General features: G+C 40.7%; 5 protein-coding genes across 18 annotated transcripts in view; 4 read left to right on the top strand and 1 right to left on the bottom strand.

Annotated features, from left to right (window-relative positions):
• gpsm2 (G protein signaling modulator 2) overlaps positions 1-8,796 on the top strand; it is a 17,465-nt gene extending 8,669 nt beyond the window's left edge. For both annotated transcript variants that reach the window (XM_072668685.1, XM_072668684.1), the window contains 12 exons: positions 395-530; positions 759-898; positions 1,094-1,217; positions 2,086-2,201; positions 2,757-2,912; positions 3,298-3,406; positions 3,686-3,815; positions 3,961-4,037; positions 4,677-4,856; positions 5,890-6,070; positions 6,237-6,469; positions 7,206-8,796. In XM_072668685.1, the coding sequence (XP_072524786.1) occupies positions 395-530; positions 759-898; positions 1,094-1,217; positions 2,086-2,201; positions 2,757-2,912; positions 3,298-3,406; positions 3,686-3,815; positions 3,961-4,037; positions 4,677-4,856; positions 5,890-6,070; positions 6,237-6,469; positions 7,206-7,352 (1,729 nt within the window). In that variant the 3' untranslated portion in view covers positions 7,353-8,796. The remainder of the gene's footprint in view (positions 1-394; positions 531-758; positions 899-1,093; positions 1,218-2,085; positions 2,202-2,756; positions 2,913-3,297; positions 3,407-3,685; positions 3,816-3,960; positions 4,038-4,676; positions 4,857-5,889; positions 6,071-6,236; positions 6,470-7,205) is intronic.
• A 6,082-nt stretch (positions 8,797-14,878) lies between these two features.
• Positions 14,879-43,809, top strand: zeb1a (zinc finger E-box binding homeobox 1a). 2 transcript variants are annotated; one of them, XM_072668695.1, is made up of 10 exons: positions 14,879-14,956; positions 32,423-32,584; positions 32,674-32,721; positions 33,094-33,222; positions 33,389-33,591; positions 34,825-34,930; positions 35,181-37,042; positions 37,271-37,897; positions 39,966-40,140; positions 40,490-43,809. In XM_072668695.1, the coding sequence occupies exons 1-10, from the start codon at positions 14,899-14,901 to the stop codon at positions 41,140-41,142; spliced, it is 4,023 nt and encodes a 1,340-aa protein (XP_072524796.1). In that variant the 5' UTR covers positions 14,879-14,898; the 3' UTR covers positions 41,143-43,809. The 2 variants fall into 2 exon arrangements, with proteins under 2 accessions (XP_072524796.1, XP_072524797.1); XM_072668696.1 differs by lacking the exon at positions 14,879-14,956 and adding an exon at positions 15,922-16,152.
• Positions 43,810-47,037: 3,228 nt separating this feature from the next.
• On the bottom strand, positions 47,038-98,476 carry arhgap12a (Rho GTPase activating protein 12a). Of its 11 annotated transcripts, none has more exons than XM_072668376.1 (20): positions 98,273-98,476; positions 89,275-90,282; positions 69,477-69,716; positions 67,769-67,900; positions 65,116-65,214; positions 63,566-63,697; positions 62,399-62,437; positions 61,983-62,057; positions 58,720-58,788; positions 56,921-56,985; positions 56,723-56,804; positions 55,113-55,214; positions 54,867-54,965; positions 53,547-53,649; positions 52,821-52,940; positions 52,623-52,721; positions 52,172-52,249; positions 50,212-50,346; positions 50,009-50,114; positions 47,038-48,758 (listed from the first exon to the last, which is right to left on the bottom strand). In XM_072668376.1, the coding sequence occupies exons 2-20, from the start codon at positions 90,166-90,168 to the stop codon at positions 48,584-48,586; spliced, it is 2,844 nt and encodes a 947-aa protein (XP_072524477.1). In that variant the 5' UTR covers positions 90,169-90,282; positions 98,273-98,476; the 3' UTR covers positions 47,038-48,583. The 11 variants fall into 11 exon arrangements, with proteins under 11 accessions (XP_072524477.1, XP_072524478.1, XP_072524480.1 ...); XM_072668377.1 differs by having other exon boundaries at positions 69,477-69,680; XM_072668379.1 differs by lacking the exon at positions 61,983-62,057.
• A 13,029-nt stretch (positions 98,477-111,505) lies between these two features.
• kif5ba (kinesin family member 5B, a) lies at positions 111,506-132,836 on the top strand. Of its 2 annotated transcripts, none has more exons than XM_072668373.1 (26): positions 111,506-111,856; positions 119,089-119,176; positions 119,315-119,388; positions 119,731-119,835; positions 119,962-120,010; positions 120,140-120,195; positions 120,976-121,063; positions 121,831-121,955; positions 122,131-122,235; positions 122,433-122,578; positions 122,802-122,950; positions 123,039-123,247; positions 123,351-123,419; positions 123,556-123,762; positions 123,867-124,010; positions 124,312-124,497; positions 125,229-125,346; positions 125,479-125,534; positions 126,637-126,746; positions 126,992-127,093; positions 127,241-127,301; positions 127,408-127,479; positions 127,652-127,756; positions 128,582-128,798; positions 129,187-129,328; positions 130,956-132,836. In XM_072668373.1, exons 1-26 carry the CDS (start codon positions 111,731-111,733, stop codon positions 130,957-130,959), a joined length of 2,913 nt encoding a protein of 970 aa, XP_072524474.1. In that variant the 5' UTR covers positions 111,506-111,730; the 3' UTR covers positions 130,960-132,836. The 2 variants fall into 2 exon arrangements, with proteins under 2 accessions (XP_072524474.1, XP_072524473.1); XM_072668372.1 differs by having other exon boundaries at positions 124,309-124,497.
• A 5,173-nt stretch (positions 132,837-138,009) lies between these two features.
• On the top strand, positions 138,010-138,679 carry LOC140545990 (dual specificity protein phosphatase 14). Its single transcript, XM_072669092.1, has one exon. It carries the CDS (start codon positions 138,010-138,012, stop codon positions 138,520-138,522), a length of 513 nt encoding a protein of 170 aa, XP_072525193.1. The 3' UTR covers positions 138,523-138,679.
• Positions 138,680-141,861: the final 3,182 nt, after the last annotated feature.

Below are 141,861 nucleotides of genomic sequence, written 5' to 3'. Positions count from 1 at the left end.
AAGCTTATGTATCTTCCAGAGGCAGTTTAGTACTCATAAATGCGTTTTGCAACCAAAGACAATTTTAAACATTTCAACACTAAATGTTTCTGTTCTGTGGGCTTATGTGAACTAACACTGAGCTGTAGTTGTTCCTTGATGTTTTTACTTCATAATAGAAGCCCTTGCAGTTGACAAGGGCAACACTGGCAGATCAAGGCAATTTAATGAACTGACCTGAAGGTGCCATCATGTGTCTGAAAAGGTGCCATCATGTGTCTGTGTCACACTGAAGGTCCCTGACCTTTTCAGTAGGTCCCATTCTGCTGCTGTTCTTTTCTGCTTTTCAGTAAAAGTCCAAATCTTTTACTTGTAAAAGACTAATGTTCATGTGTCCTGTTGTGTGGCTTTTCAGAACAATGGGGGACCTGCTAGGCGAGGCAAAAGCCAGTGGTAACCTGGGGAACACACTGAAGGCATTAGGGCGCTTTGATGAAGCTGTTGTCTTCTGTCAGAGGCACCTGGACATTAGCAAAGATGCTGGGGACAAGGTCAGCACATTACACACAGTGCAACGGAGCACATGTATTTATTTTTAACAGTAAAAGATTGAAATGTTGCCCTTTGTGCATTCCTGAAAACTTTTAACTACTTACTTTACACTTGTTAATGTTTGCTTGTATCCATGTTTGTATACATAGCTTAACTGCAAACATGCCTATTACTGGTGACAAAATGCAAAAAGGACTGTGTATGTATTGTCCTTATTGTTGTGGCAGATGGGGCAGGCCAGAGCTCTGTATAACTTTGGGAATGTGTACCACGCCAAAGGAAAGAGCACCTGCAGCAATGATTCAGAACCTGGAAACTTCCCAGAGGAGGTCAGCGCTGCGCTTACAAAGGCTGCAGAGTACTACGAGTAAGTTTGTGTGTATGTGCGCGTTTTAGTACTAATGACAGTCATGGGGGGCAAATTTTTGAATAACCAATGGGACACAAATTTTGTATTTTGTTGTTGATTGTGTTAATGTTTGTAGAAAATCTGAGCTTTAGGGTCACATAAGAATAGTGAAATATCACTGTATTATACCTGACGGGCAGTGTGCTGTTGCAGGGCAAATCTGTGCATCGTGAAGGAACTTGGAGACCGAGCAGCTCAGGGGCGCACTTGCGGGAACCTGGGGAACACTCATTACCTGCTTGGCAACTTCCGCAATGCTGTGTCTTCCCACCAACAGGTAAAGCTTTCTCCCAACTGATATGAAAATGGGGACTGAAACATTGTAAGGTGCTAAAAGTTCCAATAGCTGCTATAATGTCCAGTGCAATTAAATGGGGCTAACTATATAACAATACATGTTCTAAAATATAAAGTACAGTGTGTAAATGTTTTGTCTTACAAATTGATTAGTTCTGATAAAGTCAGTTCACTTTTTAAAGATTAGAATATGAATATGCAACCTGGTCCGCAGAATTAGACAGCAATTACCATGGTATGTCAATATGGACCATTATCAGATGTTAAGAAATTATAAGTAGGCTGATAAAAACAAGGATTGGAGAGTGAATGTTTCTGCTGTTGCATTGAAAGTGTTAGTACTAATATTAAGTGTTCATCAATTCTTCAAGCCTAAATAATGCTAGGTTCTGTAATAGCATTCAGCTACACAAGCATAGTCCAGTTGGAAAATAAGCGGTGTTTGAATACGTGGGTGGTAATAGAGATGCCACTTTTTCTTTGAAGGCTGATACCAATGTGAGTTGTCTTCTTTAAAAACCACTAAGCCTTAAAATGTACATTTTAATTAAAGTGTTCAGATTAAGATGAACGCCTACAAGTAGCCTGTCATGCTTAAATTGCTTAACCTACTCACTGTCCACTACCCCATAGAAAGAAATGCACAGCTAATGCGATCGCCTCACAGTGTTCTATTTTAGGCTAGATTTGTTACAGGGTTGATCATATTTATTTTTTTATGTCCTTTGACACTGATCCCCATCGGTACCGATATGTGGTACTAAATACTTATAGATGCTGGAATATGAGAGGTAATAAATGGAAATTTGCATTTAATTTATTTATATATATATTATATATTTTTTTAGCGACTCCTCATTGCTAAAGAGTTTGGTGATCGGCCAGCTGAAAGGCGGGCCTATTGTAACCTAGGAAACGCCTACATCTTCCTGGGGGAGTTTGAGAAAGCTGCTGAGCACTACAAGTGAGTCACCAGTTCACTTATTTTTCCGTTGACCTGTTTATAATACAGTCCATTTATATCCATCATCTTGTTCTCCTAAATTTTCGTTTGTTGGCCTACTGACCCCATCTAAATAAACTTAGCTACTGCTAACTGTGCCCCTCACCAGTACCACCTTATTGGCCAGTGTGTACTCTAGCAGGTCCAGTGGCAGTTAGTACTTTATTTATTACTGTGGTGAATAATTAAGTGGTCATATTTAGCTGGTAGTATTTTTTTTTTTTTTTTTACTATTACCATTTACTATTAAAGCTACCCCCCATCAGCTTACTGGCATTTGTGTACTCAATTCTTTCAGTCTAAATAATGGTAGGTTCTGTTATAGCATTCAGCTACACAAGCATGGTACAGCTGGTAAATAGGCAGTGTTTGAATACATGGGTAATAATAGAGATGCCACTCTTCTTTTTAATGCTGATACCTCAAGAGTCTTCCTTTTTAAAAAACTTAACTAAGCCTTAAACCATATTATGTTTGTATGGTAATATCTTTCTGTGTGTTTGTGGCTGCTACCAGGAGAGCTCTGCAGTTGGCGAGGCAGCTAAAGGATCGGGCAGTGGAGGCTCAGACCTGCTACAGCCTGGGCAACACCTACACACTACTGCAGGACTATGAAAGAGCCATCGACTATCACCTCAAACATCTCATCATTGCTCAGGACCTCAACGACAGGTACATGGTACAAAAAGTCTCTCTGTTTACCTACTAGTGAGTATTATTAAAACTACAACAAGGGTTTAATAGCTAGCCTATTAAGGGTTTAATAGCTAGCTAGTTTCCTAAATGTAAGTAAGGCTCTGAATATGGCTGTCAACATGTTTTAATACTGTAAATGATAACTGAGCAAAAGTTAGTAAGTTATTTGACTGTTTGCAATGAGGAAATGGCGGCTATATTGCAATACCTTTGCCTAGATGCTTTAAAAATCTACAAAAAGCCCAAAAGTTTTACCCCAGCCCAATTAACATGTGAACGGTTTCTAACACGTTCTAACACACCAAGATTCATTCATCTCAATTAAAAAAAACCCACCAAAACACACTGTGTGCGTTTACAGGATCGGTGAAGGCCGTGCCTGCTGGAGTTTAGGTAATGCTCACACAGCACTGGGGAATCACGATCAGGCCATGCACTTTGCTGAGAGACATTTGGAAATCTCTAAAGAGGTAAACAATTTCAACTCTTGCTTTAAAAACATTTTCTAGGGCAGCTTTAATTTTTGAATAGTGGAAAGAAAAGTATTGGAACCCTTTCTTAGAGTGTTGGTGAAGTTCATGTGATGCAGCATGTAGAAAACACAGTCCTAATTGGGTTTTTGTTTTTAAACTAGAAACCTCTGACAAAATTCTTACATTTTAATGCATTTAATACACCACAACACTAACATTTAATCAAATAAAGCTGAATGTTATGTAATGAAATGCACTGTTCGTATTTGTATTTAGACCGGAGACCGCAGTGGTGAGCTGACTGCCCGTATGAATGTGTCTGACCTCCAGATGGTCCTTGGCCTCAGCTACAGCACCAACAATTCTGTCTTATCAGAGAACAAAGAAATTGACTACAATCTGCATGGTAAGATGCTAAACTGTATAATAACAGTTTTTTAAAAACAGCAAAAAACTTGTCCTTTAAGACGAAATGTGCAGTGAAAGCCGTTTAAACCTGTTCATATGATAAATGTGGCACCATAAATAAATAGGGCTGTTTGTTTGCCCAGGAGCAAGACCTAGGACAGGCAGACGGCATAGCATGGAAAACCTGGAGCTGATGAAACTTACGCCAGACAAGCTCAACGTGAGTACTTTAGCTTTGACCAACCCTACGTCTGCAAACACTAATTTGAACCTCAATTTGACCTTGGTTTGAAACTATATCGACTGCAAGCACACTCTGACACTTGCACTCAAACTCTGAGATCTCTGCCAATAATTACACGGAACATAAAGTCCAACATTTCTACTGCATAGTAGTAGTGAGGCAAGGCAAATAAGCTTTTGATTTATTGAGAGATTGAATTAATTAGGGTAAGATTACACCCAGGGCACAGTGACCTGGGTGATTGAAATCTTTCACAGACAGACTGAAAACCCCAGCAGTCAGACCATGGCAAATCCTGGTCCATGATTCATCACATCACATTACTAACTTCAAACCGTTGCACATCATTGCCACACACCTGCTACCACTGTTCTCAAACCTCCAGACTCTCCTAACTTTGCTGAAGACCCCCCCCCACCCCACACACACAAACAGTTCAGCGAATAAAGGACTTGACAACTGAGCAACATTGTTTAGACCACAGAAAATAACAATTTGTGCAGGGCTGAAAATAGTAAGAACTGACGTGCTATTGAGTATATAGGAGCGTATAACTGTATAACTGGTGCAGCAGAGTTTATGCATTAAGTCTTTGTCTCTATTGTCCCTGTGCAGGGTCAGAAGTGGGGCAGTGAAGTTTTCGGTAAGCAATCGAAGCCCACGCTGTCAAAGTCCTCTTCTAAGCTGTTCTTCATGAACCGTCTGCGAGGGAAGAAGACCAAGAACAGCTCCACTAAAGTTCTTCAGGACACCAGCAACACTCTGGAGACCCCTCAGAACCAGCCTGCACAAAAGGTGAGTGTCTTAATGCTGTCTGAAGAATAGAGAGAATAGATATGTATATATATATATATATATATATATAGATATAGATATATATAGATATAGATAGATATGTATGTATGTATGTATATATATAGATATAGATATGTATGTGTGTATATATATATATATATATATATATATATATATATATATATATATATATATATAGATATGTATGTGTGTATATATATATATAGATATGTATGTATATATATAGATATATATATATATATGTTCAGTTGTTCATAGATGGGCCATTTGATTGGCACATATGGAGAATGTCAGAATGCTCTATACAGTTACGATAAGGAATTGTGCTAATATTACACATCTAGTGTTTGGTGTAGAATAGTTGTAGTATCAACATCACCTTCTCCATGGCAGACTAGGGTTCAATTCCCTGTCTTAAGCAAGTGCTTGAGCAAGACTTTGTAACGCTCCGTTTTCCTACCTGTGTAACATGATTTGAATCTCTTACAAAATCTCTAACAGGACAACTTTACAGTAAAAGTGTTCACGCTTGTATTCCGAAGCCCGCGCCCAGGCCGATTCTGGGCTTGTTTAGGGTAGGGGCTTAATATCGCTGGTTTGCTTTCACACAAAAGGAGTTTTTCACTTTCACTTTTACTGGCATTTTTGCAAAGTAGTAGGTCTTGGGTTCATCCGTTTATTGCTTTTCATTGTTGTCCTTGGATACAAACACTCAAACAGCACAACCGGTGCTTCTCTGTAGTCATGGCATTTTATTGCAAACAAGTAGTTGTTCTCATAGTAGGAGAGTGTTAGCTATGCAAGCGATATGTTACTGCAGTTCATGTGGTGCCAGGAGGTCTGAACCGAGCGTCTGTGTGTGGTAGATGCTGAATAATGCGTAATTCTGCACTTTGAATTCTCAAATATTGAATAGGGAAATTCTGACATCTGTTTGTTTGACATTTATTGTATGTATGTATCGGTGTGAGCGAGCTAGATTTGTGACTTTTTGACCTTTGACTTCCTGCAGCGTGCCAGTGCAGATATGTTGGGCGATGAAGGCTTCTTTGACCTGCTGAGCCGTTTCCAGGGCAACAGGATGGATGACCAGCGTTGCTCTATTCAGACGGGGCGGGGCCGCCAGGCCAGCGCTGCCTCCAGTTCCTCCTCCTCTTCTGCGTCTTCCAGTCCACCGACAAGCATGAAGAAATGTAAGTGCTAGTTACAAAGGCACTCATACAACATAACATCCTATTTCTATGTGATTCTGGCTATTTCAGTTTTCCATGTACTGTTAAAGTTCTTCTATTCCAACCTTACAAATTTAAATTTATCTCCAAGTTGGCCTTGCTCTTCCCCTGCCTATTCTCCCACCAGCTTTCTCAGAGTCAGCAGTGTCGCCAGGGCAGGAGGCATTTTTCGGCACTCTGGCAAATGCTCAGGGCCGAAGGCTAGAAGACCAGAGGGCCATAGGGAGTCTACCTGGTCTGCGGAGCCTGCAACCCAGCCAAAGCTGCAGCAACAGACAGGCCGTTCTCAACCAACTGATGGCCAGTGACGATGCTTCAGAACCAGACGACAAGTTCTTTGACATGCTGGTGAAGTGCCAGGTAAGAGAAAGCGTTGCAGAGTCCTGTTACACAAACGTGTTGAATGTCAGTGTAGCTATTATTGTTTGGTGTTTATTTGTTTTTATTTATTTATTTATAGGTTTAAGAACTTACTTGTACCAAATCAGTTGGAAATGTAATGTGAAGGAGTGTAAAAGTGACACTTGCTGACCACATTTAGTCATGTCTCCTGCTGTTATGCTTGCCTATCATTATTTATCAATAGGGGTGTAACTATACACTGGCTTCCATCCAACAAATTTGAATGATGAAAATTCATTTAAATACTGGAGGAGGGGCATAAAAAAAATGTGTTCTGCTGTTTCTAAATTTCGTGAGCAGACCAATATAAATGCTCCATTGTGACTTTTTAAATTGTTGTTTCTGAGAAGAGGACATTCCTTGAACAACAGTGGACACAAATGTTTAATATAAACCATCAAGCAGCTCCATATAGTACTCTATATAAACACTGCATGTTCAAGCCTTTTCTCACATGTTTGCTGAAATGTCAGCTTTACGGGTGCTTGTTCTAGTTCTCAGCAGAAAGCTATAAGTGTATTTCTGCATACCTGTGAAACCAGTCTTTATGTCCTATGTTGGTGTAACGGGAACTAACAGAGTGGGTGCTGCAGTCCTAAAAGCATAGTGACAAAATGCTGTGGCAGAGTTTACAAAATTCTCCTTTGCTCCCTTCTCTTTCCTCTTTGTCTCTGTTCCACTAATTCTCCATTAGGGCTCTCGGTTAAATGATCAGAGATGTGCTCCTCCTGCCCCAGCCCGTGGCCCCACCGTCCCTGATGAGGACTTTTTCAGTCTCATCCTCCGCTCACAGGCCAAGAGAATGGACGAGCAGAGAGTCACGTTACCGTCTGTGCACTGAACACCCGCACTGTGCAGAGTAAATCTATATACAGGGCGAGTCTCAGGTCAGGAATCACCCAAGCATCTGGAAGAGGCTTAATTCTATTCTCAAAATGGCAGCTATCAATGCAATGGAGGTTACCGTGGTAGGATAACCTACGTCTTGTGTACATTTATTGATCAAATACATATTCAGTTGATCATTATTAACATTTGCAGATAAATTTGTCTTGCAGATAAATGGTTTCTGATTTCTGACTCCTCCTGCAGTCAATAACACAAATGGAAAGCAACTCCATGCACGTAGAGTGAACAAGATGTGCATGCAGAAACACATCTATAGGTTTAACGCTCTGCTTGGGTCCATTGTTTCCCAGTCTTGGTTCTGAAGTGCTTCTGCATAGCATATCTTAGTCCTCTACTCACTCCCAGCACAACTGCCTCAACTCAGGAGATAATTAACAAAGCAAAGGTCAGGCATTTAAAGTGAGTTAAACTTGACATCACTAGAACATGCAATGCAAGAGCACTTGGGGGCATAACTGTGAAACAGGGTCAATCACTGGTGTCCTGATGTGACATCAGAATCCAGTCATGGTTTAATGATGCCCAGCTGGTAGTAGTTTTCTGATTCTGAGGCACTTTTGAAATCCACTCAAACGGTCCAGCATTGTAGACCACTGCAATTTGACTGCAAACGCGTGTGTGTGTTGTAAAATCAAATAAACACCACCCCACACACACACACACACACACATACACACACACACACACACAATCCAGCACAGTGACCTTGCTAATATTCTCTCACCCCTACCCCCCACCCCCCCCCCACCCCTGTTTAGTCCACTACTGACCAAAACTACATTTCCTGTTCTGTGTTTTATTATATTTATCCCCAACAGTACTTAGGACTGGAGTTTAGCTCCTGGTATTCTGGAAATGCGTTTACTTCATATTCTAATGAAGTGTTACTTATATTGCAGAAAGTAATGCACACTTACAGCTGCGTTTTGGAATATGATGCCAGTTCTGAGCGATGGCATTATATATTTTTTAATTTGTAAAAAAAAAAGGTTTTTTTTTTCCTTTTTTTTATGTATAAAGCTTATTTAGTATGAATGTTTATGACAGTAGCAATGGATTATCTCTACAGGCATTTTTTTTTACAGTTTTATTTGTATTTATGTTTTTGTTTCTTTTATCATGAAGATTGTGTATAAAAAGGAATGCCTTGCAGCTGTAGGAACTAGCATTGATTTTGCATTAGCTATTTTAGTTAGCACAGGTACAATGGAGTATGTATAACTGTTTTTGTAATTATGAGCATTTGAATGTCTGGATTCTGTACACAGGGGGGGGGGAAGTTATTGTTTGTTTTAAGAAAACTTTGGGCTCATGCAATTTTGGGGAATACTAATTGCAGTTATTTTAAATAATGTCCTTTATTGTGATTTGTACATTTCAATACAACAGCACTGTACAGACTACATGATCAGTGTGATTTTTATCTCTGCCCTCGCCCTGCAGCCATTACAGCACTGATTCATTAGCACTCTTTTTAGAACTGCTATGGTTCCAGTCAAGTTCAAAGTGTGCATCCTCACTGTAGATGAATTAACTTCATCAGGCCTTCAGTAGCTTAAACATGTGTATGTATCTATGTATTCCAAACAACTGGTTTGGGCAGTCCTGATTTGGTCAATTGACACATTTTGTCTATTTTCATCTAAATGAAACAATTATGTATAGTGCTTTTTACAACTGCCATTATCACAAAGCAGCTTTACAGGAATTAGTAAATATCAACAAAGCATTAAAACCACCAGTGAGCAAGTCAAAGGCAACCGTGGCAAGGAAAAACTCCTTCAGAGCTTGAGGAAGAAACCTTGTAAGGAACCCAGACTCACAAGGGGGACCCATCCTCCTCTGGTTACTTATGAATTACAAGTCCAACAGGAAAGGTATGAACAATCTAAAGGCTACAAGTCAATCTCCAGAGAGCTTAATGTTGTGCACTGTGGACACAGGAACGTCACTAAGCAGCCTGCAGCCTATGGCACTGTAGCCAACCCTGCTGGATGTGGATGGAAGAGACCATTTGTTTGCCTATTAAGCATTGTAGTGTTGAGGCTACAATTTAAGCTGATCTGCAGACACAAGGCATGCAACAGCATCAGCTTTCACCGTCAGTTTTGGGGTTGTTTTGCTGCTTCTGGCATTAGATAACCGGGTGCATGTCATTATGAAATCTAAAGAGGTCATGCAACAGGACAATGACCCAAAGCATACTTCAAAAAGCACCCAGAAATTGTTTAACATATTGTGGAGAGTTCTGAAGTGGCCAGCAGTAAATCCAGGTCTAAATCCTATAGAATTAGAAAAAAAAACTAGAAAGCCTTTATCCCTGGACAGTAGAGATAGTTACCAACAAAATATTTTTTTTTAATATATATAAATACCTTAAAAGGAAACCAAGGATGAGCAGGTGTCAATACGTATACCATGTAGTATATACAAATGGAGTGTGTTATAAAAAATCAGCAGTTAAAACAAAAGCTCTACTCTTTAGTGGTCGAACATGCTATGCACAAGCCACACTAACCACAAGCTAAAATGATTGCTACACTGCGATACGTGGTAATTTACATCCCTATAATGAACATATGCTTTGCTGTTAATGTAAATGTAATTTAAATTCTCACAAATAATAATAGGTGGGGTAAACTCTTCATGTCATGTTGCCATGTTGGACTCCTTAAAGAAAAGTGTGCCGCCAACTTGCAATACCTCATTAGATTTAAAAAGTGCTATACAAATAAATTTGGATTGAAAATTGCAAACCAATATGCCCTTAAAATCTATTCAGAATTTATTATTTGGCTGAAACCAAAGTCATTGTTTGTCTGATGTTCTTTGATGCATGAAACCAATTATCACTTTAAATGAATACATAGATAGATTGATTGATCTATAAAAATATGACCGCATGGTGTATCATTGTAATCCAGACAGGTCTGAAGAATTTTATAGGGGTTGCAGACTCGCAAAACATTGTACACTAGTGAGCCAAAACATCATGCTCATATAATAATATTACATATCCTGTAACATCGGTGCAGGTCTGGGATGTACACTATATGGACAAAAGTATTAGGACACCCCCCTTATTCATAGTTTTTTCCAAAGTCAAGGTTATTAATGTTTATCCTGCTTTTGCTGGAGTAACTTTCTACTACATTCTACATTGCTGTAAGAATTTGGTTGCATTCAACAACGACACCACTAGTTGGGTGTTGGACGATCCCCACCCCACCCCACCTCATCCCTAACTCATCAAGTATTGAATGGAGCACCATCATTCCTGAGAACACCGTTCCACCGCTCCTCAGTTTATAGCCCTCTAACAGTTGATTCTTATAGTCTACATGTTGAATACATGAGTAGACCAGTATGAAGACCTGAGTGACTGTGATGTGCCAAATCATGGCCAGAGCATCTCCATAACAGGTGGTCTTGTGGGGTGCTCACGATCAGCCTACAATGGTCCAAGGAAGGGCAAATCAAACTGGCAGCAGGGTGTTGGGTGCCTAAGGCGTGGCGACGTGTGAAGGCTGCATCCCTTGCATTGCCACCTGTGTTGTTCACCTGTGGGATGCGCTGGATGTTGGAAACGTACATGTAGAGAGGAATATGAGGTAGGAGCTACATTAAACGAACATCAAAAGCACGTGTCAGTTATTCCTTTTATATACATTCAGTGCATAACAGTTTGTGTTACTGAAACTGGATAAAACTGCATAAGCTCACTGCATAGACATACAAAGTGGGTGTATAGGAAGAATGACTATTAAGCAATATTGTAAAGCAGCTTTATGCAAGAATTGAAATTCCCTGCTCCTGGGCTCTCCCTACAGTCTGGAAGTGGAACTTTTTGAGCCACCCCTGCAGGACTCAAGGACTGGGAGATACAGGGCCAGTATCTTAAGTGAAAGAAGCACATGGACTGACATGGTACGGTAATATTCACACAGTGTTAAGGTTCTCTTTTCCTATGAAAACGAACATGTCAGTTTCAAATGTTGTAACCATCACTGCCCGCCAACTTCCTTGCGTCCTTTATGCTGGCATGATGTGAAGCATGGGGTTAACAGAGCAGTAACAAATACGGACAGAGTTAATGGCAAGTAGGGACAGAAGGCTACATCCGTTTTAGCGTTGAGCATAAATCTGTTTTTACTCTGGTCTCGTGAGCAATTTTCTGCTTGCATCACCAGAGTTACATAGTGAAGTATCTGGTGTGCTGAGTACAGAGTAGCAGCGATAGTGGCACTACGCTCCTTATTACGGGTCAGTGGAGCGTCAACGTGATTTTGAAGCTGTTATTTCGTGGTAAAAATGTTACATAATGCTGCTTTAATGCTTTTTTTTTTGTTTTGTTTTTAGGTTTTCCTTATTTAGCATTTTTAAATGACTCATTTCACACGTTAGTGTGTGCAGCTGCATCATTTCAGGAAAAAAACAAACCAAAAAAAACCCCAAAAAAAATCCTAAGTAAACTCTTTCCCTCTCCATATGGATGACTCCAAAGGCTATACCTGAATGAAGGTGCATCTCGTTTTGTGTGTAGATATTCACACTACATTATTCTTTAGTGCCAACGCACCACCTTGAGAGCTCAGGATGGATTTGTTCCCTTACAAAGAAAACACAGTACACTTCTCTAGGGGAGCATAATACCATCATTCAGCTTGCACAGCTAGCAGGACTGATGTTTAACATTAGAAAAGAAAGAAGTAGAGAAGTATAAGAAGACACCAGCACCAGCAAACAAAACCCACTGTTATCACTTACTGTGAACCCCTGGTGATGGCTTTATTGTGTGGTAATGCTTTGTCCCTGTGGTTGCTTCACACATTCATTCTTGTGTGGGAAGTTTTCTTTCCAATTATTCTCAAAGCCTGACTGAGGGAAGTGTCTGTCCGCTTACTTTTCTCATCTTTTATTTTCCACTTTTGGATTTGAGTGAGAATTAATGGTTTCAATTCAGACAGAGAAGAAGCACGGCAGCTGTAATTGTGCTGAGCCTGTATTTGTCATTTTTAATCTGCTAACAATATTAAAGTGTGATTGCGGGAGGGCTGTTCAATTTAACACTTCATCACTGTTCTGTCAGGACGAAAAAGGGTCTGGACATTTTCTTATATCCTGCTCTCTCTGCAGGGTCGCTGCCAGCACTTTTGGGTCCCTTGAAAAGACATTGCAATGAGCTCCACAACTCTAACAATTTTGAACGATACTCAGTTAACAACCCCCCCTTTGCAGTACCCCTGTCTCTTTGCAATACAAAGCCCACATCTCTGTATCTACAGTAATTATCAGGGTTGTTTCTTACTATTAGCTGTGCAGTACCCCAAATGACCACGGTCTCAGCAAGGGCATGCATATTTTACCATATTTTTCAAATATTTTAAGCATGATTCCCCACTGGCAAGTATCACATTTTGTCAATGTTTTTTGTAGCAGCTAAAACACTTTTTGGGGACTTTTGCCCATCAGATCTTTTCATCCTTCAGCTTTTTTTCCCCCATCGTACAGATGATGGTAATTGCTGGTATTCAATTCAATTTCTTCTTGTCTGAAATGTCCACTGACTGCGAGGCTTAAGCATGACCACATACCCCATGCTTAACAGGTGCAGAGGTGTCTTTTTTCTGAAATTCTGCACCATGTTTCCCCTAGTTCTATTTTAAGGGGACTTCAAATAAAAAAGGGGACCACAATGCACCAGGCATATATATATATATATATATATATATATATATATATATATATATATATATATATACATATATATATATATATATACAGTTAAGCTTATTATAAATATATTACATTTAATATAAAATAATAAATGAAAAACCTTTAAACAATTAAATGAACTTATGTAGTTATAAATAAATACATGTATGACCTCAATAATATGGTGTCAATAAAAATTAATAGTACAATAAAAGTTAATTTAAACAATGAAGTAAACATTTCAATTGAATTATTATGTATCTTCATTCACCAGCAACATGGAAAATCCTTAGGCTATAGACGCTTTCCCATCTAAGCACAGACTCTATGAATAGAGGAAAGCACCAACCCTGGTAATGTCTGGAACAGGGACATGACCAGCTAACTTGCTAGCTAATTACAACTTAATAAAATCAAAAGAACTGGATGTGTTTAAGCTGTAAATGTGAGATAAGGTTCATCAGTTCAGTTTTCTAAGTTTTCTCTCTGTGTGTAACATTCAGACATGATCAATACAGTGTTCACTACATATGGGCTAATGTATCGAGGCTAACGCTGTGGCCTAGCTGTTGACTAACTGTAAACAGTGACATTCTGTCCTTCAACACAACACACACACATATTGACAGGAGGATTTGTGGGAAGGTAAAGGTTGAAGTTGAAGCAGCTTTGCCTTGTTAAACACCTGATAATAAAGGTGTTCCTTAACACTCAGCAAATCACTGAGAGTGACTGTGTATTTTTTATAATTATAAAATAATTATCATTATGAGGTTATGTGTTATTACACATTTATTGAATATGTGGTGTCATTTTTACTTATTTATATTCACTATATATAATATAAATATGTTAATATTATGTATGTATTGCCACGTTACACCATGCGTTTATTTCATTTTCAGACCCAGACACTGACACGCTGATATAGCCCCATGGCTCTGATCTGCGGAGGCTCGGCCAACAGGGTCAGTAGGACACAGTCACTGCTTTTAACTAACAAAACGGTGTGTTTAGACATTTTTACTACGCTTTAAACACACACACGAGCCTCCGTCGAGAACGAGAGAGAGAGACCAGCTAAAGACCACCCGGGCGAGGTGGTCCAGAAAGGTGATGTCGTAAAGCAGAGTGTCGTAAACCAGGTGCGGTGAGGCGGGAATGCGCGCGGCTTCCTCACAACGAGTGATCGGTCCAGTTCGATTGAGTTCACCGAATCGATTCTTCCCACTGTTCTGCTGCAATGAGCGCTTGATTCAGTGATTCATTGCTTCACAAATTCCCCTCCTGAGGTGAGACTCGGTTTAGAGAGTCGGTCTGAGGTTGCAACTTCTCTTTACCTTTTTCACTTTTTCATGAATTAAAATGGATTACCAGTGATATGTAAAAAAAACCCCTCTAATTTCCAAAATGGCAAGTTTATAATAGGAGAAAAAAAAAACGTTCTCCACAGAGTGGGAATATTGTATTCCAAGTCATTTTGCCACAATGTGGAGGACAACGGCCCAAATTGAGAGGTTTGGCAATAGCAAATTCAGTTGTTAGCCCTAATGTGTTAATGAGTGTTTTTTATTTAAATGATTGTATGATCTGAAGAATGATACTCGTGTAAACAGCATGCACGAATACGTGTTGTAGCTGCAGGAGCTACAGAAAGATTCATTTGCACTCGTGAATCGGCTCGACTTGCTTACTAAAGAGAGCCGGTTCACCGGAGTGATTCACTCACGAGTCGGACCTCGCTACGACACAGCGCGAGAGTCATGGCGGACGGCCCCAGGTGCCAGCGCAGAAAGCAGGCGAAGCCGAGGAGGAACAACGGTGAGTGACCGCGGGTGTGGTGGAGGGCGAAACAGCCTCGGGTTCACTTGTCCGCTGGCTTTCTGCCACTTTGGGGGACTTTAGCGGTCCGTTAGCTGAGTTTGTTTTTATAGAGAGGGGAAAGTACGGAGACTCGACTGTGCCCAGACTGGTAGCCGAGCTGTACCGTTATATACCTGAGTCACCAAACTTCAGCGCCCTGCCCCGGACCGCTACACAGTCCGCCCCACTCTGTTCTGCTGTTTCCCGTCGTTTTTACAACACTCTGTAAAATCCCAAACACTTTTAAGCCCAGTTTGTCCTCGCTAAGCCTGGGTATGGCGTGGAGCGAGGCGAGGCTGCCCTCAGACCGTCCAACAACAGATGAACCTGTGTGACTCAGACTGAGACAGAGAGGTGTTCAGATTTCTGCAGCTAAGCGGGCGGTGTTGACTTTTCTCTCGGGTTTCTTCAGTTCGCCGGGGGATGCACGTTTATCTTTCTTCGCGATTACTTGGGCGAAGTATCCCGAGCTGGCCGTGTAGTGTGGTGGGCTCCCCTTTAAACAAAACAAAAAAAGGGGGCTGTGCTGTTCAGAGGTGCGGACCACCACTGAGCTACTACCGTTAGCTGTAGCTCTGGTTAGCTAACCTGAGGGGGGGGGGGGGGGGTGAACAGCTGGCGTGGATTTGTTGATCCACAGTTCACAGCGACGCTGAATTATATAATAAAAAATAAAAGTTGAAGAAATGGCTTCAGCCGCCGATCTGAGGCATGTTTTGGGTTCTGTGAGGAACTCTTGTCAGACCTGAGGTGGTTAAACGTGGGAAGTGACCCTCAGAAGCGGGTCTGGACCCTCTCGTTAGCTCCTCCAGCTAACGGTTCTCAGTGCTGCGCTTCCTTTAAATAGCCTCGCGCTCAGGACCGTTATACCTTTTTCCTGCCCCGCGTGCGTGCATGTGACGCGGCTCGCCCCGTCCGCCCCGCCCCGCGCAGGAGCCATCAGCGTGTTTACCTGAACGTCGAGCGGAGGAAGGAGAGAAGGAGGACTGGGGGGAAAACGGAGCAAACCAATGCCATCTTCACCGCCTAACCGAGCGCCTCTCATCTCCGGAGCTGCTCTCACACGACGGGCGAGGAGCAAGGACGGCCGCGCGGACACCGAGCAGGTCGCGAGGAGGAGCGAGAGGAACCGCGGCAAATGGCAACTTGTGCAGGTAGAGTGGGTCGGATCTCTGTTTATGTTCGGCTTTTTACGGGTTATTTACGGGTTATTTCCGCGCTCTGAAGGGTCGAGGCAGACCGAAAGTCGACTACTCAACGTTTCTGTTGTGTTTTAGCGCCCAGGCAGCTCCTCCTCCTCCTCCTCCTCCTCTTCTTCTTCTCTGAGGTGATTTTTTTTGGCTCGAGCCGGAATGGCGGCGTCGGTGGACCGTTAGCTGGTGCAGAGAGGGGTGGGGCGGCTCGAGCTAACGGCGGAGGGAGAGGGACAGGTGGGATAGGTGATGCAACACCTTCTTTGTAGGTGACTCGGCTCCGGACTCTCGGCTCCGCTGTATTATCAGACCGACGGAGACATGTTGGGGGGGCTGACCTGAGACAGGAAACACAAAAACCCACTATTTGTAACGCACGTGCTCCCTCGGATGCCTCGTTTTGGCGGACGGTGTGCGCGCGTGAGGACGGGAGCTCGTGGGACTTGTTTGTGTTTTCATTCAGAGACTCGGGTTTCCGTTATCTGTTCACATAACCACTGAACGGAGCTTCTGGCTTGTGTGGTGGTGTGGCGCGTGCGTGCAGGTGCGGCTGCTGAACTACGTCGTTACCCCCCACCCATCCCCTACCCACCCCCCCTTTATCAACCCACCCTTCCACCGTTCAGTCCACGCGACTGTTTTTTTTTTTGGGCTCCTTTAATGGTATGTGTGTGTGTGTGTGTGTGTGTGTGTCTCGCGCGACGGAGGTGGCAGCTGATGAGCACTGCGCACGCTCGGAGCGAGCGGAGGAGAAAACGTGGACGAGCGGAGGGGTCGTGTTTTGACTGAGTCCGCTTATCATTGGTCTGGAGCTTTATGGCAGGGGTGGAGAGACTGGTGATGCCTATCTAGGGGGTGTCCGTGTGTGTCTGAGGTATTTTAAAATAGCAGAGATTAAAATCAGTGATGCAACGATTCGTGAGAAATATTGCCAGTGACGTCATCGCCTCTATATTAGGCTACTTATGTAAAGCGCGTCAGGGCTGAAAGTGCAGTAGAAAAGGATCATTTGTTTACACCTCAGTAGATCCAGACTGAGATCCCGGAGCGCTTGAACACCTGCCGCTGTAAATATTACAATTTTCAACAAAGTTGGATTTCTGAATTTCATCTGAGCCCTTTAATGTTAATGTTTGACATCATTCCTTGTCTGAACACCACGACAGTGGATTAAAACGATATATTTATATGAAACTATGTAATGTCTTTAGACCCACTCCTGATCCGGGAGTACCCCTACTCTGCGACTGTGGGTGATTTCCAACTGATCACAGGAATGTAACGATTCACAACATTAGTATTTCAGTTCGGTTTGATGCAGTGGTGTGATTTTATACAACCTTACAGTAGAATCAAGCACTAACACATGCGCACTTACACTAGCAACACACTAGCATTTACCGTACTAGCCGCAAGCTAACATACTAGCCTTAACCGCACCAGCCACAAGATGACACACAAACACACAAACCACAGGCTAACACACTCATGCTGTGTTCGAGTGCTCCAGATATGTACCAGATGGTTAACTAGTAAATACAGCTTTCACTCTGTTTTGGGTGCTTGTTGGAAGAGCCACCCACGAATCACCCAATGCTCAGGATATTGGCCCCTCTTTTGGAGTCTTTTTCAAATCAAAATTAAATAGCATTAGCCAGCTAAATGTTTACATTTACATTTACATTTACGGCATTTAGCAGACGCTCTTATTCAGAGCGACTTACAAAAGTGCTTTGCTATTTACCCAAGAAAACCTCAGCTAGTTAGAATAGACTAATAGTTCAAAGATACCTCTAAGCTTTAGACATTACTGAGCACAAGTCAATAAGGCGACCATAGTACTCTGCTATTCGTCCAAGTATTCTCTGAAGAGGTGGGTCTTCAGTCTGCATTTGAAGACAGCGAGCGACTCGGCCGTACGGACACCCAGCGGAAGCTCGTTCCACCACTTCGGAGCCAGGACAGAAAAAAGCCTGGACGCTTGTTGGAGTGTAATATCAAAAACAACTGAATTCAAGAACATACACACAGAGAGGATTTACGAGTACAGTGTTCTCAGACAGAAAGGTAAAATTCTCCACTTCATTGGCTGTGTGAGTGCAGTAAGTGGTACAAACAGGACTTCCTAGTTTCTGCCGCGAATGTAGCATCAAATGGAGCTAGCTACAGGCAAAGACATTAACCATATGCTAACACACCAGTGCTGTGTTCCATGCTAGTTGAAAGATCCTACCTCCCACTGGTGAAGACTGGAATTACGAGCATGTCACATGGTGCTTTAGCTGCCAGAACAACATAAAAAATTGTGGACTGTTCACTACTTCTGTCTTCTTCTCCAAAGAGGTCAATTCACCTCGGGAACTCGGGGATCAAAATTATTGATCCCCTATCTGCTCCTGCATGGGTTGTGTTATTGGTTCATTTTGTCAAGTGACTGCTTTGACTTATTGCATACATGGCTAAAAACCTCCTCCTATGAGAACGGCTCCTTGTTTGCAGGTATTCCTGCAGGGTGAAGTTCCATGACTTTACACAGCTAACATCACATCACACAGGGTGAGTGTGTGGTGCTTCACATTCAATTTCTTACAGAATCTTACTTTCTGTTATTCTGTTATGTAGATTCATTCTGTTATTCCCTCAAAATATGATCCTGCATTTACTGCTGATATGTAGTAAATCCAACACACAGAGCACTCTCTGGCATCCTCTAGATACCATTAATGGACATTATTCACAGTCCGCAGCAGTGAGGGGCGTTCTCAGAAAAACAGTTTATCATCTGCAGTGTGGAACTGTTTTACAGTGGATGTAATATCTGTGGTTCTCGTGCTTCGACCGTGTTTGAGGTGGGTTTGTCTATTTTCTGCTGTTTTAGCCCATCGTGTGTAACCAGTAGTTTGGTGGGTGGGTGTAATGACACAGATATTCAATTCTGTTGTATCTATGGTGGGAAACACACCCCCACCAAATCTTATATTGAACTGAATTGAGGCCGGTTAGGTCAAATAAACTGTCATAGATACTTTTCTACCCGCATGAGGGCCACAAGCTTTTCTGAACAGCACTAATGCACACGCTGTAGAAAACTAAATCATAGCATATTCACTGCACTATATTCACACACAAAGTGATTTCACTCCAGTGTTTCAGTGTTTCAGACGTTTTTACATCCACACTTTTTAATCCAGTTAAATCAGACACTGGTTTGTTTTCACCCTTGGTGCAGGTGTAAATATAGTACTCACACTTTGATGAGGACCAAAGCGATCGTACTAAGACTCTTGAGAAGAGGTAGTCTCAGTTCGGTCCCAAACAAACTCTGGAGCGATTTGTTTGTGGTGAAAACTTGATCTGACCTCGATCCGACCCAACTGGGAGCAGACTGACCCAGGTGCTAACCTGGTATACTGCCCAGATAATCATGCTTCTAAAGCTATGCACAATCACCATCTCTGCTGTTGCTCCATGTTAAACTGCAGAGAAATATGCACTAGTCTAGAACACAGGATCTTCTTCCTGTATTTACTTACTAGACATATCTGGGAGAAGATCAGAGAGAATGTTCTCACGGAGTGTGTTGTGACGCATTTTGGTGCGCTTGGACTTTTTCCTTGTGTGAAAACAAACCAAAGCAAGAGGAAAACGCTCTTTTACAAACTAACTGCTTCGGACCCGAGCAGACGAGTAGCTCTCATCAGTCTGAACAATTTCTGAAAATTCACATGTTGCAGTTATTTGTTCAACAAAATTCCTAATTTCCTGGGGTAAGAAATGACACCTGTAGGTTTATCCTCCCCTAAGACAACAGTAATTTGCATCAGCTGCACTGAAACAGGTGCAGATGATTAGCAAATTATTAGGGGCTTCCAGGGAAGAGTTTTCTGTTTCCAGATAGCCTGTGTGTATTTTTGTATTCCTGCAAGCTCATTTGACATCATCTTCAAATGCCTAGCACTGTTCCAATGCCAAAGAATGAATGTGCCGAGGACGGCTGGAAAATGGTGAAAAATAGCAGCGGTGACTCAGTTGTATATTTTGGGTGTGTGTATGTCAGGTGTGCACATGGTGTGGATTGTATTTATCCATGAGTAGTACAGCTCGGGATATGTTTGTGTGTGTGTCTGTGTAAGTAAGTGCACAGGTGGTCCAGCTGCGGTAGTCGACAGGATTTACAGGTGTAAAACGTCTACTAGGTTTGATTTGTCAGTTCTCGATTCAACTCGTCCCGCTTGCTGTTTGATTTATCTGTTTTTCTCAGTCCTCTGTCTGGGTCTGACTCTGCTGCAGCTCTGTCTGTAATCTGTGGAATGCAGTGATGTGCACAGAAATGAGTTAAAAGTGAGATAGCAAGATGTAAATACACTGATTTAATGTGCCACCAGCACACCGTGTGAGCTGTGATTGCAGACTGTCTTTACCATAAATTAATATTTGTAACATCGTTTTTCAATAACCCCTTTCAGCACTGCAGGTAAAGAGAAACTGCTTAAAATTGAGAAAACAAAACGCTTTTTAAGTTAGCTAACCGGCGACTGTTATTGTAGTCTAATGTTTTGAGGCTATTAGGCTGGGATATATTAAACAGTCTTTATTTCAGAATTGTTGAAACCTTGGTTCATGTTCTGTAAAATTGTAAGGGAACGTTATATTGTCCTAACTTTTTTGTCTTTGTCTCTCTTTTTTTTTAAACGAACCACATAGATTATTCAGTTCTCTAGTAAAGCGGTTATAGACTCAGTAATGAAGTAGTAGAGCATTTACAATGCTTTGTAGTGGCAGTTTTCTGTGAGAAGTGCCGAATAGTTGTGTGGTGCCTGATGCATGAAACATTTGTTTTGCTTATGAAATATTCCTCTACCTACAATTGATGGAGAATAATAAGTACATGCATTCATTTTGCAAGTCCCTCTACCATTTGCCCAACTATATTGGACATATCAGAAATTATAAAGGATCATTTAATGATGTTTTGACCCCTATGGATCATGTGCAAAACACAGACTTGTCCATCAGACTGGCAGATAGAGAAGCGTAAGTCGTTACTCCACAGAACCCATTTCCACTGCTCCAGAGTGCAGTGGCAGCGTGCTCACACCACTCCATCCAGCACTTGGCATTGTCCTTAGTGATGTAAGGCTTGTATGCAGCTGCTCAGCACTTGACAACCTATGTTGTGAAGCTCAAGGAAGCAGTTTCTATGCTGATGTTAAAGCTTCATTGCATTAATAATAATAATAATAATAATAATAACTGCATTCATTGACTGTACCTTTACGTGAGTTGCTGTGGTTCCTAAACGTTTGAAAACGCTTCCACTTTTCAAACATACCACTCACAGTTGATGGTGAAATATCTAAGGGAAGAAATTTCTAATGTAGGTTAACGCAGACTGCATGACTAGGAGCTTGATTTCATACATCTGTGGCAGTGGGACTGAATGAAACACTTGAATGATTCAATGATTAAGAGGTGTGTCCCCGTAATTGTGTCCATATAGTGTAATTGCAGGTGGAGAGAGAAGATGAAATAGAGAATTGTAAGAGATTGTGTAGCTATTGTAAAAGCATTCACACACACAGACTGTGTCAAGTTTGGAGTGGTGTACGTAGTGCGCTGAGGAGGTGTCTTTGCAGTGAGCATTCCTCAAAGAGTAGGAGTGTAAAAACCAAACACTATAACCGTTTTTCTCTGCATTTTATGTGCACCATAGTACCCCTGAGTGTGAACATCTCCTCTTTATCTCTTTTATGTTCTTGTTCATTCTTTGGGCCTCTCTACATTTATTTCTGTCTCTGCTTCGCCTATACCTCTTCTGCTGTAAGTAAAACTGGGAAAGATCATGGCAAATACTAAAAGCAAATACAACAAATGGTTGTTTTAAGGTAAATTAGCAGTAAACACATTGGTGTGATTTGTGTCACAGAACGGATCCAGTCCACGTGTTTTGTCATCTTTGGAACACAGTTTGTAGATGTTTGATACACCAGATGTCCAAAAGCTCTGCGCTCTAGTGCTGCTGTAACAGCCTCTGCTCTATTTGGAAGGCTTTAGACTAGCTGTTGAATTGACTGCATTCAGCCACAAGCTCCAGTGAGCTCCAGTACTGATGTTGGATGATTAGTTGGGTCACAAACGGCGCTCCAACTCATCCTAAAGGTATCGGATGGAGTTCCATCATTTCAGGGAACGCTATCTATTCAGTTCAGTATCCAGACCTGTCTGTTGGCTAAAAGATTTTTGCACTGGGCAGGGTTTATATTGTTTATATTATATTATACAGGGCTGACCTGTGGACCATCTCAGATTTGCTGTCGGGATTTATAACAGTCTAGGTTTGTAACTTTAATGGTGCATTGAAAACCATGTTGTCACATTTTCGATTTCCATTTAGTTTGCTTAAACCCAGATTCAGTGTTGTACACTTCATGTACATCTGCACCACATTGGCTTGTGATTTCTCCGCTCTAGCAAACATCATTGAACTTAAGAAGGACTGTTCATTAGTTAATGATATGACTCAGGGGCAAGGAAAACACAAACTGCAGTGAAGGTGAGCCTCTAGGACCTGAGCTGGGAAACACTGCTGTAGTTAATTTTATGATTTATAGCCACCTAGTGACATTGCTGCCTACTTCAGCTACTCACTACACTAATGGAATTCAGCTCGTCCCAAAGCGGGTGTGAAATTATGGTGAATGTCCCTAAGTTGAAGCTCTAATTGGAGTAAACATGAGAGAGAATATGTTGTACTGCCATACTCATGTATTCTGTGTATGTGTTCCACCCTTTTCCAACCATTTTACTGGAAGGCATCTGCACTAATGCAGATATCTGATTTCTGGTGGATGGTGACAAGCAGGACAAGCAGTATTGGAAGGAAGGGAAGCCCTGAAAGAAGGTGTATTTCTGATGTTTTTTCTGAAGTATAATACAGTAAGTTGAGTATTGATATATGTTGGGCAATCTGAAGATATTTTTGCTCTAGCTTTTTTATACGGAATGTGAATTCAAGCATCTTTCCCCTGCAAGTTACCTAGCTGGAAGCCATTAAAGGAACTGGTGGAACACTACCACACTAGTAATATTGGTTAATATCACTGAGATTCAGACTTTTGGCCTTCTAAAAATAAGGTGAAACTTTACTAACGACGATAACTATTTTATTTGGAAAATATAATAAATAAGTCCAAGGAACCTTTGATAAATAAGTATATTATGACATTGGAATTGGAATCTAAAATGTTTAAATATCATGTATAAATAAAACAAAAATGAAATGAAACCCACAGATCTCGTTTTTTGAACCATGAGGTCAGGCGCAGTGTGCAGGGTGGCCCAGAACCTTTCTCCTGTGCCTTTTTTTTTTTACAACACATCACAAGATAAAAACGGTCTTGCATTGGAATACAAGCTACAAATGCTACAAGCTACACTTTGGCAGTTAACCTACAATTCATTTACATTTATGGCATTTAGCAGACGTTCTTGTCCAGAGCGACTTACAGGGTTACTCGAATTACAGAGTCTGGCCCAAGGACTTGGGTTGGTGTAGTGCAGCATAGTCACCCAGGCCAGGAATCGAACCCCAGTCTCCCACATGGTGTGGTAGCGCGGTGCCAGTGACTAGTGGTGTTATCTGTTGCGCCACACCAACCATCAACTCACGTGCGAAATATCCGTACCTGTCACAGTTACCTCTGTAAGGGTGCTCCCACAGAGACATGTTGGGTTCCAGCCCACTGACGGTGTTAATACACTTTTTAAAATATGTGTCAGGGACTCATTGTTTATGTCATTTATGTTCAGCTGTATCACAACAGTTCAAGTTGAACTGGTGGATTTTAAGACAAAACCACCATCATGGTCAAAATACCACAGACATATAAAATTTTTATGAAGAGATCTGGTAAAAAAAATTAATAACTAAAGGTAATAAACAGAAATTTCAAAAGTATGACTCCACCCAGTGCCAAATCGTTTCTGATACATGACTGTTTAACTAAAACTAATGGAAGGTAAAGTTTATATTTATATGTAAAATATGAAATTATATCAGGCATTTTTATCAGTTATCAGAATTTTAACCTCCTCCAGATTGCATTTTGTATTGACCACACAGTTTTCCCATCAGTCAGGCCCCTAATTTAAACACGAAACCTGTTCCTAGCCTTCTGTCTGCTGAGATAGTGGCCAGTACAATGAACAGGCTAAGTGCATACCTGTCTCCAATTATAGGTTAATCTTAACGGTAAAAAGGATCATTTTAAGCTTTTTTAAGGCTCCCCTTTCAAGTTTTAATCTAGAGCAGAGTACAAGCCAAAAATAACATACTTTGTTTTCTTTATCCTCAAATTCACCTCTCGCCGTCTCTCTCCTGTCTGCACCACCCGCCTTCTGTCCTCTTTACTGAACTTAAAACTTTCCTCCATCATTCCTACTTCTTACTGACGCTAATAGGATTCCTGATAACTGGGAGTCGGTTACTGACTTCAGTGGCCCTTTTTTAAGTATTAAATTGGCTTGAAAAAATTAAACCATCAAACCTTCCCCTAAAAGTGCGTAACTGCAGTTCATATAGTACTCCTCCGTCCACAGCTGCTGCCCAGTCATTCATCTCTGCATCCCCAGTTTAAAATATATACATGCACCATAGGGTTGCACAAACTAATTGACTTACTGCTCATCTGTAATGCTTATGCTGACAGGCTTGATGTTGATTAGGTGCTGATCATGTCACTAACAACAAGACTCACAAGCATCCCTGAAGAAAACCATCAGCAGTGCATAGAAATATTTCACTAAAGATGAAGCTTGTACTACTGTCCCTTGCACTTGTGATGTCTGAGCAAGTGTTTGCATGCTTGTTTACTAAATGTTGACAGTGGTTACGTTCTGATTGAGAGACTCTTATTCTTAAGGGCAGGGCCAGGTACAGAGTGCTGTGTTGTGATGTCTCAGCTAGCTTTAGCAGCAAGTCTGAGTTTGCCAAGCAGCTAGAAGGTGTTGCTGTGAGCTGTGGTATAGTGTAGCAGTGTGCAGTTTTCCCCCACGGCTTCACTGTGTTCTTAGTAAAGCTTAGTGATGGACCATCTTTGAGCTTCTCCTGAGAACCTCCTACTGTAAATATCTGTTATATAAATATATATTCTAATAAAGTTGATAATCTGTTATATATCCTACATCATAAGCTTGTAAAAGATTTATCTGTGATCTGTCTGTTGTCTGCTGTGTTTTAACTGTGGTTTTATTCATGGTGTCATCATCGATTCGTCAGTGTTGACTTTAAATGTTGTCCAATCACACAACATAACAAGCCTAAACACACCAAAAAAATACCTGAAACCTTTCTGTTTGTATCCATGTATCCATAATAGGTGAATATACTGTATACATGGCAAGCTGGCTGCGTTGGGTCTCCTGGAACAGAATTTACAGTTTGGTTGTTTGGTTTAAAAAAAAAAAAAAGGACACACAGCCCACACAACATTTATATTTCTAGTCTTTTAATAAGCGGTGATTAATAGCAAGAATGCCAACACAGAGAGGTGGTACATAGTTTGACCAAACTCCAGCTGTCACACCACATTCAGCTCTTCAAGGGTGTGGGGTGGACATTTGTATTCTGCGCTCATTTTCTAGTGTTCTTTAGTCCTTGAGATTTGAGAGTCCGCGTGTGGTTGAGTGGAGAAATAATGGTAGATATTAATGGTAGAATGAAAGAAAGACTGAATGAGCTGTCTGACATGTGGACAAAATATTTGACATCATAATTTGACACATTATTAAATGAGATTTTACAGACTTTTCTAAGCTAAAATATTAGTATTACTTACATATATAAGGGAGAGGAGTCATAGCGTGTGCATATGTCTGTGTAAGCAGTGTCTCAGGGGCTCTCAGTGTAATAGCAGGGCACACATGCTATTAAGCAGGACCCCTGAGACCCCTCAGAGCTACATCATTAGACAGAGACCCATCTCAGGTGACTGCTCCTAAGTAGTTTGTAATCAATTTATGTGCTCAGTATCCTATAACACAATGTGCCTGAAACATCATTAATCCAATTGATTTAACCTGGAATTAATTATAGCATCCAGTTCATTTGTCTCTAGCAGAGATTATTTTTGGCATTTATTTATTATTTTGATTAGCGCATTAAGTTTAGTGATATTTTGGTTTAAAGAAATTAGCAAACTACATGGAATAACTCTAGTTGATTGTGCTGCACTAATGTGGTATTTGTAGTCTGATAACAATATCTGATAATTAACACCTTGATGGGATCAATACCAATAACTGACTGTTTTTATTGGTTCTCATCCCTGCCTTAATTGTTCTGAGACCTCCACCTGACTGATCATCATTTACTTGTTTGTTCTGAGACCCTCCCCTTAAACACTACTTTATTTGTTATAGGCCCTCCCCCTGACTGCAGGTGGTCCTAATTACCACTTTGTGTATTCTGAGACCTCCTCAAAACTCTGATTGGTTCTTATCACTGCCTTGTTTGTTTGGAGACCTTCCCCTGACTATGATTGGTCCTGCTTGCCACAATGTTTGGTGTAGGACCTCCCCCTGGATACAATTGTCCAAATCATCTGTATTTTGATTAGTCCTAATCACCACAATGTTTTCACTGGAAGACCTTTTTCTGACTGAGATTGTTCCTTAACTATATATTTATCCACAGATTGAATGTAAACCTTAAGCGTATTATGACTGATTGATAGTACTAGTATAAGTACTAGTACTCAGTACGTATTTTTAGTTCAGTATATTGCAGAGGGATATTGTAGTGACTAAACAATATGTAGTACCATTATGCCAAATTATGGCATATAATAATTAAGGCAGCATTATCAAGTTTGAATAAAACAGGAGAAAGTGAGCGGAATGGAACATGCTGTAGGCATCTTGACATTTTCAGTTGAAGGGTGGCTTTGTACATAAGGTGCTTTTCCTCTGCTTGTAAGATAACCCTGCTTGTACGAGATCAGCTGTTCCTACAGAAATAGTCAACAGAGAATAGCATTTTGAGTGACTCTGTTTCTCGCGTTCCTTTATACAGTTGATTTTTAATATAGCCTTTTTAGTATTAATTTAATAGAAATTTAATACATTTAATTAGTTCTGCAACTGCGAAGAGGCACTATACTACTGACAGGCAAACTATAAAAAAGGCAGTGGTGTCTCAAGTAATTAGAGCACTGGGTCATTGATGACAGGGTTGTAGGTTCGCTGCAACTGGTGTGCTAATTTTAGGATCTTATATACTTCTGATGCCTTGGATCTTTGGAAACTTTAAAAAACGTATTTCACAACCGAGTCAGACTTGATTTTTAGAACTGTAGCCAGAAACGAATGTTCTCATGGAGTAGTTATGTAGTGGTAATGAGTAAAAGCATTTATTATTTGAACTGAAAGTTACGAATAAAAGAAAAATCTAAATATTGTTAACACAATGCATCTGCTTAAAATATTAATGTTGACGCCTTTTCAAATGAAGTGATACTGACGTTTTAACTAAACAAATACATTCATACCTGATACAGGTGTTTGTGTAGTGCCTTTGTGTGAATTGGGTGTATATTGGGTGCACTGAGTGTTTGGGGGGGTGGGGTGGGCGAGAGAGAGAGGCAGCAGGTGCGCTCCATAATGAGCCAAATCACCTCATCTCAGGAAGCGCCACAGGAAATGTGGGTTACCATAGAAACATGACTGTGTTGATTATGAGGTCATAGTGGATTGGCTGTACCTGCCAAGTCTGTCTTCTTTTCAGGTGCTTCAGTACAAACACACACAGGAGAGCTGCAGACGAGTGCATGTGTTGATTCTTGAGCTCTTTGAGACTTTGATTTTCGTGAATAGAAATAAAAGGCTTCTCACAGACCACTGATCCTCAGACTGTAAAAGGACAAAAAGACCACACACAGGAGCAATCAGAGATGTACTGGTCATGTAATGGCTTCTCCTAATCTCTGACCAGACTGTTAGAAAGAAGGTGTGTGAGTGTAGCACACTTTCTCATTCACTCTCAGTGAGTCTACACACACTTTTAGCATTCTCAAACAAAAACACTTTACAAAGCTACAAAAATGAACCAGTTGGAATGGGCGAGAACATTGTAGGGCAAAGTAAAAGGGTGAGGGAACATTGTAGGAGGGATTGAGGGGGTGAGGAAATGTTGTAAGAGGGATTGAGGGGGTGAGTGGGGGTGAGGGAACATTGTAAGAGGGATTGGGGGGACGAGTGGGTGAGGAAACGTTGTAGGACATTGTGAATGGTAAAGGGAACGTAGGACAGAAGATGGTAGATGGGTGAGGGAACTGTTCTTGATCTTAGGGGTTTCTTGGAGAATGCAGGTCCGTGGACTCTCAGGAAGTCTATAATAGGTCTGTGTGAAGAGTTTTTGTGTGCATGAACAAACACACAGAGACACTGAAAACGGTGTGGTAAGGAAAGTGAGATTGCGGGAAACAGGAACCTAAAAAGCCTCTTTACTTTTACATCACTTCCTGTTGACAATTTCAAGTTTCAACAACAGTCTATTGGATAATGTCAGGTCTTAAAGTCTAAAATCCATATTTCACCACTCTACTGTAACAGGCCTGGTCAAAATTGTTCATCTTATTGTAAGTTATTAAATTCATGGCTGTGTTAGTTACTATTATGAAGTGCAGAGAGCACACCAGAACGTGTCTTCTAGTATGTATTCCTCAGCATGTCCAAATATGAGTAGCATGAAAACCACACACATTTGTATGTGTTTGTCAGTCTCCCATTACCTACATAACAACCAGTGGACACCAGGGGGGGTAGTTCACAAAGGTGAAAGGGTGCAGGGTGTAAAGCGGTTGGTTATACTTCTTTATATCACAAAGTATGATGTGTTGTATGGTTATGAATGGGTGTAAATGTTGAAAAACTCCATCTGAAGCGTGGTAATAAGCAGAGGTATTGTATAGCTGTGCTTTAGAAGAAGATTCTTGAAAGAAAGGTAAATTATATAGTTACACAGTATCAACAATATACTAGTGCTGTGATTATATTGCGTTGCATCTTGAAGTATATTAAACGCATTGGTGAATGAATAATATGATCTGTTTAAAGATTTATCTAAATTATTCTGACCCAGTCATTTACTTTTGTTGGATTATATGAATGTTTTGATTCATTAAACACCCACAGCAACACTCATCTGGGACTTGTGATTGGTCACAACACAATGAAAATGTGAATTACAGACGTCTGTTATATGAGTGTTGCCAAAACCAATATCACAGTAACGATTAACAAACAGTATATCAAGCAGCCCTAATCAACAGCGTTGTTGATGTCATCCATAAATGTGCAGAAGTGCCCCGATATTTGGCTCAGAATCCATGTTAATCACCCAAGCCAGAGAAACGAGGAAAGACAGGGGTGTGGGGGGAGGATGTCTGGAAATGGGCTGAGTTAAGGTATGAGGTAAGACTTGCTTACACAGAATTGAGATGGGAGGTTCAGTGTCATCTGTTCTGCACATTACTGTGTGTGTGTGTGTGTGTTTTCTGCCTGTCTCCTTTTCTGGGGCTCAAATGTCATGCACTGCTCTCTGTGGACAACAATACACAAAAATATCTTTCATTAAAAGCCCAAAATAGAGAACAGATTTAATTTTAGTTATTGAAACAAAATGTTAAGGTTTAGGCACTGTAATGTTTACCCAAGTGAAGTCTTAAATGGTAGCGATATAAAATAAGACGGTTGTATTCAAGGGCTATGCAGCGTAATGTCATGATGAATTCCTCAAAACGTCAGCAGTAATTTATGTAATGCCCTGAGGACTGTTACCGCTACTGCTGACTCCCCATAGAGACTGAGTCACACAGCACTGCACTAATTCAGTAGAGTACATGGGGAGTGTACACACGTGTATACACATACACACACACACACACAATACTACTGCTAGGTCTTGCAGTCTGACCGTGACACGTTTGATTCCTGCTGGGAAAGATCAAACGAGAGAAGAAAGGCAAGGATAGTCTTGAGTCGACTGATGGTAGTATCCTGCATCGCCAGTAGTTTGCACATCTGTTAGGACTGACAACTTAAATGATTTAAATATCAGAAACGTGTCTTCTGCAACTTTAAGTAAGCATATTTGTAACACATTCTGCTTTCTTTTTGTGTAGGCCATGTCCTTATCACTTAAAATATGTTGCTCGGCTTCAGAACATTCTGTAGCTCAGAGCAGCACCTTGTCAAGCTGTGTTGTGCTTATTAAACAGTTTCCAAGCACCCACAAACGCCTTCCCTTAGCAAACAAGAGCAAGAGCGGAGATTTTGCCATTAAAAGTTGCATCAGAGTTAGTAAAAGTAAACCAGTGGCCAGCTCAATGGCGCTGCAGGTAGTATGGGTGTTGCACAGCTTCAGGGACCTCAGGTTGTGGGTTTGATCCTCGCTCTGGTCATGAGTCTGCATATTAAAGGCACTGTTTACCATTTCAGTCCAATACACTTTTTGTAAAATTAAGCAAATGGTTCACTAGCTCTCCGGTCTGTCTGCATGCTGGAAAACAGTCTGTTGTTTCTACTCAGTCCTGGCTCTGTAAATAGGAAATAAACAAAGGTGCTCGTGCTCATGCAGAGGGTGGCTAGAATAGAAGGGGCATGTGTAATCTTTGGTAAGGCATTTGGAGAGCCATCCAAATGTTAAAAAAGTAAGGAAAAGCGATGAGGCTGTTCCTCTATTCCTGCTCAATAGGTGGGTTATGTTGACTAGTATGGGTTTGTCCCTTTGTGAATGTTTGTAAAAGATAATAGTATTAGATCACTACTGGTTTGCTTAGCAGCAACAATTGTAGCAAAAGTTTGATTACCCAGAACCAGTGCATGAACACACATGAGTGTGTTTTTTTTTTTTTTTTTTTACTGTTCGATTATCAACAGTGTTTCTTCAGAATCGTATAAAACACCTTTAGCAGAAATATTTTTTAAACAGAAATAGATTTTAAATTGAATTTTGATTCTGATTTGAAAAAAAAAGTCAGTTTGTGAAGCAGACACCTTCTCTGGTACATACATCTGCTGAAAGCAGGAGAGGTAGAAATTGATAGACATTGATATGTCTACTCTTAGAGCATGTACTAGGGCACATTCCAGCCATTCTCCTCTCTCTTCTCCATCTTTCTCCACCTCACTGGGTCTGCACAGGAAGCAGCTGTAGGAATGAGATTATATTTGCTAATGACACACACACACACACACACACACACACTCAGACAAAAGAAAGCAGTTTTGGACAGAATCCAACTGTGCAGGCCTCCAGTGATGAATTTTCCAGCAAGCTTACCGGTCTGCAAGACAAGAAAATTCTGCTCCATCTTTAAAATGTTGAACTTCCAAGCTTTTACATGTCAATGTTTGTTATTCTTGGTCAAACCATCATTATTATACTCTTTAGAAAACCTGTGAATTTAGACTTCACCTGCAGTGATTCTTGGTCTTAAACACACTAATTTCTTGCCCATACTCCAGCACACCTGAATCAACACAGCATCTAATTACCAAGCTGTCTGCAAGATTAATTTTAGTTCATCTTGGTCCCAGGTGCCTCGAGTTCCATGAGGTGACTGGAAATGTTAACCTTTGAATCTAACAGTGGTATCTGATGGTGTGTGACAGCTCCAATCACTTTTCTGTCAGCAGTACACCCTGTTTTTATGACCATCTAGAGGCTGTATTCCAAAGCAACTACTGTAGCATTGTCTTTAGCTAGCTCTCTACTTTCCTAGCTTGCAAAGTTTCTTGGACCCAGCATGGATATCAAATGGGAATGAGGAACCATTAAGTGTATGTCATAAATTCTCTATGATTTGCTTTCACACTGAACACAGAAAACTCTCTGCTAAGCGGTGAAACATTATGCACGGTGCAGATGCGCATTTCCGCAAACAGTGTCCTTTGCGTCAGATGTGCTGGGTCATATAAAGTTCAAATGTTAAAAAAATAATTTATTACATACAAATGGTCTCAAACCTGGATGCTTTAATGCAGCCCAGAAGCATCATAGTGGACAGATCATGTTAAGTATTCTATGTAAACTCAAGAGAAAGTAATGCTTGTCTTGTGAGGTACTTTATTTTAAAATACTGTGGGGAAATGTGGCCTGGTTCATTTCAATGCTGTTTAAACTTATTCAAAGTAATAATCAGAACACACGCTCTGCATCCTTCTCATGCAGTGAGGAGTTTCTCCAATGTGTCAGAAGCAGCGTCAGATTCCGATGATGAAGACAAACTCCACATCGTGGAGGAGGACAGTATTTCAGATGCTCCAGAAGAAAAGCCGACAGTATTCCAGCTCAGTGCAGCGCAGCAGCTACACAATGGACACAGAGAGGACGGTCAGCAAACAAACAACTAAGTATATCTTTTTTTGTATTGTACCGTTAAAGCCTGCAATCATTTAATCAACTGTCTGGAATTTGTGCAGATGGCAACCTGGGGCCGGACGCTTTGATACAGGAAATTAGAGTCAAAGGTAAGACAAGTGCATACTCTCACACACTTGCACACACAAAGGTGGATCCCAGGAAAATAATAGTAAACCAGGTTAAAGGAGGATTTTAGTCCGTGGAAAATCTCTCTCACAATGAAAGTTCAAATGAGCAGTGTTTACATTTGTGTGTTTCTTGGCTGGTTTGAAGGAACAGATGTGTATCATTTGAAACCGTAAGTGGGAGCAGGTGTGTGTGTGTGCTCATTTCTCACTCTGTTTTACAAGTATGTTTCTCTGTGCTAATCTTTCTTTTTTCCCCTCCACGTAGGAGCTTTTCCTAGAAGGCTTGTGTAGCACAATGGTCTTTCTAGAACCTAGAGTTAATCTGCTATACTATCTGTATTTCCACAAAAGAGGAGTGTGTAACCGACGAAGAGGATGAGGAAGGTCAGGCACATGAAACACCACAGCAGGGGACTAAAGGGGCCGTTTACCCAGAGGAGGAACAGAGCACGCCAGAGAGAGGAGGCCATGATGAGAACGGTACTAATTACTGTTCAAGTTTTCTACACTCATTTGTCTTCTGTATTTCCCCCTCTCTTGACACTGTTTTTTGACATTTACAGTCACAGTTCAGCAGCAGAAACAAGTAAAACAAATTTCTCAGTGTTTTTTTGTTCCTATATGTCTTCCTGACTGCCACCATCAGGTACACCAGACGAGTTCTCTCAGCTACACACGTGTCCTTACTGCTCCCGAGGGTACAAGCGGCACACATCACTGAAGGAGCACATCAAGCTTCGTCATGAGAAGAGCGAAGACGACTTCAGCTGCTCCCTCTGCAGCTACACCTTCAGCTACCGCACGCAGCTCGACCGGCACATGACTGCTCACAAAAATGGACGAGAGCAGGTACCTAGATTAGACCAAGTGACAGATAATCCAATTTAAGCATTTTCCGACTTCCACCAACAAATGTCGTTGATCGGTCAAGACATGATTGGTGTCCAAATTGTATAAACTCTAGTTTATGATTATGAAGTATACTCATATGTATTAGTTGTGTATATCCAAATATCTATGCATGATGCATACCTAAGAACTGATCGGTTTTTAAATGTGTGGTTATGATGGACACTGTTACAAAATGGAAATGGAGAAGCTACTTCCAAAAATTATTAGAAAAATAAAAAAGTGGACAATGCAAGTGCAGCGACAACGGTGGTTGGAGAACTTATGTAGACATATGTTATCGTAGCAACTCACTTCGTGTTACTACAAAAGGGGTTAGTACGTTAATATTTCTGCACTGGCCTTCCAGACTCCAATATAAAATCTCTTAATCAGTGCAATACGCAGTTGGGATGCAGCCTTTGATTCTTCAGTTTAGCTCTGGAGCGACAAGGCTAACGCTGCTTGCTCTGTAAATACATGCACACACTTCTCAACTCAAAACCAGGTCTTCAGAAATGCAGCACAAATCTGTTGTACAGTACAAAATTATGTACTCAACAAAAACTGTAGCTAAACACTGAGGACAGCTATTTTAAACCACAGGTGTCGTAGTGAATTTGGGCACTTCAACAGAATCCATAGAAACAATAAAATAAAATTTGGGCCTTAGGCAATGTCCCGGTAATTGTTGTAATAACATAGTAAAGACTGAGTGCGACCATGCAACAAATCTCCTAAACGTTCTGCACATGTCTTGTAAGTGTGCACACGAGTGGGAAGTCAGAAGCCACCAAAAATGTCTGTCCCCATTCTTTAGATACACTAGGAAGTATTGTTCATTTCATCTGCATCCTCAGACACATCAGGTGTGTGCGTGTGTGACCTTTTTAAATACCTGAATGTGTTGCGTAAGAAGGCATGTATTTATGGAAAGGATTTTAGATGGGTGTTGACTCCTAGTGTTTGTTAGAAACACTAGCTTTGTAGCCGCTGGAAAAATTGGGACATCAGAGTTGTGTTGGCAGATAAGCGTCTGACGTAAGACAAATTGTGTACATTTTTTTCCTGAAATATCCCTGTTAAGGTATATTAGACATCTGTATTTGCATATATGCTATCTAAGATATAGTCTTTAGCTAAATGTTAAATGTTCTCTGTCTTTCTCTCTGTCTCTCTCATTGTCTTTCTCAGCGGGCTGTGCCACAATCAGGAGGAAACAGGAAGTTTAAGTGTACAGAGTGTTCCAAAGCCTTTAAATATAAACATCACCTGAAGGAACACCTGCGTATCCACAGCGGTTAGTCGCCACAGCAACACTGGCATGTTATTTTGTTTGTGGACTGTGTACCTGACTGCAAGTTCAATCAACAACATCATCTTCTTTTGTGATGAAGTTGTTTCACCACTTAAGTTTACTTTTTGTTTTTGTCTTGTTCTGTTCCTGAGTTTAGTTGCTTTGTGTGGAAGGCTAGATTGAATTACTATGAACTGCTCTGTAATTGAAGAATGAAGGACTATAAATGCGTTATCCACTCTCCTCTCTCTAGGCGAGAAGCCGTATGAGTGCTCTAACTGCAAGAAGCGTTTCTCTCACTCCGGTTCCTACAGCTCTCACATCAGCAGTAAGAAGTGTGTAGGATCACCCCCTGTTGTCAATGGCCTGTCTCGCACCCCAGGGGTCAAAGCTGCACTCACCCTTTCCAGGCCCACACGCATTCTCTTACGGGAGAAAGTGGACATTAGTAACAAACCTTTACAAGAACAGCTCCCACCCAAACAGATAAAACAAGAACCTGTAAACCACGAACTTAAGCCAGTCACAACTACACCAGTTGTTACCACAACCACTACCACCACCACAGCCACCACAAATAACGTGGGTGGAATTCCTGTTCAGACTGCCACCCCTCAGGGTGTGGTACAGACTTTGGTTGTACCCACTGTGGGACTAGTCCAGCCAATTAGTATTAACCTGAGTGACTTGCAGAACGCGCTAAAAGCAGCAATGGATGGAAACGTCATCCGACAGGTAGTGGCTACATCGAACGCTAATGGAACTACCGCTAAGGTTGTTGGTCAGCTGCAACCACAAACACAAGCAGTGGTTGTCCAGGCTTCTCAACCTCAGGCACAGATGATCTCCGCCATCTCTCTGCCAGTGCTTGATCAAGATGGGAATGCGAAAATAATCATCAACTACAATATGGACCCACAAATCAGCACATCAAAGATCAACACATTGCAGCCTGTTATTGCGCAGCCAGCTGTGGCACAGGCAAAAGTTCTGCAGCCAAATGTGGTATCACCAAAGGTGGTACAGGTTAACTCTACGCAACCTCCAAAGCTGGTGCAGGTTAACTCAACCCAGTCTGCAAAGCTGGTACAGGTTAACTCAGCCCAGCCTCCAAAGCTGGTGCAGGTTAACTCAGCCCAGCCTCCGAAGGTGGTGCAGGTTAACACAACCCAGTCATCACAGGTGGTACAAGTTACCTCAACACAACCAAACATCACTCTAACTCAAATGCCAAGTACCCCTAAGCCTGCACCTACACAGATAAACATCCTTAAACCTATCCAAACTAACCCCAATAAAGCACCATCCATCATCAAGGTAACAAAGCTGGTCCAATCACACCCTGCACAGACAAAACTTACACAGCCAACAGTGCTGCTTTTGAGAAGAGCAGATGGGTCACAAGGTTTGGTAGTCAGACAGTTAACAACTGTACATGCAAACACACAGGTAACTCCAACCATAGAGTCCATATCGGCAGAGCAGAGGTCAAGCCCTGAAAAGACTACAATGCCAGAAGAGCAAACGCCTCCTCCTGTTGAGGTAAACCAGGCTGTTGAAGAGACCAGTACTTCTGAGGAGAACTGTCAGCCTGAAGACCTGAGCGGCACTCTGCTACAGGAGGTTCAGATCAAAACTGAGCCCATGTCTCCAGCCGAGATTCAATCTGAGAATCAGACAGACGGCAGAAGGGCTTTACAAACCGAGAGGGAGACAGAGGTTGAAATGGCGGCAGCGAAGAGTGCAGGCTCCGAGTCGGCAACAGTTCACTGTGGCGTTGCTTGTGGTGATGGATTCCATAACTATGCCACGTGTCTCTTCTGTGACAACAGTCCCAGCAGTGTGGACATCCTTAACTGTCTCAACAGTAATGAACAAGGATCTGCCATGTCTCTCTCCACTCTGTTGGGAGAGGAGGGCTCTGGACCTCCAGTGGAGAGCCTCCTGCCCCTCCTCAAAGCTTACAGTAAAGACTCAGATCCCAGTGAGGAGCAGCTGTCTCGAGTCGCCGAATCAGTCAGTCTGCCTGTGGATGTGGTCACTCGGTGGTTCCAAAGAATGCGCTCCAAGAAGATATCACTCCGACCACCTGGTCATCCCAAAAACATACAGCAAGTAAGTAAGCAGTTTTACACCAGATGACAATTGTTTAAGATGACTGCTTTTACAGTCAGTGTTTACGTCACATTAATTATTCATAAGTAAATTTTCACATTTAGACAAAGATGAAACACTCATCTATTTTGTGAGTGAAACACTCAGATTAGAGTTAGAGGGAATGAGAGACTAGCTATGTTAGCTGTGGTAAAATCAAAGCCTCACACAGTTTGTGTTCACTTGCAGACTGTTGAAAGCACTCCATCAGACTCAAGTATCGACGCCGAACCCCAAATCCTCAACACTTTAAGCAAACCCCATGAAGACACATCAGTAGACCAGAACAGTGCCCCTTCTTCTCCACTCAACCTCTCCACAAACGATCTCATCATAGTAAAGACAGAAGACTCAGAGGAGGAAGGACAAGCTGAACCTCTGGACCTCTCTCTCCCAAAGTCCTCCTGTAACAGCGCTAACACCTCAGTTACCACGTCAGTGTCCACCACCAAGTCATCCCTTCCTGCCCAAGAGGAGCCGCTCAACCTCACTTGCATCAAAAAAGATGCATTGCCTGGCAACACCATTTATGTGACACAACCTACTACAGGTCCGATAAATATTGTAGCGACACCCTTGCCAACACTGGTTGCCATAGCGGAGCCAGGTGGAGTTCCCTGCCTCCGAGCCGCCTTCTCCACCAACAAACGCACCATCCTCATCCCCCAGCTGTCTTACACCTATGCTACACCCTCAACAAACAGCACGACTAACATCACCAACTCCTCCAGCAAAGCAGTCACCACCACTACCACCACCTCCACCACTCCACCATCCACAGAGACACTGGGAACAACTGTACCGAATAGCAGTCAGGTAAGAAAACAGACATAGTGTTGCAAGAAAAAAGTAAGTGAACCCTTCAGATGTACCTGGAGTTCTGTACTGATTACTAATAAACTGTGGTGTGATTATGGAAGTATAGATAAACCAGTCTAACTAAACTAAAATCACACAAACAAAATGTTTCATGTCTTAGTTTAGTTCAGTCATGTAACTCTTCTGCTGCATTTTCTTCACTGGCTTCCTGTAGCTGCCCGCGTCAGACTCAAAACCCTGATGCTGGCCTACAAAGCCAAGAATGGACCAGCCCCTCCGTACCTGATGGCAATGGGCAAAAGCTGATCAGTACCAAGAGCCCTTCGAGCTTCAAGCATGGCTCGGGTTTACTTACCTTCCTTTTGAGATCAATAGAAAACAAGCAAACAGACTTTTTTCTGTCCTGGCATCGAATTAGTAGAACAAACTTCCCCTGGCTGTCCGAACGGCAGAGTCGCTCGCTGTCTTCAAACCTCAACTAAAGACCCACCTCTTCCAAGAGTACTTGGGTGAAGTGTAGTGTCGATTATTGTGGTCTCCATACTGACTTTTGTATTTAGTAGTATCTAAGCTTAGAGGTATCTTTTGGATTCTAGCCTTCGCAAACTAGTTTCTAAAAGTGAAGCACTTTTGTTAGTCGCTCTGGAGAAGAACATCTTTTAAATGCCTTAAATGTAAATGCATCTTTAGCACAAATGCGCAACGCTATGTTAATAGAATAAAGAACCTTTTCTGACCTTAAGCTTTTTGAGGTCTGTGTATGCAAGCCATCCCAGAAATACTGATGAACCGAAACACATTTGCGGAGAGAAATGGTTTAAAATTCATAGGATTTGTGCAAATCACAAATCCTACTGTGCTTATTTACAGCCTCAGAAAATGTTTGGAGGAGGTGATTTCTGCTAAAGGGGTACCTACAGGTTGTTAAATTCACTTAGTTTAGTCAATGTGCTCAATAAAAGACATACATTGTACTGTTCGTGTGTTATTAGTTTTGTTTGATTTTTTGACTTCGTTAACAATCAGTAGTCAAGTTTAGTAATCAATGCAGAAATCCAGGACCTGAACTAAATTAGTGATTTGAATTTATTGTGATTAAAAAAAACATTTTGTTGAAAAAACTGCAATGAACTAATACATATAAAAAACCCTTTGTAAACCATGTTGTACTGTGGTCTACAAGTGCTTCAGGGTTTCTTCTCTATGTTCCTTCATCAGTGTTGAAATCTGTCCAGATCAAAAAGCAGTGAAAGACCACGTGCTGGCATGGTTTTGCTGCAATGCCAAGTGGGGTGAAACCATCAAGAACACATGCCCCCAAGTGAATTAGTGCTTTTAAAAACAGCAAAATGGTGTATAGTGCATTAATGCATAATATAATTTGTGTGTGTGTGTGTGTGTGTGTGTGTGTGTGTGTGTGTGTGTGTGTATATATATATATATATCAACTATTGTATAATAGATTTCAACACATTCAGCCTCCTTTAAGAAAAGCAACTATAAGCCTTCTATAAGTACTGATTCATGAACATATGGTAAACAATTTGCCGAAACAGCAGCAGAAACATATGTTTTGCAGGTCTGCAAAAAGGTGTTTATCTGTTTGACTGTTCAGATCTTTGGTCCACACGTTACATGCACTTATTCATTAAATCTCACCAATGTTTGTTTGGAAGCAGAATGAGTTCATGCAGTCTGTCTGCTTAATTCAGAATGCTTTTACGGTTTGCATAGCAGCCTTTTCGCTTGTTCTGTCAAACCGCACCAACAGAGGCTCTGAGCAATAGCACCAACTTGTGTATTTTAAACAGATCTTGCAAATATGATGAGGCACCCAGCTCTGCAGTGCACTACAGTTTGTTATTCATCAATAACCAGTATACCAGTACCTGCCTTGAGACATGTTTGTTTGTTCCATGTTCACTTACACACCCTTCTTTGATTTCTTCTGTCCTGTCTACTGTACTTTTTCCTAATGTATCCCTACCTCTCTCACTCTTTGTACTCTCAATTTACATTTTTGCCTTCATACTGACCATCTTCATTTTTCTCTCTCTCTTTTTAGGAGAAGGCCAGCGCTGGTGTTGATAGCTCGTCAACGTGGGATGGGCAGACTGAAAGCGACCTCTCTCCCAGTAGAAAGCGGAGGAAGTTGCATGGCGGCCAATACGCATGTGACCTGTGTGACAAAATCTTCCAGAAGAGCAGCTCATTGCTGCGACACAAATACGAACACACAGGTACATTAAAACACACACAGGTGCAGGTACTCTGTGTTGGATCTTAAAGTTAAACATATATGGACATCTGGCTGTTAATGAGTGAACACCACTAGATGTGGGCAGGTGGTTGACCAGAACTGATTCATATCATGCGTGCATTATCTTATATCATTTTATATTGTTTACTCTAAACTACTGCTATTTCTATTCTTCCTAATATTGTTATAGACAAAGGTACTGTTTGGAAATAGCTAGTTTTCATGGGGAGATGCGCTAGTGTGTAATTATCAGAATACCAGCCCTGTCCAAATCTGGTCAGATTTTATCAGCTCTTATGTTTGTAATGTGTTTCGACATCACCATCCAGGTAAGCGTCCTCACGAGTGTGGCGTCTGCAAGAAGGCTTTTAAACACAAGCACCACCTGATTGAGCACACCCGTCTTCACTCCGGAGAGAAGCCCTATCAGTGTGACAAATGCGGCAAACGCTTCTCACACTCCGGCTCCTACTCCCAGCACATGAACCATCGCTATTCCTACTGCAAGAAGGAGGCTCATGACCATCCAGAGCCGACCAACACTTCCTCGCAGCTCGACTCAGACGAACGTGAGAGCGAGGCAGAGGAGGAGGAAGACGATGAAGAGCAAGAGGGAGAGAGAGATGGGAACGAGGACGTAGAGTTTGCTGACTTTGACATGAGCGAAATACGAGTGGTCAGAGTTGGGGAGGAATATGACGAGGACGAAGTGGAGGAGGAGGAGGAGGAGGAGGAGGAAGAGGAGGAGGGTGGAGGTGGAGAGGAAGAAGAAGCAATGGAGGAAGAGGAAGCAATGGAGCTGCAATCTGAGGAAATCAATGCTCTGGAGGAAGAAGTGGTGGAAACTTTGGACACGGGGGACCACACGGAGGAAGACAAAACAGAGGAGACGCAGAAGCTCTCGGAAGACATAGAGGCTACTGACTGTGTGGAAAGCACGAGCATGAGGAGAAAAACTACAGAGGAGGGAAAAAACGACTGAAAAAAGGAACATTTGTTTGCTCTATTAACTGACAACTGATGAAAGAGTAAGACTCAGAGTCCCTTGTTGAGTCTTGACGATCGTGGGTTACTTTAGAAGCTGTGTCTCAGTAATTTACTGTGTATGAAGCCCAGGTGTGCCTGATCCTCAAACTTATCTTTTTTTCCAATGAAGAAGAAGAAAAAAAACCAACAAAAACAACAACAACAACAACAATACATCCGTTTGTAAACTAGTTCAATCAAACCTGAAAATTTAAAGCTTAGTCGACCAGTTTCAGTTCAAATGTGTTACTGGACCACAACCTCCAGGTATGTTTTGTCAGTGTTACTAAATGTTTTTCCTTTGAAACTTTCCGTCTGTACAGTCAGGTGAGATTTCTATACATTTTTATTGCCAATGAAGTTTACTAAAAAAAAAAAAAAAAAAAATCAGTATTTTATCAGTATGTCACTATGTTTTGAGAGATAAAACTAAAATGCACTGCAGGTACATTTATGGATTGTTTATTTATGGATACATAATGCCTCAAGTTTTAGATACCGTTCAGTATTCTTATTTTAAGTAGGCCAGCCAGTGTTAGCGTAGCATTTTATTTTGCCATCAGCCTGTCCGCCTTATGAAGGAAACGTGTTTGCACTTCGGTACCATGGGATCATCTATAAAGATTCAGAATTCAAACGATAAAAGTAATCTGCAGGTGACCTTGACAGTGTAAATATCATTGTTACGCACCATGAATGAACCTAAATTGGGAGTAGCAGGTAAATGAACAGCTAACTGACTTCAGTACCACCATCAAAGTGAGTCTGGTACAAATTTTTGCACATTTTCAATTAAGCACTCCTTAAACCCAGTAGGACAAATGCCTAAAAAATACTTAACAGTATTCTGTATGCTCACAAACAAGGTCAGAAAACGCCAGGTTCTGCTGTGTTGGCGATTCTTTATAGATGGTACTATGAAGTGCACTTTTCTGTGGTATAGTATGTAGGAAAACGGCACCATTTAACTAAAAAAGAAAAAAAAGAACTTCAGTCAGGGAATTGTGTGTCAACCTCAAAGCCAGTGTTGTGTCCTTTTTAGTTTTTGTGTTTTTTTTGTTTACTAAAACTATTTTGTTTCAGTGAGGGGTGCACTGAATTTTACAAAGCATGATACTCAGAGGTGTGCAATAGAGTACCTTTACAACTAATTGTGTTAATTTTTTTCAGTGTCAGTGTTCCATTTTCTACCTTCCCTTTCAAAAATAAGAGTTTACAGATTGCAGTTACTGAATATATCGTCATGGTCATGCAAAAACCTTGTTTCTCCATTTTTGCCATTTGTCACTTTTTGACATAATGTGAATGTGGCAGTTGTCCTTTATGTTATTTCGAAGTTTATGACGTATTTAGTTTAATGACTTGAAATAAAAGTACAAATATTTTTTTACATGGACATCCACTGAAAGTTACGCCCCCCCCTCCCCCCTTTAAAGTTGACAGTTTGGAGATACAGTAGTTTTGCATGATCATGACAGATCTACAAACTTTGGGATGGTTGTAGTATGTCACCTTGTTTCTTCCTTGTGAAATGACAGACTCAGTACTACATACAAGTACTTCAATTCTTTCAACTAATCCAATTTCTCTTATCATGCCATGCTGGTGCGCCCCTAAGTTTTGTCTCGTCTTAATGTGTGGTTTTGTGTCAATGTTAGATTACCTATGAAGTGTTTATAAGGAACCCCACACCCCCAGCCTTATGCAAGACCGCCAAGCTGTAAGTGCCATTCATTCCTGTTAACCCTGTACTCCACAACCAAATGAAATCATTTTAAACTCCTAACAGCCAATTTATCAGCAAGGTATTTCCAAACTTGCACACTCACATCAAGTGTAGTATTTGGCCAAAGAGCCAAGACCTCAAATTTGGTTACATTTCGATTTGTTTGGTGTAACATTGAAGCGCCATTCAAGCAGTCTCGTCACACTCCTTTCATGACTTTTCGGCTGTGAATAAATGGTCAAATCTCATTCATTTTAAAGAAGTGAATCATGAAGTAGATGTTGGGCTGTTACCATATATTATAGTTTTGGTATTTGCTCAGCTGCACCAGTGTGAATTTGTCAGGGGTGGCCTTGTGAATACATACTGGAGCTCACTCTGTGCAGAACACACATGCCTCAGTTTTGCGTTTGTACTCAAACAGTATTTTTTTATGATGGTGTTCAGAACCTTAGCATCAAAGGGCCACTGTGGATCAAAACTGTTTCCCCTCAGTGAAGGTATACTAGACTTTAAGCTTTTTCACATTTTGCCTAACAGTTACTTGGCAAGTGTATTACTCTTTAGTTGGAACTGAAGGCTGAGGCCCACCTTGGTCCTTTGGAGGTAAGGGCCGGTTGTTGGATTTAAGGAATAGTAACAGTAGGAAGAAACTGCATAAAAAGTTGAAGTGAAGTAAAGGAATGAATACACTAGTGAATTAGCTGAATGAAGAGTGCACTTGATGTAAGAGGCACTTGAAAGAAGAGAAATGGGTGAATGTGATTTTAATGTTAATTTTACCATAACATTACAGTATTATTCATTGTGATGTATTATTTTAAATGTTCATGTTTATATTAATGCACGTGTATATTGTGTATGTTTTTACCATCAGTATTAAAAAGCTGTCATTCAGTTTTTGTTGTGTTTGTTGATTTTGTGCATCATTCAATCAAAAACACACATAAAGGTTTTGTATTATTAAATATGTATTATTAAATAAGGTATAATAGTACACTTTGTGCCAAGACAGAAATCTGTTTGTGGCAAAGTCGGTGGCATAAAAGAAATAAGGTCCACAGGATGTTACTCAGTTACACAACAATGTAAATAACAAAATAGATGAACTGCAAGCATCCCTTCAACATAAAACAACTGAATCTGTGGTTAAAAAGCATGATTCCATGTAGTGCTGGGCAGCAGGACCTTAAATCAGTGTCATGATGAATCAGACAGTTTATCTTAATCACGGTTAATGAACCATTAGAGAAGCTGCTCAAGTTGCTCAGGTGGCTTAGTGGTTGAATTCTCCTTCGTGTTGCTTCCATGTCAAACCACACACAGACACACACAGTATCTCACAAATCTGAGTACACCCCTCACATTCCTGCAAATGTTTTATACAACACTATAGAAATGAAACTTTGGAGTAGTCAGTGAACAGCGTATAGATTTACTGTCTTCTGAAAATTACTCAATACGGCCAATCAGTGTCCAAACACCTGGCAGCACCAGTGAATACACCTCAGTGCCCAATTGTCCCTCCCTGGTGACATGTGAATGGTTGCAGTTCCAGGTGTAAATGGGGAGCAGGGCGGTTAAGTTTGGTGTTTTGGGTTCAGTTCTCTCATAGTGGCCATTCAACATGTCACCTCACAGCAAATAGCTCATTTTTTTGCCAGTTGTCACTTTACATTGTATTAAAGTTTATGACTTATTTAGTTTAATGGCTTGGTAATAAAAGTACAAATATATATTTTTTCATGGACATCCACTGAGATTAAGAAGGTTTTTCCCCTCCTTTAAAGCTGCCATTTTGGAGATACAGTATTTTTGCATGCCTATGACAGATCTACAAACTTCGGAATGGTTGTTGTATGTCATAACATTGTATGTTATATTTCTTCCTCTTAAAATAACACACATTACTACATACAAGTGGCATCTCAAAGCAAAGAACTCTTTGAGGTTGTGAGAAATAGAGTTGTTGCTCTCCACAAAGATGGTCCAAGCTATAAGAAGATCGCCAGCACCCTGAAACTGAGCTACAGTACGGTGACCAAGATCGACCAAAGAAGTGGAGCGTTCAGTGTCGTATCCGGAGGCTGAGGTTGAAGAAGTGGGTGGTCCGCCTCTCAGTGCTCAAACCATACGCTGCACACTGCATGTTCTTCTAAAGCAGACGCTGAAGACAGCCTGCAAATAGTTTGCTGAAGACAAGCAGTTCATCAGCATGGATTACTGGAACCATGTCCTGTGGTCTGAGGAGACCAGAATCGTTTGGCCCTGGTGAGAAGTACCAGGATAACGGTGTCATACCTACATGTCAGACATGGTGGTGGTAGCATCACGCTCAGGAAGGTTAAGGTAGTGCTAGATAATAATGGTGGTCACACAAAATATTGGCACTATACATTAATGAATTTGTGAATTAATACGAAAATGGCCAAAATAACATTGTCCAAATATTAAAAAAAATAAAAATCCTTAAATGAATAAATTTCTTAATTTATGTAAATGGGTAAAAATGTGTCTTACATGAGCACATTGTTTATGTTTTAATTTGAGTATTAGTATATAATTAAGTAATATAACGAAACTTGTACTTTAGAGTCTTAATCTACTGTTCTGTGCACAAGCTTACATTAACAAAAATATACAATAAGCTACTAAATATGATTAGATGTTATTCTGGTCAGGATTTTGCTGGTATTTCTGCATAAAGCTGCAGAAAAGCCCAAATCAGCCAGTCATTCACTGCAGAGTCACGTGATCATCCCTTTATTATTCAGCCTTCAAAGTAAGAAAGGCGGGCACAGCTGCTGTTTTCATGAATGGGTGAACTTATGAGAAATTCACATTGTAAGCCTCTGCACCTGCAGGGCTTTCTTTACGAGGACTTAATAGAGAAAAGCAAGAACAAAAAGAGAACTGTGAAGTGGTCCGGCACTCCATCACTTTCCAGTAACACACAGCACAGTGTTCATGAAGATTACAACAGCAAAAATACTCACTTAAACAGAAGATGAAAATATTCTAATGGACTTACCAACAGCCAAACCCTGTTACTCTCCAACTGTGTTACAGCAATTATGTTTAATGTGGCCTTTTCTGCCCTCTGGTGGACAAACTAAAGTTCAGTTGGTCAGTGTCAGGAATACACAGCTACACACCTATTACACACATTGAGGATGTGTGTGTAAACTTGGAGAAAAGCACCAATACTTCATCCTGTAAAAAAGCACTTCCATGTAAACATTGGTAGAATCAAGTCTGCACACCATTACCTGGATGATTTTGGCAGATGTGGCTGTTGCCTGTTAGATGCTGGAAAAGCCTAAAAAACGAAACAAAAAAAATAGTATTCCTGTAAGTGATTAGGGACTCACCAAAACGTGATTCAGAGAGCTCTGATCTCAAATGGTGCATCACAGAGAAATCAACTGACTGATTTTGTTACAGTAGGAAGAGATCTGCAAGAGGTCGCAATGTCAACGACAAATAAAGCTGTTTAATTCAGTGAATCTACAAGTGTCCATGTACGAATGATGGCAAAAACAGTGGCAAATCAAGAGCTTTTCAAGAACACAGGAATCTCAGGAATCAGACAATGTAATGTAAGCATTAAAAGCTTCAGACATTCCTATATTTCCAATCCTTCTTACCTGAATTTGCTCTGCAGTGAAGCGTTTCACATCAAAAACACTTCTGAGCTCCTTTAAATCAAACAATTTTCCTTGGCATAGTTAAATAATGAGAGTTCAGTACATGGAAGTGACAGACCATGAACCTCAAACACTGTTGTCTCTTCAATCAAAAGAAAATCCAGGAGACCCAAAACAGAGCTGGATAACAGTCCCCTAACAGTCTTGTCCCACACACTCCCCTAAAAGCCCCCCCCACCCAAAGCCCATCATAATAAGACAATCAGCATGTTTTATTTCACAGCAAAATAACAGGGTGGTAAATATATATAAATATATATATTTGGCCACAGATTCCACCATCATTAAGAACATGATGGAAAGCTGTTATGTCCAGCTATGACATTTACCCTCTAGCTTACACACACACACACACACACACACACACACACACACACACACACACGACAGAACCAACAAAATGAACTGTAACGATAGGTGAGTGGTATATCAATTTATTATATTATTATTATGGCATTTAAACAAAATGGTGACCCCTCAGACAAAGCAACATCATGTACAGCACTAAAGAATTGAATAGCATCTCTTTAAGTAGTCCATTTCCAGTTTCTTCAGTAGTTACCAGTTTTCCAAATTCTTGGTTAAGGAATGTGGTTGGTCACAATGGAATATGATGGAGGAAGGGGGGGGTCCTATTTTGATCTTTTAATGGCTTTAAAAAAAAAAAAAAAAAAGTATTACCTTTTTTTTGGTCACATTTATTCCAAATCAGACAAAGTAACCAAGGAAAATTACATTCAACAAATCTCCGTTTGCAGTTTCTTGATCATCATCAGTAGCAATTGTGGCCCGGTTTTGTTGATCACATACCGCAGTCCGTCAACACCTTCAGACGTGTCTGTACAGCACAAATCCGGTTTCTCAAGTACCAACAAACGCTCACAACAGAAGAAGTTCGTTCTCTTGTAATCCCATTAGCACAGCATTTCCAGAACCTGGCTTTTATGTGTGGTATGTTTTTGATAAGCTTTGTGACTAGAGGACTTGAGGTTTGGATTGATCTGTGCAAACTCAGCACTCTGGGGTAATGAGGAGTGCTTTTTGGTCCCCCAGTGTGTTCCTCAGAAGCAGCCACACAAACATACACACATCTGTAACACTCACATACTGAAGGGTCCTCTAAAATCAGACGCCTGAAACTCAACCCAGCCAAGTCTGCATGTGTTGTATGGATTGTACAGCAACAGTTTGTGTCTGAGAGAAAATACCTGGTCATCGTCTGTCCACATAGTCCAGTGTAAGAGTCCAGTGGTCATCTTCCCTGTCTTACCTTCCACAGTACACACATTGGAGAATACAGTAGACATCGCCACAGTGATCGCAGATCAATGGTTCATTCTAGATTCAATTGTATAACTCGTATGGAAGCTATTGGTCAATGGACTGGCTATTCTAAAATACAGCAGGCTATATTCTATAGCATGGCAAAATAAAGCAAATTGCATTACAGTAATAGACATTATTACCAGTCCAGTGTGCAGTTCAGCCTTTTTTTGGCTCAAAGTAAACTCAGATTCTCAGTTCAAGCCAAGAGAAAAGTTTCATCATTCGAGCAGGTAAACTGGCACCATGGTGCCAAGGAAAGCCTTGCCGGTCCAGTTATAGAATGTAGTTGATCCAAATGTGGGTGAATATACAATCCAGTCCCGGAAAAGTCATCGAAAAAAAAAGTAAGGAGGGAATATCCAGAAAGGAGTGAATTCCAATCAAGACAAGCAATCTGCGAACACACTGATTTTTGTCCAATCAAAAAAAAAAAGGACTTTTTTTTCATTTAAGTCAAAGAAAGGGTCACTCCTCCTTCCCCAGAATCAGCTGGGCTTGTTTTAAACAGAACCTTTGTATCTACATGTTAACAAGTGTGGAGTGTTTTTCAGCAGTCATCCTTTCAAAAAGCCTCATTAGTCTTCGTCGGCGATTGGTTCTTTGTTGTTGGCCAGCTGGTCGGTTGCTGGGGGTGTTGCTTACCTGCTGAACATGGTCTCATACTCCAGTAGAATGAGCTCAACGATTTGGTTCTGGTACACCATGTGTACCGCCATGTTCAATGTCTCAATCTCCGGACGCAAAAGAGTTGGGCCGAACACGATTGCGACGCTCTGCGTGGTCATCCTGTTCTTCTCACTATGGTCTATCACTCTACACACAAACACACACATACATACATACATATATATATATTATTTCATACACCATCACTGCTCAGAACTTCACTATCAGCATTTCCAATAATCTTAGATCACTTCAGACAATTTTTATCTTTTAAAGTTCATTCTGAAAGCTCATTTTAGTAGTCATTTGTAACAGGGATGAACAATGAATTTGGGAATCATACCGGATAAGACTGATAAAATACACCACAAAAAATGATCAGCACTTGACAGGTGTTTAGATTTGATTGATAATTTAAACAAATACTGAATGATTTATTTAATAACCTACAGAAAAGCAGAATGTTTAGCAGATACTGGACTAAAATGCACCAAAATATCAGAATTTGATTCATTTTATTTAATTTACCTCTACAAACAAATGCTATATTCTTCCATAAAACTGATTTCGGTCAATATAGTTAAAGTTTGTATGATTTAGATTAAAAATATATTAAACTCATATTTATGACATATGAGTACATATTTTTTTGTTGATTATCTCCTTAGAATCACTGGTTGTTCCCGTGTGTTTTGTGTTTCCTTTGTTTTTTCTGCATTGCTTTGCATGTAGTTACTGATCAGTAATCCTTAGCGTGTAATTAAATAAGTCATAGAGCATAAGGGGTTAATAACTTCTTGTTGTTCCAAAAACCCTTTGGTTTTGATAGCTACACTGTTAAAGTTACCATTTTTATTTGTGTGATGTTGCGTAGCAGCCAAAACATTTTGACCACTAATGGATGAAGAATACTGCTGATTGTCTGGATGCATAAACAATGATCAGGCATGAACCCTGTATGACTTTGACAAGGGACTAAAAGTCCTGGCCAGATGTCGACACATCTCCTAAACGACCAAGCAACAGAGGTGAGTAACTACCTTGAAGCAATATAAAAAGACCATCTGAGTCCTGCTTCCCTTTACATCACATGGACAGACCTCTAACTGTGGGGTGCGCTGAAACAAGTCTGCAGCAGCTTCTTCTCACAACTTACAGAACTTACAGGATCTGCTGTAACAACAGCAGTGCCAGATACCACAGAACGGCATTATAGATTGAGCCGTTTTAGTGGCATGTAGAGTCATCAGGCAGGGGAACATGATGTTTTGGCTCAGTGGAGTATTTGTGTGAACACGTGCTTGTATAGATTGTACATACAGTGTGTACAACTTCCACACATATGTGTCTGCATTAGCTAGATGTGTGTATGTATGTTTCTCAAAGAATTCCCTCACTTCCTCAGGTGTTTAAAGAGCGCCTGCATGGTGTCATGATTGGGTCGAGGCAGCTGCTTCACTTTATCTTTCACAGCCTGCACTTTCTGCTTGTAGTCCGGGTTTTCTAGACAAACGTGTAGACACAAAGAATTCAGTCATGTAGGCAGTTCAGTGAGTCTCTTATTCCACATGACACAATCTACACACTGTTAGATACTCACTGATGGCACTGACGAAGTCATTGAAAAGTGCATAGGTGAAGAGTGGTTCTGGAAGCTCCCGGAAAAACATTTTCAGCGCTCCAGTGGTTACATGGATGTCCTCCCATTTACTATCCTCCAAGTTTATCTTCTCATCTGAGAGAGATATAGAGTCAGTCTAACGTATCTTCTTACTGGAGCAGTTTTGTATTAAATGCTTTACTTCAGAGCCCCCACAGAGCCGCTGTCAACTGGGATAAAACTCATGAAATCTTACAGAATATTCAGTGAAAATGTGGTCATGTTCATCTCAATACTAATCAAAACGAAATGTGTTTACTTTAACAATGCTTCCTGTTATAGATTACTGATTACCTGTTTAAAATGTGAATTGAAATGTAATCCAAAGGATTGCTATATTAATTAAACGTAATCTGATTACCCTCTGTTTCCTTGGGAATTACTTGTCTATTCACAACCTCATATTTAAACGAAAACTCAATGTATTTAGTCACATGAAACGGTCCAGTGTTTTTACACCAAATACCAATCACGTCCAATTGAAATGTACACATTGTCAGGCCCTCGTTATTGCGTCCTCCTCACGTGCCGCCGCCCAAATAATACTTCCGCCTCACTTCCTGGTTGTTTGAGTTCATTCCGGTTGATTTCTGTTCACTCATTGTTCATGTGTTGCACCTGGGACTGGGAGCATTTAAGGAGCTTCAAGACGGCAACACATTGCTGTGAACTGAATCTCCAGGAATCTCCTTGACGCTCCGTGATTCCTCGCGCGGTGTCGGCGTGTTCAGGTTGACGAGAGTTCCGTTCATTGTCTGGAGGATTCACAGTTTGATTCTAGAGGCAATGCGAGGCACGTTCTCTTCCTGCTCAGGTTCCAAGGCGACCCAGTTCTAGGCAGTTCTCTGATTACTCAGGTTAGGTTGGCCTTGCTTTCTAGTCAGGCAGCTGGTTCCCCAGCTACCCCTGTTTAAATACAGAGCGCGGCCTCAGTTCATTATTGCCCCCCATTGCCCAAGCGAGGCTTGTGGCTTTCTGTTTAGTCCCTTCTTTTGTTCACCCCCCTCGTTATTCTCTTGTTCAGCTCCCTGCTCCTCCCAGTCCCAGGTTTTTGTTCTCCATCTTGTTCTCCACATTGTGGTTCTGTTCACTGTTTTGCCCTCGTTTGCTGCACCTCACTTTTGTATTCCTTTGTTTTGTATTTGATCTTAGTTAATAAAGTATCTTGCTTTGATTCCATCTCTGCGAGTGTTCATCCCTTCTTGTCTGGCCGTACACGCCATGACACCCAAGAAGTCTCTGTCTACTAATACTACTTCTGGAATCAGTTTGTACCTCCAAAATAAAACTTTATAGAAAAAGAAAAAAAAATCTTAACTGTGAAAAGTTCCACCACGTGATTTGGTATGTATACAGTTATATAGGTAATGTGTAAAAATAAGTGCTGTCAAAAATAAAGCATAATGACTCTCCTTTTAACCTGTTCTTCAATGGTCAGGACCCCACAGGACCACCACGAAGCAGGTAATATCAGGGTGTTGGGTCATTCTTAGAACTGCAGTGAAACTGGACACAGTGACACAGTGGTTAAAAACTCAGCTCTGCTGTGTCTGACCCACTTGTACCAGCGAGACACAACACATTGTCAGTGTCACCACAGTGCTGAGAATGACCCACCACCCAAATAATACCTGCTCTGTGGTGGTCCTGAGGGTTCCTGACCATTGAAGAACAGGTCCTGAAGAACAGGTTAGAAGGAGGCTAACATAGTATGCAGAGAAACAGATGGACTACAGCCTGTTATTTCAGAACTACAGAGTGCTCCTATATGGTACGTGGAGCAGACAGAATGGTCCGAGTTCATTCCAAACCAGAGGTGGTCATAGAATCTGTATATATAAAGTCTCTTCATTACTAAAAGAAATGCTGTGTGTTATAGGCATGTGTAGGAAGAAATTACCATGATTAACAGCAAATCTTAGCTTTTGTATGACAGCAAGATTTCCACTGACTCTATACAGACCGTCCAAATTCAGACCTACATGGAGAAGGGAAGAGAGAAAAGGGGAGGGAGAGAGAGAGAGAATGAGGAAAAAGTAATGGTATTAAAAAAAAATATTCTGGTTTCTGACATTACAGATTTTAAACACTCTCTACATAAATTTCACCTGAACTGTGATTAGAAGTCTTAAAACTAGACAAAAAAGCAAAAAAAACTACATTTTTACATTCATTTGTTGAGCAAAAATATATCACAATAAATATCTGTCAGAATAAAGATGTTAAGCAATAAAATCACGATTGGATATAGACACAGCTAAATAGCTAGCTGACATTAGCCTATATAAGACCTTGCTATCTTACTAGCCGGCATTATCCTTGTTCATCAATTTTTTGACTTTGTACTGTACCGTTATTCTCCACGTGGTCAATACACATCTTGACAAACTGAGGGACAGTAGTGTTTTCCCTCTGACAGAGACTGATCAAATTGCAGCCAAACACCTGATCTACACACAGAAAAGAGCAGTGTGAATAAACAGCCTTATTTCAGCACCCTTCATAATCCATCAAAAAGCGCTTTATATGAATGAGTATGTTTGTAGTACCTTTAATGTAACCCTTATCTCTGACAGCCTGCAGAGTGGGTCTACGGATGAGAAATTTCTTCAGCTTGGTCTTAGTTTTCTTCTGTTCTGTCGAGTCCATGCTGGTGGAGTTCTTCATAGCTACAGAATCATGGGAAATTATGTTTATTTAAAGTGTGATGGAGAGATGTGGGGGAAATAAATAAATGCAAGGAATACATCCCCCCCTCCCCCTCACTAAATCCCTGCCACTCTATGGCACTCGCCTTCTTAGCCTTAAGCAACTACAGTTCTCTAAAAGCACATCTACATTTGTACGGCAGTTTTGTACATAGTACACTGAACTCTCTGAGGCCCTATTTAAACAGATCAATATAAACACATATATTTCTTTAAAACGTAGATTTTTCTCTGCGTTTTGGCCTCCAGGGTGGAGGTATTTGAGCACACTGTTTTCAGTGTTGAAACGCCAAACAGCTTTTTAAAAGCACTGACATCATGCAGTTAACTTGTTCATGGTTGTTGCCAATTAACAATGAAGTTCACTTTTTGATTACACTGGAAAAGAACGTCTTGTGCTCAGATTTGGAAATGGAAAAACTCCACTCCTCTTTCTGTTCAACAGTGTGTGGGTGATTCAGAGATAGCAACATCACCATGGCAACATAAAAAAACTATGGTAGATTTTTATTTTCGTGTGGATCGATCTTTGCCTTTTTGAAGCTGTGGTCTAGGTACTACTCTCACCTCTGAGTTTTTTGGAATCTCTGTGCTCTTTCTCTTTGTCATGTTTCTCTGCTCCAGGAGACTCTGGCATGTCCTCTTCAATAGCCTCATCAGACTCCCAGGCCTGAAAAAACCCCACCAAAAAAAACAAAAACACAATTATAAACATAAAAGTGCATGCACCCACACCCAAGAAAGTACCGTGTGCATGTGTGCATGCACTGGGCACCCTATTAAACCACTATACTAATACAGGGTAAGGCCTCATTTTGCTTCTTTAGGAGCACTTTTCATGCTGCAAATGTTTCGTTCTACCACATCCCAAAGCTGCTCTACTGAATTCAGATCTGGTGACTGGGAAGGCCACTGTAAAACGCTTAACTCATCATCATGTTTGTGGAACCTCTTTGAGATGAGGTCAACTGTGGTCATGAAGTGATGCACATGGTCAGCAAAAATACTCAAACAGGCTGTGGCATTTGAGTGATGGTTGATTTAAATTAAGTGGCCCAAAAAGTTTGCCAAAAAAAAAAGTCCCCACACCACCTCCTTACACCACCCTCCTCCACCAGCATGGACTGTTGACACAAGGCAGGTTGGGCCAACAGATTCAACACGTTTTGACCCTACCATCTGTGTGCATCAGCAGAAATCGAGATTCATCAGACCAGGCCACGTTTTTCCAGTCTGTCCAGTTTTGGTGAGCCTGTGCCCACTGCAGCCCACCTCAGCTTTCTGTTCTTAGCTGAAAGGCGTGGAACTCTATGTGCTCTTGTAGTCCATTATCCTTAGGGTTGATGTGTTGTGCATTCTGGGATGCTTTTCTGCTCACCACAATTGCACAGAGTGGTTATCTGAATTACTGAATTACTTGTTGATCTCTCACCAACAGGTCATTTCTGTCTTTAAATCCTCCAAACAAACTGTCTGACTCCAACAATCATACCACACTCAAAATCATTGAGATCACATCAGTCGCCATTCTGATGGTTGATGTAAACATTACCTGAAGCTGCAGGCCTGTATTTTCATGTTTGTTTTTCCACTGCACCACTGCCACATGATTGACTAATTAGGAAATTGCAGTGTCCAGATGCTCCCAACAAAGTGCTTGATGAGCTTATGTACTGTAAACACTATGCTACCCACCATATTATCTACTATGCTTATCATTTAAAAGAACAGAGGTTTCCACTACTGCATCAATGCACCCAAGCCAAAAAATGCCATAATCTTAAACTTTTTACATCACTGAATAAAAAAAAATAGCTCCATATTGTCTACATACAGTATATCATGCAGCGAAAATACATAAACATGTCTGTATGCAACTGTTCTTACATGTGTGTTTATGGCTTCCATCAGTGCTTTGAACCACTCATTGATGGTAGTTTCGCTGTCTGATTGGATGAGGAGCTCCGTTCCTTGTCGGGTCTTCACCTAACAAAGAAGCACACGAGATAAATCATCTCAAAAAAGAAACTAAGAAGAAATTGGGGTTAGAAATAACAGCTAACAGCTCAAAGTAATTAAGCGAGCAAGTCATTTATTCAGCTTACAGTCATTCATCTGGTCAACAACAGTTACCTCTAGAACATGCTTCTTGCTGGATTTGTCCTTAGATGCTCGCTCTACAGATGCTCCTTTCAGATCAACACTGAATTCTGGCTTTGACTGGTGGCTCCCAAACTAGAAAAAAAATGGAAACGGACGGACACAGAAGCGGACATACACACAGACAGAGGCACCACATGAATTAGACAAATACAAATCAGAGTCACAGCAGAAGCACACACACCTGCTCATAGTAAGGTAACAGTGGAGTCTGTTGTGGGATGTCCTTGGACAAGACATATTTATTGCCATTGTCAGGCTTTTTATCCTAGTCTTGGTCACTGGTCTCTTAACTGGCATCCAGTGACGCTGACTCCAGCAACATAGAACCAAATTGCCACATTTGTGTTTTTAGAGACAAATGTGAGATATTTTTAAATAAAGCACGTGACCCTGGTTTTAGCTTTCCTCCACTGGCTCCCAGTTTATGTATTTAATGACCTTAATGGAACTGCACCCTCCTATCTCTCAGAGTTTCTAAAACCTCATTCCTCTTCTATGTCCCTAAGGTCTACAGATCAGTTGCTCTTGGCCGTCTTGTGCTAAAGTTAACCTAGCTTATGCAGTTGCAGTGCCAAGACTCTAAATACAGCATACCACTGAACATTAGGTCTGCCCCCTATGTTTCAGTTTTTAGAATAAGACTATAAACTTACTTTTACTGGTAAAGACAAAATTATTGGGACACCTACACGTTACACCTACTCACAAGCTTTTATGACATCCCATTTTAAAACCATAGGCATCAATATTAAGTTGATTCCTCTTTGCAGCTCTAACAGCAGGTTTGGCTCTGCGGTTATTAAGTCAGCAGTGTTCAGCACTCAGTGATCCTCTCTGTAGCTTCATGGCGGAGTTGCTGTGATTCCTAAATGCCTCCGCTTTGTTGCGAATTTGTTGCAACAGTGGCATCCTATTCCAGGACCACGCTGGAATCCAGTGAGCTCTTTAGAATCCCCATTATTTTACTAATGTGTGTAAAGACAGACTGCATGGCTAGGTGCTTGATTTTATGGGACTGAATGAAACAACTGAATTTAATGATTAAGGTGTGCGACCCAATACTTTAGTCCATATAATGGACTTTGTGTATTGGTGAAAATGGTGTTTTACATGTTTACATGTTTGTTTATATGATCATGTGTGTAGAGCCCTTTGGTTATAAATATGCTATTTAAATAAATCACTTATTATCTGAAATACATTTTTGAGGAAGAATTTCACATTTTGTTACCATGTTAGTGTCTATTCATTGCACTGACAAAAATGTAAGACATAAATCATAAGTGCAGACTTGTTAGTATGTAAACTGAATTGATAATTAACTAATTATATAACTATGTAATTACTTATGTGGTTATGAAATTTTAGTTAAGCAGTTCAGCAAAATTAAATACAAAACTCTATAGAGCTGTTCATTTGTAGGGGTGGAGCTCACTTGGTTTTGGTCTCTGCCCCCTTTAGGCTCAGTCTCGACTGCTCATAGTTCGGACTTGTCTTGAAAAGTGGTCTTGGTCATGGTGAATCATGGTGAATCATGGTAAGATTTCAAGATCTAACTTAATCGCCAAGTTAATACACACCCAGCTGGTGGCTGTGCCCTGGTTCTTGGCAAATATAAGAGAGGATCCCTGTAGAACCGTCAAGGATGAGGTCCAGTTCTTTCTGTAAGTGAGACACAAAGTAAGGCATATAAGCAATTGCATTATGATCATTAATGATCTTTAAGTTGATCTTTCCATCTATTCCAAAACCTCAGTGTTGGATTACTCCAAGCTTACCGAACTTTCTTGCCATGTTCAGTGATCTTGGTCACGTTCAGGGGTCCACATTTCTCAGCGCTTGGCTAAAGAGAACGAAGAGAAAAAAAGTAAATGAGGGTAAGGAAAGGGGTGGAATTTTTTTATTGAGAGCAGGAGATAGACTGTAATAAGCACCAGGCAGGAAAAACAGGCTGAAAAGGGAGAGTTTAAAGTAGGTATGGGGACCCGAGGGGCAGAGTCCAGCAACATTTATTGTCCCATTCTAGAAAATACAGCAGGTCATATCTACACATACATCCGACAGACAGAGGGGTATAAAGTCCTGCAGCTCTGGGCTGTGGAGCAGTGGAGCGGACATCTCTAGAGTGCTGGAGCTCTAACCAATAATGCTGGGATAAGTCTGAGTGGCGTTTTTGATCTATGACTAATCATCCATTATCAGTACCTGGCCTCACTAATGCACTCACTAAACTCTGTTATAACCCTGTTAATACCCTTGATTTCAATGTCAACATCAAGGGTGATGGTCAGTAGGAAAGTCCATGATACAACATCATGATTATGATGCCACATTCATTCATGTGCTTCTCGGTGGGACCTGAGCCTATCCAGAATCATCTGGAGCAAGACCAGAATACCCCATGGACAGGGTGCCAGTCTATCAAAGGGCACCACATACACCCCCAGGCGCAATCTAGCATAGGCAATTGCATTTTTGGGAGGTTGGAGGACACCGGAGTACCTGGAGGAAACCCACATGGACACGGCAAGGAGGACTAATCCCACAACCCCAAGAAGCTGGGCAGCACACACACTACCCGCTGTGCCACAGTGACTGCCATTAAAGCCACAATATAGGTGTATGTACAGCAGTACAACGTACAGCAGTATACTGTGATGTACTACCTATTCTGACTACAAATTATGTCTGTGAAAGAAGATTTCCGCTGATTTTGCTTTACTTGGATGCTCCATTGTAGAAGCCTGGTAGATGTTCAGCTAACATTCAACTGAATATGTATTAAATGCAACTGAGCTCCAAGTTGAATGTAAATGACTGTCTACTGAATGTTACCCTGCACCTAACTCTAACCTTACCCTAAAATCTAGGGCTGGGCGATATGGTAAAAACACTATATCACGATGTGTAAAGACATTTTTCACCATATACAATATTTATCACAATACATGTGATAACATGTGACTAAATACATCAGTACTGACAGATTCCTAAAAACTACTGTTCAGATACTCTCCTGTATTGAATACAGTGATTTTCATTCAACATCTGCTGCTCTTTATCTAATTAAACCAGTTTAATTACACTGTTGGCAATGAAACGTGCAGTTGATCAGTGTATATTAAGCACTAATGATATCCTCGATATGCTTAGAAAAACATATTGTGCATCACTATGACACAATTTATCATGATACGATAAAATATTGTCATATTGCCCAGCCATACTCTAACCCTAAAAGGGTAAGGTTAAGGTAAGGGTTAGGGTCAGGTTACATTCAACATGATTCTATTTCAGCCTTACTACATCAATACAGTATTGTGGTACACCATATATTCCCCCTAATCTACAAGTGTAAACCTGGCTGCCTTATGAAACAACAGCATACAGAATGACAGGTATATAGTTTATTACACACCACCATAACCTGTGTGCTCCTTCTTCAGAATATATATTTTTAGTAAATACTGAAAGAAGAAATACAGGTTGATTAGCTTAGCAGAGGAAAGGCAGAAGGAATGGAAGGAGGATGAGGAAAATAAAGAGAAACAATGGGAGATAATCATGCGATACTAACGGAATGGGGGTGTTTGGGAGAGGAAGGGTCAGAGCAGTCAGAATCTGGAGTGCCAGGTTTTGGTGGCTCCTGGTAAGGAGAACAGCGATCACAAGATCAATGAATACACACATCTAATGATAATCTAACTACTATCTACAAAGCTGTTAGCACACTGCTGTTCAGGCATACTCTGTTAATTGTACTCCTGTTCAGTTCTCATTCAGGACTACTACTCACTGGAGTTCTGTCAACATATAAATACAGCTCTCTGCAAAAGTTTGGGCACCCTGGACATAATGCACATTTTGTTGATTTCTGAGTGAAAAGAAGTAAACAAGAACCTTGCTCCCTACCAAGTCTGTACAGCTGTAATGCAGCCTTCAGTTTCTTGACAGACATGCTGCATTTACACCTGGCTTCAACATACGTCCTGGGTGATCCGATCATAATGTGGCCAGCACAACGTGCAAGTGTGAAAGGCGTCTTCAACCACATTTGGAGGTGGTCAGGGATGCATAGGATCACATTATGCTTGTTGTGTGAACACCAAAGCACCTTGACAGAAAAGCACCGCCCTCATCTGTCTTCACAGCCAGGAAAAATGTAATAACTGCAAGACCACACCGTCCACCGAAATAGCTGAGAATACTACAATAACAAACGAACTAATGGATAAAGGTGATACTCATGCCAGGTGCACAAGCGAAACTAGGTACACCTCCTTCCCATCTTCAGTGAAAATGATGTGAGGAATCCAATCACACACGGTCACAGGAGATGCGTTTATAATGCCAGGTGTGAACGGCTATGAGATTTGGCAACCATTTGTGATCAGATCGCCCGAGACGCATGTTGATGCCAGGTGTGAACAGGGACACTGGGTCACATTTGCTTGTAGAATTTGCTGATATTCAGTAGAATCCATGCATGTTTCCTATGAGAGCAGCAGCACAACCCCAAAACATAACAGATCCACCCCCATGCTTCACAGCTGGCTACTAAATTAAGATTCTCAGTCAGCTGCTTACAGGAGCCCAAAGTCGTTGAGTGTTCTTTTATGTTTTCTTTTTTTTTTTATGTAGTTCTATAAACTACATAATCGATAATATTTTTTAATCCTTCTCTTTTTACAAGTACTTATAAAGTAACCGTGCTTTAACATTTGCAGACAAAAATATTTTAATTATTTTGCTACAGGCTATGTTTTTTTGTTGTTTGTTTACAACAAAAATCTAAAAAAAAAAATAAATTAAAAAAAAAAAGTTATGTAATTCTTTTTTTTTTTTAGATTTGTCTTACACATTCTTACAAACTAACCGCTGTATAATTTTTGCAGCAATGTTTAAACAAATATTTCTCTGCAGATATTTTTTTTGCAGAGGTTGTGTGGTTTTTACACTTAAATACAATTAAAATTTAAAAATATTTTTTTTTACAATAAAATTTTTTACAATGAATTTATTTCACAATAAAATATAGTTTTTTTTTGCCCAGGGGTGCTCAAAAGTTTGCATTCAATTGCAATAACAAATAACTACTTACTATGAACAAAATACACACTACATTATAATACATCACATTTATCTTAAATAAGCACAGACATAGAAAAGATGCATGTTAATGGATTACTGTAATCAAAATGTATAATCAGTAAGTGCATAATTAGTCTAATATACAAAAGCAACATGTAACTAATGCCACAAGATGAAATCTAATCAACTTTAAGACACACTCTGTGTTTCAAAAGCACTCTTAATGCAAGCTTAATTTCAAAATCAGTTTTCCTCAAGGGCAATTTTATGTAAATGCTTCAAGCCCTCAGATTGGGGGGCTCCATCCTGGTCCTGGTGACTCTGAAAATGTCAGATCAAACACACCTGGCTCTGATATTTATTCGCCTCTGTATTAGATTAGATTTGGGGGTAAACTCTGCAGTGTGACAGAATCAGGACCAGGACTACATGCCCCAGCTTCAGAGAAACTTTCCTTACCTCTTCTTAAAACAACTGTATGGATATTTGCGACTTTACTCATTCATAATAAGGCAGTTACTATATGAACATCTTATCACATTTGAAAGAGGCATCTTATCCTCAACATTTGCTTCACAGTAAATAAACATTCATGGTTTGTATTTTATTCTGATATCACAGAGTGTATCTTTAAAGTTGGACAACAGTGTGTCAATCAGGAAAGAAACGATCAATCAATCAATCAATCAATTAGATTAATACTTTTTTTTTTTTACATGAAAAGTTCTCATGCATTGTTTAGAAAAGGACAATACATACGAATGGAGCAAACAGCAAAAATATTCTATCATGATAACTAGTGGTGTAACGGATCACGGTACACACGTAACCGCAGCTTAATCGTCAAGGTTTAACCATAACAGTGTGGAATACGGTTTTATTGCTGCCGAGTGTAAAAAGGACTGTCAAAATAAAAAGTACTAAAACAAACAGACCATGTTTAAATAAAAGTCGCCAACACCGAAAAACAAACCATGTCAAATAATCACTAATGCAAACGAAGCAGCAACACAAAATAATTTAAAACTTATGGTTAAAATCACTGTTGCACATTTGTCTCCCTTTTTGCTGATGCAAAACTTACCTTAATTGAGATTTACATTGTTTTAATTGCGATGCAATTAATTGAAAGTACTGTGATCCGTTACATTAATTATGATAACTAAAGATATTTTATATGTATCATAATATTGCGACACATGTATAATATTATGACAAAATGCACTAGACACCATAATACAAAAATAAATAAATAAATAAATTTAATATATAACCTCTATAATTTGCAAAACTACATCCACGCACAAAGGACTAATTATACTCTTTGAAATAAAACATGCAGTCAGTCTGACCATATAGACCACAACAGATCTAAAAAAATAAAGAAAAATCTATTTACTACAATAACAACATTTCCCAAAAATATCGCAATATCAATAGTATACTGCCCTCCTCTGCTTACACCTACCCTAGAGTGAAAATAAACAAGAAAAGGTATGATTGTATGAACGAAAAATAAATAAACAAAAACATTTACAGACTCAGATTTGATTTAAGAGTGAATGCAATAAAGAAAAGATCATGTTCGAGGGATGTGAGACCACTACAAAGTCAACAAGCAAAGTCATGAGCTGTCAGAACAAGTATCTTCAGTTTCTGCATTTGGAATGCATAGTGATTAGTCAGAGAGATTGAGAGCTGTGATTGCTGTGGGATTTGATTAGCTGCTATAGGACGGGGGACACTGACTTGTGGCCTATAGGGATGAGAGCGGATGGAGACTTTGCTGCGCAGGGAGAAGATTCGCCGTTTTTTGATGGACGTCTGTTTTAAATTCGGTCAAACATAAGCAAACGTGTACACTGCATTAGAACTACATTCAGCGTTAGAACAGTTCATTAGAAGACAGCTAAAGCTTCAGGCTTTCTAAGAGTAGGTCATTCCATGTGATCACTCACTGATATAAATGCAGATTTGAAAGCTACAAATCTCTGAACTTTTGTGAAAGAGTTATTTGTAGAGAGAAGAAGTAAACAAAAAAGATCAAATCCCAGCTAATGTACTGGTTCGGAAATGCTCTGTGATCTTACATGGAATGACCCAAGCATGAATACTCTGGTTCTCTAGTACATATTAGGTCACTACGATGGTATACGCATACATACTGTATGTGCCTTGTCATTGTGAGGTTTGGGCCGAGAGATCTGCAGGAAGAAGGTGAAGTGATTGATGAATGAGATAAGAGAAATGTTCATTGTTGAAGGCCTCCAACAGCATAGTAGGCAAACAGGTACGTACAGTACTGTACAGAGGTTTTCGGCACCTAAGCACATAGGTTAAATGTCTTTACCTCAGCGATAAGAGTTTTTGCTTGTAAAAACACCAGATCACATTAGAATAGATGTAAGTAAACACATACAGTAAAAACAAACAAGAATTTCCCATTTTTAGGAAAGCAGTTGAGATCTTGTGAGCTAGTTTGAAAAACAAAGCCCCCCCAACCCAGCCAACGCAGCGTGGATTTGTTCAGTTCCATCACCTGATTTAACATCATTAAGCACTGATTTACCAAACCAAGTGTTAGATTATAGCTCTAAATAATACTAGACTCCCATGAGGAGAGCTTTGGAGACGTTTTAATGAACACAGCGATGGAAAACCATTACTATTAGTATTAATGCTATCTTTATTTATTCTAATATCAGTGTTTTACTGAGTAAATAAACATTAACTAGATAAGGATAAAGATAAGGAGCTTTTTATTTCTAACAGGTGCCTAAAATGTTTGCACAGTACATTGTATATTGTACAAGTTTGCATTAGCTAACTAACAGGAAAATTGGTAGCCATGTTTTGATTATTTAGCCCATGGGGTGCACACCTCCAGTCCTGGATGGCCGGTCTCCAGCAAAGTTTGGTAGCTGCCCTCCTCAAACGCTCAAACCACTTTGTCTGGTAAATAGCTAACGAGTTGAATCAGGTGTGCTTGAGTAAGGCAAGTATAAAACGTTGCTCGAGATCGTCACTCTAGGACTGGAGTTATGCACCCTTGATTTAGTCATTAGTAAGAGTCCAGCATGTTTACTGGAGCTTTTCCAGCTGCATGGCTAAAACTGCATTTACGTTTTATGGTTACGATGATTAAAGGTATTAACAGCAAGAACCCCATTTTCCTAGACTGTCATTCTGTTTCCCATTAAAACACTCCTCAATAGACCCATTAGTCAAACGCGATCTCTTATCTGCCGGTACTTCCATTCACTAAATCTGCTCTATGTCCTCATTCTAATCACTGAAGGTGTAATTGAATGAGCATATGCAGTAGTTTGTACCTTGTCATTAGCCTCCAAAACACACGTGCTACGCCTCCATTCGGTCAGCACTATAGGGGCTGGCTGTCTCCGATCCAGACTGCGCGTTTTAGGCGTATCTACACTCTTTGGCATCAAGGCAGTTGGAGTCAACTAAAACAGCGTAGGGCAGAAAGAGAACATGAACATACACGGCCACGTATTTTTAAACAGCCATGCTAATTCTTAAAAGATCAATTCTACTTTGTGCTTGTGCTGTCAATTCTTTTTGACTAAAATCGTGTCAAAAGTAATCATGCCACTGATCTATCACAGCCGAGAACTGCACCTAACGATTACTTTTTAAATGAATTGAACAATTATTTATTTTTGATAAATCGATTATTAAAACAGCTCATTTAGTGACCATTCTTAATGGATTTTAGGTGTGTGCTTGATTAAAATAATGTAATAATAATAATGTATAAAATAATGAGGAAAATTAATATTTCTCATATTTCTTTTTTATAGTATTCTCTTAAAAACATATAATATGCACTTCAGGGCATTATTATGCCACAAAACAAACCTCAGTGTTAGTAGGTAACCACAGTTTTATATCATGGGAACCCTTTATCTGAAATTGAGTATCAATATTTTTACTTAAATACTAGACTGCAAATTTTTATAACTTGGAATGATTTCATCACTGGGGTAACACGTAGTTAAGTTAATCACTGAAAATGTATTTTTGTATGAATGCAGTGCAAGGAAAATAATAAAAAGGATTGACAAAAAGGCTGTAGAAGCAGGCAGTAATGTTAGTTTAAGGTTAAGTAAGCTATTCTCTTACTCTCAACACAACCATCAAAGTAAAAAGAAAAAGAAAAAACAACAAATGATAGATAACACACGGTATAGTGTTAAGTTACCCATTACAGCAGCGGTGTAGAAGTTACTTTTAACATTAGGTCACTACATTGTTAGACCTCAGTCCAAAACTGTCCAATACTTCTACGCTTTACTTATAGCTTATAAGCCGCAGCTTGCTCTCCGGAGAAATGCATGTTTTCAGCAAGTGCGTCAGCTTTGCAACGCATCAAGGTAAGTTATGCAAATCGACTTATTTCTGTAATCGATTGCGTTGGCGAGTCACCCCAGCCCTAGTACAGACCACTTGTATTTTTTCACTTGTATGTTCCTACTGACACGGCTGCATTTATTAGATATGCCACCAAATATTAGTGTTTGCTAACAGCAGAAGTAAATAAAAGATTTAATTTGATAATGATGACATGTAGCCACATGTAGGCTATCGCTAGCATTATAAGGAGTAAACAGTAGAGTTAAAAGTAGAGTAAACCAATTATTTCAATTTGCAGAATAAGAATACATGGATGTTTCTGGGGTTTCTTTTACAAAAGAGAGATATGCATTTCTTCTTGCAGTAAAAAGGGGTGTGTTTTGGGTAATGTTTCAATTAAAACAGCTAGTATAAAATTCTTAGTATTTGGTCAGAAATAAAAGATACACATTCACTCTGCTTCAATTCAGTTTCAGGCTAACACAAAACATTGCTGGTACACACTTACCTGTGTTCTAAGATTCACCTTTGGAAGTTCCCACTCAGATCTGGAGCCGTCTGCACTGTAGTAATACGCGCGGCCCTGCTCATCCATGTGCTTAATCCACTACACACACACACACACACACACACACACACACACACACACACACACACACACACACACACACACACACACACAAAATCAATGGTCTGCCAAGCACATTACAGCATTATAGCTATAGCACACATATATCCTCATGACTAGAACTGTATCCAGCTCATGGACACATTTTGACAAATTTGGTCAGATATTACACCATTTTTACAATATCCATAAGTCTGTGTTTCTCAACTATGGTCCTTGAGGCACCCTGCCCCACACATTTTAGTGCTTTCCCTGCTTCCAACACACCCACTTCAACTAATCAGCTCATGAACAAGCCCATTCAGAGTAGCAGAGGGTGTGTCAAAACAGGGAATTCACTAAAACGTGCAGGACAGAATGCCTCCAGGACCAGGGTTGAGAAACACTGCTATAAATAACCTCGGAGTAATTTTTGAGTTATTATATATACTTAGCGCTGGTTGATATCGTTAAGGCATTACCAACAGATAAAAAAGAAATAATTTGATGGGTAAATATAAATTAAAAAAAAAATTTCCATAAGGATAATAAGCTAACCGGACAAAAAATTGTCACCTTGCATGTTTAAGGTGGTAGTAACTTCAGGCTCTTGCAGATGGCGTTGCAAAAGGATGATCGGGCTATAATGCAATGGGGTTCACAGACTGAGAAGAGGTGTTGAAGTAAGTAGCTGAAATCGCAGGTGTATCGAAGTGTACAGTCATACGGGTCTACCAGCAGTGGCAAAAATCTCAGTCTACAGGAAATTCTCGTCATTCTTGAGCAGAAGTGAGCAAAGGCCTCTTGTAGCATGCAGTTCCCTGTGGAGTGTTCTTGGTGCTGAAGGACCTGCGTTGACTTCTAAAAGCAGTTCTTACCTGAAAGTGAAGCAATTTTCATCAACAAGCTGCATAACCTGCCGGTAGCCCCTTTTCGTCAGTTTCGTCTTTCGGACCCAACTGAGAAGAATTTCCTGCAGACTGGGATTTTTGCCACTGCTGGTAGACCCAACTGACCAGGCAGACATTTACTGGACAGTGTATTACTTCTCCTCAATCAATGAATCCCGCCGCACACGTGCAGTGCAATCGGCAAGAGCCTGAAGATACTACCACTTTAAACACGCAAGGTGACTATTTTCTATCATTCTGGGAGCTTATATATGTAAGGTCCTCTCTGATCACATTAAGAGAAGCAGAACTGAAAAACATTCAATTAAAATAGGCTATGGCAGGTTAGTATAGAGCAGCAGCAAAGCAAAATCTTAAATATTACTCTGAAACAGGTATTTGAAACATATCAGAGTCATATATCAAATAATTTTATTAACACTGTCCAACACTTAAGAATAAAGAATTTATTTCAGCCACTGGTGTGATATATCAGAGAGAAGAGTATGTCCCAATGGTACAAAAGCTAAACTGTTTGTTTCTTGCAAATACATACATCACCCAATGATCATTTAGCATGTAATTTTATTGCTCAATGAAAAACATCCACAATATTAGAGCATGTGAGTGTGTGCATGCCTCTGCCCTCATTTACATTAGCTATTACACTGTATCTCCTAGTAGTACACTATATTTATTAAATGTTTCTAGACACCCCTTTGACCAAACACGTTTAGTTACCTTAGGTTGCACTCACTGCTGACATAGATGTGCAAATGCACACATACAGCTTGTCTAGTCCCTGTAGAGAAGCACTGCCAATAGAATAGAACACCCAGAGAATTTAACCTATTGGGCTAGATGTGGGTCTAAGGCTCTGAGCAGTGGAGCAGTGGAACTGTGTTCTTTGAAATGATAGTGCTCCATCCAATACCTTTAAGATGAGGTGGGATGGTGATCATCCAACATCCTGACCTTACTAATGCTCTTGTGGCTGAATGCAATCAAATCTTAACAACAATGTTCTAAAATCTAGTAAAAAGCCTTCCCTAGACAGTAGAGACAGTTACCCCCCCCCCCCCAAAAAAACAGGATACACTTCTTTTAATACTCTTGATTTCATAAGAAACAATAAATGTGCAGGGGTCCCAATACTTTTGTCCATATAGTGTATATTAGTATAGCCACACACAAAGAGCATGTGAGTTTTATGTGCGAGACTCTACAGTGGGGTCTAAAGGTCTAATAATTATTATAATAAATATATTAAATCTGGAAATATACAACAGAACATTTTAGATTTTTAAGAGAAAAGAAAAAGCAAAATTATGAGAAGCAAAAAAAGGGCCATCATTAAAATGTAAGCAAATTTACGACACTGATCAGGTTAAGGCCTTTGTTTATAAAAGTCAGTTTTAGTTCTTTTAAAGAATTTTCCATTAATGTAACATGTAAAAATGTATAAATGAACGAGTAGGGAAAAATACTGTCAGAATTACTAAGTAATTAATATTTCTTTTCTATTAATTTATTTAAACATTGTAACTTAAAAACCAAACACATTTTTATCTGGACCTTTGGAGCCCACTGCATATATATTTGTTTGGGAATAAACAAATATTTTATTTGTTAGTGTTAGTGTATCTGCATCTGTGAGTGTATACCTTCTCATTAGTATAGTCACACACATACAGTGTATGTCCATATTCATCAAGCTCCTCTGACCAGCCTCTAGGGGGCGAGCCATACTGGCTATCGGATTGGCTACTCAGATAGTTCTCCTCCGACGACAAAACCTTCACCCAGGCAATCACAGACCGGCAGGAAGAACAAGGAAGAAAGAAGGGGAGGAAAAAAGAAAGGATGAAGGAAATGGGGGGGTACAGGAGGAGGAAGTCATTAAAATGAAATGATCTGTTCCATCACCAACAGCAACGTATTAGTGTACAACAGCCAAACTAGTAGACTACAGCCAACCTGATGAACATGCATACTCTACGACAAGATTCAGAGAAAGAGTAAGCTTGAGACCCGATGTGATTTAAGATCAGTATGCTATCCCATCATGCATTTCACTGAGCGACCATTTAGGAGGCTGAGAGACCCTAGAAACTGTGTGTGGTGGGCATTTATGGGCATGTGTGAGTGTTTATGAAGCCCAGAACTGTGTTGGACCCCAGGGGGTAAAGAAGAGGTCTAGGTAATAGTGAGATACAAAGTATGTAGTAATTATTTACTTTAAAGTATTTACTTACTTAAATAATTACATACGTTTAAAGTTATTAAAACTTTTTAAAATAAAGCAGAACGGATTTCTTGGGGGCATTTAAGATTTAAGGCAGGGCTACGCATCATACTGTAAGCAGCCAGCAGAGGTGCTAGACCTGTGGTTGCTTCACTTTTGAGAGATATTGCACTGTCCATGCTTTTCTACAGTCATTGGTCTAAACAAAAAAGCACTTTAATCTCAGAGTAGTAGGTAGTTATATAGAGTAAACAGGCAATACAGAGACACTTAATAATCATATTTGGTACAGTCTGACCTACTAAATTTGAATCTGGGCTGTAAAATAAAAAAATATATATGATTCTTACTATAGCTTTACTTGGTCTTTTCCATTTTTGATTCATGTCGCTGTTTTAAAATCTGGCATTACTGTGAAATTTAGTGCTAGTATGTTTGTGCTTACCACCCTGTTACTCCAAATAATTATCCAATGATAAAAAATTTGGTGTTGGTTGGTGTGATTCCCAGTCTGGGTGACTAGGCTGCACTACACCAATAAGAGTCCTTGGGCAAGACTCCTAACGCTACATTGGCCCACCTCTGTAATACGAGTAACCTTATAAGTCGCTCTGGATCAGAGCGTCTGTCAAATACCATAAATGTAATGTTAATATTTTATCAAAAGCTAGCACCAATTTTTGTGTAATTAATGTTTTACATTGTTTGGACCACTTCCTTGGTTAATCACTGAAATAAGTGGTAGACTAGGTACCAGGTGTGAAATAGGAAATAAAAATTAATTAGTCTAAATATGGATATTTATCAGCACCAATTCTGTAAACAGTTCATCTGGTCACACTTGAGCATTAAGTAAAGTAAATAATTTTTTTTTCTATAATTATACCAAATTATGAAGGTTCGAGATTCTCATTCATTACTAATGTATTTGACTGTGGTTCTATATATTACATATATATTATATACATTAAATAATGCATTTTTGATCCAACTCTGACCTACCACACTTGATTTAGCTCATTACTGCCTTCAGAAATCCCTGATTGGTTGAATGGTGTGTGTTAGATTCAGGCTGGAGCTGATTCATGTAGGAAGGTAGGGTAGGCGATCACTGCTATATACACTACCTCAGCCTCTGTGCTTGTGTTGTCATGTCTTTCCTTGGTGATGCAGTCACGCGCCCGCGGGGGTTTCCATGCCCTCTCCTGGGTGGCACGGTTGTAGTAGAAGGGTCGGCCATTTGGATCTTTGTGTGTCTCCCAGTCTCCATGTGTGCTCAGCGGAGAGGACGAGGGCAGCGGGGGCTGAGATGAATGAGAGATCTTCAAGTCCTGCAGGTTAGTGTAGACAGGTGAGTCAGGTCTCCCCTGACCCCAGAGACAAGGAGCCCCCACACACAGACACAGACACACAGACAAAATCTTAAACTCGGCACCATTTGAATCAACAAGAATGCATTTCACCAAAAACAATTAGAGGTGTAGCAGTAACTGCATTAGTACTGAACTAACAGAGTATGGACATCATGGTTTGGAGTATATACGCATACAAAGAATACACAGTATGTGGAAGCTTCCACAGAGTGGATGAAGACTGATGAAGTTAATGTGGTTTAATGTGCTACCACTATGACCCAGGTGTCGCAATTTTGAACCCTGAGCTGTGTCGGCTTCATCAGCAGCCAGCAAGCACAAATTGGCCATGTTCTCTCCAGGTCCCCTCATCACTCACAGGCGTCTGTTAGCTGGTTCGGATGTATCGCATGCATCAGAGGAGACGTGTTAAGTCCTTATCTATATCTATATCTATATATCTATATTAATGTTTATTAATTGTTATTAAGGTAAGATGTTCAATTAACCAAATAAATTGATTTGAGGTCATATTGCCCAGCACTAGCTTAACACACAGGCTGTCCCGACTACCTCTGGGGGATTATACGACACTAACGAGAACAAACTATAACCTGGGTTAGTGCTGTGCATTTGGGAGTTTCTGTATCTTTTCCCCCCCATTGTACCAAACTCTCACCAAACCGTGAGGTCCAACCCACGGAATCGTTACTTTTGTGTACTGTTACACCCCTAAAAGAAAAGAGAAAAAAAACAGGAAATGGAAAAAGAGAAGTTTTATACACAAGAGGTCAAAAGAGAACTTAAATGATTTTGAAAACCCTTAGTGGGCATGGGTGTGCCACTCCTAACGGCAGCGTGAGAAAGTGTGTGGTGCGTTTGTGCACGTGTGCGCGTGTGCGCGTGTGTGTGTGTGTGTGTGTGTGTGTGTAGTATTGAGTACAAGCAGTTTGAACGGTAATTGCACAACCTCACCGCAAGGATATTCAAGTTCCTAAAATTCAGTCACTTCCGTACAAAAACTCACTCTTACACAGATGCACAAATCAGATAAACAGTGTGAAACCACAGCGTTTCCGACTTACTTTCTCTCTGACTTTCTTTTACTTTTAACTTCTGATTGAGTTCCCAATATCGCAACTAAGCTTCAGAGAGCGCATTACCTTCAAATTTAAAATAACGTTGCTAATATTTATTCTTCAGAATGAACAGAAATGCCAGTTAAATGGCAGTTTTGCAGCAACTTTAAGAAGAAAGGCCTAGTTTGAAAGATATTAACTGTAAAAAACTAAAAAGGCAGAATTTTAGAAGTTTATCTGACAACATAAGCCAAGAGCAGTGGAGCTCTCAATGAGAAATGGTATCCATTGATTTCATATTTTGCACAGTTAAGAGTTATCCGACACACAAAATCACATGAATATACTGGAACCTTAATAGCAAAGGTTTGCATATACAATAGTAAATCCCTATTTTTTTTTATTAAAAACATAATACAAATAAAAGAGATTCCCGACCAGATTCTGTGTTTTAGAGACGCGAGTTTCTCTTAATTTCCTTAAGCAACATCAAGTCATTTAAGGTCACATAAGGTTTTTAGGCAGACAAACACACATCCGCACACGTATACACACACAGAGTACCTGCGCCGTGGTGTTGTAGGTGAAAACTTCATCATCTTCAGAATGAGGAGACAGGGACAAGCTGAGTCTAAAATGCCTCCACATTGCTCTAGCGTGAGGGACAATGTGTTTGTTCCTGCACTGACAGAAAAGGGCTCGTCTTACTGCTTAATCTACTTCCCCATCAAACGTGTGCGGTTGTGTGCATCAGGGTGAGCGCGTGTGTGTGTAAGAGTGTGTGTAAGAGATAAAGACAGTGTGGAAGAAAACATCTCTGTGTACTACGGACACATCGCCCTCTTGTGTTTAGAACAGAGGTGGGAACGATAATCAGCTCTAAGATGCAATGTCATACCTGAACAGACAAAAGTATTGGGACATCTACACATTACGCCTGCAGGGGCTTTCATGACATCCCATTCTAAATCCATAGGTATTAATATGGAGTTAGTGTAGAGTAACTCTCACATTGCACTCTTCTGGGAAGCCGTTCTACAACATTTGAGGTAAGGCTGTGGGAAGTTTGTGACGTTGGACATAAAGGTTCATCCCAAAGATGTTGGATGAGGCTGAGGTCAGGGCTCTGTGCGGGCCGATCAGATTCTTCTTCAAACTGTTTCTACAAAGTTGAAAGTGTCTTGGAATGCTGAAGATTTCCCTTCACTGGAACCAAGGGGCCTATAAGCCAATCCCTAAAAAACAACCCCATCTCCACGATACTAGCAGCCATTTTGCAATGGTGGGGTAAACCTAATAGGGGGCCCTAAACAAACGTCCCAAGCAATTATTTTCTTTCTATGAGTAAGAGATGCGTTTTCCGTTCTAAAGCTCTAAAAGAACCTTCAAGTGACGTAAAAGGTTATTTTAATTAAATTTTTCCCGGACTGCCATTGGCTACATAGAATTATTAATGGCGTTTCAACAATGGGGAGTCTGGGACCAAAATACCTGCTCTTTATGTTGAAAACGGTTCACTGGCATAAAATGACCCCTATCATCTTTCATGTGCCATGTTATGTGACCCTGTCTGGTAAAGGACTCAAGCCTTGTCCTTACAGTCTTAAGATGTAGACCACATATTTACTAGTGTTGTAGATGTGAAGGGCCCGGGACCTCATGAACACTGCTTCAGATTAACGCTTGTGATAGAGTTTACTTAAAATCTGCTTTAAAAAAAAAAGAAAGAAATCATAGTATTGCAATATCGCTACATACTGAACTGTAACCTCTGGATGGTGATACATATTGTAAGGTTTTCAAGTTTCAAGTTTCAGGTTTATTTGTCATTTGCATAACATGTCAGGACATTTATGCATTGAAATGCTTGTGGTGAGGCTCAGGTTGATACTCTACAGGAAGACAAAACTATATACATACTAAAAATATTAAAATAAAGTTATATGAACAAATTATATTAAATAAATACAAAATACACACAAAATATACATCTGTAGAAATTCTCTGATAAGGTTTTTACAACACAGAACTATTAAAGGCCTCACTGTGAGGCACTGTCGTGTTTTTGTAGTTCTGAAAGTGAGCAAAACCATCCTCTAGCACATCCACACGTACATACGTTCTCAATGCTGTTATGTCTTTCGTTATGCAGAATCGACTAACAGGGTCTCTGTGGGCTACTGATTAGCTGTATGGTTTAAAGGTTACCATTGTGTAAAACAGCACAGGGTGATTACGTTTCCCCTGACTTGCTGAGCGTGGTTGTGACTGTGATTGTGTGCTTGTGTTTCTGCTAAAGGTTAAGGGAACAGTACACAGCTCATTGTGTAAAGGTCTACATCATCAGTGCAAGAGAGAAACAAAAGGCTTCATGACATCATCCAAACAGCCTTTTCCTTTTTGTGCCCAAAACATCGGAGCTGGGATTTGGGCTGTACATTATATTGTTTTAGCATCACCATCGTAATGTACGCATGCGCAACAGTCACACTCCAGGACGTGCAAAGTCATTTAAGGCCAATTTAATTAAATGTACGATTTGGCATTTTTCATGCCCCACCTACCAGAGGTACCAGCCAAACTATATTACCAATGTTCCAGCTAGGGCAATGACATTGAAATGGGCAGTGCTTCATTACTGCTGAAGGCACATCTAGCTCCTTTAGCATTCACAGTGGTTATGTGCTCATGTGTTATGTGCTCATATGCAGCCCTGACATCCTCTAAAGATGGTTGGACACTACAACTTGTTTCCCCCCATAAACAGCCTGCTTTCTCTTATCCAATCACTGTAGAAAACATAGACCAACGAAATGAAGCCAAAACTGTCCACAATGTTGTCAATGTTGTGCACAGTAGAGACCAGAAGCAGAGCCAGACTGGCCCACTCATTTGGTTTAATTAGATGTAAGATTTTTTTTGCTTGATGCAAAAGAAAAAAACTGTTATAATTTTCCTACCAGACACAGATTATACTTTTTGTAACATCCAGTGAAAATTTCAGTAGGTTTTTTGTATAGTTTCTATAACATCTACTAGGGGTCGATTGATATATACTTTTTTTGATACTCACTGCGGAAGCTTTTTACATTTGTGTGAACATTTCTAGGAATTCAAGCACAAACCATTATTAATAGATCCTGTTTTATAAAATACTAAAACTAAATGTTTGAACATTTAAAAAATAAAAGGTCAAAAAACTTCAACAGTACAAATTCTGAAAATTAATTGCTACAGTTTATTAAATACACTAAAACTAAACTATTTAATTGCTTTATAAAATAATACACATGAAAAAATATGTATGAAATAAAGAAATAGAGCACATGTATTTAGCTGACACCCACACTAAAATGTTTCATTAATTATTATTAGCTTTGTTTTGTTTTGTTTAGCCCTTTCGTCTCATACCATACATACCTCGTTTAGCCCTGTGTCTTTACCAGTATCAGCTTACAAGCACTGAAGCTACACTAGGGCCCTTTTCACTCCTGGCACTAACATGCGTCTTGGGTGCTCCGATCACTGCTACACTGCATAGCACCTGGCATTTTGAATGAGTCTCCAGTGACCACTTGTGATTGGATTTTCACTGGAGGAGGAGGAGGAGCTCCAGCATTTTACTTCTGAATAAACAGAGGACATGCAGAAGAAAAGCAGCTGAATTCGCCCCTGCTCTGCCCCGCCACAAAGATCCCACAGATTTGCACGTTAAAAGTGCAGATAGTGGGAACAGATTGTTCCTGGGACGTTTACTGATGGGCGATGTAGATTTTTGCATGTGATGTTGCATGTTTGATATGGCCGAACGCAGTTAAAACATACATCTAAACACCAGACATCTTAAAAAAAAAGAGCTGCAGTCGCTATTTGGACACTAGTTGGAACTGTAGACAGCACAGAACCAGTAGTCTTCCAATCATCTTCGCAGTCTTTAACCCAGACAGAGCTGAGGCATCTTGTTTCATTGCTGCACCAGCCACAAGAATCACCTTTATCCATTATCCTAGCTTCAAAAAGCAGGCGATTTCCAGCTCCAACTGGTTTCTCCCAAAAACAGCCTGCTTTCTCTAATCCAATCACTGTAAAAAACAGAGACCATAGAAATGAAGCCAAAACTGTCCACAAAGTTGTCAAATTTACAACCAGACTTGCCTATTCATTTGCTAGACCCTCCCCTTCGCTGTCTGAGGCAGAGTACAAATACTCCAGCACGTACTACAATAGCAGCTAATTAGAATAATTACACTGGCCATTTTACGCAAACATCAGACATACTGCAAATACCTTTGAACAGTGTCTGTTAATGTACCCATGTTAAAGCACATCACATCATTAATAACAATATAATTAACTAGCTAGCTGCCTGACAGCTTGACTAAAACTCTGCTACTCCATATAATGAACTGTTCCAGCCAAGGCTGTCAGTTACTTCATTAGGGGTTTTAAAAACTGGGTCAATGTTAGCACAGGAAATAATAGGTAGAATTAGAGATGGAAACGGGCTGTTTAGTCACTGAAACATACAGGAATGGGTAGAGCTACGTGTCATATAACTAGCCAGCAGAGGCGGTAGACCTGTGGTTGCCTCACTTTTGAGACGCTGTGCTGCCCATGCTTTTCTACGGTCATTGCTTTCAACAAATACCTGTGCTGTTTCTGCTGAAACTGAATTTGGCTTTTATTCGCCAACTTTTTATTACAATTTTCTGCTTTCTTACATGGTGGAAATGGTTTTGGGCAGGGATTGTGCTTGTTTTGGTTTGGCTACAGTGGAATTGTGTGCAACACCGGCTATTCAGACTGTACAAATTGCCCACGGAGCTGTGTATGGGAGAGTAATCGAGTGAAGTTCTGTTGCCATGCAAGTTCAGCTTCCTGCCAATTGACTGCACTTGATTACCCTCGGCATGTGTTTATCTCTCCACTTAGCTTGTAAACCATGGCACAGAGGTGCCAAATCGGAGTTTGATTGGTTTCACTTAGCATGTGGTCCAGGTTCCAATCAATCCTGTAGCTCTGTAGTAGAACAATGAGACAGGAGAGTGTCTGCCGGTCATTGTTGTGTTACAGATGTGCTTATATCACATTTTATGTCTAATTTTACCCCACATTCTACCCAATCCTCCATCATGTAAGCTCACCCAATCACTAGCAATGCTCCCAACACTAGGAAGATGAAGACTAGCATATGTCTCCTCCGACACATGTGAAGCCAGCCACTGCCTCTTTTCAAAGTGTTGCTGATGAGGGAGGAGGTGCCATCAACCCACTCCTGAGAGAGCAAGGCCAATTGTGCTCTCTCTGACACTGACTGCTGATGGCAAGCACCATGATCCGGGAACCAGCGTTCCTTGGATCGTAGTGGCAGCACCAGTGGACTACTTTTTTTCTGTAAGATTTAAGGCCAAATTATTGCACTGGTTATTAGCAAACCCTCAATGGCCAACTATAATTTATAGTAATAAACAACGGGTTTCCTCTAAAGTGTAAAGAGTCTTTTTTGCTGCTGCAATACAATGAATGAATGTTAATGGAAATAAAGAAACATTTTATAAACAAAACATTGACAGTAAAAAAAGTACTTCTTCCTAAATCTAACTTACTAAGCAAAATTTATGGTTCATTGCTAATACTAAGGCAAAACTATGTTCATGCATGTAGACACACAGCAAAAACTGTAAGTGAAAGACGCAAAAGCAGCAGTAGCAGAGTCACACAAACAAGAGCTAAAGCTTTTTTGCGCACAGGGCTAACTGCTAATGATAATCGTGCCAGCCGCTAATCCGTGCAGTAATCCTGTGGTGAGATTTGTTCTCGTTAATTACTCTAATTCACCCTCCCTCAGAGGACCTCGGAATGACAATGATTATGTAATGTAAGAGAGGTACGGAGTGCAAGAGAAAGAGGGACGCTGCTGGTTTACCCTTCTCACAGTTGTTGTAGTTAGCATGTGTACAGTGATCACAACTGAGGCTCTTAGGGATAACGAGGTTTCTAAAACCAGGCCTCACTGTCATGCTTCCTTACTGATGGCCTGTAAGGATAAGGGCTGACAAAAAACAGTGGGGAATTCTAATATTTACTGAATTCAAGGATCAAAAAAGCACAATTGAATGCAGAAAATGTACAGTTAAATGTTTCAAATGTTTGTATGTAAACATCTGACCGCAACATGTAAATCAATATAGCTGCAGCATGTTAACAGCATACCTTCAAATAAAGAAAACTAGAAGTACTGGAAAGGAGACGAGGAAAACGCAACGCAGAATGTGTGTGTTTGAATGAGAAAGTATGAGCGAGAGAGCCGTGGCAGCGTGGCATGTTGGAACAGCGTCCTCCTAAAACAGTCAGTGGGGAATGCGAGCAGTCAGCACATGTTAATACAGTAACACTCTTCACATATATTATCTGGTTCATTCTTTCTTTGCTACATCCTGAACACTGTCCCTCACAGGCACACAAGCAAACCCACAAAAGCTCTCTCTGACCAATTTCTCATTCCATAAGCTGTCCCTCTCTCACCAACCATTTCTTCACTCCTTTTTCATCCACCCCTCCCTCTACCCTCCTCTCCTTGTTCTCCGACTACATGCAGTGTTGTAACCTGCTCTGCAGACAGGAGGCAGCGGCCACACACCCTCCAGAACACACTGTGCCAATGTTCCTTCCAGACATTAGTTTTTGTACTTGTGTGTGTGTGTGTGTGTGTGTGTGTGTGTGTGTGTGTCCTTGGCTTCAGGTTACGCAAGTCTGAAAAGACGCTCTGGGAGACCACTTCAGAGTGGCCTTCTCAGTCTCCAGCGCTGGGCAAAGATTCCACAAAATAGGTGTCAGGAGCTTGTCTGCACTTACGGAAATTGCTTATTAGAAGGAATCGAGGCAAAAAGATGCTTTAGCAAGTACTGAGGTTGGGGGTTGTGTAACCGTGCACATGGACGTTTGTCAAGAGAACTAGAGGTTTTCTGGCAGTGACCGTTCTCCTCCAAGCGCGTTCAGCCGTCCAAAGACAGCGTGGCATTACACAAGTGGTTGGCTGGCTTCATGTTCATGAGTGAACCACATGCTAGCCTCCCAGTGCTGGTACCTGCTAGCTTTTCTAAATTATTCAAAAGCTCAATTTGTCTCCTCCCACAGGATCAGATCAGAATATTAAAAATAAAAATGATTGATATATTTATATTTTGCAATACAAAAATATATATAAAAAAAAGGTCACATGAATTCTACAAACTGGCCGCACCATCATCAGGCAGCTCTTGGGGTTCTTCTACATTCTCCGTAATTTGCTCCAACAGCATGCAAATGGAGCATGAAAAATTGCAACTGTCATAAGAGAGGGACATGAAGGGAAGAAAAGAGCAAGGAAAGGAAGAGGAAGTCTGGTAATCAAGTAATCAAATTATCCTAAAGCAAATCATCTCTGCTGAGAGTGAGTGTCTTTCTCTTTTTACTCTCGCTCTCCCACAGTCTCAGTAAATCACACTCAAGTCACAACAGGGTCAACAAACGGGATACTTTGTTACTAAAGCAGCTTTATCGAGAGAGAGAGAGAGAGAGAGAGAGAGCGCATTTAAGCAATGACCACAATCAATCAATCCTAAGCATAGAAACACCGGTAACTGCAGCTACTACACATTAGAGGTGGGTGAAATTTAGGGGTGTAACGGTTCACCTATTTTCCCAGTTTGGTTCAACCACACCATAGTTCAGTTTGGGTTTAGCTTTGGAATTTGGGGACAAAATTGTAAAAAAAACAAAAAACAATTATCAAGAGCTCCTTTATCACACGATGCTACCGGTTCTGGGTGGGTGAAGGGTCACATAAAGCCAATCTTAAAACTGCCGCTATCGTAACATCATTGTGCAGCTGAGATCACTGAACTATGCCTGCACTGCCTAGCATCACCCCGAGTAATGGGAGCGAAGCAGGGCCAATCTATAGAAAATGAGGCCAATTGTGCTCTATGGGACTCCTGGCTGCAGATAGCTATGAAATCCCTGGGGATCCCACCAGCAACTTCCCAGTGACGAGGCAAAAACTAAATCCCAGAGTTGAGTTTAAAAGCACTTCAGGAAAATGAATCGAAATGAATAGTAAGTATCCGGAATGTTTTTTTTTTTTATGTGTGGGATCGTAGTTTGCACTGCTTTAAACCCACAGAACAAACATCAACAACGCTCCATTTGTAACGCAACATGTAGTCTGCCAGAGTTTTAGAAGTTCTGATTAGTGCTGTAGTACTCGAGACCAGTCTGGAGACCTAAACGAGCAGTCTCTGTCTCATCAGTCTTGTCTCGGCCTTGTGGACTCGGTCAGTTGGACTCGGAGTCTAGTGCATCTGTATACAAAATTGTCTATTAGCAACAGAATTTTTCATATGGTTATTGAATAATAGTCACCTTTAACAGTGTACAAAACTAACTTTCTCCATTAAAGTCACCGGACATCGGACACACTGTACTATGCAGTTTAGCGTCCCTAAACTGCACAGAACGCACTGATGAGCGTGATGAGCGTGCCAATAAACACCAGGTTTAAGCTGACACACATGTTTGGTATGAGTTTAGTTTCTGAAGCTTATTGTGTTCAAAGCTCACCGTGTTTTGGAGAACACAGAATCATCACCATTACTGCGTCCGCTAGTTACATTGCAAGACTGAATTTAATAATATTTTATAATAATTTTTAGGTTTAGGCTATATATTACTTGAATTGTTACATTTTACATTACAAACTAATTTACTTTTTATTTTCTTATTTTTATTTTTATGTAATGAAAAAATATGGATCTGGTCTTTGTGCTGACTCGGACACGACTACTAAAAGTCTCTCGACTCTAACTCGACGTGTCCTGGTCTGGGTCTTGACTCTAGCGGTCTTGGCAACAACACTAGTCATGACGATATCAAGTATAAATATTGTCATATTGCTCACCCCTCGTATACATCATAACCCAAAATCGTGGTCCCACTGAACTGATTTTACGCTCATGGTAGGAGACTGACTGACTGTTTTGTGGTTATGGGGGGCGCTGGGTGGGTGTAGAGGCTACTGCTGTGGAAGAGGAAATGTGCTGTTCTTTATAAGCTTACAAAGCAAACAACAGTGAACTGTAACTTCTTCTACTGAGGATTTAAAACCACAATCAGACATTGCAGAAGACCAGTGTGGCAGCAACCCACCACTTAATTCTACAAAGAAACTGAAGAACATAGGTGACTGAAGGAAAGACCCAAGTGAACTGTACGTAGGATTGACAGGAAGACAAATCAGAACCTCTGAAGTAAAACACCATCAGGAAGTTATGGCAGAGGAATACATTTGCTGTGTCCTCAGCACAAAATTCAAAATTCAAAGAAGTCACTGCTGTCAAATGATCATCGAACCATAACAAAAAAAAAAAAGCTGAAGATGAAAAGAGGACGGCTTTCACAGCAGGACAATCCTAAACACCTCAAAATCCACACTACACCAACTCAAGCAGTACTTAAGCTAAAGATTTTGTCAAAGCTCTCATAGTCCCCTGACCAAAACATCATAAAACAAATCTGTGGATAGACCTCAAAGGAGCAGTGCAGCAAGAAGGCCCAAGAATCTCACAGACCTAAAAGACTTTGGTAATGAAGAACAGGTAAAAATCCCCCAAACGAGAACTGAAAGACTCAGAGCTGCTACAAAAAGCATTATACAAGCTGGAATACTTGCCAACTGGAAAGTGCCAAGTACCTATAATGCTGGGTGCCCAGATTTTGCTAATTGGTCTTGCAACTGTAAAGATAAAAATAAAAAAAAGAGGTAATCTTGAATCGGCTTTTTAACTCACAATAAATCATAATAAAAAAAAGGTCCAAAAACTTTCTTTCTGTCAAAATTGAGAACGACAGTCTGAACTGACACCAGGCACAGCTGAAAGGCTGAAAGGCAAACTTTAGCCACAGGGCAAACTTCTGCACCACATTAATAAACCGGCAAAGTTTCCCTCTGGGAAAGCACTTTTACAAAATCCACTGATGACTCACCATTCAGAAATTCTCCACACACAAAAAAAAGACATGCTGTTACAAAACTGCATAAATCACATTTACACGCTACACATGAACACCTCATGCACACTCAGCCTGATGCAAACCCATCTCTAACGCGCCATGATCCATCGTCCACGTGAGATTACTCACTGTGATGCGAACGCTTTTGTCTCTCCCACCCAAGCCTCACAGACAACCGCTTCGACGATGAAAAAGCTAATGGGAGGCCATGTTGGTGGAAGCAGAACTGTGAGCACTTTCAGGGCGGGGTTTATCAGCTGGGGAATACTGTATTTTAAGAGCAGCAGTTGCAACAGAATTCAGTCATCAAACAGAAGGTCCAGGTCTTAATTGAGAAAGGCCTACAACACCTTTAACTGCTGTTGCTGATCTGAAAGCACTGGGTTTTTGCGTGGCCTCCTGTCCTGCTGATTCAGGAGTCATGTCCAGGTGGCGGTGGGCGACACCGCTAAAAACCATTCACATTACCCATTAAATTACAGTACTACTGTAATGACTACAGGAATGATCTATGAAATGCCATGTTGGAGGAATCATCCTTTCTTGATCTCAATGAAACAGAGTGGAGAACCAACGGGTGCGTATGCAGCAAGCTGTGTCACTCATTATCACTGTGAGGGTGTGTGCATTACCAAGACAGAGTCAGTATGTGAGTGTGTGCGCAGATGTGTAAACACTTGTGTGTCTATGCACACAACAGTGTGTCAGAGTGTGTGCATCTATATATACACATATACACACACACACACACACACACACACACACGTGTCTCTCTAAGACCAGATGTCCACTCTGCTGTTATGTAGCAGAGCTTATGTAACAGAGCTCAGCACATCCTCTTACCTTCTCTATCACTATCTCTCGCTCTCTCTTTCTCTCTCACACACAAACACACACACACACACACACCCTCTAAAGACTGCAAAGATCACCATAATGCCATGATGCCATATTTATTAGTTTATATTTATAAGTCATATTTCTAAAAAGTCACTCCAAGTCATTAGTGTTTCGAACATCAGGACAATGCTATGTATGCGTGAGGTTAGATCCAGCTGTAGCTATGGGAACAAAATACCAACGTGAACAGCACTGCAGCAAATCAAAAGACCTATATGAGGACATAAAGCTTAACAGTAAGTGCTCTGCTATGTAAAAGAAAAGACCTACACAATGACATAATGCTTCACTGTTTCTGAGAAAGGACCTATATGATGTCATAATGCTCAGCAGTAAATACTCTTGTGTTAGGTTAAAAAAAGACCTATATGATGTCAAAAAGCTCATCAGTATATGTCTCCTTGGTTTAGGTAAAAGCCTATTTAATGTCATAATGCTCCTCATACGTCTCAACAGTTTATACAAAGAGACCTATATGATGTCATAATGCTCAGCAGTAAATACTTTACTGTTTCAGATATGATAGACCTATATGATGTCAAAGCTTTCCAGTGAAAGCTCTGCTATCTTAGGTAAAAGACCTATATGATGTCATAAAGCTCAGCAGTAAATGCGTCCCTGGTTTAGGTAAAAGCCTATTTAATATCATAATGCTCCTCATACGTCTCAACAGTTTATACAAAGAGACCTATATGATGTCATAATGCTCAGCAGTAAAAACTTTGCTCTTTCAGATACGATAGACCTATATGATGTCAAAGCTTAACAGCAAATACTCCACTATTTCAGATACAATACCTATATGATGTCCTAATGCTCAGAAGTAAATACTTTGTTGTCTAAGTTTTAAAAAAAGAACTATGAGGTCATAAAGCTTAACAATAAAGGCTATACTATTTCAGATACAATACCAATATGATGTCATAATGCTCAGCAATAAATACTCTTGTGTAAGTTTAAAGAACAAAAGACCTCCATAATGTCAAAAAGCTTACGAGTGAATGCGCTACTATTTCAGATTAAAGACCTATGTGATGTCATAATGCTCAGCAGTAAATACTCTGTTGTTTCAGAAAAAAAAAAAGATCTATATGATGTCATAAATCTCAGCAGTATACGTCCCGCTGGTTAAAATAAATAGACCTATATGATGTCAAAATGCTCATCAGTAAATGTTTTGCTATTCAGACTAAATACCTATATGATGTCATAATGGCTATTAGTATTGCCCCACTGGTTTAAATAAAAAGACCTATGTGATGTCATAATGCTTACCACTGAACGCTCTGCTATTTCAGATAAAAGACCTATACGACAGCATAATGCTGAGCAGTATACGCCCCACGGGTTAAGGTAACGGCTCCTTTGCTTAGGTGAATGCTAACAGCAGGTCTTAAGAACAACCGTGACTAGTTTAAACACTCCGAGTCACGCAGTCACGTCTGTCCAGAGTCTGTCAGAGTAAGTTTTTGTCTCAGTGCGTCTAGGTGTCCCAGTGCGCATTCCTAGCAATAGCGTTTAGCAGCCTCTGGATCGCAATCCTGGAGCAGAGTGTGCATGATTGCAGCGTGTGTGTGTGTGTGTGGGTGGGTGTGTGTGTGTGTGTGTCTTACCAGTTCCTCCGGGTACATGCTGCTACTGCAGTGCTGTTCTGTGCAGTATATCCAATACAGAAGAGCAGCCTCCACTGACTCTGCTCAAATACTGAATACACAGCTCTATATACAGCCGTGCTTCTCTCTCGCTCTCTCTCTCCCTCCCTCCCTCTCTTCCCAACACACACACACACACGCATATATATGCACATTCTGCGTGACACTTGCTCATTACCCCTCCCCTTCAACTGTCAAATCATCCTTAATATTCTCACCCAAACACTCACTCACACACACACTCTAGTGCATACACCCCCCCCCCCCTCTTTCAGGGGGATTAAACAAATCTTCACAAAACAGTAGGCACTATTCTACTATTCCCGAAAGAATAGTACACAAACACACAAACGCAGATTGAGAAGACAAAGACGAAGTCAAAAAAGAATATAGGAAGAGGATGAAGAAGATGACAATAAGATGGGTGGAGGAGAGGGGAGGACAGTCTCTGATTCCTACCATCGTTAATATAATGAACGTTCACCCGAGGTGATGCTATTGTTCTTTTATGATTGTCTGTGTGTGTGAGAGAGAGAGAGACAAAGTGTTCTCAGGGTGAGAGAGAGAGAGAGAGAGAGAGAGAGAGAGAGAGAGAGAGAGAGAGAGAGAGAGAGAGAGAGAGAGAAAGAAAGGGAACTGGAAAGAAATAGAGGAAGTAGGAGAACGGAGAAAAGAATAGAGAACGGGAGAAAGGGAGAGACAGAGAGGACAGAGAAGGAAGGAGGGACAGAGAGAGGTAGGGAGGGAAGACTGCAGTCCACACACCAACTGCTCCTTTGTGACCAACCTTTGATCTCCCACTGTGCGATCACATGTGTGTACACACACACAGACAGGACACACCTTGTACCTTGTTAGCTAATGATATGAGTGTAGGGAGAGGGTAAGAGCAGGAAATCATTCAAGGACGACCAGCATTACATTTCCCTTTTAAAAAGCCACAGAAACTCTCTGACAAGTTCGGTGATGGTTCACCACCATAAACTTGCTGACCAGAATAAGCTGGATTAGTCCTTACCTGCCCTTTCCAACATTAGCTTCAGATCACATACAGTTGTAGTAGGAAGTTTACTTGCACTCATCATGGCAATAAGATGAGTTCCGGATTTTGGAATTTGGATCTCGGAATTGGGAATTTGCACCGGGCGGGAGAATGAGTGACAACATAGGACTTCAATAGACAAAACAATCAGACTTCTACATACAGACCACCTAACATCTGGTTAAATGTTCCCTAGCAAGTTGCACTATGACAAGATGCTTTTAAAAGCCATCAGCAAAATACTGGTTGGAGATTTTACCTCTCTGATTAACTGGAGAGTTCATAGACCAGCATTTCAGACTGGCCTTGACTTGAAAAGCTTAATGTTAACCTAACCTTATCCATTCCATGACCACCTTTGCTTGTGCCTCACCGGTTCTTGGGTTGTTCAAACCGTTCGAAGTTAGAGCTTGTGTCTTCTTCCAGTGCCTATGACTCTCAAAAACTTGAGACTTGTACTTGCGTACTGTTGTTTGAACCTCCAATGCAGCACAGGTGCCGATGTGGTGTAACAAGAGTCTAGTACTCTTCTATGGTAAACTCTAAGTTTGTCTTGAAATGCACAATGGATAAAATCATAACCTGCCCACAATGATTTCCCCCTTGCTTTTACTCAAAGCCGCCAGTTAAAGGAAAAATGCCTTCTGATCTCCGATTGACAACTCTGTCTAGGTCTCAACCCACTCGTTTTGCCCTCAATTCGATCCAAGTACCTTAAGAGCTGATCCAAATTTTTATCTCCAGGTCAGATCAATATTATCTTTCCTTGCAGGTGAATATGTTGTTATTTTAACATAGGATGGCACAGAATAGCATCCGTTTAAGGTGCCTTGAGGACGCCAGAGTGTTGTGGTAAAACCAGGATTGAAACTCGATCAGGCTTAAGACAGCTAAGACCCGAACGATTACAACATGCCTGGATGGACCCTGATCCCGATACACTAGATCAGATCAGGACAGTCCTAAGCTTAAGCTCTTCCCCAGGAAGGCCAGTATTTACAGTTTCCATTCAACACGTTGTTTATCTAATCAGTTCTTCATTAAAGTAATCCAGGTGAGCTGCTGATGGAACTGCACACTGTTTTCATCTAACCTACAGTAACTTTCAAACCCATCAACAACTTTACAGATAAACAAAATACGCTGATTAGTGACCACTGGATGTGTTTTATGCATATATTGTTGTACACTTACTGCTGAGCAAAAACAATTACCCTGGCTGCCTAATACAGAAAATATGATACTACCAAGAGGACCAATCACAGTTGTTCACAGCACCAAGTGCACACCAGGGTACGGTGTAAGGTTCAGCACAGGGCCTTTAATATGGACCTGCTGCACAAGTACTCAACCAGACTATTCCTTTGGCTATATTGAATCGTGCATGCAATGTAGAACTGAGCAATATGACAATATTTTATCATAAATGTGATTAAAATGAACATAATAACATGCTTTCCTGAGCATACTGTAGATATCATTCTTTCATTAGAGAGAATGTAATTAGTTAGTTTAATTAGATGAAGTGCAGCAGTTTATCCTGCTTCTGTTGGAATGACTATCATACAAGGCTTTCTCTTAGATCTTGAAGCAATGTTGAGAGGATTTGATTGCATTTGAAACAAGAGCATTAGTGATTTGGATGATCATCCCCCCACCTCATGCCCAACTCATCCCAAAGGTACTGGATGGAGCACCATCAATCATTCCAGAGAACACCGTTCCACTGCTCCACAGCTCCATGCTGGGGGGCTTTATACCCCTCTACCAACAGGTTCACGTTCATCTGCTGCAGAGCGTCCTATTCTATTGGCAACTCTCAAATCACTTTTCAATGCAAGAATGAGGTTTAGCTTCTGCCTTGTTCTCCTCAAGCCCCATGGTAATTAAATGTTGAACACAATCAGGTTGTGTAGTTAAATAAAGTAAGCAAAAGCGAAAAGCAGCAGCAGCACTTGAACAGGTCTTGAGGGCTGTAAATTCCTGTCAGCACCTCTGCCCACACACAGCATAATTAAAAGGAAAGAAAAGAAAGCTAACCGTTGCTGCTTTGAGAACAGAAAAAAAAGCACAGAGGCACAGAGGTTGAACACGACCTGCAGTCTAAAACACTACCACTATGGAGCACGAGAGAGCACAATTGGCCATGCGCTCTCCAGGCAGGTAGATGGCGATCTCTCATTTCCCTCTTTACACTTAAGGGATGTTGGCCAGCACAGCACAGGTGTCTGTTTGCTGGTGCGGTGGAGCTGAGGACCTGGTACTTTCCTCCGAGCATGTTGGCCGCCCGGCTAGGAGTTCGAACAGAGGTGGTGGCTGGCTTTGAAGGAGATGTGTTAGGTCTTTACCCTCCTAGCTTCAGGAGCATTGCTAGTGCTATGGGAGTTGCAACAAGTGGGTTAACAGACAGTTAATGGGGTTAATTTACCACAATGGGAGAACAAGGTAAAAATCTCATTGGATCTCATTTCTGGATAACGTCCAAATTTATTTACATTCCATTCACACAGGCTAACTTCAAAATCTTTGTTGTGTGCAATTCCAAGAAATCGTCTTCCGCAATCTTGTAAGATGACACCAGGAATTCTGTTCTATGCTGTTCAGCATTTCTTAAGAAATGAAGGAAGAAACAAGTTCCAGCTTTTAGGATTATTACTGTGTAAAATATGAAAATATATACCAGTGTTTTTCTACAAAAGAAAGAAAACTAGAAATCCAGACATCAAATTATGTCACTAGATGCTGCTGCCCTTAAACACCATCACACAGTTGTGAAGAGAGATGCTGGCTTTGTACGCCTTACCAACCAAGCATCATCTCAAATAGGCGAACAGAAACAGAGCAAGGTTTAAGGTGATCTACAGTGGATTCACCTGGGCACAGCCGAATAATGAGTTATTTGGTACGCTGAAATGACATACAGACCTCAAACACTGTTGTGCCTTCTTTTAAAAGCCATCTTCATATAAAACACATGAAACAAGGCTGTAAAACGGGTCAATTTCAAAACCCTAAAGCCGGACCAGTCTTGATTTTAATCAACACCTCCAAAACGTATATACATCCAGCCCACTAAGGAAAGCTCTGAGGCTAAACGCAACAGCTACTCATGGAAATATGGAATATGCAAGAGAGTCTAAAAAAGCTATAGGTTAATGCAAGCTGACCCAACCAAGGATCAATGTGGTTATCCTGAGCCTCTGGAGCAACTAAACGCTAACACTAGGCTGGTGGCTTCAAACATAGAACCCACAGACTACATTCACAATTTCTGTTTATTACTGTTTCCATTTATGAACAGAAACATTCTCCAAATACTGAAGTTTTTTTAGAACCATCTAGTTATTGTCCACATACACAATAAGGCAGATAATGCTTACTTTACTCACAGGCAGAACACAATAATCAGACTCTAGATCCCTAGATCCCATCCACTCGTCACATCTTTGGCATACAAAAAAAAAATACGGTAGTATACCTGAATTGTAACCTAGTATAAATCTTTAGGCTACAATTCAACAGTTTTAATAGTTGCTTGTCCAATGTTTGTTTACAGAACCGGGACAACTAAACTAATCATTTGGATGCTTAAGTGTTTTTATTTATTTATTTTTGCCTGGTGTGCATTGTTAGAAACCTTTTGAATGGATCTTTTTATAAAAGGGAAAAAAAGGATTCCATTATCATCACAAGTCAAAGAACAGGTAAAATGAATACATGACCATTTGACAAAGTACGTTGGTGAATTTGGATCACACTAGTTGTAGAATTTTGCAATCAATAATTGTTAGTCTGATAATGGCCTAAGGTTAAAACTGTTAAAACTGGAAAACACCTAGAGGAAACCCACACTAGCCCTAATACCATCATGCTGCTCTAAACCAATAATTTAACTGCACTGTTAGATCATTACAAATTTAGCTCACTGCAGACCACTGGCATTTTATGTATTTATATGAATATATTCTTATATAGCTGTTCTGCAAAGTGCTGCAAAACTGAATGAATATATATTCATTCATGAGTGTGAGAAAGAACTTTTTTTCAGTGAAGTCTTCTGTTTCTGCACAGACACACGAACAAAGGCAAAACCAGAAAACACTCGGGAGAGAAAGAAAGAAACAAAGAACGAGAGAGAGAGAGAGAGAGAGAGAGAGAGAGAGAGAGAGAGAGTGAGTGTGTTACACCCTGTCCCAAAACAAGTCCTGTGGAGGACTAATCTGCCATGTAGACATACATAGCAGCACTCACTTATTACAGGAACAGTTCTGGGAAAATCTAATTTACAGAATTTGGTTCACGCCCCAGACGTAGTTGATCGGTAAAGACATTTTTGAAGTTACAATTTTGCTTTTGTAGTTTTAAACTGGAGCTTTGAGGCCAACATAGCTACCAAACACTAGAAGCCCACAACCATCTTAACCAGCTCAAACTGCAGGGCAATGGTTCTCAACCCCTCAAGTCCTGTAGACTCTCATTAGACATTCTCTACCCTGAACACCTCTGAAGCTTACAACAGGCTTGATCATTTGCAGGTGAGCTGGATAAGGAGTGCTGGGCCTATGCAGGGCTCTGGTTTAAGGCACGTTATTAATTACAACAGAATGTCACTGGGAACATCTTAATACTGGGAACAACAGGTTTTTTGGGGTATATGGAAGACTGTGTACATTTGGTTTGCCAACAAAACATTCCTTGAAATAGCTGAAGGCCACTAAAAGTTGTCGCTTAAACTTTTAGTTTAACCCGGAAAAACGTGAGTGAAATGCAGAACAACGTGACTCCTGCATAGAAGTTGAAAAGCGTGGGGTTAAAAAGACTTGTTAAAAAAAAAAAAAAAGACCCCCTACCTGTAACTGTTCCGTAGAACTGCTGCTGAGCTCGTCCCCGGATTCAGAGTCATTCCGATTTCTCTCAGGTGCCTCTCGGGAAAATTCTACACTAGCAGCATTCCTGTCCCGTACTCCGTCCCGCTTTTTCTCCCTCTCTCCATCCGTCGCCCTCTCGCCTTCTCTCTTTTTCTCCTTGTCTCCATCCCCTGTCCTCTCTCCATCTTTCCTCTTCTCCTTGTCCCCGTCCTCCACCCGCTCTCCTTCTTTCCTCTTCTCCCTCTCTCCATTCCCGGCCCTTTCTTCATTTCTATCCCGCCCTCCTTCTCTCCTTCTCTCCTTCTCACCCTCCCCTGTTTTCTCTGCCTCTCTATCACTCTCTCCATCCAAATCCAAAGGTGCTCTGAGTCCCAGGGGGGACTCAGGCCGAGGGATTCGAGGCAGAGAGCTGTATTTTGCGTTTGGGGAAACGTGCTGCCCCGGACGGACAGGGCTTTTTGGGCTGTCCTTACCCTCTTTGGGTGGCTGCAGTGCCACCAGTTGTCCAGTAGTGGGCAAAAGAGCAGGAGGTCGTTTGTTCAAATTCTCATCAGACTGTTTGAACTCTAGGACAGATGGACGGCTCTTTAAGGATCCCCCTCTGGTGCCCACCCCCACGCCACTGTGTGGGAGAGGTTTGGGGGGTGGCATGAGTGCCCGCCGCACTTCGCGAACATACTGGGCAGGGACGTAAAAGGCCTTGCTGCCCTCCTCCTTGCGCACCTGCCACCAGTCTTCATTGGTCTTTTTCACCAGCTGGTAACGCTCTCCCTGCTTGATGGCGATCATGCGATCTTTGAACTTGTACTCGTAGTCATACTCCACCTCAATGTACAGCTGACCCGGAGCGACCGCAAGGTCACAGCGGTCTGCCATCGCTGCCTTGGAGATCTGACTGTCAGAGGTTGATGTCAGCAAGACGAAGGCGAGCAGAAGGTGAGAAGCTTCGGAAGCATTCTTGGGACAAAACAGGGATCAATACAAATGCATCTGCAAAGGAGAGAGAGAGGCTGTTAGTCTGATCGGCAGAACCCCTGCTGTTATTTATACAACAGTCAAACCTAATGAATACAGTCATTTCACAGAATGCAGCACATTCCAGTTAAGCTGCATACGGTTCCTGAGTTTCCCTGATGTTAATCATATGTATCAAACCAAAAGGGCTCTAATCAAAATGTATTAGACCCCCTTCAAAAAGTTATTTCCACTTTAAAATGAACAGCCTGTCACGCGGTAAGTGCAAAGAACACTTCCTGTAATCTGAAATCTTCACCTTTCACACTGTCAGAAAGAAATCTGAGCTCACCATTCTTTGCTGAACTACGTTAATTAAGATATGTACGGGTAGATTTCCTGTTTGTTTGAGGTCATGCCACAGTTTTTCCACTGGTTTCAAGTCAGGACTTTAATTAGTCCACTTGGGGAAAAAATTGTTTCTTTACAGCCTTTCAGACATACAAACGTTTCCTTCTCTATTTTGGATCATCGTCTTGCAGCATAACCCGTTTCAGCTTCAGCTCACAGACAGAATTCTCTGGTACAGAACAGAATCCATGGTTCCCTCAGACAGCATATCATCAACACTACTCTGTAAAATGCAGTGTTCGCCTAAAAGATATAAAGGAATTGGTCATAATGTCAAACTTCTGGCTATTTTCCCCAAAGGATAATAAGCAATGACGTTTCTTTTGGTAAGCAGTGTTCTTTGCCTCTCTGCCGTACAATGTGAGCTACCTTTGCACATAAACGTTGACCTTATGTGAGGCTAGAGAGAACCGACGTACATTCAATGTTCTTCTGGAACTATTGGCGCCCTCACAGATAATCTTCTGCTGTGCTACCGGGACATTGTGGCACTCCTAAGAGATTCACCAAATGTTCACAATGTTCTAGATAATGGACATCACTCTAGAGATCACCCTGGAGAGTTCAGAAGGTCCCTGGATCACGTGCCTTAGATCAAGGTTAGAGCTAAATGCTGCAGGAACAGAACTAGGGATTAACTCCTGTTCCAGAACCTCAGAGCTGTGCTTTCATCTCTACCTGGACTGATGCGTTTCAACATGTTTTTTTTCCAGCTCTTCTGCATTTTCTTTCAATTATGGTCTTCTTGTAAAAACTTTGTGGTGACTACATTACATTACTCTACATTCCACAGGGCAGACCGCCTCAAAGACTGGCTGGTGTTCAATTAGCTGAATATCATTATTTATTACATTTGGTTCATGTTTTAGTAATTAAAGGGACAATTATTTTTTGTCGATACCAGTGATTTAAAAATTGTACAGATTTACACCTTAATTATTATTATTTTTGGCTTGGTTAGGTTCTCTTTGTTTAGTCTTGCATCTTGTTTTATGTGTCTGGACCACACAAAGCTGTACTTCCTGGCTCAATCAAAAAAATCACTATTCCATCAGCACATTTTTTAACATAAGATACCCAATATTTATGTTTAGTTCATTTAATAAATTCTAATAATAATAAAATTATAATGAACAGATGCATCCATAGTGCATGTTTTGAGGGAATGGATTAAACATTTTGATGATAAAATAAATAAATAATAATAATAATACAAAAATCCCAATTCTTTACGACGACAGATCTGAAAGGACAAATACAGTCATTTTATTCAACATCTGCTGCACTTCATCTAATTAAACCAGTGTAATTATACTTTTGGTAATAAAAAACTTGCAGCTGATCTGTATTCTTCCTTGATATCTATAAAGCATATTGTATACAATAAAGTATCGCCATATTGCCAAGCTCTAATATCAATACACCTTCTAGTGAAGTAGGTTTATAACCTTCATAATCTTACAATGACTTATAGAGTTATTAATAATTATGTGAAAGAAGGGAATGCATTTAAACTAAAAACAATGTATAAAAAGTAATAATAAACAAAACTATGAAAAAAAGGCCACACACTTTAACCCACTGCCCAGGTTACTTTTGACTGTGCTTTTAGATGACTGGATTTGTTGAAATTCTAACTGATTATTTCACCATACTAAAAATAACCATGTGTTGCAACCCTAATTAAGCCGTAGTCTTAATGCAAGCCAACTAAAATATTGCACTACCTAATTCACTCAGAAACATTAGCATAATGTGTCCAGCACATAACAGGAGAGAAACGTCCAACACAATGACTCAAACGTACGCTCCCGTCATCCCTCAGGAGGAGAATTAGTCATCAGATTTTTTTAGATCTGATTTCGCTCTCCTCCTGAATCACCCGACAGATAAGCAATGGATGACATTCTCATATCTCATCAACAGCAGCAATACTGCATCAGAACAGACTCCCAAAGCACTCGTGTTCTCGAAGTGTTACGAAGAGACAAACGTAGTTCAGTTAGAGTTAAAATATCAATACTAACAAAAAGCCATGACCCACCTCCACACCACTACGCAACACCATAGCAACCATCTAGCAACACCATTGCACCCATGTACCAACACCATAGCAACCCACAGCTACCATTTGCTAGTTTTAACCCTAGTGACCATGTAGCAACAGGCCAGCAAGTGCCTGGAAATGGGAACCACTTAAGCCGGTCAACCATTCTGTGCTTCCTTCAGGAAATGCACTGTTCTAGGTATTGACTGTTTATTTCAAATAAAGTGGTTTGATGCGTTCAGGCTCACGGTGAGACATATAGAGATTGTCTATTTCTGTGGATTCAAAAATGCTATTGAATCCAGACACGGATCAGCCATAACATTAATACCACCTGCCTAATACGGAGTAGGTCCCACTTGTGCCGCCGCAACAGATCTGGCCACTCGAGGCATGGACTCTGAAGACGTCCTGTAGTATCTGGAACCCCAGATCCTATAAGTCCTAAAAAAAAGGCCCTTTCACACTAAGTTCAATGCCACTTTGTCTAAACACTCTGACATCTCTGGGAATAAGAGATGGGTTCCTCGAGTAGCAGCAGCAGCATCAGCAGCAATGGTTGGTCAGCCAGATCTGATTGGTCAGCCAGATTTTTAGTCTCAGACACCGTCCATATACATGCGCTCGTTTTTATAACTTAGGTGGATGGCATCAGTGAGCCTTAAGTGGACTTGACCCGGTCACTGGTTCACTAGCCATCCTTTCGTGGTGTTCTGACCCAGTCTTCTAGTCATCACACTTGAGTCCTTGTCGAAGTGGGTCTGATTCTTATGCTTTCCCTTTTGTCCTGCTTTTAACACATCATCTTCAAGACCTGACTGTTCACTTTCTGCCTAATATATCCTACCCCTTGACAGATGCTGCTGTAGATGAAGCTAATCAATGTTTTTCGTCACCCATCAGTGGTACTAATGTTATGGCTGATCGGCGTATATACTTTTTTAGATTACTGTATTGAAACTGGAAATTCCAATATTGTGACAACACCAGTACCAGTGTACATGAGTACCTGTACACACTCTGCCTCTCTGCCCTGTTCTGCAAGTCCTCACAGAACAAATACACTTTGGTCTCTTTATTTCCACCTCTCTCTCTCTCTCTCTCTCTCTCACATACACACACTCATTGCTCTCATATTTCTTTGATGTCGTAGTACATTCTTTCTGACAGGATTCTGTTAGGAGTTCATTGCACAATAAGCACTTGTGTCAGGTCGGTGATTTGTCCATAAATGACACATCTGAAACACACACACACACACATCTTTCTCGACTTGCTGTGATCATTCCTCCCACACTATCAGCCTTTCTAGTCCCCTTCACACTCACTCTCTCTCACACATGCACACAAAACAACCAAAAAGACTGTCAGATATTTTGGCACCATCACACACACACACACACACACACACACACACACTTACACACACACACACACACACACACACACACTTAAGCTTGTAAGTAGGCATGGGAACAGTCAGGCACCTGTAGATACTGGGGTATATACACACTTCAGTCTATTCAGTTTCTTAACATTCAACACCTGATGACTTTATTACAATGTTATCACTTATTTTGGACAAAGTAGACCATTACCACTAGAGATGGCCCATCTGTATGGAATGGAATTTTGGTATTAGGGGGATATCAGAGTGGGGAAGAAGAAATCTAGGCTGAAGAAGCCACCCACTTGCTCTGTGAGATGTGGGGATGTTAGCTGTGCATTTCTTCCTGTGGGGTAAGGAGGGTTCTGGTAATTTGAGCATTATAGCCTGCTGTTATGGGACATTTCTACATTTACCTGTACATATTAATAGAAAATGTTTCTGGATGTCCCAGTCTAGTTTCTTATTCGCTCTGGTTTGTCATATTTTTTCATTTTTCCCCCCAAATTGGTATTGCCCACTTTGCTATTAACCCACCCGTACAGAACTCTCTCCCATCAGTAGGAGGGTAAAGACTTAACACATGCCTCCTCCGATTTATGCAAAGCAAGCCTCCACCTCTTTTCAACCATTGCCGGACATGCTCGGAGGAAAGCGCTGGGTCCCCAGCTCCACCGAACCAGCTAACAGATGCCAGTCAACCGGCCAGCTTAAGAGTGATGAGGGGGAGAGAGTGCCGAGAGAAAATGGAGAGACTCTGGCTGCTGACGGCAAAGCGCCACGTCTCGGGATTCGAACTCACAACCTCGGATCATAGTGACAGAGCCTCCGGTAGCCAGCTTCTTTGATGACCATTTTATAGTGTGTTTAATGTCTCATAATAATGAGTGTTTAACACCTCCCCGATCATTCACCTCCCAGCTCCACCTTTTTCGACTACTGGTGTTAAACAGCTATTTTATAGTGTAGCGAATGTGCCACGATCTGTTTTTTGCAGAGTGTGTGGATTAGCCTATTAGAATGTGATGTCCAGTGCTATTTTAAAACCAAAGCAAGCTGCATTTCTGCCGACAGGTCGTTTCTGCACTTGTTTCATTTCTAACCAGCCATAACTCAAGAGCGAAAATGTGGCAGGAGTGTATTCCCTGCATGGATTTGGTGCCATGGGCAAAAACAGCAGAAATCAGACAAACATCCAGAGGCTAATCCAAGTGGTTTTAAAGAAGTAAAATCACAGGTGCACCTGAATCACAGGTGTTAACAGAATATCACTGTGTATAAACCTGAAGCAAAAGTTGTGCAAAGCAGGCGTCTTCATTAAAAACTGCTAAAACACTTGTGAAAGTGCTCCATTTCAGATATCACCATTGAAGAGCCCAAGGAAGACTTATGAAATGGTTGACTGAAAAATCTAAACTAATGCGTCCTCTTAACCAAAACATAATCGATCTGCCAATCGAGTGCACCCCAACTTTTAGGAGAGCCAAAACCTTTACTGCCCCACTTCTTAATCAAATACTGAGATTCAGTGTAAACAACTGTGTGAACTCAAGTTTCACAAAATCACAAAGTGACACGCAGAACATCATCACCGTCCTCACTAATGGAAGCTCATTCCGGTCATGTAGAGAATTAACATTTTATTCTCAAAACAATGACTAACTTTCTCAAAATGTGGACATTTTGCATGAAAAGAATGACTACGTTTCTTAAGATTTTAATTTACTATGTGAGAATACTGACTCACTGTCTCCTGACCTATTTTGGTGAGTTACTTTCCTTAGGATTTGAACATTCAAATTAATAACTGTAATTTTACCTGACTCTATTCTGTAGATTGTAAGGTATTTTGGACAAATAATTACATTTATATTACATCGAAGTAGGGCTGGGCGATCTGGTAAAAAACAAACAAACACTTTATCACGATATTTAAAGCCTTCTTTCACGATAAACAATATTTATCACAATACATGTGATGACAGACTAAATACATCAGTAGCGACAGATTCTTATAAACTACTATTCAGATCCTCTCCTGTACTGAATACAGTGATTTTATTCAACGTCTGCTGCTCTTCGTCTAATTAAACCAGTCTAATTACACTGTTAGTAACGAAACCTGCAGCTGATCAGTGTTTATTAAGCACTAACACTATCCTCCAAGCAGATTGTGTATCACGATAACTAAATTTATCACAATATGATAAAATATCATCATATTGCCCAGCTCTACATTTAAGGCATTCAGCAGACACCTTTATCCAGAGCGACTTACAACAGTGCTTCACTGTTTACTCAGAAAAACACCCTTAGCTAGTCTGCGAAGGCTAGGATCCAAAAGTTACCTCTAAGCTTAGACACTACTAAACCCAAAAGTCAGTATGGAGACCACAATACTCGACACTACACTTCACCCAGGTCCTCTTAGAAGAGGTGGGTCTTCAGTCTGCGTTTGAAGACGGCGAGGGACTCTCAGGAGAAGTTCGTCCCACCACTTCTGTGCCAGGACAGAAAAAAAAAACGCCTGGACGCTTGTCTTTTGTGGATCTTAAAGGCCGGCGGGTCAAGCAGAGCCATTCTTGGAGCTCGAAGGGCTCTTGGTACTGATCAGCTTTTGACCTCTGCCATCAAGTACGGAGGGGCTGGGTCATTCTGGGCTTTGTAGGCTGGCGTCAGGGTGTTGAACACAGTGAGGAAAACACAGCAGAGGAGTTTATTCATAGATAATACTTAAGGCCTTGTTCTTGTTATCTACAGTAGCTTTGCAGCTCCAGCGCAGAAACAAATAAGCAAGCTTTAGACACCACACACCACACTCATGAACCGCATGGGCAAACTAAAGGGACATTTGTGTAAATTTGAATTTTCAGTCAACCATCCCATTCACTTGAACCACTGTTATTAAAACCAACACTACAGCTATCCTGACTCCATTTACAGAGCCAAAACATTAGACTCTTCGTTCCTCTGACCTCTTAAAACGTCTACAGGACACTTAAAAAACAAATAACTTTTTATAAATCATTATTGTGTCCAGCTATTCCTCAGATAAGCTGGCCTTGGCTGCTCACTTCCAGAATAAACAAGACTAAGTGGCTCGCTAAAGGGTGTGTAAATCATGGACTGGGGTCCAAGCTAGGTAGCTAGCTAGCTATAGCTAGCTAGCCAGCTGTTACGTCCAAAATCCAAGGGTTAGGGTTGAACTTCCTCCAAAAGCCATTTGTTTTTGCCATGGGAAAGAAAACGAGTGTTTAAACTGTACTGCAAAAATGATTTCCTGCTCGTAATCTGAGCCAGGAAGGGATTTCGTCTTGGAGAAGTTATAGCTAGCACTAGCTAAGCTAACTTACTTTACCTTACCTAGCACTAGCAATACCTACCTAGCTACTACCTTACCTGTCCAGCTCACTCAGTGCTAGCTGGCTGGCTAACCTGGCCAAAAGTTTGGTCTGACACTTCTGACAGGCTTTCTGGTGAGGAGAAACGCAAACGAGCTGCTTAGTTTAGTGGTTGTGATTCTTTTAAAGGAGAAAATATTAACAAAATGACTAAATTAGCTACCTGGGAGCAACGGTGGCGAATCCAGGTCCAGAAAGTCCGGAATCCAACTCCGGGATTTTGTTCCAACTGCCTGGGCAGCGCTGCTGCAGCTGAGCTGCAGCAGCGCTGCCCAGGCAGTTGGAACAAAATCCCGGAGTGGATTTCGACTTCCAGGTCAGGTTTTGTGGATTAGATCTGGTGGATCTGTACTCTCAGAGAAGATCTTGTGTATAGAGTATTTTTTTTAATCAACTCTCAATGGATTAAGCTACAGCTCAGGTGCCCAGGCAGTTGGAGCGCAATCCTGGACTGGATTACTAGATGTAGACTTTCTGGACCTGGATTCGCCACCTCTGCCTGCAAGACATGAAGCTAATACGTCCTCAGCTCAGCTCAGCTCAGCTCTGCTCAGCTCAGCTCGGACATGATGGAACAGGTTCTCTCTCATTCCTCCGGGAGAGAAACCAGAGTTGCATTACCGCTAACGTTACGAGTTTCGACCCAGAACACACTAACTAACCTTTTCTCCCGCAATCCCACCTGGCTGGCTGGCCTGCGTGTGTCCCTTTATTTTTTTAAAGGGACGTAGCTGCGACATTCCTAATCTGGAGCTGAACTTCCAGGAGCTCGTAACTTACCTGAACTTTCCCTTCCTCCCAGCCAGGAGAGGATATCCAGCCAATAACAACAACAACAAAGGCAAAGACTACGGCCGCTCGTCCCGTTAACAGGTTGTTTCTTGAACGGCAGGTCGACAGATTATCCTAATTATAAGCCCCCAGTTTCCGCAGTCCCGCAGCAGTCACTCCTCCGTCGCTCCACGCACGGCCTTTCCCGAGCGCGGTCCCGCAGCGGCGCGCTCCCGCTCGACCGGAATGTAGAGTAGCCAGTGATCCAGTTTTGACGTTTGAGCGCCATCGTATGCTGACTGAGGGGAAAGACCACGCTGAGAGACCCTAGGATGACAAGATATTATGTGGAGGCCACACATTAAGTTTTAAGTGGCCACATTTTAAATATATGGAGGCCACAATATATAATAATATAATATAATATAATAATAATATATATTCATAATTTATACACAAACATTTTGGGGGGAGTGTTGGAGTTTTTCTATTGGTCCATTCTTACTGCTGTCATGTTCACATCATGCCAAAAATGTTAACATTACACTTAAAAAAAAATGCTATGACTTAAATATAATATTTCATGGCTTTAACATATTATCTTATTTCTTTAATATATTATTTTATACAATATAAAGTATCTTGAGGCTCCTATGTAGTATTTTGTTTGTTTGCTTCAGTATATTAACTTGTTGCCTCAATATATTAATTATAATATATCATTATTTTGTGCCATCAATATACATTATCTCATGGCCTTATTATATTATTTTGTAGCCTGAAAATCTTATCTTATCTTATTTATTATCACATGGCCTCAACATATTATTTTGTGGCCTCCGCATATTATCCAAGGGCTTCAATTTATTATTTTATGGTCTCAATATATTATCATGTGGCTTCAGTATATTATTTTTTGGCTTCAAAATATTTATAGATAAATATATATGTATCATATTTTATCAGTATTTTATTTTGCAGCTCAATAATTATAATAATTATGCTGTGGCCTCGACCTTAGTGATTTAGCTGCCTTGTTACCATAATATATTATGTCATGGCTTCAGTTAATTTGTGGATTCAGTATTAGTCATATTAGTTGTTTTCTCAATATTTGACTGATATCAATTTTGACTGATTAATTAATGACATCTCAAAACAATGACATATAAATGCTAGTAACGCAATCTCAATTCATCAATAATAATAATACTTCTCAAAAATCACATTTTATCTTACAATGACTTAGTATCACATAAATAATGACTCATTACCTTAAAATGGCTTAATGTAGAACAGGTATACAATACTAGTTTTTATTTACTGTCCAATTACACAATATTAGCCAGGTGAAGTTTAATTTTATGGCTGATTTGCGTAAATCCCATGGACAACTTATTTTTCCCCCAGATCTCAAAATTATATAAATATATACAGTCATGCCCGAAAGTATTCATACCCCTGGCAAAGTTTGACTTAAATTTACTTTTATTTAACCAGAAGTTATATTTTTGCCTTGAAACGACACAGGCATCTCCCAGGAGATAACACTATGATGTACAAGAGGCATCATTGTGGGAAAAAGTATTTCTCAGCTTTTATACACATTTGAACAAAAAGTGGCATGTCCAAAATTATTCATACCCTTTGAAAACTGTCACAGTATATGGGAAAATCCAAAGTTCTATACCATTCCAAATAGTCCAAGCTGTTTTAAAGCATCCTAATTACCCTGATTCATTGGGAACAGCTGTTTTAATCAACTCAACAGGAGAAAAACAGCAGCTCTCTGCAGTTGGTTTGTGGACAGTCATGGCTAAGACAAAGGAGCTCACTAAGGACCTGCGGCTGTGCATTGTGGCCGCTCACAAGTCAGGAAAGGGCTATAAAGCCATATCAAAATGTTTTCAAGTTCCAGTGGCTACAGTGCAAAGTATTATTAAAAAATACAAGAAGTTCCGCACTGTGGAAAATCTCAGAAGATGTGGTCGGAAGCCAAAAGTGACACCTGTGCTGGCCAGGAGAATAGTGAGAGAGGTGAAGAAAAATCCAAGGATCACCACCAAGGCCATCCTGGTGAATCTGGACTCTGCTGGTGGCGACATCTCAAGGCAGACAGTTCAACGGACACTGCACACTGCTGGGTTCCACGGACGCAGGCCAAGGAGGACACCACTTCTCCAGAAAAGGCACACAAAAGCCCGCTTGACCTTTGCAAATGCTCATCTGGACAAAGAAGAAGACTTCTGGTGTTCTGTTTTATGGTCAGATGAAACAAAAATTGAATTGTTTGGCCACAATGATGTGTGCACCATTTGGTGTAAAAAAGGAGAAGCCTTCAACCCTAAGAACACCATCCCCACTGTCAAACATGGTGGTGGGAACCTAATGTTTTGGGGGTGTTTTTCAGCCAATGGACCAGGGAACTTGATCGCAGTAAATGGCACCATGAAAAAAGAGCAATACATCAAGATTCTCAACAACAACATCAGGCAGTCTGCAGAGAAACTTGGCCTTGGGAACCGGTGGACATTTCAGCACGACAACGACCCAAAACACACAGCCAAAGTGGTGAAGAAATGGTTAGCAGACAAAAACATTAATGTTTTGCAGTGGCCCAGCCAGAGTCCTGACTTGAATCCAATTGAGAATCTGTGGAGGGAGCTAAGGATCAGGGTGATGGCAAGGAGACCCTCGAACCTCAAAGAGTTGGAGCTCATCACTAAAGATGAATGGGCAAAAATACCAGTGGAGACATGCAAAAAGCTGGTCAGCAATTACAGGAAGCGTTTGATTGCTGTAATAGCCAATAAAGGCTTTTCTATTAATTATTGAGAAGGGTATGAATAATTTTGGACATGCCACTTTTTGTTCAAATGTGTATAAAAGCTGAGAAATATTTTTTCCCACAATGATGCCTCTTGTACATCATCGTGTTATCTCCTGGGAGATGCCTGTGTCATTTCCAGGCAAAAATATAATTTCTGGTTAAATAAAAGTAAATTTAAGTCAAACTTTGACAGGGGTATGAATACTTTCGGGCATGACTGTATCCATCACTCATTTGCTGTACATACAGTAAATTATCTAATGAAATTAAATATTATTAATATAATATATTAATTTAGTGAAATCACAGAATTTCATTGCAAAACAAACCTGAATACATCCTGAATGTATTCCAAACCTGAAAACATGAATACATAAAAAAAGCAGCTTCATGGTCTTAACAAACTACTTAACTAATGCCCTTATGTTGTTTGCCAGTAGATGGTGCTCAAGTCAAATCTCTCACACCAGTGCTCTTACTCAGGGGCTGTTCTCACAAACCATCTCAGGAGTAGAAGTGCTATTCCTGAACAGGATGACCATATTTTGGTTTTCGAAAATAAGACACTAGGTAGTGACACACACAGTGTGTGTGTGTGTGTGTGTGTGTGTGTGTGTGTGTGTGTTTGTTAGGGTAGAAGGGAGTTAAATATATCTGTAAATACAAAAAATAGTTGGTAGTGAATATTAATACATTACCATTCACTCATTTATCAAAACTGATAAATAGTCTTTACTAGCCTATATGATCGAATAATCTATTTTCAGTTCACTTGAATGTCTCACAAATTAAATAATGATAATAAAATGCTTTACTTTTTCCACGGGACGTAAGCACTTTGACCAATCGTTGATGTAGATGTAGGTACATGTAGACAAATAGTGGAGGTGAGAAGGTGGGGCGTAAGCACTTTGACCAATCGTTGATGTAGATACCGGTACATTTAGGCCATCAGTGGTGGTGAGAAGGTGGGAGTTAAGCAGTTGACCAGTGGCTGCATGTAGATGCAGGTACATGTAGACAGATAGTGGTGGTGAGAAGGTGGGACTTAAACAGGCCTGTTTAAAGTTGTATAAATCCACACACATCATTTGTGGCAACTGTAGAAACAAACACGGACGTGAAATCAAAGCGAAGTCTCATTTAGCTCTCATTTAACCAGTTTCGAAATCGAGACGCATTTTTTACATCCTAAAATGAGAATGTCAGCTCACCCTATTCCTGAATCACCATGGCTGTTATAAACACAAAAGGACCAGAGATTAGACTTCCAACTCTTTGTGGAGGCACAGGCTGCATAAGAGACAGCACAAAGGGCCCTCATGAGAGAACCTGGTTGCCTTAAAATGTTGCATTCGTTAAATTTCTCATCATTTAAATGTAGAGGTAGGTTTTGGTCTCCTTTATGACCCTAAGTTCATGAAGAAGGCACATTATCACTGCAGACTTATGAGAACGAGCACCGGAGGTCTAGAGCCTGGCTAATCTATCTGAAGCACACTTTTCCATGCTACAACTTTCTTTGCTGGGCTGACGCTCGGTCACTTCATGCCAGGTTCAAATCTCCTCACCGCTCACCCTGTCCTACATCTTCCAACAGTATCAGTGAACCTGTCCAACCAGCTTCTCTTCTTCCTGCTTCCTGCTGCCTGCTCACTCTCTCTCTCTTTCTCTACAAACCCCACCATCATCTTCCTCTGTCTTTCCAGAAGCGCCCTCTCAACGACTCCTGTCCTTCCCTCACTCTCTTTCTTTTCTCTCTGTCACTCCCTCATGTGCTGCCCTCCCTCATTCTGTTCTTTACTGCTTTCGGTTCCTCCCTGATGCCTCTCTCTCTCTCTCTCTCTCTCTCTCTCTCTCTTAAATTAGTTCAGCCTCTTTCCTGAGCTCTTTATTTGTTGTGTTCCTCATCGTCCAGCTGTTCAGCTCTTTGTCCTCTCTACACCCAGGTGTTGGACCTGAGCTAAGCTAGGTCTTCAGCTCGCTCTGCTAAACCTCTTCCTCACTGTCTTTCCTCACTATCTCTCTAATGGAAAGGTTCTCTTCTTTTCCCCCTCGGTTCCTCCTGCTCAAATTAAATAACGATAATAAAATGCTTTACTTTTTTCACGGGACGTAAGCACTTTAACCAATCGTTGATGTAGATGTAGGTACATGTAGACAAACAGTGGTGGTGAGAAGGCGGGACTTAAGCACTTTGACCAATAGTTCGCTCTGCTGATCCTCCTCCTCACTGTATTTCCTCACTATCTCTCTAGTGAAAAGGTTCTCTCCTTTTCCCCTCGGTTCCTCCCGCTCTCTGCCCTTGGGTTCTTCTAGAGGTACCTTCTTAGCTTAAGCCCCACCTCCTGCTTCTGATTCAGCACCCACACTGACTAAAACCCAGCCAGCGTGCACTCTTTCTCCTCTCCACATGCTCATGTATACGAGTGCTTTACTTTTGACCAGTGTAGCTGGTAGCTATCCAGTATCTCAAGTATCTCAGTATCTCTTAGTCTATTCCAGCACATGTGACCCCAATCATGGGGAAGACTGCTGACTTTACAGTTTTTCAGAAGACGATCACTGACACAAGACAGTCTCGGGAGGTCATTGCTGAAATGGCAGTGTTGTCTGGAAAGCTGAAAGATTGTCTGGAAGGGGAAGATGTGGTAGGATAAGGTGCACAGGCCACAGAGGGACTGAGGGGATTGTCCAGAAAAGTTTCAAGATTCAAGAGCACTGGATGAAGCATTCCAGAAAACACAGCTCCACAGTTCAGTGCTGGGGGGGCTTTATACCCTACCCCACGCTGGGCATTAGGCATGGTGCCAATAGGTTCATGTTTATCTGCTCCAGGAAGTCCTTTTCAATTGGCAGTACGTCTCTAAAGGGGGTGGGTGTGCTCATGTGCACATCTGTAATAGCTGAATGCATTCATTAGAAGGGGAGTCCACAAGTATTTGGACATGTAGTTTTATATATAAATTAGTTTAGATTTAGACATCTCAACTGTTTCAAAGTATTCTGATTGAGGGCTAATTTGTGGCCCTGCTTGGCATAGTTCCCTACATGTTGAGAGAGAGAGAGAGAGCGAGAGAGAGAGAGAGAGAGAAAGAGAGAGAGAGAGAGAGAGCACCTAATGTACTTGGCTCATAAAGACACCATTATGTTTGAAATAGCACACAATAAAGTCCCATCAGCTGACCCTCATCACACTGTTCACTTATGATCTTGATTAATCTGAATGGTCTCTGCAGACACTACAAGTCTTTAATTCTTTAGCATCACCAGATACATGCTGTTTTGGAAGTATGCAAATCTTAACTCTTAACTCTTATGCTCATAAATAACAATTTGCCTGTTGCTGCTTTTATTAATGCCCCATGATCACCCACACTTCAGGTTGTAATTTGAAGCCCAGGGTGGGTCAACAATTTCGGGGGATTGCGCTGTGGATGTTAATCAGCATGCATCCAAAAGGGGGCATCTGTGTTGTTTAAAACATGACTTGAATGGGGGCAGCTGTGGTCTAATGCTCGGAGAAGTGGGCTTGGGGCCTGAGGGGTTTCAGTTCAATCCCATGGACCTTCAGAAAGTAGTGGGTGCACCTTCCTCTACCTCTACGTTCATGGCTGAGGTGCTGTTGAGCAAGGCATCTAACCCTCAACCCTCAACCCTCACACGGCACTGAGGTGCTGTGTGCTCTCACTGCCCTTCTTCACTAGTGTCTATGACTGGTTAAATGTTGCCAGGTTGAAATCCACTGTACTGCAGTGGAATGGCTGTAAAGTGTGTTTCTAATTCTTAATTTCTTAAAGACAACATAAAATACTTTACCTGCTTCTCAGAAGTCATTAAGGCCAAATCTCAAAGGTCAGTAAGAAATGACGCCCGTCGCCGACATTCCTCTTGATAAAGGTGTAACATCACCATCATGCTCCGGTAAACATCCAAGACCCTTGTTAAAACTCTGTGACTGTGTAGATGAGTTGAGATGCACATTAAAGGTGATAGGTCGACAGCTGCACAGTGCATTATGCAGTTCATTGGCTGTTGGCAACAAGCTCTTAGGTCCGCTCACCTATGCAGAGGATAAACATGTCCATGATTATTAAAGAATCATGTTTGATCAGCTTGCACTTTGTTTAATATTAATAAACTGAGAACTCTAAACTGTATAATAGCATCATATATGGTGGGAAAAGGCGATATTCTGAATATCATGACTCTTATTGTAATCCAATAGTTTTTACATTGGTAAGGAAATAATTGGCTTTATGACCTTTAATCAGCTCATTTGGAGACTTAATGTTATCCCAACCAAATAATACCTAATAGAGGCGGTGTTCAATAGCTTAGTGAGCAATCCTGGTCCTGGTGATGTAGCACTCTGCAGAGTTTATCTACAACCATAATCAACAAGAAATTGCAAGAAAAGTAAGTGAAGCCTTTGGACTAGACTGGATGTCTTGTCACTAATAAAATGTAGTCTCCTTATAATCTAAGTCCCACATACAGTCTAACCAAACTAAGTTGTATTATTTACTCAGTGTCTTTTTGTGCACTCTGATTAAACGTCCGCAGTTCAGGCTTTAAAAAAATGACAATTCCTGTAGTGACAGAGATTCACTTACTTTTTCTAGCCTGCACTGCTTTTATTGATACTCAGTGCAGAAATCCAGGTAATTGCAAAGGATTGATCCAGGCAAAGGTGGCCTTGAGTAGACGACAGAACAACTCCAAAACATCAGGCAGGTCCTGTTGGGTATTCCTGGTATGCAGTGGTCAGTACCTAACAAAAATGGTCCAAGAAAGGACAAACAGTGAACCGACGCCAGGGTCAGGGGCACCTAAGGCTCACTGATGCGATCCATGGGGGCTCCACCACACAACTTACAGGGCTTAAAGGATTTTCTGCTACTGTCTTGGAGCCAGACACCGCAGGATGCATTCAGACATCTTGTAAAGTCCATACCGCGAAAGGTCAGATCTGCTGTGGTGACACAAAGGAGACCTACTCAAATTAGGCAGGTAGTACTAATGTTATGGCTGATTGGTGTTAATGTGATTTTTATGCCAATGTGATTATTGTCATGTTGTTTAGCTTGATTGTTCATGAACTATGTCTGCATGTATGTAGAAAATGTATAAACAGTGACAGTGGGTAAATCAGCCAAGTGCAGGTCTTTATAGAGTAATATAGGTACAGTAATGCAGACGTACAGTCGGCTACTTTGTTCTTTCCCACCACTGCTTCCTTATTGGACGTAGCATTTGTCCAAAGTTTAAAGTGGGTAAAGGTGACTGTGAGTTAGAACTTGATACTAAACTAAACGGAAGTATATACAGTTTCAGCTCTGGATTATTTTCACAAGTATTGTATAAGAATAAATCTCCCTTTCTTCTCAACCTGGGTGGCAAAAGTGTTCTTCTTTCTACCACAGACACAATCAGTACTACTGATTTGTAGATAATACATTCATTTATATGGCTTGGATTGAGATGATACATTGATTTACTCAAAGCAAAAGTGCTGTAATAACTACACAGACTGTGGGGTACACTACTAAATATTCCCGACTGAAATGCGTACATGAGTTCCAGAACAGTTGGAAAGTTCAATATGGGTGTCTGTATCACAAAAACAGGCTTGCAGCTGCAGGGATTTTCTATATGACTGCCTTTTTCTTTATTATATTGAGCATTATTATGTCAATTAATAAATGAATAACTTTAGTGGTGCAAGACGATGTCTTTGTATTTGAATAAGCATACTGAAAGGCTTCTTAATTCATAAAAACCTTTATAATTCTCTAATACAATAATTAAATGACTAATGCCTGCTTCTAACTCAACATCACTAAAACTACATTTTCCAGCAGTCCATATAGGTAAACCAATATATTCTCAATTACAAAGCATACTAAACAGAAAATCATTGGAGCCATAACATTTAGCACGTATTTGAGCTTTGATATTAATTTCTAGTCATTTTAGTGATAGTGATTTACAGTGGTGAACCATGACTACTACATTTAGTTAGTGACATAAATTAAAACCCCCTTTCCGCTGCTGTTTTCCAACTCTACGAACTGCTTAGTATAATGCTCTACAGCTGGAACATCTGCTAGGGGACCCAGAGTGACGTATTTCTTCTTAAATTGAAAATCAGAATGTTATCTGTTAATTTTATTTCCAGTATTGATTATTATAGAAGTTAATGTGACGCTTTAGGCCTTCAGTTCAGCTCCTAACGCCCTGGACAATGTGAGAGCTTTCTTGACTGTATCTACCCAGATGGGAAAAAAAATGGAAAAAAAATCCTGGCAATTTTTGTTTGCTGGTTCAAAAATATGCAGAAACCCTCCTAAAAGGCTCTGATGGTTCCTCACTTTGGCACCAACCTACTTACAGCAGTTTACACCAATCAGCCATAGCATTAGAACTGCCTGTCTATGGGTCTTCCTTGTGCCCCAATGAGTAGTGTACAACCATGATGAGGTCCATGTTTAATCCCTCCTGGTCCCATCACTGAGCCTGATGGACAGTCTTATGTGGGGCCAACATGGAACCCATGGACAAAATCTTCTGGTCTGTTGGGTTACCTATACAGGCCTCACATGGGCATGTTATCTGTGGTATATAGTATGGACTCTGCGAGACCTCTGAAAGTGTACTGGGTATCTGTCATTAAAACATTAGAAGCAAATCATTTGAGTCCTGTAAGTTGTGAATTGGGGCCTCCATGGATCACAACATTGAGCTGTGGGTGCCCATGGCCCTGTTGTCAGTTCGCTGGTGTCCCCTTTTAAATGGTTCCCTCAATTTAAAAATGTTCTCTCAGTTTAATAAATTGTTTCTTCAATTCAGAGAGTGCTTTAGTTAAAACTAAGGAAACGATTTGTTAAATGGATTGTTAAGGGAATTAATTAAGAAAGTGATTTATTAGAAAATTAGAAAATGGATTGTTAAGTTGTGGGAATGATTTATTTAATTGAGGGAATGATTTATTAAATTGAGGGAATGATTTATTAAATTGAGGGAATGATTTATTAAATTGAGGGAATTATTTATTAAACTGAGGGAATGATTTATTAAACTGAGGGAATGATTTATTAAATTGAGGGAATTATTTATTAAACTGAGGGAATGATTTATTAAACTGAGGGAATGATTTATTAAATTGAGGGAATGGTTTATTAAACTGAGGTGATGATTTATTAAACTGAGGGGATGATTTATTAAATTGAGGGAATGATTTATTAAACTGAGGGAATTATTTATTAAATTGAGGGAATGATTTATTAAACTGAGGTGATGATTTATTAAACTGAGGGGATGATTTATTAAATTGAGGGAATGATTTATTAAACTGTGGGGATGATTTATTAAATTGAGGGAATGATTTATTAAACTGAGGGAATTATTTATTAAATTGAGGGAATGATTTATTAAACTGAGGGAATGATTTATTAAATTGAGGGAATTATTTATTAAACTGAGGGAATTATTTATTAAATTGAGGGAATGATTTATTAAACTGAGGGAATGATTTATTAAACTGAGGGGATGATTTATTAAATTGAGGGAATGATTTATTAAACTGAGGGAATTATTTATTAAATTGAGGGAATGATTTATTAAACTGAGGGAATTATTTATTAAATTGAGGGAATGATTTATTAAACTGAGGGAATGATTTATTAAATTGAGGGAATTATTTATTAAACTGAGGGAATGATTTATTAAATTGAGGGAATGATTTATTAAACTGAGGGAATGATTTATTAAACTGAGGGTATGATTTATTAAACTGAGGGAATGATTTATTAAACTGAGGGAATGATTTATTAAACTGAGGGTATGATTTATTAAACTGAGGGAATGATTTATTAAATTGAGGGAATTATTTATTAAACTGAGGGTATGATTTATTAAATTGAGGGAATTATTTATTAAACTGAAGGGATGATTTATTAAACTGAGGGAATGATTTATTAAACTGAGGGTATGATTTATTAAACTGAGGGAATGATTTATTAAACTGAGGGAATGATTTATTAAACTGAAGGGATGATTTATTAAACTGAGGGAATGATTTATTAAACTGAGGGTATGATTTATTAAACTGAGGGAATGATTTATTAAACTGAGGGAATGATTTATTAAATTGAGGGAATTATTTATTAAATTGAGGGAATGATTTATTAAACTGAGGGAATGATTTATTAAACTGAGGGGATGATTTATTAAATTGAGGGAATGATTTATTAAACTGAGGGAATTATTTATTAAACTGAGGGAATTATTTATTAAATTGAGGGAATGATTTATTAAACTGAGGGAATGATTTATTAAATTGAGGGAATTATTTATTAAACTGAGGGTATGATTTATTAAATTGAGGGAATTATTTATTAAACTGAGGGTATGATTTATTAAATTGAGGGAATTATTTATTAAACTGAGGGAATGATTTATTAAACTGAGGGAATGATTTATTAAACTGAAGGGATGATTTATTAAACTGAGGGAATGATTTATTAAACTGAGGGTATGATTTATTAAACTGAGGGAATGATTTATTAAACTGAGGGAATGATTTATTAAATTGAGGGAATTATTTATTAAACTGAGGGTATGATTTATTAAATTGAGGGAATTATTTATTAAACTGAAGGGATGATTTATTAAACTGAGGGAATGATTTATTAAACTGAGGGAATGATTTATTAAACTGAAGGGATGATTTATTAAACTGAGGGAATGATTTATTAAATTGAGGGAATTATTTATTAAACTGAGGGTATGATTTATTAAATTGAGGGAATTATTTATTAAACTGAGGGTATGATTTATTAAATTGAGGGAATTATTTATTAAACTGAGGGAATGATTTATTAAACTGAGGGAATGATTTATTAAACTGAGGGAATGATTTATTAAATTGAGGGAATTATTTATTAAACTGAAGGGATGATTTATTAAACTGAGGGAATGATTTATTAAACTGAGGGAATGATTTATTAAACTGAGGGAATGATTTATTAAACTGAGGGAATTATTTATTAAACTGAGGTAATGATTTATTAAACTGAAGGGATGATTTATTAAACTGAGGGAATGATTTATTAAACTGAGGGAATTATTTATTAAATTGAGGGAATTATTTATTAAACTGAAGGGATGATTTATTAAATTGAGGGAATTATTTATTAAACTGAAGGAATTATTTATTAAATTGAGGGAATGATTTATTAAACTGAGGGAATGATTTATTAAACTGAGGGGATGATTTATTAAATTGAGGGAATGATTTATTAAACTGAGGGAATGATTTATTAAACTGAGGGAATGATTTATTAAATTGAGGGAATGATTTATTAAACTGAGGGAATGATTTATTAAACTGAGGGGATGATTTATTAAATTGAGGGAATGATTTATTAAACTGAGGGAATTATTTATTAAATTGAGGGAATGATTTATTAAACTGAGGGAATTATTTATTAAATTGAGGGAATGATTTATTAAACTGAGGGAATGATTTATTAAACTGAGGGAATTATTTATTAAACTGAAGGGATGATTTATTAAATTGAGGGAATTATTTATTAAACTGAAGGGATGATTTATTGAATTGAGGGAATGATTTATTAAACTGAGGGAATTATTTATTAAACTGAAGGAATTATTTATTAAACTGAGGGAATGATTTATTAAACTGAGGGAATTATTTATTAAACTGAGGGAATTATTTATTAAACTGAAGGAATTATTTATTAAACTGAGGGAATGATTTATTAAACTGAGGGAATTATTTATTAAACTGAGGGAATTATTTATTAAATTGAGGGAATGATTTATTAAACTGAAGGGATGATTTATTAAATTGAGGGAATGATTTATTAAACTGAGGGAATGATTTATTAAACTGAGGTAATGATTTATTAAATTGAGGGAATGATTTATTAAACTGAGGGGGTGATTTATTAAATTGAGGGAATGATTTATTAAACTGAGGGAATGATTTATTAAATTGAGGGAATGATTTATTAAACTGAGGGGGTGATTTATTAAACTGAAGGGATGATTTATTAAATTGAGGGAATGATTTATTAAACTGAGGGAATTATTTATTAAATTGAGGGAATGATTTATTAAACTGAGGGAATTATTTATTAAATTGAGGGAATGATTTATTAAACTGAGGGGGTGATTTATTAAATTGAGGGGATGTTTGGAAGGGTTATTTAATTTTGTGTTATTTTTATTTATCTGGGTACTTTAGGGACTCTGGGGTTTCTGGGGTGTTATATATGGGGTTTTTCTTCATGATAAACGTGTTGGGTGTATTTTGGTCTCGGTCTGTCCTGCTCTCCAACCCTCGGCCTGTGTTCGTTGGGCGGGTGACGTCAGTGCGTGTTTAATAACTGCCCCACTGACGGGGCAGACCGAGCCGGCACCATGGCTGCCATGTTGCGGGGGAAGTGATCGTCTTCCGCCGGCCAAAGCGGCTTTCTTTCTGCAAAACACCTGGTCGAGGAGTCCCTGTTGTCGCCCAGTTTTGTCGGGCAGGTTGCCCTCAGGGTGGTCGTTCGCCGTCGGCTCGGGTCTCTGTTGTGGTTTGGTTCTCCGTTCCGTAATCGTGGAAGATGGCGGACCCGGCGGAGTGCACCATCAAAGTAATGTGCCGTTTTAGGCCACTGAACAATTCGGAGGTGGAAAGAGGAGACCGATACATCCCTAAGTTTCAGGGCGAGGACACGGTGGTCATTGCAGTGAGTATTTCTCTGCGGTAGTCTGTTCCAGTGTCGGCTCTGGCTCTGGCTCAGTATCGTTCCCTTCCTATGTGGATAAAATGACGGGCAGTGTCCACCCAGAGAAAGCCTGCCTGCCTGCCTGCCTGCCTGTCTGCTAGCTAACTCCTCCACTGAGCTCGCTGTTGATGGAGACAAACACAAACCATACAACCAATAAAGACTAACGATCTGACTAACTTACTGGGTAGATCAACAGTAGACAGCTCAGATCTCACTCAAATCTGTGGCTTATTTAGCACTAGCTAGCTAGCACTAGTCCGTTAGCTAGCTGGCTGGCTGGCTAGCTATTCCGTTTAGCCAGCTAGCTTACAGCGCTATCTGCGTTGTCCCCGGGTCTGACAGTCGGATTTCCGAGAGTGAACTACAATAAAAACAGTGTACAGTTTTCCAGCTGTCCATATTCAGTAACCTTTAAGATGTCAGTGAGCAAATCAGTTAGACTCCGAGTAAACAAACGGCCGGGTTCACTTCAGGAGCCAGCAGTAGCTAATGCTAGCTAGCTAGTTAGCCAGCTAGCTTCGGCCCGCAGTCTCGCTAACCTTAAGCTCATCGGTCCAGCTTGATTTATTTATCATCTGATTTCATGAGGGTTTGTTCTTTCCCCGTTTCCACTTCATTTAGATTCATTTAGAAACGTGTAAAGTCCTCAAATATATAGCTAGCTAGCTACAATTGCAGTGCGTTATAACAGTTGTACTCGCCCTCAGGTTGTGCCCACCCTTAAACGCACAGCTAGCTACGTGTCAAGCTGGGAGCTGTTCATGTAGCTGCTCCGAACCGAGTGGGAGAGAAAGTCGTTTTTGGGAATAGTTAAGAAATATTGTTATATTATATAGCTATAATTAAGTGCTTCCTCATTATGATTTGACCACACATCACTGAAGTAATGGTCATAAGTGGTCTCAGTTTCAGAGCTCTGCGAGGCTGCAGTGAATGTTTACATGTATGTTTGCTAAAAAGTCATGCTGGAAGTTTGCTTCACCAGTTTTGCTGTTTTTACATTTCTTTTTGACATGGTGTGAAGCTGTAAAGTTGTCCTTAACATTGTGTCAACGTTGATCACGATGACTGGACCGGTCATCAAAACGGTCCTAGGTTACATTGGCGTTGTGATCTGTGAGGTTGACATTTTGGAAATTGCAATGTTTTTTGCATGACAGTGACAATGTCTGCAAGTCCAGCCTGTGCAGTAAACCTGGCCTGCTACCAGAGTACTGATCAGCATGTGGATCGGACACAAGAACGTCACAATCACAAAGTTTGATTATTTGAATGTATTTAAAGCTTCAGCTTTTCTAAGTGAAGACCTACACAGTTAGTCACCTTCGTGGTTGGAGCTGCTACCAGTCAGAAACCCATTTCCTCCTCTTTAATGATCCCCTCTGTTTCTGTGCAGCTGTTGCAGTGCTGAATGTTTAGTCATGGTGGTTGTAGTGTTAAAGTCAAGACCGTTAGAGGTATATCTCCCCTCTCGTCACCTTGGTCGTGGCTCAAGATCTATACACACACACATCTCGTCTCAGTCAAGGCCCAGACTTTGTAGTTGTGATCGAATGTGTGCATTGACTGAATGCTGGGGAGCAGCTGTGTTTCTCCAGCATTTCCTCCACGTCTAAGCGTGTCATCATTCGATATTAGTCATGTCTATTGCATATGCAAACTTCCAGCACAGCAGTGTTTCTGTACTGCTGTTGCCAGGCCCACACTATGCTATCTTTAGCCAGGTTTGCCTTTCCGACAGAGTTTCACACTGTGGAGTGATTTTCCAGATCAGGAGCTCAATCAGAGTTGGTTGACTGCGCAGATGGTCTGGTACTGAGTGTGTAGAAACGACTCGGTCGTTAGCCTTCCAGTTGAGAATGTCCATGAGTCCTCTAGTATGAGACTGTCAGCAGCGTCATCGAACAAGTCATTCAGGCTGTGTAGGCTAATATGGGAGCTTTGGTGGGAGGGGTGGCAGGAAGACTGCAGGGGACAGCACATGCCCAGTGAACCACAGAGGTGGATGAAGTGCCAAATTTCCACAAAAAAAAACCCTACCTCAACTGAGAATGTTAACATGCTTGCTTTTATGGTTTTAGGTCCGTTTTGGTTCCTAGAAATCTGCATCTGACCAGCGCTCACTGTAGAATATGCAGTGAATGATGTCAGCCTCAACCAGATGTTGGGTTATATTGTGGGATTTATCTTTTTCACGTCCAGTTTGGGCAAACAAGACCTGTGTAGTGCTGATACTTATTGTGTGTTGATGCTACATCTGTCTAATCATCGAAGTTGAAGATGGTGAAGAACTGTTGTGAAGTGTGAGATGCTTTCCGTTTCAAAGGATGTTTAGTGGAAGCCCAGCTTATTATATGAGAGCTGTTAAAAGAGCCATATATGTTTTGCGTTACACCCTGGTGCGCTTACTGTGCGGCATTCCCTAAACGAATCACGAAGCACAGCAGTGCAGTGGAGTGGAGTGGTGGGCAGTATGTTGATATTTTATCCAAAACTGATACAAGCGAGCATGACTATCTGCACATTTCATTAGAGTGTAATTAGTGCGAAGTATAGGAGAGTATTTGAAAAGCCTTAGGATGGATTATGTTTGCATGTCAAAATAAAATAACATATAATTTGCATCATGATGTTTTATCTTTAAATATCTTGATAATATTAATAATATTCTGACCCACCCCTGGCGGAGGGTTTCTTTTTTTGCAGTCATTCACTTAAGTCGCTACAGTAGAGGGTATGCCATGACGTTACGTTCCCACTGTAATACTCCCCCTTCAGTCGGACCGAGTGGCAAACCTTCTGCAGCACAGCTGCAGAACGAAACAATCCATTATCTGCTCAAGTTTGAATAGTCAGCGACCCATCCAAATTGCTACAGTGGTTCATGTACGTCGATGTGTCCACAGGAACGTCCAGTTAACAAGCTCAAGTCCCACACATATAGAGGATAAAGCCTCACCAGGGAGTCGAGTGAGTGGTCTTGGAAGTTTTCGACTGTTCTCTGGTCCATTTAGTAGACTGGTTCATCCAGGTTTGCTTGCGTTCCCTTTTAATCAAACATAGCATGTCACCGAGTTAGCAACTACAGCAGGCTTTTTCTTTTTCAGAGGTTAACTGCACCTAACCGTGAGCTCCACATGTTTTGGTGCCTAGGTTCCTGCTCTTAATTCCTGAGGAATCTGTTTGTGCAGTCAATCACCCAACAGCTCTTCCCTGTTTTTGTGTTTTAGCCGCATTGGCGCTGAACCCAGGCGCTGCCACTCGGTTGGCGTGGTCTGTGAATTCCTGTGCATATCCTGAAGAGTCTGTATCTTCTACACAGAAGCTGTCACTGTCAGATTTGTCAATTTTGTGTTCTTGAATATTTTTGAGCCCTCATTCCTCAAAATAATTTCAAGACTGAGGCAAGACCAGGGCCATTCATTTGGATCTGAAATCTGGACTCTAGTACTAACACTGTTGTGCATGTGTGATTGGGGCAGCTGCAGAGAATTCCCATTCCAGGAGAGGCTGCCCTATATGGGAGCTTTTGATTTGATATGTAGTTATCCAGGAAGACAGGGCAGCCGTAGAGCACTCTCCATGGGGGAGGAATCCCATTCAGCACTAAACCTTGTGCTATTTTATATGCTGTACACACTTGATGATCAACATTGAAAGTTGTGTTGTATTTATTGGATTGTTATAAATTGGTGAAACACAAATAGGGTTACCGGCTAGATCTATATTTAAACCTTAATCTGCTTGCTTATTGTTTGGTTATTAATTGAATCTGTTAGCTGTAATAATATTCTTTTGGCTTTTTTAAGGATGGATTAAGTTAGCAAGTTTGACCTGTGTCTGCATTTCTGCCTTTGACCGTTTCTGCTGTAAAACTTTTCCCACAGAGGTTACGTCATGTTTCGTGCCATGTCATTTTTTCCCTTCCCAAAGTGTAGTGGGAACTGCCCAACATATTCCTATAGTACCACCCTGTTTCACTGTTTGATGGTGGGGAAAGTTTGTTTTTGTTCAAATACGTCTTCAAAATCCAACCAAAAGAATGATGACAGACTCATTTCCTATATATTAACTATATAGTAGTGTTGGCGTTCTTCTCCAAGCATGTTTAGCTCTTCAAGGACATGCGTTAACAATGGTCCAAAAAGATCTGGTTGCTTTGTGTGCCTCTGAGAAAGCATGTTGTGTAACCTTTAACCATTGTGAGCGTGTGGGGAGTCCTGGCTAATGTTTGGGAATTGCCTCGTACAGGTCTCTGCATAGTGGTATTCTTTGCACTTCTGTTTGACCCCGTTTACACCTGGCCACGGCATGATCCTGTTCACACCTGCCCGTTTACACGCTGTGACCCTTGACCATCAGGGTTATATGTAATCAACAACAAGCAAATTTGCATATTCTGTCCCACACACCAATCAGATTTCAGTCTGACTTACCAGTCTTACCAGGATACAATCCAGATACAAGTCCCCTGAATTGACTAGATATCAGTTGGGTCATAGATAAGTCTAGCTCTCTGTCTAGCTATAAGAATTGTCCTGTTGAGAAAGACGAGACCTAATGGATTGAGCTTGACGTGCCCAGGGACATGAACTAACTAGGTTTACTTCACGTTGCTGTGTCACGAGACGCCCATTTCTCAGAGTTTCATGATTTTTATGGTGGTCGTTCATGCTAGGGAAGAACTCCTGCCTTTTGGACACCGCCCACTTCATGATTTTATGAATTATGAAGTTGTTAATGGTCTCATCACGCTGCACAGTACATAGGCTGCACCACCACATTTGTTAAAGGTGTCCTACGTCGTTCACCTAATTGTCACTGGCCTGCATCTTAAAGACTTCCTTATTGAGTAGCTATGATGAGTTATTCAGTAACTGTTATGAAGCTAATGAAATGTTGCTTAGCTGAGAGCCTGGGCCCACATACTATGTGCAGACTCTTGCAGTGTGAAGAGGTTAATGGGGTTTAAAGGTTCTTTAAAGGTTTGAGAAGAAGGGGGGAAAAGATGAGCAAGAGACACAGGGCTGTATGCAGTCAGCCAAAAACACTCACTGGTGTGAGTGTGTGAATAAACCCAGTCTTTTTATTGGTCATGGGTTTGTTTGTTCCTTCACACCATGTCAGCTGAGCCCCTTCGTTTCAGATCAACAACCAATGAAAGCCTGCGGGCTGTTTCATGTAACCAATCAGCCTTGCCCAGAAGGCAGAACAGGAAAGTTCAGTGGTGGAAGCGGCTACAGTGTGAAAGTAAAGCCTTGTCCGGGGCTACTCTAAGTGGGGGAGGAGAAAACAAAGCCTTATGATTCCTCTCACAATAGAAGATGGATCTAATGCAAAAATAGAAACCATGTTTTCGCCTGGAGTGGTGGTTCGTCATGTCGGAACTGGTTATTTTATACACCGCACTGCTATGTTTGTTTTCAAGGCGGTGCAGTTGTGACCGCAAAGGGGGGTTAATTTAATCAGTTTCATTAACGAAGCTAAAACGCATTCAGCTTTAGTAGGCTGCTGTTGGTGCACTGAAGAACATTGTATGTTAACCCACTTTCTCTTGAGTGACTCGGATTTAACAGATAAATGTAAAAGTGGGTTACAGCTGCACCTAACAATGGTTGTTGCTTGTTAAAGTAAAGCATGAATAATCGCAAGAAATTAATCAACTTTTAAAATAGACCTAAAGCCACATATTGTATCATCCTTTCCCCATTTTTGCCACCAGTTATGAACCTGTATATTTCTATGTTTATGCCCAATAGTAACTTATACCTATGCCTGGCATGTTTGTGCATTTGTATAACTGCATATCTTACAGAATCCTAAAACTGTAGAGCAACAAAATATTGCAATGTCAGTTTTGTCCAATATAGCATAGCCCTTGATTAAAGATCACATGTTCTGCTCAGAATGACAGGGGTGTGGTTTGTTCCCCTGATGTTGTATAGTCCCACCCTAGGTAGTTGGTACAGCCTGTAGTGTGTAAACGTTGTAATGTGTTCGTTGTAGGGTCATGCTAACATGCTGTCCTCATCCAGTCCACTTTAATTTGGGGATTTGAAATAAGTTAAGAATAATAATTAAGTAATTGTACATTTTCAGTCATTTCACTTGCAAACCGAACTGTGATCAAGGCAAGGGGGGCTATGTGTGGTGGAGGGGGACAACAAAACTACAGTTACCTCCCATGCATGTCCAAACTTGGTTCAGCATTGCCTGTCTTCATCCATGTCTCCATGTAAACGATTTCGTGACCTCATTTCTGTGAACGTTACACCCTTAAAAAAAGATCTAGCTATATGCCTGTATCAGAATTGTGGGTTCTGGGCACTCGGTAGCTATTCTTCTCCATCACACAATGCTGTCAAGCTAGGAAAATGAAGACGCATGAAGACCTGCCACTAAAACTGCAGTGTCACATTCTTGAAGATTGCTAGCAGCCAGTTCTGTTACATCAGTAACAATACACACAATATCAGATTCCTACATTGACTAGCAGGCTAGCTAGAGTGTTGGGGCCACGTCCTGAAAGATGGTGACCCCAGATGTGCTCTCTTGGACTTCTCTTGGGTGTATGATCATACCATCCCGTTCTGATATTACTTGTACTTGGTTTTTGGTTTGAGATTTTCCAAATGTTATTGGAGGAATCGTGAAGTTCAGAAACCAGAGAAGGCATAAGAGAATGTAAATGTGAATGACTCTTTAATCTTTTGAGCAAAAAGCCAACTTTTAGTCAAGCATGCTAACCTGCTAAGGCAATAAGGCAATAACTCCAGCTAATACTGACTAACCCCACTCTGGTTTAATTCAGACTTGCAATGGCTACATCTAGCTAAGGTTTAATTCAGACTAGCACAGGCTAACCTCAACTAGCCAGTTTAATCCAGGGTAACACATGCTAATCTTAGCTTGCTGGTTTAATTTGGGCTCACCTTAGGTAAAATGTATTAGTTAAGTGGTAGAGTTTGCCATTTCTGCCTGAGGGTCCTTGGGGAATGAAATTGGTACAGGTACAGTCCAATCTCTGAACCCGCCCTCTCCTTCCGATCAGGCCAACACTCCACCTGAGAAATAGTGAGCAGTAAAACAAATGACTGTATGAAACTGTTTCATGCTGATGTGTCCAGAGGAGAATCTGTTTGTTCATGTTCTGCTCTGAACTCATTGTGGGTGTATGTCTTCTCTTCTAGAGTAAACCATACGTATTTGATAGAGTTCTTCAGTCCAACACGAGCCAAGAGCAAGTATATAATACTTGTGCCCAGAAGATTGTCAAAGGTATGTATTTCCACCATGGCTTTCAGCACAGTACAGTACAGTGCAGTCCGCTGAAACCTATCACATCTTCTTCCATTCAGTCTCAATCAAGAGGCACAAGAATGTAATTATGATCGGTCATAATCTGTCTGTTCACAGATGTTTTGGATGGCTATAATGGAACCATTTTTGCCTATGGGCAAACCTCTTCAGGCAAAACGCACACAATGGAGGTAAGAGGTGGAGGCTTCAAAGATTTATAATAAAAAAATAAAAAAAAACGTTGGACGGGTCTGTAACTACAAACACTCTGGTTGGAGTGCATGCGACATCTGCATGAAACGGGCTTTATGTGAGATACACATTTAAGGGCAGTTTCAGTGCCTGTGCTTTTGCATATGTTATGAAGTCCTACCTCGGTAGCTTTCCAGATATCATTCTTGTTTTTCCAAGGCGTAGATAATGGGAATGTTGTCTAATTTGCAAATATCTTCTTTCCTTTGAATTCAATGTAATTGTTCTACCAAGGGAAGATTTGTTTTATATAGATATATAATATTTCTGCTTTCTTCCAGGGTAATCTCCATGACACAGACGCAATGGGAATCATTCCCAGAATAGTGCAGGACATTTTTAACTACATTTACTCCATGGATGAAAACTTGGAGTTTCATATCAAAGTACGTTTTCGCTTCTCTACTTTTTTTAATTTTTGGATCGTCTTTCTTGTCTTTCTCTTTTTTTTGTTCTGTTTTTAATATAAAAATCTCTGTTTGGTGTGATCACGTTTTTTATCATGTCTGCAGGTTTCATATTTTGAGATTTATTTGGATAAGATTCGGGACCTTTTGGATGGTGAGTCTTATGTTCTTTGCCTTCCCTTTCCTTTGAAATATGGCAGGTTCAAGATAATTGTATTAAAAATCAATATAATATTTAATGTTTTTTTTTTTTTCTCCGTCTCACCTGTTTTTGTTTTCTCAGTGTCGAAGACTAACCTGTCTGTACATGAAGACAAAAACAGAGTTCCCTATGTAAAGGTAAGTTATAGAGTTTTCACTTCCAAAGGACAGCATCACAGCCCAAATGCAAAGTTTGGCTGTGTACACACAGCGGATAAAAGAGGCCCAAATACGATTTTCTGTCATGTGAGACACAGATGTGTTCTCTGTGTCTGTGTGAACGGCAAAGATGCACTAAATCTGACATTTTCAGGTCCGATTTGGGACAAAAAAAAGCAGCTTAAACATTTGTTTTTAAAGAAACCAAAGACGCAAACTGAAAAAAATGCCCGTGGCATTAATGCAGAGTATGGGCTGAGTATGGGTTCGTCCATATCTGGATCCAAATTTAACATTGGGCAAAAAATGAGCCTATAAACAAGGCGCAACACAGGACAGCCAGTCTGAACAGAGCTTTTTTCTTTTGTCTTAAAAGTGAAGCGTCAGAAACAGCCTGTATAAATAAAGAAAAAAGAGAGGTTGGGAAATCTTAAAAAGAACTGTTTTTGGAACGTAAAGCTGCACAAGCATTAATGGAACTCATGGAATAATATAAAATGTATTGATGATGATGTAGGACACTTTTAGAAAATGTTTGTGTCTGCTACACCGGTAAACAACAGAAATTCTGCTTACCATGATGCAGGGTCTTAAAGTGAACTTATTGACTGTCTTAAAACTACCTTAATCCTTAAAAAAAAAAAAAAAAAAAAAAAAAAAAAAAAAAAATATATATATATATATATATATATATGTGTATGTATGTATATTTTTTTTGTCTGCACGTGTGGTATTGAATGTTTTATGACTGACTTTCAGGGATGCACTGAGCGGTTTGTGTGTAGTCCGGAAGAGGTGATGGACACCATTGATGAGGGCAAATCCAACAGACATGTAGCAGTGACAAGTATGAACACACAGACACTCACAATTGATAATGAAACCGGGTCAGTGTTTTCTTTTCCTGACAACCACACTGCTACATGTATACATCTCAAACACAATGTATATTATTCTCCTATTTATTGCCCCTTAATGGTATACTCAAGTGACAAAAGTATCGGGACTCATTGCTCATTCATTGTTTCTTTTGGAATCAGTGATATAAAAAAAAAAAAAAAGGTTTATCTTGCTTTTGTTGGCGTAGTCACTGTCTCACCTGTACAGGGAAGGCTTTTGCTAGATCTTGCACCACTGTGAGAATTTGATTGCATTCAGAAACAAGCGGTAGTGAGGTCAGGATGTTGGATGATCACCACCCCACCTTATCCACAACTCCCCAGCTCATTCTAAAAATATTGGATGGAGCACCATCTATCGTTCCAGAGAGCTCTGTTCCACTGCTCCACAGCTCAGTGCTGGAGGGCTTTCTGCCCCTCTAGCTCATGCCTGGCTTTAGGCATGGTGCCAATTCATGATCCTCTGCCCCAAAAAGTCCTATTCTATTGGCAGTGCTCCTTTACAAGGACTAGACAAGCTGTGTGTGTGTGTGCATGCATTTGCACATCTGTATCAGCAAGGGGTGCAACTTAAAGTAGCTGAATGCATTCAGCTTCACATTCATGGGTGTTCACAAACATTTGGACATATAGTGTATAAGAATATGTGTAATGGTCAATTATGTTTTTTGTGTTTTTTTGCGTGTTCTTATCTGTGTATGTGTGTTTGTCACAGACATGAATGAACACAGCTCCAGGAGTCATAGCATCTTCCTGATCAATGTGAAGCAGGAGAACACTCAGACAGAGCAGAAACTCAGCGGCAAACTCTACTTGGTTGACTTGGCGGGCAGTGAGAAGGTATAGATGTGTATGCCTGTGTATGTGGGAGAGTTTGTGATTGTATTACACCACTACAATAAAAACAAGGTGTAACAACCATTTTCCAATAATGAGTGTTTGAGTTTTGTTTAGAATCGGAACGCTGCCGTCCTTCAGTTTAGTGAGCGTAGTAAACTCTTGTCTTGTTTGACAGGTCAGTAAAACCGGAGCTGAAGGTGCTGTTTTGGATGAAGCCAAAAACATTAACAAATCTCTGTCCTCACTGGGGAACGTCATCTCAGCACTGGCAGAAGGATCGGTCAGTCTTGCATTCACACCCTTTATCTATATGTAAAGCATTCAATTATGTCCTTTTTTTAACAGGTTTGGCCTATTATTTTGAGGTTCTGATCTCTTTTGAGAAATGTCAATTAATCTATTGTCTGTTGAGGAATGTAGTCAAGTAAGAGAGGTCTTGTTCTAATTCTCTCGCTCGGTCTCTTTCTTTCTCTCCAGGCTTATGTTCCCTACAGAGACAGTAAGATGACTAGGATCCTGCAGGACTCTTTGGGTGGCAACTGCAGGACTACCATAGTCATCTGCTGTTCCCCTTCTAGCTTTAATGAAGCAGAGACTAAATCGACACTCATGTTTGGACAGAGGTGAAAACTGACATGATATATATAGTGTGTGCGTGTGTGTGTGAGACGCATGTATAACGCATGTTCTGGTGTGTTATTGCAGAGCTGTTTTTGTTATGGCCTAAAAAGGCTGAAACCCAAGCCTTTCCAAAGGCCTAATTTATACTCATGCACATTCTTGTGCATCATGTTGAACAACCCTAATAAAGTGCAGTTAAAAATATGTATGTATCTGTGTGGGTAGAGCGAAGACGATTAAGAACACCGTGTGCGTGAACGTGGAGCTGACAGCAGAACAGTGGAAAAAGAAGTATGAAAGAGAGAAGGAGAAGAACAAGGTCCTGCGTAACACCATCACATGGCTGGAGAATGAACTCAATCGCTGGAGAAATGGTGAGAAGGCAATATGCTCACTAAACTTCAAGCTAACCTGAGTTCTTGATGAACACTGTGTGAACTGGTCTGTGTCTGTGTTGTGCAGGTGAGAGCGTTCCTGTGGACGAGCAGTATGATAAGGAGAAGGCTAACATGGAGGCTGTGGTTTTGGATAACGTTGTGAATAATGACAAACCAGCCTCCACTCCAGGAGTGCCCGCTGTTCCTGGAGTACCTGGAGTTCGCTTCACTGATGGCGAGCGAGAGAAGTGTGAGGCAGAGCTCACTAAGCTTTACAAACAGCTGGATGACAAGGTATACACACTACATCTATATTATGATCACATGCAAATTAAGGGATTTCAATCACTTAATACTGTTAACCTTACTATGTGTATTGTGGCTCCCACCCCTTTAGGATGATGAAATTAATCAGCAATCTCAGCTGGTAGAGAAACTCAAGCAACAGATGCTAGACCAGGAAGAGGTTAGTGTTTGTTTAAATTCATGGCATTTGATTCTCAGAGTGTTTCATAGATGCATGAAGATGCATTTGAGCAATTAATCAGTCAACAAATGTGTTTACGTTCACTTTTATCCTAATATGCATTTATTGCTGCTAGCTGTTGGCCTCGTCACGGCGGGATCACGATAATCTGCAGACGGAGCTGACGCGTCTGCAGCTGGAGAATGAGGCATCCAAGGAGGAGGTGAAGGAGGTTCTTCAGGCACTGGAGGAGCTCGCTGTGAACTATGATCAAAAGAGCCAGGAGGTGGAGGACAAGACGAAGGAGTTTGAAGCCCTTAGCGAGGAGCTTAACCAGAAATCTGTAAGTTTGTGTCTATGGGGGGGCTGGGGGGGCCGGGCGGGGGATAGAAATGGCAGAAAACTGACTTGAAAGAGTAGAAACTAAGCTTGCCCTCTGTCTCTCAGACCATCCTGACATCTATAGATTCAGAGCTCCAGAAGTTGAAGGAGATGACCAATCACCAGAAGAAACGGGTGACCGAAATGATGTCATCTCTGCTTAAGGACCTGGCTGAGATCGGCATTGCTGTGGGCAGCAATGATGTCAAGGTAAACAAGACAAAATGAGTTTCTTGATCTTTCTTACAATAAAGATTTGAGCCAAGAATTAAGTTACTTGTCAGAAGTTTGATTTTTGCCATACATGTGGTGAAAAATAAGCAATGTGTCAATGGTAGCAAAGCAGTTGTGCTGACTCCAAAGGGTGAAAAACAGCTGATCATCTAGACTGTCTTTGACTATATTCTTAGGAAGGTGTTTCCTAGGACCTCGCATCACAAGATCTAATTTTGAGGATTGAACTAAATTCTTGGTCTTGGTCTGTCTGTGTCTGTCTCTGTCTCTGCAGCAGCATGAGGGCAGTGGATTGATTGATGAGGAGTTCACTGTGGCCAGGCTCTACATCAGCAAGCTGAAGTCTGAGGTGAAGACCATGGTGAAGCGCTGTAAGCAGCTGGAGAGCAGCCAGTCGGAGAGCAACAAGAAGATGGATGAGAATGAGAAGGAACTGGCTGCCTGCCAGTTACGGATCTCCCAGGTAACGTACACGCACTGTCCTTGTAGTCCTCCTCAGGCTGGCCAGTTTTTGGATCCCAGCACTGACAACTGGGTGTTCTCAAATGTGTGATTAGTGTAATGTATAATAATGTACTATACAAGTATGTTAATATGATCAAAACAACGCACTCTTATACAGTCTGTGTAAGTAAGAAACGGACAGTGCACTATATGGACAAAAGTTCTGGGACACCAGTTGATTCAAGGGTTCTTCCTAAATCAAGGTTATAAATGTTTCTCCTGCTTTTGTTGGAGTAACTGTCTCAATTGTCCTGGGAAGGCTTTCTACTAGAATTTGAAGCTCTGCTGTGAGGATTTCATTGGCACACAATTGAGAGGGGGAGGGGCTTTTTAGCCCTCTAGCCCATGCCGAACATTAGGCCTGGTGTCCCGCTGCTCTAGAGTCTTATTTTATTGGCTCTACATCTCTACAGGGACTGGACTGTTTGTGTGTTTGTGTGTGTGTGCATTTGCACAGCTGTGTCTGCAATGAGTGCAATCGAATATATTCAGAAGAAAAGTAGCTAAATGCTTTCATTAGAAGGCATATCCACAGACATTTGTACATATAGTGAATGTAAGGGTTAGTTCTTTTTTTTTTATTGCTTCTTAAATCATGCTTAAAATACAGTGCTGCATGCAGAAAATCTAACAGATTTAAAAGAACTGACTAATTTGTCTTGCTCCTGCGTTCTTCTACTTCGTCTTTAGCATGAGGCAAAGATAAAGTCACTGACTGAGTACCTGCAGAATGTAGAGCAGAAGAAGAGGCAGCTGGAGGAAAATGTGGACTTGCTCAATGAAGAGCTGGTCAAAATCAGTGCTCAAGGTACATGCATGTGCACACGTGCACATCTTCAGTTAAAAGAACTGAAACCACAGAACCTCCTCACACCTGCACTTATTGCAGTGCAGTATGACTCTGAATGATGTGCTTTTAATTGTACATTTGTGTGTGCAGAGAAAGTCCATGCTCTGGAGAAGGAGAATGAGATACAGAGCACCAACGAGGTGAAGGTAAGAAACATAAGCATGCACTAAGTGTTGCACTAGTCACTTTGCAGTACATTGTAGTTTAGGGCAACATTAGGGGTAGGAATCTCTAGGCACCTCTACTCTGTACTTTCAAAACAAAGTCTTTCTGATAATACCTAATGAATTTGCTTCCAATATATTTTATTAATTAAAAAAGTAAAAGTGCAGGTATGTTGGAAGGGTTTGCAGTGGAAAAATGTAGCAATACATCTTACCCTCCCCAGTAGCCTTGACACGGTCATCAGACATCTCTTAAATGTATACTTATTCATTTCAGCAGCAACAGCCTCGTTGGATACATTATCAGTAACTACAACTGAATCATTTAGTGATCTGCTGTTTCTCTGCTCCTTGCTGCTCCAGCTCAGCCATATCTGCACCTGTGTGGCTTTGGAAGCACAGGAGATGCTAGCTGCCACTCATCACTAATAACATGAGGAGTTATGGTCACTTAAGATTCTGTGGCAACGCATGACCATGCAGCACATGTTACAGCTATCCTACCTGATATCTGCTGTGATTTCAAAACTTTGTTGTGAAGGGTTTGCAATCAGTAAATTATCTTTTGAGATGGGATGCTGCTGATGATATTGAAAAACTCTGGTTTTCAAAGACTAGGGGTTTTTATTTTTACAACTATGTTTGCTTTTCTCTCAACATTACGATCTGCATTAAGATTTAGAAAATGTGCATTAGTGTGTACATTTGGGAATTGATTCAGAATCATCTACATTGAAATGAATCTTAATCAATATTTTCCCCACCCTTAGGTAACATGTTAGCTTTTGGCTGTAAATCACAGCTTTTGTTTAGGTTTGTATACTGCTAAGTAACCATTTAGAACAGATTAATTTAAATTTCTGTAAATCTAAATACTCAATTATTTTAATAAACAAGTGGAAACATTAACCTGAGGCACATTTTCAGCCTTCCCTATATTTTCCCCTTTATTGTAAAATTAAGACACTATTCTGAATTTTGCCAGTTGCTAACAGTGCTAGCAATTACAGTTGTAAGGCAACACTTTTCTGACTGTATGTGTACTTTCACTAATTGGTGTGTTCTGTATGTATGTTTGTTGTAGGAGGCAGTGGAGAAACAGATTCAGAGTCACCGAGAAGCTCATCAGAAACAGATCAGCAGCCTCCGAGATGAACTGGACAGCAAGGAGAAACTGATCACAGAACTTCAGGAGTAGGTTTCTCTGCCTCCCTGTATCCATCACATCCATACACCCAGGAGAAACACATCACTGAACAACAAATGTGGAATAATAATAAAAAAAAAAAAAAGACAAAAGAGACATTCATCATGACCCCCTATGGGGCAGTGGAGGGCTCTGCGGGCTGAAGCCCTCTGATTTAAAAATTTTACTCCTCTTGTGAATGACTGACTGACTGTTTCTCATCTATGAGTATTTTCTCTCTCACTCTCTTTAGTCTGAATCAGAAGATTATCCTGGAGCAGGAGCGTCTGCGGGTCGAACATGAGAAACTTAAATCTGCTGACCAGGAGAAGAGTCGTAAATTGCATGACCTCACGTATGTTTACACAGAGTGTGCGCATTCATACAGCCATTAGTGGATTAAATATGCCTTTGTTTGGCTTCATTTGATATTAGAAGTTATACATCCCAGACAGCATAATGTGGAATTCCATGTTAATGGTGGGTGTGTGGTGTGTAACAGGGTGATGCAGGATCGAAGGGAGCAGGCCAGGCAGGATCTAAAGGGTTTGGAGGAGACGGTGGTAAGTTGTTTGGGTTTTGTTTTGCTTTTTCTTTCCTTTTAATGAGGATAATGTTGATACTGGTGCGGTTTTGAGTGTGACTAATGTCGTGGGCTTTGTTTGTTAGGCCAAAGAACTACAGACTCTTCACAACCTTAGGAAACTCTTTGTTCAAGATCTTGCGACCCGGGTGAAAAAGGTATTCGTGCCTCTCTCTCTCTCTCTCTCTCTTTTTATATATATATATATATATATATATATATATATATATATATATATATATATATATATATATATATATATTAGTATTAGACCTCTTCTTATTGGAGGCGTCAGGAATTACAGCATTATTTATTTTTGTATGTTTACAGAGTGCCGAGATGGACTCTGACGACACAGGTGGCAGTGCAGCACAGAAGCAGAAGATCTCTTTTCTGGAGAACAACCTAGAACAACTCACCAAGGTCCACAAACAGGTAAAATATGCCCTTATAAAGGGGGGGGGTGGGCTTTATACCCCTCTAACCCATGTGCGCATTTGCACATCTGTGTCAATAGGTGCCTTTATTGATTTCAGCAGCAACAGCCTTGTTGGATACATTATCAGTAACTACAACTGAATCATTTAGTAATCTGGTGTTTCTCTGCTCCTTGCTGCTCCAGCTCAGCCATATCTGCACCTGTGTGGCTTTGGAAGCACAGGAGATGCTAGCTGCCACTCATCACTAATAACATGAGGGGTTATGGTCACTTAAGATTCTGTGGCAACGCATGACCATGCAGCACGTTACAGCTATCCTACCTGATATCTGCTGTGATTTCAAAACTTTGTTGTGAAGGGTGGGGATTGCAATCAGTACATCAGTAAATTATCTTTTGAGATGGGATGCTGCTGATGACACTGAAAAACTCTGGTTTTCAAAGACTAGGGGTTTTTATTTTTATTTATTTTATACTGTTTTTGCTTTTCTCTCAACATTACGATATGCATTAAGATTTAGAAAATGTGCGTTAGTGTGTACATTTGGGAATTGATTCAGAATCATCTACATTGAAATGAATTTTTAAAAATATATATATATATTTACAAAAGGGGGTGGACTTTATACCCCTCTAACCCATGTGCGCATTTGCACATCTGTGTCAGTAGGTGCAACCTAAAATAACTGAATGCATTCATTAGAAGGGTGTCCACAAAAATGTGGACATAATGTGTTTGGCATATATTGATTTATTTGCCTTTCCTCCATCTAAGACCTCAGCAGTGTGACTTGTTCTGACCGGTCTTTCAATCTCCGTAGCTGGTGCGAGATAATGCAGATTTGCGCTGCGAGTTACCGAAGCTGGAGAAGCGCCTGCGGGCAACGGCTGAGAGGGTGAAGGCTCTGGAAACAGCGCTGAAAGAGGCCAAAGAAAACGCAGCACGTGATCGCAAACGCTACCAGCAGGAAGTGGACCGCATCAAAGAGGCAGTGAGGGCAAAGAACATGGCCCGTCGCGGACACTCTGCACAGATTGGTGAGTTAACATGCAGTGTGTGTGTATTGGACAATCATTCTAAAATCAGAAAATCTGAAAATCTTTGAGGAAAAAGAAATCTGTAACTGCAAGCTACATTGCTAGCCAGTAGACAGTCTCTGGTGTCATAATTCAAATAGAGGGTACAACTGTTATGTCAGATCTGCACTGGTACCATTTGTTGGGGGAAAATAATTGTATTATTTCATTTAATTGTCTAATTTCTCACTTTCACACAGGCAGCAGGGTGGCATGTGTTTTGAGATGGGGGGGGGGGAGAGAAAAAAAAAAAGTTAATCGGGGGAGGGTGGGTAACCACAGGAAAGGACTCCTATGTCCCTCCTATTTCTGCTGAGGCTCGACCAACCACTGTCTGTTTCTTTCCCAGCTAAACCTATCCGTCCAGGACAGCCACCTGTAGCCTCTCCCACCCACCCTAACGTAGTTCGTGGAGGAGGGGGCGGCAGCCTCTTCCAAAACAGCCAACCAGCTGCAATCAGAGGGGGAGGGTCCAACAAACAGGAAAAGAGGTTTGTACTTTTGTACTACTGCTACTACTACTACTACTACTACTACTACTACTAATAATAATAATAATAATAATAATAATAATAATAATAATAATAATAATTTAAACAAAATGTGCTTAGAGCTAGACAGTCATCATCTTATGAAGTCTTGATTCTCTGTAGCGTAAATGCCAAGTGACAATTGAGGTAAGAAAAGGCGACTGGAGTTTCAGTTTTTTTTGTCTAAAAAAGGGGAAGATGTGTTTTTAGGATGGGGAACAGAGTAGTGGCAAACATTGAAACATTACTGTTAGAAATTGGAACATTACTGCAAGGAATTGATTGTAGTCAGCATTTACATTATTGAGTTGAGGTACTAAATAGGGATGGCTGGATCTGATCTAGTCTGGATCAGACCTGGTTTTTAAAGTGGATCCGGTATTGACTGTATACGTCTGATCTACTTCCAGTCCTTGATTTTTGTAGCAGAGCACCCTCTGGCATCCTCTTGGCTCCATTAGCAGACCTGATTCACAGCTGCCACTAGCAGCCAAAAAAAAAGGCTCAGGTTATCCTCTTGAGTTTTCTGTTCCCCCTTAAATGTTGGGTGCAGTTACGTTCTGCTGATGCAGTTTACACTGTAATAGCTTCCCTGTTTAAGGTGGAATTGAGTTAGAAGCCCTGTTTTGGCTGCCAACTGGTAACATCACACTTATCCTTTTAAGAAAACCAAAAAAAACTTTATTTTGGGAGTTCCTCAAAGCAACTGGGAGCTGAAGGGCCATGTGGGTCAGTCAGTCTAGATTCTAAGGTATTAAACACACTAACGTTTAAAACGGTCGTTTAACTACAGTGTTTTTACTAGTGTTAATTAACAGGGCAGCTTACCTAAAGCTGTGGGACTGTGTTTGTATGTCTGCAATGTCTGATCTGATCAAAGATATTGGATGGAGCTCAATCAATCACTCCAGAGAACCGTTTCACTGCTTCACAATCCATAGCGGGGGCCTTAACAAATACGTGCACCTTTACCTTTTTACCTTTTTTTTTACCTTTACCTTAATATCCCTCTGGCTAATGCTTGGAATTGGGCATTTGTTTGTCTATGGGACAAACCAGCGGTGCATTACAACAGCAATAAACTTGCTTCCAGATTAAAGGTAAAGGTAAAGGTCCACGTATTTGTCGCTGTACAGTGTACAGCAAAATGTGTCCTCCGCATTTAACCCATCTGTGGTAGTGAACACACACACACACTAGTGAACTAGGGGCAGTGAGTACGCACACATACACACACACACCCAGAGTGGTGGGCAGCCAACTCCAGCGCCCGGGGATCAGAGAGGGTAAAGGACCTTGCTCAAGGGCCCAACAGTGGCCGCTTGCCAAGCCCGGGAATCGAACCCACAACCCTTTACAATAATGGCTTCAGAATCATGTTGCTTCACAGACCTGTAAAAGGGAGAAAAGCGTGGTCACTCCAGGCCCAGAAAGCTACTACTGCAGTATGTAACTTTGGTAAAGCAGGATGATGGTTATGTGTCATGGCTAGATTATGATGGAAAAAATGAATTTCTGAATTGTATTTATTTATTTGTTTGTTTATTCTTTCATTTAAATAATAGTCCTCCCCTCTCTGTTTCCTCAGTTGAAGACGAGATATTGCTTGCTGATCCCAGAAGATGCACAATGCAGATGTCGCCATGGAACCCTTTCATTCCATTAACATGATCCCTCCCCAACGCGTCTAAGGGAAAGTTTTAAATCCAAATAATCATGGGCTGTACAGTTCCACACCCCCACATCGTTTTTTTTTTTTTTTGTGTTTGTTTGTTTTCTTCTTTGTCTGTTTAAAACAGCTGATAATTTCATGAACGTTTGCACGTATGTGCACAAATTAAATATAACAGATGCAAAAGCATAAACAAAACCACAAGTAAGAATATAAAGAAATGAGAAGCAACACAGACCACAAGCCTAAACAAGAGTCTTGAATGTACCTAGATTAACCCCTTTTCCGTGCAGTTGGTTGTTCTCGTCCTTCAGCTGCCCTGCGCCATGCAGAGACTATCGTGCGCGGTGGTTTTATCAGGCGAAACACAAACAAGTCACAAACACGTTGTTAATCGCACATGTTCGGCTGCTCTCTGCACTGTTCCACTACGTTTTAGTGAACTCGTCAATTGTTGTTTAGCTACTGGAACTGGAGAGAGGTGGTCTGGAAAGGAGGAGAGACCAGGCGTCGTTCGCACATATGAAGTAATCGAGCTCGGTCGTCTTGGTCAAGGATGTTTTGAATCAGATCAGATCTACCACTACCGTTCTGCTGTACATAGAGAAAGACTGTAACAGTTATATTGAAGCTGATAATGGTTGATGGTTTTTACTTTGTAAGAAATTAACTTAATGATTTTGAACTGGGTGGGTGGGGGAGGTTTAAAGTTTAAGGACTCTAGTGGTGAATAATCAGAGTTGACTCCATAGGTGAACACGTTGAGATTCCTTTTAAAGCAAATTTTAAAAACCTGATCACTAAGGCTTTTGGTCTCTTCAGAAAAGTAAAAGTGCAAGATCCTGTCCTACAGCTTGGAATATGGAGTGATTCTGGCGTTATATAGATCAAGAAAATTAGAAATATGGGGCAGTTGGTTCTCAAATCACCTGTTGTAAAACAAAAAAAAATTAAGTACTAATTTCACCAGTTCTTGGCTACAGCTCAAGCCTCAACACCCAAGTTGACTTGTCTTGCCCTGCTTCTGTTACCGATCAGCCAATCGGTTTAGCAGACGACTCAGCAGGCCCACAGTCCCACAGTCCTTGCTTGTTGAATATTGGATTATAATTTTTCTTTCACAACAGGGAGTTTGAGGACCATACTGTTGACTCTGTAAAGCAATGAACCGTTCGAATGACACTAAATGTAAATCTGCCGAACGTGAGCGTCCTCTCTTCTGTAACCCGTGTGTAGCCATAAGCCTCTAATGATTTAAACCCATTTCTTCATGAATCGTCACCTAAGGATTTACAGAGCTCTGTCTGAGCTCTGCATACTGGGACTGAAATGAGGGGAGTAGCTAGCTAATGTTAGTGAGAAGTTAGCTGTGGTTTCTGTGCTCATGTTGACACTCCTGGTTTGGCTGGTTTGTGCCCTTCAGCAATATCTTGAAGACTAGTATACTGCCTGTATATTAGCCCCAAGCGTTTCCTTCCAGCTGATTTACCGCTGATGTGCAGAGATCAGCTCTTCATTGAAATGGTCACAATATATTTTGCATTAAGCTTGAAGAAATTTTGCTGCTTTTTACTACTGTGTAAAAGAGTAACTCCACCAGTAAAGGACGGGGAGGGGGGGAGGCGTGACCAATGGAGAAAGGCACTGGATCATTCCAAGAGGGAAAAGGGCACAAACGGACGGTTTCTTGCTGAAGGAGGATGGCATGGGAAGGGAGGGATGGACTAGATGATGTTACCTTTTTCTGGAAGGACTGCATGATGTACATGTATGTGTGATTAAATAATTATGATCAAAGGTCACGTTGTCGTCTTCGGTTTTTTGAGTAAGAGATTAAATCTGTTGGGATTCTGTATTGACACAGTTATACTTTCAGTATGCTTATTGATCGTTTTGGTCATTCTGATTAATGAAACTCATGCGTAGTCTACCAGCACACATTGTATAGTAGTCAGACGGTCTGCAGCACTGCTTATGGATCAAATAAATGTAGTGCAGGGTAAAGCTAGAGCTTGACCTAGAACCCTATGAAAATAGGTTTGATTAATAGTGTTATGGGATTTATTAAAAAAAAAAAAAAAAAAAAAAAAAAGCCTCTACTGATGTGCTTTTCTATTAAAGCCCAGAACGCGAGAGGGAGTGTGCAATCATGGGATAACTAAATAAATAAGGACGTGAATGTAGCATTATATTTTAATGTTACCATTTTCTTCTGCCAATTTCTAGTTCCTTAAAAGCGTGTTGCTACACCACAGTAACGAACTCCATTCACTCACTGAACAGCCCCCTTCATCCGCTCCTTACACACGCCAACTCAGTTTTCCCCCCTTTCTTTTGTTGTTATTATTATTATTATTATTATTTATTTTTATTCTTTCTAGTTTCGCTTTAGGTTGTTCTTGTCTTCTGTAGCTCAGGGCAGTTCTGTAACTTCTTCCAAGTTCGTTATCCTATTTCTTGCAACAGCGTTCAGCAGAGGGATCCAGTGTTTTTGAGAGCTGTATTATGGTGAAATGACTGCAGGCTAAAAAAGCTAAAAAATTTTATATTTTCTATTATATAAGTTTTAATAAATAAGGTGGTGCACGTATTTGTCACTGTACAGTGTACACTGTACAGCGAAATGTGTCCTCCGCATTTAACCCATCTGGTAGTGAAAACACACTCACACACACACACACACACACACACACATGTGTTAGGGGCAGTGAGTACACACACACACCCAGAGCGGTGGGCAGCCAACTCCAGCGCCCAGGGAGCAGAGAGGGTAAAGGGCCTTGCTCAAGGGCCCAACAGTGGCAGCTTGCCGAGCCCGGGAATCGAACCCACAACCCTGTTATCGATATCCCGGCGCTCTAACCACTGAGCCACCACTGCCCCATTAAATATGACCTTCACAGAGGAACCACCAGAGAAAGCTACATCTATGCATTTTGGTATACGGGTATAAATATATATAATTGCTTTACACACCAAGACAAACTATACAAAAACACTAAAGCAACATTAAATATGAACAACTGCAAATCATGATCGGGTAAGTATTACACCCTCAGCTGTTTTATTTTATAGGTTGTGTTATAAAAACGTCTGTTGGTCCACACAAAAGAAGCAGTGTTGACTCCAAGGACTTCAACCTCATTTGAGGGACATGTGAAGATTTCCAAGCTTGAAGAATCACTGGAGCACAGGTAAGTCCTTCATAAAGCAGTGGACATGCATCACCCGCCGCAAAAATCTGAGTGTCAACTGGCGTTTTCACAAATTTCTTTTCAGGAATTTAGCAGCCAAATCTCAAGCCAAAGGCCACAGTGGCAAAACTTTTGCTCATTGCAAAGGTTACTCTTTGTCAGTCTACTGGACCCGTATACCAAAATGCATAGATGTAGCTTTCTCTGGTGGTTCCTCTGTGAAGGTCATATTTGTGCAGATGTCGCTGTGCAGCAGAGCAGGGTCTGATAAATCTTCCCTGCCAAGTTTGCTTGGTGTTTCAGATCTCGACCTGCCCTCCGCCATTCCTGGTAATGCTGAAAATGCTTTGCTGTCTTCTTCTAGTCTTCTCCTGCTTTGTGGGCAGACATTATTGATTTTTTTTTCTAGACAGCTTAGAGGAGCCCATGGGTGGTGATCGATGGGACAAGGTTTGAGGAAGCGCTTTATGCCTTTTGGAGATTAGAAGGCATCTCAACTATTCACCAGGGGTGCCCAAACTTTTGCATATCACCGTCTATAATGCAGGAGATGCTGGAGACATTAAGGCATATTGTGCGGTCAGTGGGCTTCCTTTAATAAACAAATAGAAGAATAAGGCCTGTTTCACGCCATGGCTGCAATACCCTCCTCTGGCCACTGGGGGCTCCAACTCTGCTTAAACCTCCAGCTCCTTTCTATTTATAAGCAGCAGCTGATCCTCACAGGGGGCAGACTCCACCCATTCGCCACAGCAGTGGGGCTGATCCGACTGGATACAGGTTTGTGCTCCACATTTAACGTTTCTAGACATGATCATATAGTTATTAATGATAATGTACATGATTGAGTTGGTGTGGAAGGTGTTGGATCATGTAGGGGTGTAGCTCAGGGAGTGGGGCAGACACTGAATTCAGGTCAGTGGTTGTCAGTGTTAACAACACAACTACGGTCCAAAACGTCTATATATGTATAACATATATAACATATACAACACTATATGTCCAAATGTTTGTGGACACCCTTTTAAAACCCTAAGGATAGTGATCAGCTATTTTAAGTTGCACCCATTGCCGCCACAAATGTGCAAATGCACATACACAGCTTGTCTAGTCCCTGTAGAGAAGTATTATCAGTAGATACCCAATATGACTGGGGTGGGCTAGAGGGGTATAAAGCCCCCCAGTGTTGAGCTGAATGATGGATGGTGCTCCATTGGATTGGGCAGTTAGGGATGAGTTAAGAGTGGTGCTCCAATGCTTTCGTCACTGAATGCAATCAAATCCTCACAGCAATGCTCCACGTTCTAGTAGGGATTAGGGAATTCTTTGGGAATTATTGCACCTCTTCACTGCGAACTTTTTTTTTGTACTTCTCTCTAAATGACCATAAAACAGTGTCTCGGGCATTAGGACAGTGATGTAACTTCTGGAGGCATTAAACTTGCGGTGGGTCAAGCTGGTTATGCTGGTTGAGTGTCTTAGCTCTTGACCAGTATAGAATGTATTTTTATGTTCTCAGTTTGATGGTTTAGTTGATCTACCAGTAAGACCAGCTTGATGACCAGCTGGTCGATGAAAAGTGCTGGTTCAGAGCTACGCTGCTTAACCAGGGATTCCTCTGAGTAGGTTTGTTTAGATCGTACCAATTTAATGACTGACTGATGATATTAAGCCCGTCTTGTGATTACAGAAATGACACTTAAAAGACTTTGCATTCATTTTAAATATTTCTATTAGTATTAAAGTAAAATGTCCCCAAAACGTCCCCCTCCTGACCTACACATACAGGTGCTGGGCATAAAATTAGAATATTATAAAAAAGTTGATTTATTTCAGTAATTCCATTCAAAAAGTGAAACATCCATTACACATAGACTGATATATTTCAAGTGTTTATTTCTTTTATTTTGATAGTTATAACTGACAATTAATGAAAACCTCAAATTAGGGTTCAATATTGAAGACACCTGGAGCCACACTCTAATCAGCTAATTAACTCAAAACACCTGCAACAGCCTTTAAATGGTCTCTCAGTCTAGTTCTGTTGGCTACACAATCATGGGGAAGACTGCTGAATTGACAGTTGCCCAAAAGACAACCATTGACACCTTGCACAAGGAGGGCAAGACACAAAAGGTCATTGCTAAAAAGGCTGGCTGTTCACAGAGCTTTGTGTCCAAGCACATTAATAGAGAGGTGAAGGGAAGGAAAAGATGTGGTAGAAAAAAGGGTACAAGCAATAGGGATAACCGGAGTCAGTGCTTTAAGAACCACCACACACAGACGTATGCAAGACATGGGTTTCAGCTGTCGCATTCCTTGTGTCAAGCCCCTCTTGAACAAGAGATGGCATCAGAAGCGTCTCACCTGGGCTAAAGACAAAAAGGACTGGACTGCTGCTGAATGGTCCAAAGTTATGTTCTCTGATGAAAGTAAATTTTGCATTTCCTTTGGAAATCAAGGTCCCAGAGTCTGAAGGAAAAGAGGAGATGCACAGAATCTACGTTGCTTGAGGTCCAGTGTAAAGTTTCCACAGTCAGTGATGGTTTGGGGTACCATGTCATCTGCTGGTGTTGGTCCACTGTGTTTTCTGAGGTCCAAGGCCAACGCAGCCGTTTACCAGGAAGTTTTAGAGCACTTCATGCTTCCTGCTGCTGACCAACTTTATAGACATGCAGATTTCATTTTCCAACAGGACTTGGCATCTGCACACAGTGCCAAAGCTACCAGTACCTGGTTTAAGGACCATGATATCCCTGCTCTTAATTGGTCAGCAAACTCGCCTGATTGAGTATTGAGTGCTGTACATGCTCATACTTTTCATTTGGCCAACATTTCTAAAAATCCTTTTTTTGTATTGGTCTTAAGTAATATTCTAATTTTCTGAGATACTGAATTTGAGGTTTTCATTAGTTGTCAGTTATAACCATCAAAATTAAAAGAAATAAACACTTGAAATATCAGTCTGTGTGAAATGAATGAATATAATTTGAATGGAATTACTGAAATAAATCAACTTTTTATGATATTCAAGTATTATGACCAGCACCTGTATTTACTCACTACTGTACTTGCTTCAGTGTCACACACTTTGGATGTGGACCATCCATCTATCCGTCCATCGGTCTTCTTATCCTTCTGGACAGGGTGCCAGAGCAGTGCAGGGTAGTTATCAACTGTTATCCAGTATTGTTCCCCCCGATGCGACACCAGTGCTGACATGCCTGAACATTTATAGACTTAAACAAAACAAAACAAACAAACAAAAAATACACTTAAAGTCCCTTTAATGCTGAGTATTGGCTGATACCAATCCAATCTTTGTTTCTATATATAAAAAAAATACAATTTTTTATATATATATATATATATATATATATATATATATATATATATATATATATATATATATATATAGCCATAGAATTAATGTCACAAAAACAGACACAATTAATGAACAGTGTAAAGGTAAAGAATGGTAACTGTTAAGATAACTGTTCTGCGAATGTGCCCCGCTGCTGTAGGTTGTGAGTAATGTCCGTTAATAGCCCGAAGAGGACGCCAGAGGGCGCTGTGCTAAAACTCAGCGGTAAAAACAAAACTGAACAAAGCCGCCTCCTGATCCATTAAAATATGCCTGGATTGGCCCAATCCCGAGCCACACAGGACGTCCCTGCTCACTGGTTTATGGTACGAAAGAGTTGAACAGACAGAAGTGTAACATGTTTTGAGACAGCCGTTGCTGAATTTCTGCTGTGTTGGTGCTTCCAGGCTCCATGGCCATCTCCCAGATCACACCCTCGCTGTACCTGAGCGGTGTGGAGGCTGTGAACCCAGCCGCTCTCGCTCGCAGGCGGGTCACTCTACTGGTCCTCGCTGCAGATGAGCTGCTGTTTCCGGAACCTGTGGGCGTGGAACTCATGCGCCTTCCCATCCGAGATGAGCCCCACGCACCTCTCGCACAGCACTTTGATAGTGTGGTGGAGCGAATCCAGCAGAACCACAGAGGCAGCACACTGGTGTGCTGCGCCGCAGGCCGGAGCAGGTCTCCGGCCCTCATCATGGCCTTCCTCATGAAGAGCGAAGGCCTCTCTTTGCTGCAGGCTTATCGGCGGGTGCTGGAGGTCCGGCCGTTCATCCGGCCCAATGCCGGCTTCTGGAGGCAGCTGCAGGAGTACGAGCGACAGCTGCGGCACTGCAGCAGTGTGAGGATGGTGGCCACCTCGCAAGGAGTGCTGCCTGAGGCAGTCGGGCAAGCACATGACCTTCCACACTGCCTGAACGTTTAACGAGGGTACCTGAGTCTGCTTTGGGGCATCTGACCTGATCTGAAACCTGTCTGGAAAATCAGTACTGGGACTATTTAGTTTACTTGTTAACTCAAGTGAATTAGGGCGCTTCCACATCATCACACAGTGGCTGAGCCGTGTTTAAAGCTTCATACACACCTGAACTGAATTCTGAATCGGTAAAAGCTTTGTGCTGTTCATGGAAGCTTCTTTAACCTTCACATTGCTTAGAAACACAAGCCCCCCATTAACGAACTTCATGCTGTTCAGTGGCTTGTAACTGTCTCTAGCTTGTATGGGCTAATGTCGTCGTCTACTTTTCGTTCATGATTCAGACTCATTAGTGCCCTACAATTTCATAGGGAGCCATTCAGTCACAGTCAAAATAGTTTCTTTAGCAGAGGGCTGATCACAGCAATACTGAGAGCATCTGTGAAAAGGTTAGCTAGGTTAGAAGGAACAGTGATGATGAACTGATCATTTGGGCCTCCAAGACTGATCCAAAGCACTTACAACCGTTCCTTTACATCACTGCAGCCGCTCCGTTTCCCTTACTGACTGACCTTGCTGAAACGATCATGCTCAAGGACTCTTGTTTGCATAGAAGAGAGATTTGATCGGAGATGTCATCTTAGGTAAGCTGAGGTGGAGTCTCCTTGCTGGAAATAATAATAATAATAATAATAATAATGTGTCAATAGCAATATTCAAGTGCAATAGCATGCTGATTCACCATCGTTACCATGGCATTAGGAACGTGCTGGTCCCCAGCCTCACCCAGCATCTCTACCTGTGCTGTTATCATTATAGCAGCATCAGCGACGCTATAGTAACGCTGTTACAGAGCAGATATTTTGGTCCCTTTGATGATTCTATGCAGCCAACGTTAAATAATTTGAAATTGGTGCAGTCTAAAAAATTTAACTTTTAGGGACGTCGATTGACTGGTAAATTGAGGGCAGGATACGCCAATGGCTTGGCTTAGAGATGCTGATTCTTATACTGACCACCTAACAAATCAGCTGCAAACCTGAAGTGCACACTGGAGGCCCCCCCACACAGTTCCCTCCTATCCTACCCATGCCTTACTCTCCTGGCCATAAATATCAAAAACAGGAGTGGAGACAAGGCACAGCCCTGACGAAGTCCAACACTAGCATTAAATAAGCTTGACTTGGTGCAGAGAATAAGGGCAACGCAACAGGATTTCCTCAGGAACCTAGTCAGCCTTCTCCAGGTTCAGAAAACACATGTAGACTTGGATGGCGAACTCCCTTTTCCCATGATCTATCTGGGAGATGGTAAACCGTTCCACAGGCAGGGGAGAAGCCGCACTGCTTCTTCTGAACCTAAAGTTCAACTATCTTTCCCAGGGAGGGGCACTGTACACACACTGGACTCCCTTTTTAAAACCAGGAGCAACCACCCAGGTTTGCCAAGTTACAGACATCCTTTCAATTTCCAAAGCCTTCAGCAGCCTTCACATCTCCTCCACTCCTGGCACTATGCCACTGAAGCAGTCCAGTGATTTCAGGGACTTGGGACAGAGAAATGAAGTCTGACTCCATGGTAGCCTCCGCACCCCCTCCTGGACAGAAGACACGTTTCTATGGTTTTGGGTCTTTCCACAAATCTTTACTTCCAGCACCGGACAACCGTCTCAGCAGCATTCCAGAGCTTCACCCCCTATTCCGAGCAGTTTGGGGAGGGGGTGTCTACCGGTACCAATCAGTGAAGTCACCGGACCTAGGCAGGCTCGGACAGCCTCACTCCCTGCTGGTGAGCACAGATTCTTTGGTTGTTGCTGTAAGAGGTGAAGAGGGTTCCTGATTTGGTGGGAATGATGGATTAAAAAGGCAAAGCAAAAACAGTAGTTCAGGGTCAGCCATTCAACTCCCTGACCTCCTGTAACACCACCAGGGAACACTAGAGGGAACACAAACTCCAGTTTCTCCATAGCACCTCATTTAAAACCCAGTATGAGATCAATGAAGTCATGTTTCACCCTGGTTATTAGATTATTAGGATAGTGAAACATTGTGTAAAAGCTGCCCTGTTTACAATGACCTCCACTTAGGTGCAGAGCCATGAACTAAATACATTACATTACTGGCACCTGCATGGATATGCATACCATGGCCCATAAAGCAGATGACTGGTTTTAATACCTGCAGAACTTCGTCCTGAAGCAAAAACCTACATCTGACATTCACATACTCCTACTGAAGCTTTTTAAACTGCCTGGGTTCAGCTCAAGTTATCTGGTTTATTCTGCACTAGTCTCTTTAACGTGCTGCCATCTGGAAGGCGGTATGGGACCACCTGCACAAGGACCAACAGACTGAGAAACAGCTTCTTTCCAAACGCTTGAGGAACGCTTTCCAAAACACCTCACTGACTTTCATGTACTCTAAATGCTGTGCAAAAGTTGCAGAGTACTCTCAATGAACGCTCCCTTACACTTACAGAAATCCAACAGTCTATTGCACCTACACAAAGTAACTGCATCACTATTCATGTATAATGACAACGACCTCACAGGAAGGGTCAGTTTTAAGCGAGAGAGAAAAGTAATGTGAGCGAGAGAAAAGGTTTGTGCTGGTCAAACACTTAATGCCCTGGCTTTATTGAACATTTTCTCTTCATGTGTGGTCAATTTTTTTTTCTTTTCAAGAATTCAATCATCCATGTGGGACAAGAAAGGGAGGGGAAACATCGAGGAAAGGGGGGGAAAAAAAACAAAACAAAAAAACCCCTCAAGGATTGATTATACCTTGGAATGGGCATTTAGATCATGGTACATACAAAAGAACAACTCAACGTAGCCTTGTGAAGTACCGTCCTCTTCACGGAAGAGAGCTCACGCTGTTCCCAAAGGAAGGCACCACGTCGTCTGGTGGCTCTGGAGAATTCTTACAGGAAACAATATATATAACTTTTAAAATCCTTGTTCGCTTTTTCTTGTTTTTCTTTTTATATAAAGTGGAATGATAATGATGCATACAGGGATTTCACTGCAGTCCTCTCCCTTTTATCCTTTAGTTACCAGCCCAAAAAAAAAAAAAAAAAAAAAAAAAAAAAAAAAACCCAAGTAGGGGCCCCGAAGCCTCGCATCACAGGAACCATACAATCAAGTCTTCAAAAAAGACACAAGAGGAGCGATTCCAACTATAACTGCATTCTCTCCAAATTTAACAAAAAACAAATAATAATTAAAAAAAAAAAACTTAGAGGGGGGGAAAAAAGCAGCATTAATCATAAAAATGAAGGGAAAATATAAGAAAAATAGTGCTTCAAGGGAGGAGGGAGCAGCTGCATGTGGGAGGCTTCAGATACGTG

Source organism: Salminus brasiliensis, chromosome 23, assembly GCF_030463535.1.
Source record: "Salminus brasiliensis chromosome 23, fSalBra1.hap2, whole genome shotgun sequence".
Taxonomy (NCBI): domain Eukaryota; kingdom Metazoa; phylum Chordata; class Actinopteri; order Characiformes; family Bryconidae; genus Salminus; species Salminus brasiliensis.
The sequence above is the reverse complement of the archived record's forward strand: the minus strand, read 5'-3'. Positions and strand labels throughout refer to the sequence as shown.

Excerpts from the sequence above, each read along its gene's own strand:
- arhgap12a (XM_072668376.1), bottom strand. The coding sequence starts at position 90,168 with ATGGCAGACCGCTGTGACCTTGCGGTCGCTCCGGGTCAGCTGTACATT. Across the intron at positions 56,986-58,719 it reads CTCCCAAACACCCCCATTCC|CCAAGCGCTGAGAAATGTGG; the intron begins GTTAGTATCGCA and ends CGTTCTCTTTAG. Across the intron at positions 50,347-52,171 it reads AAGATTTGCTGTTAATCATG|ATGAGAAGATAAACTTGGAG; the intron begins GTAATTTCTTCC and ends TATCTCTCTCAG.
- LOC140545990 (XM_072669092.1), top strand. The coding sequence starts at position 138,010 with ATGGCCATCTCCCAGATCACACCCTCGCTGTACCTGAGCGGTGTGGAG.
- kif5ba (XM_072668372.1), top strand. The coding sequence starts at position 111,731 with ATGGCGGACCCGGCGGAGTGCACCATCAAAGTAATGTGCCGTTTTAGG. Across the intron at positions 122,236-122,432 it reads CAGCACTGGCAGAAGGATCG|GCTTATGTTCCCTACAGAGA; the intron begins GTCAGTCTTGCA and ends CTTTCTCTCCAG. Across the intron at positions 127,302-127,407 it reads AGGGTTTGGAGGAGACGGTG|GCCAAAGAACTACAGACTCT; the intron begins GTAAGTTGTTTG and ends TTTGTTTGTTAG.
- zeb1a (XM_072668695.1), top strand. The coding sequence starts at position 14,899 with ATGGCGGACGGCCCCAGGTGCCAGCGCAGAAAGCAGGCGAAGCCGAGG. Across the intron at positions 32,585-32,673 it reads CAATGGACACAGAGAGGACG|ATGGCAACCTGGGGCCGGAC; the intron begins GTCAGCAAACAA and ends GAATTTGTGCAG. Across the intron at positions 40,141-40,489 it reads ACACAAATACGAACACACAG|GTAAGCGTCCTCACGAGTGT; the intron begins GTACATTAAAAC and ends ATCACCATCCAG.